Source organism: Cottoperca gobio, chromosome 23 (assembly GCF_900634415.1).
Source record: "Cottoperca gobio chromosome 23, fCotGob3.1, whole genome shotgun sequence".
NCBI lineage: Eukaryota > Metazoa > Chordata > Actinopteri > Perciformes > Bovichtidae > Cottoperca > Cottoperca gobio.
Window position 1 is genome coordinate 7,114,870 of NC_041377.1, and position 144,179 is coordinate 7,259,048.

The following is a 144,179-nucleotide window of genomic DNA, read 5'->3' on the forward strand; positions in this document are numbered from 1 at the left end:
TGGCAGCTTCAAGGCAGAGAGCTTCAAGACTGCAAACCCCTTTCTGCAATCACCAGTAGTGGAGGTAAAATAACAAACACAAATATGACGGTGAAACAGAGATGTCAGGGCCAATTAGGTTGTATGATTTCATTGCAGCACTTATCTCTAACAAGGTGCCTGTAGCTAAATGCCATACACAGATACAAGGGTGCCTCACTTTGTTTGGATAAAAGCCTATGATCTTCAGTTGCACAAATTATCTACAGGATACTGGACAAATGCTAGCAACAAATGGGAGGACAGATATTATTTTAATAGCTGACAGTATTAAATCCACAAAGTCCCTGTCCCAGTCCAAAATGCTTAACACCCATTGCCTATTTTAATGTTTCAATCACATGAACGCTTCAATATAAGGGCTACGGGGGAAAGATAATTTTCATTTTATTCAGGGTAAACATGTTGGTTTACATTTAGACCAATGTCCCAAGGTTGACCCTGAAGTGAACATGCTCCTTTAATTTAGTTTTCACATTTTTTCTCAGGTTTTTCATTTTTTCTCACGCTTTAAAAATGCACCCTAAAAAATAAAGTAGGGAAAAAAACAACTCTGGTCTTCTAACATCTGATCTAATCAGCTTAAACACACCTTGGCAATCATCAAGAGTCTTTAGTTTTCTTCATCATTCAGGTATATTTAGCACCTATAAATTTGCAACGCTCCGATACCTATATCTTTTCATACCATATGGGCCAAATGTGTTACTTTCACCGAAATTGTTACGAATATTTGAATCGAGCTGCCCCACTATTACCCATCTCAATATATAGAATAAAAAATGACCATACTATCCAAAATATACTAAAATTTTCTCCATGATGCTGATGCAACATACATATACACATTGGTCTAACACACCTATGACAACTAAATTCTACGAGAACCATAAGAGAAAGCAAATCAAATGATCCACTCTGCAGAAACCCAGAGACCATGGAGGCATATAAATGCCCCACATGTCAGATTCTACCACCGAGCAAATCATCTTCAGCATACACCAAAATGTTTACAAGAAAATTAACAACAACAACACCCGTAGCTTTATATAGACTGCCAAGAATTATCGATATAAGACCTCCCGCTTTTAACCCTGTCAATAAAAATACATAGCTGTTACATTCATACCACTGACTTTGAAAGCTTTAAAGGGCCTACGAAATGATAAACATGAATTTCTACTGATGATAGTAAATGCTATTTGTGGTGTAAAATGATGTGTTATTTATGACACAATGATCGCAGTATTTAATAAATCATGATTTAGTATGTCGACCACCGATGTTTACATTGCCGCTATCGGAAACACCCGACGCCGTGTTCTGACGTCATAAGTAGAAAACAGTCCACCAGTATACACAGACAGCACGGCAGCACGGCAGACGTGGCGATGTCGGACTCTGGCTCGGATATTTCGACAGAATCGAGTGACAGTGAGTCGTCACTCGTTGCACCTACAAGAAGAGGAGTTTATTGAAGAGGATACCGGTGTCGTGGATTTAGATCATGCGGGTGAGTTTAACGTGGTGGAAACAGAGCAGCTCGAGACAGTATTCATGATGGAGACACAGACGGGAGCGAACATGCGGATGATGGTGACGGTGATCCTGTATTTGGCGAAGATCCTGTGCGGCAACAGAACACAGACAGGTATATACATTTGACTATAGTTCATAGAACTTCTCAATATATAGTAAATACATCATAATAAAACAAAACATTATCCTTGATCATAAATAGATCGCAAGCTATCGATAGCTTGCTAGCGAGTCGATAGCTTGGTTTCCTTGAATTGTTATGAACCCGACTAGTTGTCTGCAAATTGCTCGATCCCTAAATATTCAATTATTTCTCTACTTGGACACATCGATGTATGTAAAGCTTGATAACTTGATTCTTTCTCGAAGTTTCAGCAGTTGAGGTTCTATATTTGTGTCTGATGTCAAACGTCATTTATTATGAGGCTGTATATAAAGCATTAGCTATTAGCTAACAAACAGACCGGAGGACAGCGCTGGTTTATAAAGTATAGTCTGTATACTGAGGTGAGATGGTCTATATATATATATATATATATATATATATATATATATATATATATATATATATAGACCGTCACTATAGCCTAAAGTAGCCGGAACACTTACCAGATATTCATGGAAGTTACGATGTCGTAACTTCACGAGACTTACGTGAAACGGGTAAAGAGTTGCTACTAGATAGATCCGACCTCCGTACGACCATAACAGGCTTATGAGCTGCTTACGAGCCTGTCGTCAAACACAGGCATATAAATAGTATGAAATTAAGATGACGTTAATATTGGCCTTTTTTCTGGATATTGCATATTGTGTACATGTCCTTATCACTTCTTTTGTACATTTAAGTGTACATGTGAAAACTGTTCAATTATGGAAGCAATTGAAGAGCTGCTGCCAAGAAAAGGCTGTCATGGAGGAATTCAATGAATATGAGGGACATGGTGCAAACATAACCTGCATAACAGATCACCCAGGATTCAAATCAAAGTGTCTGGATGTTTGGGTGTTGCAGACAGCCTACCAAAGGTATTCGAAGAGGGACAGACAACAAGCAGGTGATCAGCCACGTAATGAGTAAGTTACTTGTGTGCACAAATGTGTAGAGCTCAGAAACTTTGATGTATTTATGGGGAGTCGAATGGTCACTCTGGCAAAGTTACAGAATACATAGATAAATAAGCCATTAAGGTTGAAGTGATTACCATTGACATGTATTATCTTGTATGTTACAGAATGTATCACTATATGTCATACCGCCAGCTGGTGAGATTCTGCTGGGGAATACTTGGTAAGAACCACAGAATGCCATCATGTGCCATTCAAAAGATCTGTGCTACGTTTCCATCTGACAACTACACGTCGTTCAAGTATCAGCACTTTATAGAGTCAATAACAAAACACAATGTCAGTTCAGTGATTGAATCTGCTTCTATACAGCACAACAGCATCCCTCCTGTTTGGTTCTTCCACCGACTGCTGAGTGGAGCTGGGACTTCGAAGGGTTCCTCATCAACATTGTCTTGGCACAAAGCATTGAGTCTCGGTCAAAGTTCAGTAACATACTCTGCAAAAAATGTTTTATAATCAAGCATTATATATAATATGTATGTATGTATGTGTGTATATATATATATATATATATATATATATATATATACATATATATATATATATATATATATATATATATATATATATATATATATATATATATATATTATGATGCTGACCCTTGGAACAACAAACTTGGATTGGAACTTGCAGTCCAGCTGACCTGACACGTGGTTGCGCATGCATGGACTTGTGGTGTATCCGTGGAGGGGGATCCGTCTGCACAGCAATTTCTTTCTGACATGTACAAAACACAACTTTACTAATAAATCTTTCAAACCAGCTTGAAATTGTATTGCATGTTTATACATGTCTGCATAAAGAAAATATCTAATAACATTCATAATAAAAGATGTGGTTGAATTGATTGAGAGTGTAATGATATCAAATTAAACAAATATATGAATTATTTACATGCATGTGGTGATTGTATGTTTAACACGTCATGTGCAGATCTACTGATACTACAACTGTAATGTACAGATCACGTACAGTCTGTATACTTACTGCTGTACACACAGCTTTCTCCCCAGTGTGGATGTCCAATAGATGGTCGCTGATCATACATGTGTCCTCAGTTCTGTCAGTGGCTTCATTCACCAATGTTTCAACACCTCTGTAATAATAGGGTGATAGTTAAAAGTTAAATAGACTCACGCTTTTACTCAAACTACAGAATAAAATGGGGAAGCCTGTTATAAACATTGAATCTATACTTAATTAAGCTAATGAAGTGTAATTAGCTAAAGTTAATAATACTACAAACAATAACACACAGATATTGGCTAGGGCCTGGTGTAGATAGATAGATACTTTATTCATCCCGAGGGAAATTTAGGACACATTTACATTACAGTTTACATTTGTATGTAAACTCGTTACATACAGTAGGCCTAGACCGATTATGGCTTTATGCTTGAAACAATAAATACAGTAAACAAGTAGTACGGCTTACCTTTGCTCTCTCCGTTTTGGCGAATGCATTTCGTCGTCTCTTTGGTGGAGGACTCTGCACCGGCGGACGTGTTTGAATTGGCGTGCTGGCTTGTGCTGGCTGGGGTCTCGGCAGTATTGTAGGCACAGCTTCTGCGTTCAGTTTTAAATTCTTTTTGAATCTCATTTCCTTGGCGATCATAGTTTGTTCGAAACACTGTGCTGCCCACAAATCGTCGGTTTCATCGACGCACTTGTCTTGTCCATAAACATAAACATAAACATAACATTTTATCATCTTTTAGCCACAGAAAGCTAGATTTGGAGACGGCCCCACATCCCCATACAACACATCGCTTCACAATTATCCTTGATGATCGATTGTTGTCCGTTCTTTCTCCTAATAATTGACAGCAGTCTTTGCTGGACGCTTCAACGCAGACGAACACTGGCGGCGGCTGTAACGCAGACGAACACTGGAGGCGGCTGTAAAGCAGACGAACAAGGCGACGGCTGTATTCTACTTGCGGCGGCTGTATTCTACTTGTGACGTCATCGCCCGAACATTACCGAAGTGGATGCTCTCGGCGCAGCGATCGATTGTTGTTAGCGACCAAATCACTGGACACCCTATATCTTAGAATACATTTAGCCCAATCTGGCACAACCCAGTAGAAATGATTCATTTTGAACATTAATTTCATATTAATACTCATATATACTTTGCATAAAATGGGATTCACATAAAACAACCCCTGTACACAGTGTACATTTAGCAATACCAATGACTACTTTAATGCCACCTGGCCCTGCTCTTACTGAGCTGAAAAGATAGATGTAACATCTCATTGCTCATGGGTCATATGTGGCTTGTCTTCGTAGAGCCTTTGAGTTACTCTTTTTTATGAGTGGCTGTATAAATAATCCTGACAAGATTTTATTTGATTAGGCTATAGATTCTGATTTAAAACTTCACCAGGAAATTCTGTCAGGCATATTACAACGTGGTAGTTTTAGCCGCCCAGGAAAAGCAGCAATAATCATGATTGAATAGTGATGACGACTGTCATAAAGCTATGGTTGTCTGATCAAGTTAGTTCACCAAGACTAACGACGGCAGCAACACAGAAGAATTGACGTTGACTAATTAGCAAATCCATAATGTTTCCCTCCTCTTAAGCATCTCCCTTGAGGCTGTTTTGAATCATTATGCAAATGGTGTTGTCAAATGTCAATTAACGTGCACAGAAATCCTGTGATTTATTATTTTGAAGAGCTGTGTGCATGAGGAAACTTTCTTCTCCAAGTCATTAAAACTGTGTGGGAGACAAAGGTGGCTGGGAGGAAATGGGGAGCAGCAAACTAGCATTTAGCTGCAGGGAGAAAACTGCCCTGTTATTTAGATGCCATGTCACTGACCAGGGGAGGCTGAAATACTGAGCCAGCTTTCATGTAATGATCATGGAAACACATGCAATTTACATTAAAAGTGGAGGAATGTGTATAATGTGTGTATGTGTTACAAAAGGACTAGGATTAGGTATAGAAAACACATCTATAATCAAGAGAAACGGTGGTGGTAAGTATAGACGTGGTGAAAAAAACATGGCTATTAAGACTTTGGTTAAATTCAAGTCAAGTAAAGTTTGGATCCCACCTACCTACAGTATACACTGTATAAACCGGTGATCTTGCAGGTTCATGGCATGACCATGGTGGTGGTCAAATATAACTCTGTGTCAGATGCATGTCTTGTGGCTTTGATCAAGTTTTGGGCAGCTGTGGGCATTGCAACGCTTTGTTTCTCTCATGATTGTCAATGTTTGTCTGGGACAGCACAGAATCACACAGTAAATAAAGACCTTAATTAGGGGTCAAAGTCAATGACAGACAAAAAACAATAAAGATTAAGGTGCTCTTACACTTAACCTGTTTGATGTGTTTCAAAGTCTGGTGTGTTTCGGTTATTTAATTTGGCTGGGGTTTAAGCTGTCATTTGGAATATGGTGTATAGGGAAGTATACACACACACACACACACACACACACACACACACACACACACACACACACACACACACTTGAGCCTTCAGCTATCAAGCTCCTCTCCAGTGGAACCAGCTTCCAGTTTGTGTTCGGGAGACACCCTCTCCACATTTAAGAGCAGGCTAAAGACTTTCCTTTTTGACAAAGCTTATAGTTAGGGCTGGCTCAGGTTTGCCTTGGATCAGCCCCTAGTTATGCTGCTATAGGCTCAGACTGCCAAGGGGACACCTCCCTGCTCTCTTCCTTCTCTTCCTCTCTCCTCCCCTCCCTCTCTCTTCTTCTCCCTCTCTATCTGTATGCATTTATGTAAATGTATGTTACTAACTCATCATCCGGGGTATCATCCCCGGAGTTTCTGTGTCTCATGTGGCAGGTTGCCACTGATAAAGTTTATGTCAGGATCAAGAATCGTGGCTGCGCCTGCTGCCCTGGTCCTGCTGGACACCGGGAAGCCTTTTTGACATTTTCCTTGATTCATCCAAACTTTCTCTTTTTCAACACAACATAATTTCTGTCAAATGTTGTAGTTGTACTATGTTGTTTATCCTGTACACACGACATAGGAAGTAAAATTACAATCCAACAAGGGCTGACACAGCACCCAGTAAGTGACAGTGCGATCCAGTCCAGAGCTGTAGTCTACATCCGAGTAAAGTTTCAATTCATTGTTATTGTTTCAACTTGCAGGGAAGCTTTTTCACTGAACTGTGACCCTTCTAGGCAAACCAACTTAATGTAACCAAACTTTTGTGGCTAACACAGCATTAGCCTAGTTAGTTTGGTGCTAACTCTCTAGAGTGTCAATGCCGTATAAACCAGAAGGTTCTTACTTCCAGCATTTCAGGGTTTTAGTCCATTTTGAAGTTTTATGAGATGCCCATGTGTTGCAGCCTCTTAGTGACATTGTGTTTTCAATGGTGCTTCATGGATTCAGGAATTGCCAAACAACAGCTGGAGAGCTGGGGGAGTATGCCAAAGCACTCATTGTTCATGTAAAAAACACTTACTACAATCAGCAGCAATCAAACACATGATGAAACTTTGTTCTCTCTATTGTTGTGTGCCTGTAATGTACCCAGTGAACAGAACGAGCACAGACTTTCAATGGCAAGGGTGAAGTGTCTTTTTTAGATGCAGCACAATTACCCAATAATTCAACCTATAAAAGACAACACAGGGTGGCAATTAGCTTGTGTAATTGAATAATTACTGGCCAGAGAGCTAAGGCACAGTCACTGCAGAAGCTGTTCTCCAAATGTCAAAAAGCAATTGAAATAAATTACGCATCTCTCAGATCAACATAGCGATTAGGACAGCCATAAGAATTTACTCCGTTACTCCCACATCAGTATACCACCGCACGCACACACACACATGCTTGCTTGCACGCACGCACGCACGTACGCACGTACGCACGTACGCACGTACGCACGCACGCACGCACGCACGCACGCACGCACGCACGCACGCACGCACGCACGCACGCACGCACGCACATGCAGTAAACTCTTCCAGCTGTTAGAGTCTCTGCTTTTTCAGGCCTCTGCTCTCACCTGCAAGAATTTTGTTCTGATCTTTTTAATTATAAATCTGAAACAATGAGTACCAAATGTAAAATTCAAAGGGGCTTATTCGCGTGAACACATTCAGACAAAGCATCACTGTGTGAATACTGTCATAAACCTAGAATATATTGAGAACCTTTGTTTCAACAATTGATGAAAACAAAAACATAAACCAAGATAAACCGCCATCCTAAAACTTCCTGATTGTATCTGTACTGTATCTCCTGAACAAATTGTTGATGCTTGTGAATTTTGAGAGAACAGGTTAGAACTTTATCCTATGGAAGCCACGTTTTCCTGTACCTGCCCATTGTTATGCCCAGGCTGTGAATGTTTCTAGCACCTACGCCTATGGGAAGCTGGACGGTCTAGACCTGCCACATTCAGTTCTTCAATGTGCTGCATTAAAACAAGTGGGACAATTTGAAAGTTTGTCAATGTCTTATGTATGTACTTATTTACTTGCTGAATTTAAGACATCTCCATACCATCATGTTTTTTTTCGACTTACACACATGTTGTCAAGTATAACACTAAATGGCAAACGATATATACATTTCTCAACTGTAAGAAAATTACCAATACCATTTATACTTTGTTATCTATCATTTGAATACAGTATCCCTGAATGTATTAGGCAACACCAATAAACAGAAGAACTTTGTTGCAGTACTAGAAATCTAGTACTAAAAATCTGTATGCTAAATAAGTTGGTTACCTTTGGGAACCAATGATTTTCAACTAAATAAGACGTCATTAATGAGTCTTTGTCAGGTTCAGTTGCCATCCCATCCATCCATCGTCTACCGCTTATCCGGGATCGGGTCGCGGGGGCAGCAGCTCCAGTAAGGAACCCCAATCTTCCCTTCTCCGGGCCACATCCGTTTCAGTTGGTGAAATGCAAACAGTAATTTTGTGGTAATATACCTTTATGTACAACTGACCAATTTGACCAGCAGCTCCATCCTGAATGTGTAGTCAATATTATGGTTTATAAATCTTGTTCCTAATCTAAATATTTATGTATATTACTAGATGCAATATATGTTATTACCACATTCTGTATGATTCTATATTAGGCATGTTCCCACACCCAATAGAACTTGAAAATGTGTGCATTAAACATCAGTCACTGTGGTCTAAGAAGTCTTATATCAAAATAAAGTGTAAAAAATAATCTGCATAAACAATTGGTTTGTTGCCAACCTATCTGATCGTCTGACTGCTCAGGTTTTAAATCATAAATATGATGTTCAAAGTTACAAAATAAAGGTATTTTCCAAAATTTAAACCCATCTATCTCTATCAGCCTATCTACACCAAATCTGAAGCGTTCGTATTTCACACTGCAGGGTCTTTGGTTTGATTTCTGCAAATTCGGATGCAAATAAAAATAAGACAACAAACTAAATAATGACTTTGACTCACGTAAACAATATATTTTCTCGGACCTCAACATCATAATTCCATCATGCTGTTACACAACACTACCGATTGATCCATTACATCCTCTTTGACAAACAAAATAAAGATTATGAAGAAAACGAATACAGACAACATCTGGGGAATTTGAGTGTGATGGTATGGACATTATAGCATAAGCTGGCCATTATAATTAAATTCCATTTATCACTTTTAAACATATATATAATAAACATATTTAAACTCTGTTCAGTCCAGTCCCGGTCTTACCTGGTAGAGCAGGTGTCCTATGTACTATGGTGTGAAAAGGCCTGAAGACCCAAGTTGTCATAAAGCTGAATTACCCTATGTACTTAAACAGGCCATAGATATTGATATCCAACTATTTTTGCTTTGTTTCTTATGATGAACTTGTTTTCATTCAGTGTAGTTTCCATATTCATAAAGACGTAGTCTTAACTCTGAGATGCGTGTGTGAACAGTGCGGGAGCAGCGGTGGAATTTTCCCCTCACATAACCTAATTAGAGATCACATCAGGGTTGTTAGGTGAATGGTTTATTCATTATCCAGAGGTACATTTAATGGGCCAAACTCATTTAGACGCTCATTATCAAACTTGGCAACAGATCATATTATCCTGCCGTTTTGATCTTTCTGAAGGACGTAAGTGTAAAGAAAGGCAGAGAGAGGCGAGTGCAGTGAAAACTAACAACGTGCCCGATCGGCGCTTTGATTAAACATTGAAGGATCGCCTCTCACAAAGAATACTGTCGTCTCGCTGCTCTGTTTCCATGGACTCCCATGAGTCCCCCCACCATTGTCCAGCCAGCAGTGCAGCCACGCCCTCCAGCCGGGGTTAACCTCACCTTATTGGTTGGACAAACCTTTGATGGTTTCCTGGTGCAAACAGTGAAGAGGTGTATGTGGAATGTTCACACTTTCTAATGCTTAATGAGCAAACATGGGTGGGGACTGGCTTTTGATTGGCAGGCTAAACTAAATATGGAGTATCAAGGTCGTCCTTAATAAGATGCTGTTGATTCATGTGTGTCATGGATCCACTGGGTCTGCACAGATGATGTCCCATGATAGTGTGCGCTCATATTTTGAAGAAAACAGGATAAAAAAGGATATGAATAAAACAATGAGTGGTAGGCTCAAAGTATTGCTTTATGGGTAATTTAGATTTTTTTTTTTCATGTTCCATTTGTTTGATATGCATAATCATGTCACAATGATTGGCTGACCCTAGAGGAAGAATAGAGTGAGACTTGAAAAACGGGAAATGAAAAGAATGAAAGTTAGCTTGCAAATATAAGAGAATTTGTCAGAGAGACTGCAGAGCGCTGTGTTTATAATGAAGGACCAGGATGGAGGGAAACAGTGGATTTCATTATAACTACCGGATGTAAGACTCTGATATTAAGAATTAGGTTAGCATTATCTTATATTTCTCTTATTGTCAACAAATCTCATGAAACAACAATGTGTTAGTCCATCTCGCAATACTTTGTGACTTCTCTGCTCTGTGTATAGCAGTGAAGATGTACATTTTTAGTAAAAAGAAAGTAAATGAGGCTTGGTTTTATACTTAAATACTTTTTTAGTACTGACTGGAATGTGTTCAAAGTACTGAACAGCTGGGCAGTCTTTGATCAGATCGTTTCTGATTGAACAGTTAGGCTTTTTTATTAAAGTAAAGTATCCATTCAGCTGCTTGATTTTCTGCAATATTTAAAGATGCACGAATTGATTTTTTTTAACAGTTTAAGGAGTTGGAACAAGCTAGAAACAAAACATCTGACATATTAACACCTTATAAAGTGAGCAGAAATAGCAGAAAACCAATGAGCTGAAAGATGCTAAAAAAAGCTACCGCGCTCCCCCGACCTATCACCCACCCAATTGACACAATTTACCAAAGACACCACTTCGCCTCAGAGTTATAACTTCAGTCAGACTTTTTTATTGTAGTAAAAAATCCTTAAATAATAAAAATAAAAATAGAAGTGTTTGCGTGTTCATGATAATGAAGGAACCAAGTCACCAAGTGCAACAGTGAGGCTCACTGATGTGTTTTTAATTTTGTTTTGAATAGCAACAATAGCAGCTTCACCACTATCGCGCCAAACGCTGGCGAGCTAATGTGGGCAAAGGCCAGTTTTGTTTTCATTGTCAGTCTTAGATTGCGCCTTCAGGGGGCTATGTTGGGGCCAGTTACCAGGTGCTAATGGTCAACTGATTTCCCATGGGCCAAGCAGGGCTAACTGTGGCTAGAGGGGGAGTCAAGGTTCATAGGCAGGTCTTACCTGGCTTTGGCGTCTGCAGACGACTGCAGCAGTAGAGATGATTCTCATCAACCCGGTTTTATTGCTGAAAAATAATAGAAAAATCAATCAAAATCATTTGTTAAATCATGTTCGCCGAATGAGTTAGTGTCTGTTTTTGAGTCGTAAGGAATCATAAATTATCTTTTAGAAAGAGTACATGTTTACAGGTAAGCTTGGCTCCATTTTATTCAACAATATGTTAACAGAGGTTTTCAACATAAGAAACAGTTGAAGAATTTATTTGCCTCGTCAAATGTTTGCAATGTTTCGCAAAACACAATAAATCACATTTTATAAACATTGTGCGGATGTGTTGACTGGTGGTGTTACGGGAAGTCAAAGAGTAACATTACACATCTTATTCAAATTAGTTTGCAGAAGAGCTGTTAAAGTGAACTTTTAGCCGAAAATAGACGTCTTTCTTTAGGAGGCATACAAAGTCATGCGTTATGATTTAGGAGGATCATCTGTGTAACGGGCAACCGAGATCTCATAAGATGAGCAATACGTTAATGGAGTCTGGAAAGTAGTAAGGCCGGCTGGTTTCACCAGAGTCATATTCAGTCGGTAAGTTTTTTGGCACTAATTTATTTTGCCAGATAAGCAGTACTTAGACGTAAAGTGCCTTAAACCCTTATTGGCGGGTTTTAAGGCAACACTTCTGGGATTGTACGCAATAGTAGAAACATAAATAGTTTTTGCTGTCGCGGCTTGAGGCCCAGGGACATTAACACTAGCTTGCTAAGGCGCCATTGGAAAAGCGGCTATTGGAGCTGTATGGCGGAGGAATAAGATATATCAGGCTTTCATACATAATACTTGTTAGTAGCATACACTCATTGATTGTTTTGGTCTAGGAATGGTTGACCACATGAAAAATGTAGAATAACATTTGACTTAACCTTTGAACATTTCTTCATGTGGTGATCTCAGTTTATATGCGTTATTTAAATAAACTTTGTTTAGTGGGTCATCTGCCTGCGTCGAGCCTTGAGGTATGTGGAATTAATCAGCATGAATGCGATGAAAAAACTGTCTGTTTTAGGTCCTGGCTGAGTTGATGAGTCCTATCTTCTTTAATTTCCCATCAAAATGTCGGGAAGATCACTCATTTCCCAAATTAAACATCTTTCACTGGTAACTTATTCAAGAGATTCCAATTAGCTGAAAAGTGGTTCTTCATGATTGTGTTCCCCCCCACCCACCCCCCTTTCCCATTCAAATACTTTAAAGAAAGCCTTAAAGGAGAAAGCTCCCCTTCCACCCCCCATCCTTTTTATCCTGTGTGTGTGTGTGTGTGTGTGTGTGTGTGTGTGTGTGTGTATGTGTGTGTGTGTGTGTGTATGTGTGTGTGTGTGTGTGTGTGTGTGTGTGTGTGTGTGCTGCTGCTGATACTGAGCTCTATCAAGTGGTATAAATCTTTAATTTTGGAGATCAGCATTAATGGCCGAAACAGTCTCAGATCTGGGCTCCGCTCCCTGCTTTCATCCTCTCAGCTAGAGGAATTCCGGGAAGGGAGGAGAATTGGAGGGTGGCTGCGCGATCGTTTGCTCCCATAAGTACACAAAATTAGCTGCTTATCAGTTGATCTCTGTACATGATCCCTCAGAAATCTTTTCCGTGCATCCGAGGCCGCTGCCTTCGCCGGAGCCTCGTATCTCTGCTGGCTCCACAGAGAGGGGGTGATGGAGGAAGAAGGTGGAGGGAGCTCTAATTAAATCACTTTTCAAAGACAATAAGGCTAGAGCTTCCTCCTCTTTCTGAACTTCCCCTGTCGCCGACAGACACTAAGCTTTACCCTTTTACCTTGCAGCTCTGTGGCGTGAAGGAAATTGAATTGTCATTAATCTGTTTTAGCCTCCTATGTTGCCCTTCGTCCTGTTTAATCAAAATTCAGCCTGCAAAAGTAAACAGGGAGGCAGATAGAAGAAGAAAGATATTGAGGGAGAAATACTGGGTGGAGAATGAAGCGGTGAGCACTGCAAGGCTGCTTTTGTTTTGATGTATCCCCTCGTTTGTTAACTCGACTTTCTCCTGTTCAATCAAGCACCAAATGCATAATTTTTGCTGTTCTATTTTGACTTATTTTGCAGAATGCGAGCATCAGTTATTCTCCAGCTGCTTCATAATTTTGTTTTTGCTCCGTATTTCTGCACATTAATGAGTGCAGGCTGTAGAATTAGGCTGGGCGCTGCCTGTTAATGGGGCCTGTGAAAGCTGGAGAGTGACTGCAGCTCTCGTTAGCCAAGCTGGCGGCTATTGATTGCGGCAGGCCACTGGGGGCTCCCTACCTGCGGTTGACTTTGTACTTCTTCAGGAGTTGTAAGGGTCTGCTGAACAACAGGGACCACGCACATCTCAAACAAGGTCTATGAAAAGCCTATCAATTAGGCTTTGAAGGTCAAGCAAACTCTCCCTCCCTGCGCTCTCCGTCTCCCCACTCTTGCTTGGTCTTGAGAAGGCGGTATCTCCTCTGCTCCCTCCAAAATACATCTGAAGACTCCATTCAATTAAATATCTCTCAGCTCCAGCTGCTCCCTAAGTGAAAGGTCAACTAAGTCCAGGAGGCTAAAAGAGAAAAGCTTGGCTTCTTCACAACCCCTCCCCACAACAAAGCCTCCCCCAAGCAGGCACTCTTGCTCTTAATGATACCCACTGGTCAATCACTAACTAGCAGTGACAGTTACCCCCAGAAGCACCAGTGCAGACCAGAGCCAATCGATCAGGTGGAAAAAAATACATATAATGATAACCCGCAGACATAATGTCAAGCCCTTGCACTGTCCCAATTGGTTGACATTCAGGTAGATAGTGGGTAGAGAGAGCTGGCCAGACATCAAAAGCAAGGTGCAGCAGTGAGCTGTCTTGCTCTCTTGCGCCCATTGAGGTGGGTTAACCCTCTCACATGAACTCTAATTATCCACACTATGGCCTCAGGGAGTCCCAGTGGAATGACCAGCGAGTCGGACGACACACACACACACTCAATAACCATCAACACAAACACCCCCTAATTGAGTCAAATTGGGCCTCATTACTTAGGCTTTAGTGCAGCCATGTTGAAAGTGAACATAACTGGGCGTGAGGACCCAGGGATGCAGCAATACACACGACAAATCATACATGTTTCTATTTATTTCACTGAGCATAAACATCGTTCCTAATACTTCAATGACACAATAGGTCCATTTTCAGTGTCTTTCAAAACAGTAACAAAACAATTCATTCATTATTTTATATCTGCCACCTCTATAAATAATGTTTAGTTACATTTAGGAAACTGAACCTACTTAGTTATGGTTAGGGTAAGAGTGTGGTTATGGTTAAATATAAGAAAACATTGCCGTCATGAATAAGAGAAACAAATGTTCCCAAAAGTTGATTCAATAACTTGTTTTATTGTTGTCCAAAAACTATGAAAAACACATCAGTGACCCACATTGTTGAACTGGGTGACTTCTTTTATTACCATGAACACATGCTCTGTAGTTTTTCACACATAGTTTTTAGACTCAATAGTATTGCAGAGATATACTATTATCTCTAGTGTTATTGGGTTGTTAAAATGTGTTGGTGAGTTGACTAGACCCTTCTCCTTCACCACCATCATGTCCCAAAACACAGAACATTAACTGCAGAAGCTGACTGACTTTGAGCGAATGTTAATGACTTAGGCATTAGCCAGACTTAGCAGGCAGCTTTAGTGCTAAAATGCTAAGTGAATTACTCTCAGACCAAAGACAAAAGAGACTTAAAGTTACGACCGACACATCCCTTATTTTTTAAGGAGGTTATCTTCACTCAGCCAGTGCTAAGGTACTTTGAGCCTGTTAATACAGCCTCAGATCATTAAACATGCACCTGTGTTGTGTTTAGCCATGCTAGCATTATGGCTAGAGATGGTAATGTCAGTTGGCCGGTCAGTCCACTTTGGTCCAGAAATATCGCAACAACTATTGAATAGATGCAGTTCTGTACAGACACGCATGGTCCCAGTAGGATGACAGCAACTGTTGGATGGATTACCATGAAATTTAGTTCAAATTTGGTGACATGTTAGCATGCTGATGTTTGCATTTAGCTTAAACACTGCTGGACCTAAAGTAAAGCCTCACAGAGCTGCTACCATGGTTGTAGACTCGCGTTCAGACAGACAGTAGCTCTGCGTAAAATACGCAGGCCTCTCATATGAGTGCGGCGAGTCTGTCGATGCAGCAGGGGTGCCAACAAAACAATGAGTAAATAAAAAAAGTTGAATCAAGCTCGACGCAATGCAACATCAGTCGTGAAGGCGATGCATGGGCCAATCACATACATGCAATCACACGTTCCTGGTGGATTACTTTGTATTAAATGGGATAAACTCTGTTTGCACATATACCGATATGATCCTTCCGTGACTGTCATGTCTTTCCAGAGTTGTAAAATCAAGGACTATGGGTGTTATTGTTGTGCCATGTTTTGGCATATTATAAGCCTTAAAACAAATGTCACTTTCATTGTCTCACCAGTACCTTAAACAACACAATCCCACAAACGCAGCGCCCTGCACTGTTTTAACACATGGTTTAGTCTAGTATTGTAGTAGCTTACACTAATGTGCAGAATTAATTGAAAGGGGACTACATGCTTGAGAATAAACACTTTTGTCAGTGCAGAGTTATTCATACACTACATTCAAAAACAAAAAGAATCAGCAGTGATGCAAACATAATTAATTGTAAATGGAAAAGAATTATGTTTGTGCAAATACCATTGCGGTCCTTTAATTACAGGCAGACAAGTGGAACTATACATGTGCCCCAATACAGCTGAGCTCAAAAGATAAGTGCCATTGATCTGTCTGGTTTAAAACCTGGTTCCACTTTCCAATTCTTCACTTAAAGTAAAACTTTGATCAATTAGTTGATATGATACGCAAACTAAGGTACTAACTAAACCCGATCCTCTTCTCAGATTCAATTCAGAGTGTCCCATTTTTGGATGTGTACCGGACAGACGGCCTGACTCCAGTGGCAGATGAGAAAGTGCTGGTCTGGGCCGTCCCAAACTCCCATCAATAGGCTATGGAGTGGCAGCCAAGCAGCAGTAAGACAGGATGGCTGTCGCTGCTTCACTGATTGCAAAAGCAGACTGTAGGAGGATACAGCGAGACGCTAAGAGACCTGCAGGATCCCTTACACACTCCCCTTGTCTTACCTCTGGTTTCTCTATATCCCCCGCCCTCTCTTCCCCAAATGAAAAAGCGCAGACTAAAGGCGATCACATTTCCTATATTATCAATACTATCTGCTCTGTGGCCCTGTTGCAATCCTGTCGCCCATGGCCTTGTAACCTTGTTCTACAGTCTTTGTCCTTCTCCACTGCTACACTGCTCTTACTGGAAACACTGGCGACACTCTGCTGCAAGACACAACTTTTGATGAATCAGCACAATATCATCTCACCATAAGCAAAGATGACTTCTATTATACCATTGCCACAGAGAATATCCAACTCTGATTGGCTGGGGGGATAATAATCACACAGCTCTGTATGGTATCTACATCACTGTTGTTAAGGAATGTTCATAGCTGGAAGGTTACTGTTTCTTCTGGTACCTGGCTACACATAGGTTCCTTTTATATTGCCTATAAATTCTTAAAATATAAAACCAATACTCATAGCTATATTGCTAGAAAGCTAACATTAATAGGCAGGGTAATCCACAGTGACGTCTAGTTAAATAAGTAAGCACAAATTGAAATTACTCCAGTGATTCTCAAAGGTTGCCATTCAGCTGGAGATACTTGTGAATAACTAACAATTAAACATAGTTCTGATTTAAAACTTATTCTACAGTTTGCTCAAAAAAAGAGAGCCAAGGTCAGAAATGGACTTCCAGAATTATTTAACGTTCCTGACTAGTTTCAAAACCAATGTAATTATATACATCAATATATTAGTTTATTTAATTAACACTGTAGGAAAACATTTTATATTATTTGGCAAGTATGGTCAAGTTTTACTCTGCGGCCAAAAAGGATCCTCTAATATCAGTCCTTTGGATTTGTATTGATTTTGGGATCATTCTGCTGTCAATGTCAAAGAAAAGAAAATGCTGTTGAACACTTTGATTTTTCATTATATTCATGTCTCCACAGTTCCACCAGTAAACCCTCCAGTCAGTATCACATGTTACATTGTATTTCCCCGTACAATGATTATCTATTGACCCCCTCCCCTTATGGGAATGCTTTATATGACAGAGGGTCTGGTCACATATTCAAATATCCTGTAAGCATCTAATTTCAATAAACACTAAATCCATAAGTGGATTTGGATTTCTTCAGCTCTGGGAAAACTAAGAACCTCAGAATATGACTGTCTCATGTGACACCTTAATGTAAGCTTGTTCTGGACAGACTTAGTAAATGTTTGTATGACAGCAGTGCTGACCAATTTTCTGGAAATATGAACACTTTCTCATTGATTAAACATTTCTGTGGCTTTTGGATTTGGACAGTAAATGAAATATTTATTGCCTGTCATTTAGCGTAGATACTTTCATAGATCACTTTAAAACCAAAAAGGATTTATGAAGAAGTAGTTCGACAAAACCCTGACATTTCTGCTTTCAAGTCTGGTTTCATTTTCTCGATGCAAAATCTTGAGTCACACTGTTATATGACTAGAGACCTTAAGTGAGCCAGGCTGATTAAATTCCCTCTTCTCTGTGAGCATTTCACCCAGGTTCAAATGCCTCCTGAGTGCCTGAAATGATTCATTTGTTGAAGCTGTCCCTTGCATCCATTTCTACAGTTGCCGCACTAAAAGTCATTCATTTCCTTTGGCTTCTTATTTCTCCCTTTATTCTAACAGTACTACTTGCCCGCTTTGATTGAACTCAATGGGATTACAACGGAGTTAATTGCTCCTGGGTTTGTTCACTTATTACCATGTGAATTCCCCGTGGTTCCCCTTGTTTCCAGGCCTTCCATAAAGATTACCTGCTCTTGCTGCAGAATTGCTCTATTGTCTCTTATGGAGCGTGGGCTCCAAATGAAAGGTGAATGGCATGCAGTACAATAAAGAGTGCCACAGTGGCAAGAGGTGGCTGTATATGCACTAATGAAAGTATAGGTTCAGCTTTTAAAAGTAGGAGTGCTGGCAGTTCTCAGATTGAGCTATTAGACCCTAGTGATTGGATATGCTACTTTATTTACCTGCAGGTAAAAGAAAAAAGAAAAGCAGCTTGGCTCTAGAGATGGCGATGGTAGCCACTTTAGCAACTATTGGATAGATTGCCATGAAACGATATTTCTTGGTGATCCACTGATTTCTTGTAGCATCACCAAAATAATATAATTTGCTTGTAAGCCTGTTTTATCCCGCTCGCGACATATGAAATAAATATGATACCATAACTATAACTTAAACTGGATTTCCTGTATTGTATTTATGCTTCTCACTAGTACCTGTAATAACACAGCCAATAAAGGAAACAGCAGTGTGCCTTCTTTTTCACAAGTCAGTCAAAATCTAAATATTCCTAAAGTGGTGTTCTTGAGAATATAGAAACAATGAATTGGATATACCTTAGAACGACTTTATTGCCAAAATGTTAATATAATGTGACACTGTTGGACTGTGAGACAGTCTGTGCAAATACTGACAGCTCTGTTCACCTGAGTAACAAAAGAGAAGAAAAAACCCCATTAACAATGGCTCAATTTACTCCGAGGAAATTTAATGAGGACCCCATTCATGCTACTGCTCAACCATGATAACTGTTAATGTATGTCTGTACTTCTTCTTCGATAATGTTTAAATCCGGCTTGAACCATGAAACCCTTCGTTGTCTTAGCTGGCCACACAAGATGCTTCCGTTTTTAAAGGACTGCTGTTTTCAGTGTGAACACACACTACACTATGGACCATAACATCTCAAACGCAGTTGCTTACTGGTTGCAAGTGATGTGACATGGATCTACCAGCCACAGTCCTGCAGGGTGTTTTGCAAACATCTACAGCATTTCACACGTATAGACTTTCGAGAAGGTCAGGCAGCTATTGTTGGTAATTAACCCCCAGTGTCTACACAAGAAAACATTGGCAACAAAGCCTCACCTCAGAGGGCCATTCACCCTTAAACTTGTACTTATGACCCACAGCCAACAATCAAGATCACCAACACACACACATTCACACACATATATCTGAGCAGATGAGAAAAGGTCAGACATAGCACTTCCCCAAACCGTTTGTGGTGTTTTGCTTTGCCACTGGGAGAGTGGTGTGTTGAGGGACTGTCAGAACTATGAGGGCTCTGCCAACAGAGAGGTGTGCAACCTTTAGTGTCCTGGTCTTGAGGAGCACCACCGCTCTCACCTTACCATTGTTTTAAAGGCCATGTGTACTATTTACACTTTACATTACCCTTTAGTTTGCTGTCTCCTCAGCTGGAGGTGTGACCAGCATATTTATGAACAGACGCAGAGTCTATATATATTAGCTGAGGGCATGAAAGCATCCTGAAGTTCAAAAACAAAGGACTTTAGATTCACTTCCAATGTACAGGAGGCAACATGTTGTCTCACTCACACAGCATAATCAGTGCTTTTAGTTGACATCTCTCTGATTGTCCCACGCTCAGAGGGGGTTTTGGTTGAAAGGCATTCTGGGAAAGATGAGAAATCCTCAACTGAAAAAGAAGAAAGTACATAAGCAAAAGTGAGGAAATAAAATGAACGTTTGTTGACAAAATAAGTCCCGGAATGAATTGTATGCGTATTACAGATGGTTATTCAAAGTTTATAGTAAATGGTTTATGGACTTGAGCGCCTCTCTAGTCTTCCAACCACTCAAAGCTCTTTTATACTACATGTCAACAATTACCCATTCACACACACATGCATACACTGATGGAAGGGCTGCCATACAAGGTGCCAAACTGCTCATCATCTAATCTAATGCTCATATACACACACACTTACAGACCAATGGCTGTGTGTTCAGTAGCAATTTGTGGTTCAGTATCTTGCCCAAGGATACTACAACATGCGGACTGGAGGAGCCGGGGATCAGAACTGACGATCTCCCAGTTAGTGGACGACCCGCTAGCCTGCTGCAACCAAATTATTCCACCCCTTGAGAATGTAAGGATTTACAAAGAATTTCTAAGGTTTTCTAAATGCCGGTCCTTTTTCTAAATTACATCTGTATCAGATGAGTGACACATTCAATTGTATAATAAAAACGTGTGCAAGGCCTGCATGGCCTTTGGAGTTCTTGGTGACAATTTTAGCGAGTGATTAAACTAAAGTGTGGAACTGTAAGGACCGATGGATCAGGGGTATGGCAGGTGTAAGCAAGGGAAGGTTGATGAGAAGAAGAATACCATCCCCATGGTGAAGCATGGAGGTGGGTCAGCCCTGTTGTGTTGACCATGCAACTGGCATCATTGACATTTTAATATTCCTGGCCTTTTTTGTCACACAAAACAACATAACGATACAGTACAAGTTTAACCAACTGCAGCCATCATCCACATCTTAAGCTATAGCCGTGTAACCAGAAAACACTTCACAAGGTAAAAGCCTCCAAATTAAATTACAAATACATCCTCTGTAACTTCCCTCCAGAACAACACATTTGAGCAATTTCTGATCTGACGCAGGTTTGGTTGGGTTTAGGCACAAAAACAACTTGTTAAGGGGAGGGGCAGGATCATGGATTGGGTTAAAATGAGTACTAGGCAGCGATCGTGGTCATGTTTAAAAGAAACCAACATGGAAGCACAAAGCAGTCTCCCATGTCAAAGTCTGAGAGTTAGTCCCATAGGATTACTGTGTGTCAATGACTTGAGTAAACTAGATGTTACAGTTGAACTTTTTATGTTGTTTAAATGTTGCTGTACATATAATGTTTAAATAGAAAACAGGACAGTTTCAATTGTAAGTAAAATAATGAAAATGTTTTTTGTACCGTGTTAAAGTGCAGAAAACACACCTGATTTTAAAAAGATTTTATACATAATATTATTCCATTAAATAATTAATCTTGAGGAAATAAAATAACATTAAAAAAATTGAAATTAGCTGTTGTAGTAAATTGACTATAAATGTATGTTCCCTGCTTTTTCCTTTTTTGAGGAAAGTGCAGTGTGCCTTTTTGTTTGTGTTTTTTTAGTCAGTTTTTAGTCACTAGATTAGTTCATAGGAATATAGTAACGATAAATTGGATATACCTTAGACCTACTTTAATGCCAAATGTTACTATAATGTGACACTGTTGGACTGTGAGACAGTCTGTGCAAATACTGGCAGCTCTGTTCACCTGAGTAACAAAAGAGAAGAAAAACCCCATTAACAATGGCTCAATTTACTCCGAGGAAATTTAATGAGGACCCCATTCATGCTACTGCTCAACCATGATGACTGTTAATGTATGTCTGTACTTCTTCTTTGATAATGTTTAAATCAGGGTTGGACCACGGAATCCTTCTTTGACTTAGCTGGCTGACTTCTGACAGAAATATTCATTGTTTTACACCCTTTTTTTAGCCAGTATGTATCACATGTCCTGCCATTCCATCTGTGGCTACTATGCCAAAATGGCCTCACAGACCAGTGCTGTTGCTGGGGGGGAAGTAGCAGAATGGAATAATTAGGCAGAAGAAGCATGGTCCAAAGAATGTCTGACTTCATGCCTACAAGTGCATGGGTCGTGCACAGTCTCCTACCAACAGTCAACATTTCCTTTAACCATGAAGGCAATCTTTCCCTAAACTTAAAAAAGTAGTTTTACTTGCCTAAACCTAAGAAAACTAATATTATATATTTATTTTAACAGTCATGTTGGAAGGCCTGACAAATTACCTGTTAGGTTATCTAAGTTGCAGTAATTAGTATCTCTTAACAACCCTGTCTCCTATAATTACGTTCATGGTTTTGTCCAAATATTGTAGGAAAAGAGAAGAAAACATTGTCGGTGAACATTTTGCAGATATTTTTTCAATATGAGCATTTTGTCATTTAGAATGTTTAATCTGGGAACATATAATCTGGGTTGCATTATATTTCAAGTGCACACATTTGTAGTATACAGGGTTGCTTCAGGTTTTGCTCCAAAACAGCAAAATCTCCAAATGATCCTCTCAGCTCACTGTTGTTGTTTGATCTTTTTCATGAATATTGAAACATGTTTTATTACAGCTTTTACAGACTGACACCTCTGAAGTCATGTCCTATTCACTGTCATATGAGTTCCATTGGGCCACACTGACTGGCCACTACATGAGTTTTATTGAAAGGCCAATATCCGCACATTGATAAATGTCTCCAACACTACTTTCGATGGCCTGGCTGGCGGCTCATTTGGAAGACGAGCTGAATACAAAGTTCAATCCCATCTGTCTCCAGCAGAGTTAAGAGTCAATGCTGGTGCCACAAACACTCTTCCATGACATTTGCAGTCAGCGCTGAGACACAAATCATCCTGTGGGGAGTCTTATAATTAGGAGTGTTTTGCATGATTTAATCGATCAACAGAAAAAAAAAAGAGTAATATCCACAAGGTATTAATTACTGGTCTCCACATTTTTCTGTTGCCATAACCACAATTCACTCAAGTGGGACACATTTACACTCATAGTCTATCCCTCCACAATAAAACATGAATGAGCATCCAGGGTGGTCCTGGCTTCTAACTATGCCCTGCGCCAATGCCATAGGCAAGGCGTTCCTCTGGCTCCTTTCTATACAACATCCCTCCAGCCAAGAACCAATGCCTTTTCAAGTGTGTTACACAAAGTGGAAATGTTGAATATGAGGAGGAAGGAGGACTGCACAAACACAGATATGTGAATCAAAGGCCTGTCTGCGTCAAGGGAGGGGAATACACACACCTTAATCAAGACAAGCTTATATATTTTATTTATCGGCTATTTATTATTGAGTATATATCACTGTTAAATAATTCACCAACTTCTTCTTTCTTACCCGTAAGTTAGGTCTCGGTGCACAATACCTAGAGGGTACATTTTCGCATTCATTTTTTTCCCCCAAAGTATCACTGTTAACATTAGATCTCAACTTTCTTTTACTCCCCTCAGGGGATTTTTGATTCATAATTCAATCATTAATTCCTCCAAGGTGACGGAGGACTTCCACTAGTCTGGGTTTTGCTTTGATAATGTAATTAGCCATTAAACAGACACTGAGACATTTTAAAGGTGACATGATCCGTCTATGTCAAACTTCATCACATCCACCCTTAAGGCTCGCAATCAAATGGGGATATGTCCAAGCCAAATTGATCAGATTACCAGTGTAATCACAAGCGGTGTGGTGGTGACGGTGCTGTCAATCAGCAGGCTATAGTAAAGGGTGTCATCAGGTGGACATGTCGGTCCTGAGTTGCTCTCGGAGCACGTGAGAAGTGAATAAACAGCGTGGCTGGCCAAGCAGGCTGCCAGAGATGGTTTAATTAAAACTGTGACATTGTATCATAAAAACCAGAAACCTAATCGTGATGGAATAAGTATAATGTAATTATCAGCCAGGTTATAAATAGCTTTAATTTCATGCTTTGCGGAAAATGAAATGGAAATGGCGTGGAGGGGAGGTGCATAAATGTGTGTGTGTGTATGTGTGTGTGTAAGAGGGGGTAGTTTACCGAGCTTGTCGCCACCCTCTGCCACCGTCAAGAGACAGGAGCCAAATCCAATTTCTCCTCTCAGGTCACACGTCTGTTCACTCAGCCATCCTTCAAACTTCTCTTGATCTGTCACCCTCCTCATCATCATCATCCTCACTGCAACATTATCCAATGTGACTCGGGGGAAATCCGCGACGGCCAGGAAGCCACCTGGCAGGCCAAAGAGTCCTGACAGTGAGTCACCTTCCCTTCCAGATGCTTCAATAATCACAACTACACACTCACACTGAGATCCTCACATTCTAATTCACCAAATGACCTCAAGGAATACAGGGCGATGAGACTGTAAGTGACAGAGTAATCACAAGCCTAATTCACTTATGCCAAAGTGTTTGGAGTCTACAATAAAAGTTTATGTGTGTGATAACACCATAAGAATAATTGTTTCAATTGAGCCATCTACGTTTTAATCTATAATTCAACTCATTACAAGCTAAATCTGCTAAAGTATAAGTAATTAGCATCCTGAAATATAGAATATAAAATATAGTGGCATGGAAGACTTTTTAACAGTACAATTAATTCCATTCACTTGCATTGTATTGGGGTGGAGGCAGAAACCTTAGACAGATATAAAAGAAATTACAGAAAATTGTTCCCACCTTCTTCACTTCGCTTCGCGCTGTGAGATCGCTACGCTGTCCAATATCCAGCCAATTTGACATAAGTAGTGGGATTGACCTGTTATTCGCGTAACATTAATTGTTAATATCTTCATACAAGCAGAAAGGTAGGGCCACTGCTTATGCAGTGAGTGGAGGGCAATGATAATCAAAAAGTGTTTATTGACAGTTAAATTCCATTGTTTGCCTGCTAGCCGTGCTAGCTGTATGAGCTTATGTTTGCTCATACTATTTCCTGAGCCTGGCTTTTCTTTTTTTAAACTTTTCACAGCACTGTTAAAGAACAGATAATAAAAATAATAAAACTCCTCTAACTTGATGTTTTAATTGTGTTAATATGGATTCTTTGCCATGGCACATGATCCGTGTGACTAGGGCTGCCAACTGTTCAATTTAGTTTGGAGTGAGAAAGTGCACTCACTTCAGATTTTACATGGTCATTCTGAACAGGATTACATTGAAAAACCTCTGAAGGACAAGATTTTATGAGAGTTTAAACATGAGGACATTTTCTACGTGTTACAGTTTTTTTCAAAGCCATTTTCCCTATAATAATAAAAAAAACGAAAACTTTTCAATACAATAACTTCAAAAGTTGGACATGGCCATAGTCATTCTAACAAGGACTCCGTTAAAAATGTTACCAATGCTCTGAAGGGAAATATGTATTTAATCGATTAATGAGGATATTTTCAATTTGTTGTCGTCCATTTTTCATTTTGAGGATTTAATCAATTCATGGAAAAACTTCAAGAGGCAAACACTTTAAGGAGAATTGCATTTTCTTGCAGATATCAGTGAATTACTGGTAATCAAGACATGTTAGACTTTTTAAGAACCTCCTGAACCATTGCTGCTAATTTACGTTAAGGCCTCTCATTCACCCATTAGGACACCAACAGAACCAGAACTCGCCATTGGACAAAGACACTGAACCAAGGATTGACCGTGTGATTAGTGGAAGTCTGAATCTACCTACTTGAGCCACAGGCGCCCAAGTAGGGAAAGGACTGTTTCTATTTCGTAATGACCATTTTTATGAATTTGTCTTTTAGTATTTTGAATTTGTGACAGCTTGCTAGAGCACCAGTGCTTTATTCAAATGAAGGATGTATGTTTCCTCTGTATAGGGCCCCTAGTGAGAGTGTGAATTATAAACTGTCCATAGAAAAGGTAAAAGTGTTCTCTCTCCCACACCTTAACTGAGTCAGGTTTGTGCCTAACCCTAATCAAACCTTAACCACAGTGTTGGCAGACCAGGAAATGTGATATGAATCATAGTGATGGTAATTTCTGTAGTGGTTTTGGAAGGCACTGAGAATTATTTTTGCACTCCTTGTTTGTTTTTATGTTTGTTTGAATGTCCATTTTCAGATTCCATATTTAAAAAAATCTTGATATGTCGCAAAAATGTTCATCACAGATCTGATGTAACCTTCCTCAATAAAAACATGAAATAATCAAGTTTCCTACATTGTTTTTTAACCATATGAGGTCCGAATAGCGAACTTTTAATTACATATTGTTCTTGTGCCTTCTTCTTCTGCAATGTTTTGCTATCTTTTTATCGTTTTGCCACCTACTGCTTACATCAAAGAACCAGTTTCTAATAATCGCATAACGGTAGTGGATTGCCATTTTCTCAAAATACAGTTAAAATGTGCGATACATTTAGATGGAATCCTGACTAACATAACTCCATTCAGTCGTCAGACAAATGAGCATCTCAACAACCAACAGCGAGAGAAAAGGCTGAGATGAAAGCAACACAAACAGCATTGCTGACTTGCTTGTGAGAAGATGGAATTTATGAAGAAGGTTCACAGGTGTGAGAGGTGGAAACCCAACCGCCTGAGAGCCTAATGATCTGAGGGTGCCTTGAAGTAGTCCTGGGGGAGCCCCAATAAAAGCAAGCGAGAGAGGACCACACCAAGAAAAGACATGGTGGTCACACTGAGCCAAGAAGATTTTTCCTTTTAATAATGCAGGAGCTGATGAGATTTGATCATTGGAAAGGAAGGGGAGAATGGTCTGAACCTGCACACACGCTGAGTGTTATAAGTTTGTCTTTTCTCTCTTTTCTCTGGTTGCCATGATCACCACATATGGTTTAATTAGCAAAATGATTGCTGTGATTAAACTTGTACAAATGCTTCAAGAGTAAGTGCTTTGCTAAATGTCCAATTTGACTCGTTGTATTGAAATTTTGTTTATCAAAATGGGGAAAACTATTCAGAACGTGTCAAAGTGTAATTAAAAACCTAGGTCAGAGCCATTCATTTTATGGCTGCTTTTAAGAAAGATATTTGAAAGGCCGCTCAGTTAAAGTGAAAGTCTAAGCATCAGTATCAGCGTTTAATAGAAATAGAAATAGAAAGAGAGCAGAGGCTATGCTTAGGGAGTGATAAACAGTGCCGGGGAATAATACTGGGCTTTTTAAAACTTCCACTATTAAGGTCCCAATAAAAGGTGAGTCTTAATTATAGCTGCAGTAATGGCCTACATATAGTGAGGACTGAATGAGCTTGGACCACACATAATGGTGAAGGACAAAGTCGCAGTGTAATCATAAAATGAAATTCTCAGTGTCCATTAAAGTGAACCAGCTTATTATGTCCCAATTGCAAAAAGCTTGCTGAAGATGAGAATATCTTCAAAATTACTATTCCCTGTGTATGTTTATTTCAGCACAAACCCTAAAGTCTTATTTGTAATTTTATTTTCTCTTTTTACCAGCCTGCAATTTGCGTTTTATTGTGTCGTATTAATTTCCCCTGAAGTGACATTCTGATAGGAGCAGAACAGATGGAAATCTAGGATTGTCCTGGCAAAATTCATCATGAAAAATGCATCAGACACCTGTGTAATTTGCCTAATCATCTTTTCCTAATAAGCTCCCTCCATTAATTATGCACGACTTCCACAATGCAATCAAGATAAAAGTAAATCTGATGACTTAATACCCTTCAAAATAATTACCCCCTCCTTCTCCCTCACAGTGCCCCCCCCCCCCCCCCCCAGCCCACACCCTTCTCTGGGACAGCTTTTCTTTTGATATGTTCCTCCCCTCCTTCAGGATTTTAATTGGGATTAGAGAACAGAAAATACCAAACGTGGCCTCTTGTCTGCCTCAGTGTAGATTAAGTGATATTGACGTTACTTTAGTAACCACAAACATGCCCTTGTATTTTTGAATTGTCCTTTAAAAGACCATTTTAAAGTATGTGTCATTCCCTTATTGCATGATAAGTATCCAATGTAATTACATTATGTTGGTAGTGGTATTTTTAGTAACTTTGTAAATCTATCAAATTATCTCTGTGCACATTTTAAAATAGCTTATTTAACTTAAAGGGCCAGTGTGCATTATTTAAGGGGATCTATTAGCAGAGGTTGTTCTATGTTTTCATGAGTGTATATTCATTTTAAAACTAAGAATCGGTGTGTTTTCGTCACCTTAGAATAAGCCCTTCATATCTACAGTACATAAGGAGCGGCTTCAATTCCGCTTTGTTGCACCGCCATATTTCTACAGTAGAACAGACAAACCAGACACTGACTCGAGATACGGCCTTTCGGGTTTTTCATTGCTTCTAAAGAAGTGTTATGGTAAGGATGACCTCTGAGAGGTGTGAAGGTCCTGAAGAACATCTTAATCGATACCAAGGTTTTGCACTCACCAGGCTTGAAAAGGGAGGGCTGAGCGGAGGGTTATTAGGTTGGTTGCAATCGACAACGCCAAATCTTACATACTGTCCCTTTAAATATAAAGAATATATTTCTAAAACATTTTTTTATTAATAAGCTTTTTCTAATGTCAGGAACCAGGAAACATCTCCAGTAATGTGACAACACATGCGCATCATTTAGAAAAACTGCTTAAAATACATTACATTACATTTGTCATTTAGCAGTCGCTCTTATCCAGAGCGACTTACAGTGAAAAGGGATCAGGGATCAGAAAAGCACTATAAAAGTTTGGTGTACCTCCTGCATGATTGCTGTGAAGTGTTGAAACCACTGGAGTCTGTCCAGTGTCATTTCAGTGTAACTTCAGGTGCTGTTATCACAGAGAACACCCCCTGTAGTGGCCATTTCCACAGACGTAAAGGTCATGTATGTATCTTGGAGAGACGGCTGCATTAAAACCTTTTAAAAACGTGGGCTAGAATACGGCTCTCAATCCTCTACTCCCTGTTCACGCATAACTGCGTGGCCACACACAGCTCCAAGACCAACATTTAGTTTGCCAAGGACACGACCATCATCGGGCTGATCACTGACGGCGACGAGACGGCGTGCAGAGCAGAAGTCAGCGCCCTGGCGTCTTGGTGGCAGAGCAACAAACTCCATCTCAACGTCAGGAAAACTAAGGAGCTGATTGTGTCTGCATATCAACAGAGGCGTGTAAAAGAAATTGTGAACTCTTAAATCTTCTCGCTCCACTTATAACCTGTTCTGTCTGATCCCATACCGTGCGCCACAGTCCAATGTAGCCTGGCCATGAAAAAGTCACTTTGGCCTGCTCCCGATGCACTCGGCCTTTAACCTCAAGCAGAGGCTACAGAGGTCAGGTAAACTCATTTCTTTCTAACCCCGCATGGCAAGATTTGTTTTCATTTTCAAACGTGTAGTCTTCAGCCCCAACTGATGCTAACTCAAGTGACATCACTGAAGAACATTTATCAGACAGATTCCATTTAGTGTCCCATTAAGCTATGACAGACTCAGCATGCACAATACCAGAGTCCTGGCGCTGGCTAACCCAAGTGAAATGAAGCCATCATTCATTTTAGAATTCACACCTGTGCTATGACAAGTCAAAATGTGTGCTGTGAATAGGGTATATAAAGCAGATCAGCAACCTGTCATAAGAAATAGGGCTGTAGTGCAATGAATGCATTCTGTATTAGGATCTACTGTAAATCTCAGAGTTGTAGATATGTTGACACCAAACGGAAAGTAAAACTCCTCTAACTAACAGGTGGTTTATGTAATAATGGGTCCAAGCTAAGCTAAACACATTGTGGATGTAAATCTATCAACATCATAGTTATCCCTCTTCAGGCCTAAAGGAAATGATATGTTCCCACTGAGCTCCACTGCCTGTTTAACTTTGACTTGTGGCATAGGCTTGTTACTTAGAAGCTTACATACATTATCATAATAATGAGTCACACAGGGTCATTAAAGCTGCGTTATGTATCTTTCGCTGTGAAATGCTGCACCATACATGTTCACCATGGCTAATAAGCTCCACGTAGGAGAATTATCTGTGAGTCTGTCACTACAAAAGACTCCTTTCAGTGTTAATGTAAAAATATTGATTGGTGAAGCTTTAACGATGGAGCATCTTGGTAAATGTTGACAAAAGTATATGTTTTTGATAGGTGGAAACATGCTGCCAGTGAAGAAAGCAGAACATCTCTCCGATCAGTTCACTATTCACTCTGAAATTCTGTCAAATTAAAAGCCTGCTTTGATGTATGTCCATCCTTAATGTCAGGAAAGTTATTCAACACCAGCCAGTGTGACCTCCTCTACCCACTTGGAGGCTGATCTCAGGATACCGTTCCTGTTTTAACACCTGCACATCACGAGTGATGCACTGCTGCTCTAAGTAGCTGTTTATGGGAGCTTTTACTTCGTTAATTTGGCGACTGCTGAAGTGTTAATCAATGCAGTTGCTGTGGCAACGGAGCAAACAGCAGAGTCCCTAGTTAATTGTGTTCCATTGTTTCTGATACGTGGAAAAAGGGAGACAGAGGGAAAAGTGGAGAGAGAAGATAACAAATAAAAAAATTAATACACCTACATACGGTACACCTCTGAAGCTTAATGATTAAAATTTGTTTATGAAACAAACAGAGAAATAACTAGACCGTCTTGTGATGTGTGATCACACCTGTAAAGTTATCGGAACAGGGGCGTAAAGTTTCGTGACTGGACGGTTAACTTGCACGGTTGTGATGCTATTGCGGAGACAAAATCTGTACACAGACTGACAGACAAGCGTAAATATAAACCTGGCAAAGTATTCAAAACCTCTCCTGTGGTAGTTCCAGCACAGTACGTGTCTCCAGGAACACATTTTGCAATGATGACACACAAGATGAAAACAATTCCAGCTGGGAAAACTCTCTTTGACAAACAACTGTTTACCCATCCGAACAGTATTTCTGTCGGATGGGTAAACCTGGCAACAGCACAGGTTGTTATTTATTTTTATGAAGAGTGATGTTGCAAATGGTCACAGCCAGAGTTGAGTGTACTACTGCTAATTAAGATCCCATGCTGGGCTGTTTATGATGTCTGTGTTTTACACATCTGGAGCGCCAAAAAAAAAGCATATGTTGAAAGATTGGTAGATGAAACCAGTAAACATCATTCAGAACCATAACCATGCACTCTTCTTTCCGCAGAAAGGCTTTATGGGAGGAAACAGCAGTTATAAAGCAGCCTCTCTCAAATTCCCACTACCACCTGGATGATATTTCCAGTAAATGATAAAAGATGCCAGTGCTGCAGCTTTTTACACTTTACAGTATACGTCTTCAAGACCTCCAATCACAGACACATTGGCCTGTGTCGCAGCGGGCAATCAACAGTGATAAACCAGCTTCTGCATCTTTTATAAGACATTTATATTGCCTCTTCCCATATTTGGAGCTCCTACATAGAAATGTTTGGATGAATTTATTCAAACACACAGCTTTAAATAGTCCTGAATTGTATAACTATTTTACTCCCTTTGTTTATTATGCTATGTCTCATTTTCTATGTCAAGAACCCCGATAATCATTTTAAAAACACAATCACCTATTTGAATTGTGGGAGGTCTAGAACCAGGTTACATTGACAGAACCTTTTCCACACGCCCATTTAATCTGTTTGAGTCTTCTATTATTTAGTAATTAAAAATTGAAGAATTCCCTAACTCATTTTATTTACTTTGATTTACTAAGCCCTTTTGTGCCAACCACTCTGCTCCTTACTTATAGAATGCTAATGTTAAGTAAGTGGAATATGAAAAATATTACAAAACTGGACATAAAATGAAGAAGTTGCAATGTAAAAAAAAATAAAAATCAATAGGAAGTTTTAATGGGTTTTACGTGGGTAATGATAGAGGAGGTTAAGAGGCTAGGGCGCGGGTTAATGGCACTATCAGGACGTAGACCAAGTTAAGTGCAAAGGAAAGGTCTACCACCAGAGGTTAATTAACCTTTCTAAACCCAAGGTGTCTGAACGCACATACATATTGAATGGAAGCTGCCACAAAATGCCTGTAGGTCACGGCTAATACATTCCGCAAGTTACAATTAAACCATCATCAGACTAACACCTGATCTCCTTTTAAGAGCCATTTATGAAGCTGCAATTCAGGAGGCAATTTATTACAGTCAAAAGCTGTATGAATGGGGGGCAGTTAGGTTAGCAGATATCTAATTTCAGTCCATGCAAAAGCAGTGATTGGGAAGGAAAGGCCAGTGATGCAAGCAGTTCATCCTTCTTTATGTTACTGAATACAACAGTGAGAGAACATGGAGATAAGTAAGATGACAGGAACACAAAAGAGCTTTTAGTGCTGCGCCGTGAGTTTGCTTGTGTCTACAACAGGCAAGGATTTATGTAGAGATATGTTTGTTTTAGCAGTGAATAATCAGTGTGTCCAAAGCTTTCTGTAATCAGGGATTACAGAAAGCTGATTTCTCCAGCTAGATGTCTCCTGAAGAAATGTATACATGGAAGGAAGTATGATGTATTCATGTGCAGGACAATTACATTAGACAGGGAAAATATTGCTGGGACAGCAGAGGAGCCATATTAAAGCAAGGACCATTACATGTAGAAATGAATTCTGTTGTTCAGTAATGTAATCCACTTGAGAAAACAATCTTACTACAAGGTCAATTCATCTTTGTAATGTCCCGTCATGTGCGTTAATGTATTTATGTTATAGGTTCATGTTTAGTTTAGAGTCTATGTTTAGAATGTATGTTTAGTCTTGTCTCATTGTACCCTTAAGTTACAGTCACTCATGTCTAGTCCCGAAATGCAGTCTGTCATTGCACTTCCTGTTTTATTTTGTATTTACCTTTCCCTCTCATTTCAGAACACTTCCTGTTTGTGAGTTTTTCCCGCCTGTTTGATTGTTGACACCTGTTTCCCATTACCTTGCGTGTGTGTGTGTGTGTATATAGATAGTGTGCAAACATGTGACAAAACTGTGTGACGTATGCGTGCAACGCCATGTTGGATGATATACAAATCAACAATGCCGTCTAAAGCGAACAACAACAGCAATACAACTCCGACTTCTTCAAAGTATTGTGACTCTCTGGAGTCCTCTGCAAAGGCAAGATTCAGAGGAAAAAGTCCAAATATGCGGTCGTGACCCGTACACGCTAAAGCCGTCGGATTAGAGGATTTAGATTCATTACCGCCGATTGAATATCCGGATATTGTGAACTACCTTGTGCTACAAACGTTGTGGGCAACCAACGCACAAATGAAGGCATACAAGAGCTTAGATGCTTATAATTTCTTTGTTTCTGGCTGGGTTGGTAGTCTTCTTACCAAACCACTGAAAGATGACAGGGTGCTCGTCCATGCCCGTGTAAATCACTGTCAAAGAGCTCGAGATACACCGCTCAAGCCGTGGTTTGTGAGTGAGAAGAGCGGCGATGTTATCCTCGCACACTGTGATTGTATGGCTGGATTAAGCGAAGCATGTTCTCACATTGGTGCTTTGCTTTTCACAAGTGAAGTAGTCTCAAGAATAAGCCAAACAAAAACATGCACAAAGAAAAGAGCAAATGGCTGCCATCACATGTAAAGAAAGTGCCTTATTTACCAGTCAGCGATATGGAGAAGTAAGGTCTTACAGTGTTCGCGTATATCATAAGCACAAATGTTTAACGTAAACATTGAAAACATAGCTTTAGCATGAGCTCTTACCAGATATAAAGTGGACGCCACACACACGGGTGAATTGTGCTTTTTCTTCTGTTAAGTCCTCACGAGTTATGTGGCTAAACCAGCGTACGGCGTTCGGTAGACAGTAATTCATCCCTCTTTTGTGGATCGTTGTTTTTGATGATTGTAGGAAATCTAAAGAACCGTTTCTTTGGGTCATGAGTAGCGTTATTACCACAATTATACACTGCGCACACGATTGGCATTTTCTTTCAATCTTAGATGTTTAAATACAAAGAAAATTATGAAGTGTTGCAGCAACTCCCACGCGAACGGGCGCCGTCTTGGTTGTGTAATCCAACCAACATGGCTGATTTACGGGTTGGGACGTAAAGCGTGACGTCACATGCACACGATCTATATATATATAGTCCTCGTCTCCCTTGGTCCTGTGCCAGTTTGTCTTGTGTTTTGCCATCAAGAGAGCCATGTTAGAATTTTGCCTTTAGTCAAGTTTAGTTTAGTTCATGTTTTTTTGCATTTCCTTTGTTCTACGTTTTTTCCTCAGTTGAGTGATTTTTTTTTTTGTTGTACTTGCCCGTTCTTGAGTAAAGATCTTTTTACTTTTGAAACCTTGTCTTGAGTCGTTGCTTTTGAGTTCAACCCTTTTATGTCACGTTCATAACTATCTTTTCTCAAGCTAGTTTTGATCATATCGACTGATCCTCCTCAGCAGACTGGGCAGAGTTTGCCCTGTTGTCATTAAATTGTAGCTGTTCAAATTAAAAATGTCAATTTGCTAATGTTTGGCTTCACCCGTCTTAGTTAGGCAAATCAACTGGATATTCCTGCCCTGTAAGGTTTTTTCCGTCAGTGTTTTGTCCCGGCACCAAACCTACAAAGTACCAGGATGTATACCTATAACTGTATTCAGTTCCAAACACCTGTAATATTGTAGCTTAATTGAAGTTTGGTTGTTCAAACTTTTTTCTTTTGAAATACTATGCATATTTTCATACATATCCCATGTCATCGCAGTGTCGCCTCTGAGGAAGTCAGGTGACGTAGTATAAAGAGAGAAGTCTGTGTAGGAAGGAGGTCAGGCTGGGTCAAACAAACACAGAACTTTCACCAAGGAGACCACTGTTTGTACTTATGCTACGTAACAAACATATTTATTTTAACTGGAACCACAATCTTTTCCTAAACTTAACACAAGTAGTTGTGTTGCCTAAACAGGTTCTGCGCTTCTGCTGGCGTACTGATGGCTCGTGTTTTGAAGATACGTTTCTTATAATGATGGGATAAAGACAATGGTATGATGACCAAAGTCCCATGGTGGACTTCCTGTACAAGTGCAAAAAAACAAATAGTAGTTTTTCTGAAAAGAAAGGTTGCTCCTTATCCCCAATTCCAAAAATGTTATAGCTGAACCAGAAGAACCAGAGCTACTGAGGGGTCAAATTAGCTTTTTCCAGAGCTGATATATTAAATGAGCCTGAAGTAGCAGAATGTATACCTGTAGTTCCAGATAGTTCTAAATAGTCTCACATAGATTCCACACTGCCGTACTCAGTGGCTAATACACCCCTTAAGCTATGGAGGAAGTCAAAATGAGATGCATGCACACACCCAAAGTAACATTATCAAACACAGCTCCTTCTTTCAAGCAGCCAGTAGAGCGGGTTTCTGCCATTCCCTCAGCGACTGGTATCCCTGTTGACGACTCCATGTTGGAGAGTTCCCTACGGGCAAACACTTCCAAAGGGAAAACACATCGGAAGCAGTTTTGTGCATCCTGTCTCTTGGAAGCTTCCTTGAAAAGGTGCGACGACGAAAGGAGGATAGGTGGGGTGGGGGTTTGGGTCTGTAATAAAAAACTTCCTAGTGAGCAATTCTTCTAACACACAAACACACACACACACACACACACACACACACACACACACACACACACACACACACACACACACACACACACACACACACACACACAGCCACAAACATCCAGTCAAACCCCCTCTCCCTCCCATGAGTCTGTCGATCTACACACTAAACAAAGACAACAAAGCAATCCCCACTGGAGAGCGGCCATCTCTGACTGCCTGCAGACTATCTCCTGTTTCCTCACACACTCACACAAACATACACACACACGCAGATACACACACAACTATTCTCCATGATGTAATGAACCTGCAAGGCTTTCCCTTTTTCTCTCCTCACTCTAGGACCGTTATTTTTTTTCCCCCTTCAGCTCCACTTTTGATTTACTTTCAGAGAGGAAGTTTTTAGACTGCGCCCCACCCTTCTCCTTATAACATATCTCCCCACCCACACCCTCCCCCTGCTGGTATTTAAAGACAAAGTTTGAGTACATGCTGCACCTATTCTCTGGATGAGGCCTATTCCCCCGGCTCATTCTTTCCAAGTAATTGCCCTGTTTTTCAGTGAGTGCAGATTCCTGCGCCACACCAGTGCAGTGCTTTAATTTGCGGGTAAATAGGTTTTCTGCTGAGTTTAAAAGCACTGTACCAGTTGGGGGATTAAGCTTTGGGGAAATACCCTGAGCTTCAGAGAAATCATTAGGCAAGAGGTGGGAGGGGGGTACGCTACATGATGCAAACAAGCAGGCAGCGTTGACCTGACAAGATTCCTTGACGACTCGCACTTTGGATTTCTTTTCTATTTTATCATGTGGAAAGCTAGCTTTTAAGTGACTGTACAAAGTGTGGTTAAAGGTGTCAGATTTACTACATGTGAATACAAACGTTTTGCTGAAACTCTACGACTCTAGGCTGGCAAACTCTACACACATACCAAACATTAGCGAAATGGAGGGAAGCGAAACTACAAAAAAGCACATGAATCTCACATCGTTAGATGTGAGACAGTCTGCGAAACCGTTTCCTTTTAACAATCTGCTAACCTTTCATTTACAATATATTTGAGACTGTATTAAGGTTTGCTTTGTATGGAAAGTAACAGAATATAATTTGCAAAGTCAAGTAACAGGTGTTCCACCTGTTACCCAAAAAGCTTTATGTTTGTGACAGTTTCGCACAATTTATTGTTACTTCTGAATCATTTTAGTCAACATTATACAGAAAAGACGGACTTCTCTCTTTTGGATTTTGCAATGAGCACCCCAGTTACGACCACATGCCAAAATGGCCTGAGGGGCCAACGCACCTGGTGCACGAGGACCATCAACGTCATGAACACCTCGTGCCAGGTGTGGCACGTTGAGCATAAACAAGGATTTACACATGGGGCGATCATTTCTTTGTCTTTCTAAAAAGCTTACATTGATTATCTCCATTATTGTCCAGATTCCATATAAGCTAAACATAACATAACATATAGATACTGTTAATTAATTTAAACAAAAACATTCCATTCATTTTGTAAAGCATTTTTTCTACAGCTACAGCCCCCGTGAATCTTAAGGACTCAGTGCGCTTCAGCGGAAGTTCTTGTGAGATTACCGAACAGTGTCTTTAGTCACTTCATACTAAATAAATTGAGAAACATGATGTCATCCATAGCAACAGGGTCAACCTCGGCGATTTTATAAGCTCCGGAGTCCTCTCAGTCCCTCAGTAAAAGTGTCTCTCGGCAGCTTTGTGAATAGCTCTTAAGAGGAAACTCTTGAGAGGAACCTTTAGTACTCCTAATGGTAAGATAAGACACTTTATGATTATGGCCCCTGAAGTCTCCAAGCCCAAGATTGATAATCTTGGTGACTTTTTGAAGGCTTTTTGAATCATCATGATTATTTCCTGACACTTTGGAAAGCTCCTCCAGAGCCACAGGAGACATCATACAGTGCAAGTGTTTTCACGGCCTGAGTAGTACTCCTTATGACGAGTAAACTGACCTTCATGTGTAATAATAGTGGAGTGCCCCTTTAAAAGGCTCTCTTTTTTTCAAATATATACAGTCATCCATTTGTGTAGTAGCAGCTTAAACAATGTTTTTCTCTGTACCCTTTCTGATATGCAACAATCATGTCACATCTTATATCATGGTATTCGCTAACGTCACGTCCGTAACTTGAGTTTTGTCACAGAGACACTTTTTTCAACCCAAACCATGATATTTTCCTAAACCTTAGCAAGTAGGAAGTGTGCTGTCGCTTCTGGCTGTTTTGGAGTATGGGGTTAGAATTAAAGCCTCTTTCCAAGTGTTTAAAAAAACCACTAACACCCACTAAGATCTGACTTTTGTCTTCAGTGGGAAAGCGTACAATTGGCATTAATTCCCAGGACAAATGACTAAATAAGTAACCAGCATAATATTATACTAAGCCTGCTTCCGGTACCGGCCAGTGAGTCTGTGACGTTGAACATGACACACCAGAAAAAAAACCAGAAAGGCACACTGGGAAAGGAGTCTATCGCCTATTTTTTGCGTTTTAAAAAAACCGCATATACTGTACATGCTAATTTATGGTTGAAAACGGGTTTTAGGTTCCATTTAAGTTACATCAAGAATGAAATATCTTTGTTTGATTGGAACAGAAATTATATTTGTGATTTTATAATCATATTTACTGTTTAATTCTGTTCTAATTTTGTGGTATATCTTGTGTACTCTTTTTTAACTCGATGCCATTACTGCCTTTGCCATGAACACGCGTGAAATAGATTGTTTTAATCTCAATGAAACTTTGCTGCTTACATAAGATTTAAATAAAAAATATAATATAATAATAAAACAAACCAAAGTTCTTATCCACACTCACAAGTACAGTATTGAATATGAAAAAAATCTTGTAAAATCCATTGTCAGTTGTCTCATATGTGGTTATTAAAACAAAGTGAGACATGGTCAGATGACCTGAGGCTCACAGAAGTTGTTTGTGGGGATGATGGGTAAATCATTAATGACTCTGATTCCTTTGCTATAAAGCAAAACAAAGAAATGAGAAACAATGTTAATTCTCCATTTTTGGATTATTTTGATGACAGCTGAATCATGGAAACTACAAAAGATACATCAGGAGATGTACTTTTCTCTTTCCCTTTTTCTTCTCTCGTCCCAACCCCTCCACCCCACCTCCCCTACTATTGTAAAGCGGCTTTGAGGTCTCGAAAAGCGCTATATAAATTATATAATAAATAAATTTATATAGCGCTTTTCAAGACCTCAAAGCCGCTATATAAATTAAATTTATTATTATTATTATTATTACTAATAATGTGTTTGGAGAAAATAACAGCAAAATGTTCCCTTTGCAGAGAAGGAAATTAAAAAAAGGATCGTCTTTGAAAATAAAGCATACCTCTGGAGAATAAAACTATTCTAATGAGATAAAAGAAAAAGAGTACTAAAAATAAGGTGGTTTTCTACTCTTGTTTGTTCATCCACTGTATTGATAGTCTGGCTGTAGTGTCGAGTAGTAGAGGAGGCTGAGGAGGTAGAGTGGTCGTTATTCTGGCATCTGATTTGGATTTAGTTTTAGTATTTTTGACACAAATGTGTACCAATATTTGTCACATTTTAGTCATTTGATTACTTCACTAGTCCACTTTTACGCAGTGCAATGTCTGTCTCATTTTTTATTTGTATGACTAAAGTTACAGCTGTCGCTACATTTCTGATGTGTACAGTTCCCATGGTTACAGGTATCGTTCCTCTCACCCAAGGATCACTGTGTGTTGATTAGTTTGTGGTAACTTGATTAACAGACTGTTGCTTTTTTACAGAGGCAGATGGGTTCTTAGTTGCGGCTCAACTCACTTTGATTTCTTTCTTGATTTTTTAACTTTGATCAATTATTGACATGAAACCATGAGAGAAGTTTTTGATGAAACTGCTAACAACTCATAGATATCTGAAACATAAAACGGGACCCTAACTAGACACTGCTTCACTGTTATAGGGTCACAGAGCAAAAGAGGTTAGAAAGCGACTTCAACAACGTGTTGTGATTTATAAGCTGATTATCCATTGTTATACAAAACTTCACCTGAAAAGTAACTAAATATCTCAGACAAAAGTAGTGTAGTAACAAATACAATGTTCCCCTCTGGAATGCTGTATGGTAGTATAAAGTAGTGGAAAATGAAAATACTTAAGTAAAGTACAAGTAGCCTACTTCAAAACTGTACTTCAGTAGACTACAGTAATTGAGTAAATGTACAAGTACATGCTAGCTTGCTACTCTAAGCCTATAGGTATCATTTGCTGCAGTGCTACCTGCTCATAGGCAAGTCAAAGTTGAATTAAAGCAACATTTGGCAACTATTGTAACAGCTTTTGATGCTACACTGACTTGTAATTGGGAGAATAGTGTCTCTGTGAGTCTACTCAGCGCCCCGTAGCCTACGTCTGTTTCTCGCACAGTAACTTTGGTGAGTAGGTACGATTTCCCGCCAGAAGTGCGTAAGGCTTTACGGCACTAAGTTGATTTACGGAGTTTCCTGATGGACAGAAAGCTTTACTCTTTGCTAAAGTAACGCTAACTGCTAACTGCTGACTGCTAACTGCTAACTGCTAACTGCTGACTGCTAACTGCTAACTGCTAACAGCTAACTGCTAACTGCTAACTGCTGCTAACTGTAGCCGGCGTCAGCAAGAGGCCACATGGAAAAGAGTACAACTGCGGACTGCCTTTCAGTCGTTGGCAAAAGCTTTGCCATATAAAAGTCTGCAAGCTGGCCATCTTGCTGTTAGACTAGTAAGTAATATTAGCTGGCTTGCTATGTCTTGTGTTGTTGCACACATGTTTTTTCTTTATGTTTGGCTGTGATAGCACATTGTTGACTAGCTTTTATTCATAAGTAATGTAATCCTACCACATGCGTTTGCTACGATTACATTACTTATGATCTTCTTCTTCTTGCATAATGTTCCTTTAACCAAAGTAAGGAGCTGTGAATTATTAATGATGATGAAGGAGAACTAAGAGCAACATGAGGGCAACATTTCTGAGACTCTGAATATATTTAGCTGGGCAAGACTTGGTTTTATAACCTGATATTATATGACACAGTTTTATGTATTATGTATGTATCTTTTTCTTATTTCAATGTAATACATTTATATGACAGTAGGAGGTTGCAGCTATGTAACATTAAGTCTATCAGTATCTTTTGACAGGGTTTTTTCCTGCTCTTGGACGTAGTATCGGCACCTTGGTGTGGTTCTTTGATAGTGATTTAAAGGAGCAGAGTACAAACATGGCCTTCAAAAGTGTGTCGTAATATCCTTGAGCCTTTCTCCAGCCCCTAGACCTTGTCTGTCTGACAATTCAATACAGGACCATTTTGCAGTTTGATGCTTGAGCGACAGCTTTTGAGTGAGTTAGCGTCCCTGACCGTCAATTAGGAGCAGACCTCATTGACACTCATAAAAAAAAACCCTGTCATCCAGTGCTTTCAGTAATTGGCATGACAGTTTATCATTATCCATGAAAACCGCTGGGTTTTGCAAACACATGGCTATTTTGATGGTCCTCCACTTCTCGAGTGTCACTCAATTTTGTACAGCTGTTTGTTTCCATGTGATATTTTTTTCCTCTCCCAAGGCCAAATGGTCATTTCACTTTAATGAGCTCACCGTTCTACAAAACACAAAGCAGCAGTGGGGTGTGGAGTGCAAAGTTCCAAAGGCTGATTTTAGGTTTTAACCTAGGGTAGACAATAGGCAATTACTGCTAATTGCTTTTGAACAACTCCAAAAGAACATTTACTTTATATTTGTTCTCTTTACAAATTAGATTTATTCAAAATATTAGAATTTATTATCCATGCAAATGCTTTATCTACACTTCATTAACCCCAGATTTACAAATTGTTAAAATCTCAACAAAGTTGGAAAAGGTTTGCGTAAGATAAGACTAAATTTACAGTTACTTAGATACATACTTTGGAAGAGTTCAACCATACATACATTTGAAGAGCTCGGCCTTGGACTTTACTCTAAAAAGTTTGAAAACAATTACAGTAAAAAAAAAGAAAAACACAGTACAGTTTTTATTACTTAAGTCTAACTGATACAATTATGTACTTGTCAGCAACCCAGAAGCATGGCTCAAGTGTCAACACTTGACGCAATGATTACCATTTGACAAAAACATTGTTAATTACAACTCTGAAGTTAAGTGAAGAGCTGGCACTGAAGCATTAAAACATAAATGAAGCCTTTGCCCCCATTCAGCAGAGGTAGATAATGGGCTTCCACATCAATAAACACTTAAGAGATTTTTTCACCTCAAGAGCCAGCATACTGTGGAAAAAAGTGCTATTTGACAGTAATATTTCCCCTGTATTCACTTAAGAGATTTCTGTCCAACAGTGCTCCTATTTATTTTGATGTGACTTTTATTTGTTGTTGTTTTTTTTTTCTTTGAGAGCCAACTTTGATATCTCTTGGTCTTGCAACCTTGTTTCATATAACATCTTCCAGCAAAGGTAGCCTTGCCTTCTATGTGTTGAATAATTCATGAGTTGCAATTCAATAAAATTGGATTGGGGAGAGGGAGACTCAAAAGTTAAATTACAAAACATCATATTCTTTCATCTCATGAAGTTTTTTCTACAAAGTGCAGAGGTCAATTATGAGTCCTCTGGCAATAGCTGGTATGAATAATACACCGAAGGGCTCCAGAACCTTGGGAGAGGTCCTCCACTTGACGCTTTTACTTTTTTTTCTATCCTCAGGTAAGAAAAAAGAAATGGACCCTTTGTCTGTGGTCTCCTGTACTGTTCATGCCTCCATAGCCTCGAGGCAAAAGAGACCTAATTTGCACCGGTCTGTTTTGGGGCCAATTATTATAATACCAAATGTACTGGAAACACAATAAAATTGAAAACAATAAAGAGTGGGCCTACCAATATCATGCATTTTAATAATCCTCTCATTAAAAATGCATTTTATCTGTTCAGCAATTTGCAGAGTTTTGCCTCACTCTCTTTAGATTCTGCCACATTACCTGCAGAACATAGACGTCCTGCTCCTGGTGTGCAGAGAGCTGCTGGGAGGCCATTACTTCTGCTTTAAGTCCCCTTACAGAAAAATCAAATGTGGAAAAAAAAAACACCTGAGGAAAATATCACGTCGAAAGGAATTGATTTTTTTCATTTCTAAAACAAATTTAATCACATGAAATTTGACTTCTCATACTCACCTCAGTCTTCCTGAATTGCATTGATATATTGCATGTTTATTATACGTATTATTACTCATAGAAAATGGTAATCAGATATTTTGAGATGGAAACAGGAATATTGACAGCGAGTTTATCTGACATTTAACTGTAATGTTTATCACCTCCCCCCCATGTTTATTCGCCCCCCCCCCCCCCCCCATTTATTGTAGAATAAATGTCAGAGAAAAAAGCTTAAATCACTGGACTTTGACATGAAATCAAAAGATTCCAAAACCAAAACTCAATTGTTTATCTGTGATCCTTATTTCAACCAAAGAGCAGTGCCACCATCAATTTCATTACAGATTGCAATTTGCAACATCTAAATATACATATATACACACATACATACATATATATATAAGTTGTTTTTACATAAAAATGTTCAACTACAGTGAGTTACACATGTCTGTATTCTTATGATCAGTTAAAAAAAATTGCACAAACACACTTTTAATTGAAAAGTAAAACTCTTCAATCAGAGTATAAGTGTGAATATAATTGTTGTTTGTACTGTTAAAACCCTGAATGGTCCTTCACTCTTCAAAGTGAAAGAAAAAGACAGATGTTTTTGTAATCACCACTTAAAACCAAAACTCACATGTGAATTCAATTAAGTTACCAGCAACTTCAAAATACAAATGGTTTGATTATATGAGTGAAACCACTGACATATACCAGGATATCCAGAACTGCTGAGTTGTTGTTTTTTCAGCAGTCCACTCTGACATGTCTTGCAGCAGGACTTGGCCTCTATCAGCACTAGATGTCAGTGTTCTCGCTGCTCTGCGGGCAATATGAAATACAGCCTCAGATTTGCTCCAGAAATATGCATCCTTTTTCTTTCACTTGAAAGTCCTCATGGATTTCATGCTATAGCCTCCTGCATCATGGCCTGATTACTGAGGGCATCACTTTTATCTCATAATGAGCACCAAAATGCTGAGCTGCGCTTAATGTTGAGTCCCTCTCATATCAGCCAGTGCACCATATATTACCACTTGTTGCTAGTTCACTTGTATTTTTTTAGTGGAAAGATACAACTTTACACATCCAAAGTAAAATGTAATGAAGGTTTGAGAAAAGGGAAAAGAAAAACAGAAGAAAGAAAAAACTACCAAAAGTTCACTCAACTGTTTCAATCTTAATCATACAAAAAGCAATTATATTATTTAATACTTATATGCTAAATAATTAGTTTAATCACCACTAAAGAGCAATATCAACTGACATGATAGCGACCTTAAAGCGAGTCCTGCTGTAATGCCTGATCTTTTGAGTTTTAAAACCTTAAAATAATTTCAATTTTGTGCTTGTACGTTGCATATTCTTATATGTTCAATCAAAATACCACACAGGAAATCTGAAGCATAGAAATACTGTACACGTTGTTACAAAGACAAAGGGGTCAAAGTGGGGCCTAGATTTTGAAGGTGAAATAATCAAACAAACCCTTTCCACTTAGCTGTTTCACAAAATGATCAATCTGCATTGTTTGTGCTTTTCATAGTTTATAATTAGGACTATACATGTTAAAATGACATCTTATTTAAAAAGGGAGGTATTAGTCATACAAACACATATGGTATAAGCCAAAGGAGTCCATTGATTGATGTACATTTTTCAAATTGAATCTAATTTAAGATGCTTCAAGGTTTTTTGCTCTTCACATCGGTGGTCGTGCTGTTTGAGTCAAAACATTAAAAGAAAGATTGGAACCAACCCATTTAGATTTGTGGATATACAAAATACTTAAAATGACCAGCAATTGCATCTTAGAAAAATATTCACTTTCAACCTGCAAGATACATCATATCAAATATCAACATTAGTACCCATTTTTATATCGGCAAAACTATGCATAGAAACCCCAAATGTTTGAAGCATAGTTGCGTAATGGGGGTAAAGCAGATGTGTTATCTTAAATGATTCTTCTATAATTTATGTTGGTTTATGTTTTAATGACATGAGTTTTTGTATTCTACAGTTACACACATTGCAAAAAAATATTTAAGTTATTAATAACTTCAATATTTTTTTAACTAGACATCTTTAAATTCATTAAAATCTTTATCTTTAAATGCTTTTTTCAAAATATCCATATGTCATTGGATGTAAGCATGTTATATGTAGTTCAGAGTGTAGCTGGTACAGCATCAGTCCAGCTGGGAGGTATTTCCTGTTATTATCGCGATGTGGAACAGCCAATCGGCGCACGCGTCAACATCGCAGCCCGGAAGAAGGAAGCTCAAACCAAAAAGAGCGCCTTGATTAAAAAGTGGAAACGTTACTTGAAGGTAAGGCCCGTATTTGTTTTTAACATACGGTAAAGACATTTAACGTTGATACAGTTTATTTCTCAAAAAAGAAGCAGTGTCACATTAACACGTGTATGTTGTTTTAAATGTTTCATAGGTTGCTCATATCGCTTCCTCACAGATTCAAGCGATACTATCCTTTCGACAAAAAAGTGATCTCGACGTTACAAAAAATAGTTTTGTATCTTTTAATACAATGTTTTCCACAGAATCGCAGCTGTAATATGTAGGTGCTAGTCACGTTAACTGTTTGACAAAAAAATATATTTCCTAAAAAAAAGTCAGTAACCTAAAACTTCCGCTCTGTTAGGTTATTATTATTATTATATTATTTTATTTTGAATCTTGCGATTCACCAGAAGTAATTTCATGAACATTTTAAATAGGTTACAATACAAGACAACATAATGCCGTAACTATACAATTTAATGAGCCTTTGATCTTCTCACCTGAATGTCAAAGTGAAAAGTATGTAATACAACTTGGAAGGGAAAAAACAAGTTAATTGGTCCTTAGTTGCCCAAATATTGCTTCAACTGTTGCTCATACTTTTCTATCTTATTAAGGACAACCCCTAACTGAGACATTTGAATCTGGATTTATGAATATTTGTGGTTTAAATTCTGTACGAAACTGTCACTCAGTTTGAGAGTGATAACAAGTCTGTGCTTTGAATTTTGATTGTGGTCATGCATTCTGCAGTTAATTCAAATACTACTTAATCAATTTTAAATAAATATATGAATTAAAATAGGATCTAAAGTTGCTAATTCATGCCTAGTGCATGTTGTAAGAAAAATATGGAGAGAAGCATTCATATCATCTAGCTGTAATATGTTACATGATAAGTCATAACTGACTGAGAGAAATTCTTAGTAGATAAGATAGAACTGAGAAATAAATATAAAGTGTATAAGAAGTGACACTAACACCAGGGCAAAATAGAATTAGAATAAAAGAAAGATGCATTTAGTCAAATAAATTGACTAAAATATAAAAATAATATTGCACAGATGTTTCTTGTAGCGGAAACCAACCTTACAAGATGTAATCTAGTCGTGTCATCTTAAATAAACAGCATGTTGACAACAAAATGGCACAACATGACTACTATACTAACCTATGTGTCACTCTGTATAATATTGAAGTAAGCCTGGCATCTTAGGCAGGTTTTGTGAATGTACGTCCTTCTTATCTAACCCAGTTATAATGTTTTAAACGGGTCAAACAAAAGACAATTAGTTGAGTTCATGTGCGCACAGAGGTAGTGGTAGTTTACAGCTTTGGACACTCGTTACAGGCTTAATGGTAAACTGCAGAGGTGTATTGTTGGATGGTGGTGTAGTTCAGTCATGCAGTCACGGTGAGTGTCTCCCTGTGGGAGAGGTGTACCCTGGTTAGCATTGATCAAACCCTCTTGTTTACAGTGTAGGCTCCTCAGGGACAGAACAGGGGTTAATTGCTGCTAAAGCTCTGCTCTCTGCCCACTCCTCGCTCTGCTAATACAAAGGAGATGACACTAATGAGGGAATGCATGGAGGACATTGTTTCTCCATGGCTGTAGGTCAGCTGGTTAAGGGACAGACCAGTGTTTGAGAGAGATTGGCATTATTTATTTTTGCAAGAAGTTGATTGTAACCAGTAACTAACATTGTGTATGACTGACAATCTGGTGATTTCTGTAAAAAAAAAAAATATATTATGTACGAAAAATCTTACCAGATCTTCAAATTGCAATCCAATATACCAAACATCTTAAAGTATAAGCCTAACCTACCCGTGGTTTGTATTTGATTAATAACTTAAATTATTAAATTAAATGTTCTGTTTATCAATGCACTTCTAACCAAGTCATCAGTTTTCTTTTACTTTGTTGATGATTTCACTTTAAAATAGCATTTCAATGATCATGTGCCAATACAAATACGTATAATAAACACATTTGCATATCAGGCACATAGTAGGCTGTCATTTTGAACTGTTATATTGTGATGTCTATTTAACAGGACATGAATTTGGTACTGGAAGCTTTCTGGTTTGTGTTTGCAGTCCGTTTAGTCAAAGTAGTACTGACCAATCACGTTTGAGCTTGCTTTGGTTCAATGCGGGTAAACAAGTTTGTGTGGAGAGCAAAAGAGGTGGAACACATTCGCTGAAATGCAATCTCAGAACCCATTGGCTATTTTCTGATGACTATTCAGCTTTTATCAGCTTGAAATCAGCTTGTAAACTGACTACTTTTGAAAAGAATCCATTCATCGACCGCATTGTTTGTGGCATTACATTCGTGAGGTGCCTGTCTGTAAACCTGTCCCGGTCTTATTGCTTATGTCTCTTCAGTGTCTTCCTCGTCGCTCCCGCCATGAGTTTCTCCCCTGGTCCTGCCGGTCCCCTCGGGGGCACCAATATCCAGGAGCAGAGGGACCGCTGGGAGAGAAAACGCAGCCGAACAGCCAGAGAGTTGGTGCACACAGAACAACGCTACTGCCAACAGCTGGAGCTGGTCACCACTGTACGTACGGGAGCAGACAAGACCACCAGTTTACCCTGCTGGAGGGGACGGGTTGTACTGCCTCAACTGCAGGCTGCAAAAGTATCAGTGACATGAGTCCAACATTTCAATTTGCAAAGATGGGTCCATCATTTATAAATAATCGGCTCACATCCCTCCCAGACTTCCTGAGTTTGGAAGTTTTGATGAAGCTTGTCTCATCTTTCGTCCTCTCATCTCCTCTCATCTCCTCTCCTCTCCTGTCCTCTCATCTCCTCTCATCTCCTCTCATCTCCTCTCATCTCCTCTCATCTCCTCTCCTCTCCTGTCCTCTCCTGTCCTCTCCTCCTCTCATCTCCTCTCATCTCCTCTCCTGTCCTCTCCTTTCCTGTCCTCTTTTCTCATCTCCTGTCTTCTTATCTCCTGTCCTCTTATCTCCTGTCCTCTCATCTCCTCTCCTTTCATCTCCTCTCCTCTCCTCATCTCCTCTCCTCATCTCCTTTCCTGTCCTCTCTTCTCATCTCAACTCCTCTCATGTCCTGTCCTGTCCTCTCATCTCCTGTCCTATCCTCTCATCTCATCTCCTCATCTCCTGTCCAGTCTTGTTCTCTCCTCTCATGTTCTCTCCTGTCCTCTCATCTCATGTCCTGTCCTCTCATCTCCTCTCATGTCCTGTCCTCTCATCTCCTGTCCTCTCTTCTCCTGTCCTCTCCTCTCATGTCCTGTCCTCTCCTCTCCTGTCCTCTCCTCTCCCCTCCATCTGTCTTTCCCTGAGATCTCCTTTCATTTTCCATATCTATGATAGATCCATTCCCCTCTATGTCTATCAAGGTAAACAATCACGGTAATTTAGGCCACGTAATTATATCTGTCTACGTATTATGCACATAGGCATAGGGATGCTGGAAATCAATCAGAGTTGTGGGTGCTGAGAGAAAGTCAGTCTATATAATGATCATAATTAATGCTGCGTAACATTCAGCGTTTTTGCATTAATTTTAATGGCCAGGATAATTTATATTGAATAGTTATAAACAATATTGACACTGATGTTTTAGAAAAAAACAACATACTGTTTGTCAAAGGAGCCACAGCGACAACACCGGCAAGAACACTGAAGTCAAGAATGAAAACCGCTTGGAGATGATGCGGGACTGAGATATAGCTTGTGCACGCAGGCGAGAGAATCTAAGAATGCAGGGCAGTGAGTATACAGCCTTTTCATTAGGAGACGAGCGTATGAGTGGATACTGATGCGCATTCAGCCAGCGTTGGACCCATTCATATGAGACAGTCGTTTGTCACTTTGTTGCAGAGACTCAGTCTGCAGTGTAGTTCATACACTTTACTAATAACACTGAGAAATATATGGAGTTAGATTAGGCTCGATGATCAAAACATCTTTTTGTTTCATGTCTGAAATTCTGTCCATATTGCCTTCTCTCTCTCTCTCTCTCTCTCCTCTCCTCTCTCATCTCATCCTCTCTCTTCTAGACTCTATAGCTCTCTAGCTTTCTACTTTATTCTTCTCTTTATCTCTATATATCTCTTGCTATATCTTGCTATATATTATATCATACTTCCTTCTCTCTATCTATCTCTATCTTTCTCTCTCTCTTTCTCATCCTATATTTCTCTCTCTGTCTCTTATCTTATCTTTCTCTCTCTCTTTCTTCTATCCTCTATCTCTCCTCTCTCTGTCTCTCTCTCTCTCTCTCTTTCTCTCTTTCTCTCTGTCTTTCTTTCTCTCTATCTCTATCTTTCTCTATCTCTCTATCTTTCTCTCCTTCTCTCTCTCTTTCTCTGTTTTCTCTCTCTCAAACGCGCATGTTCTGTTTTGTTTTGCAAAGCGTAACCCAACAGAAACAGCGACTTTACATCCTACATACAGTACAACGGGCCTCAGTTACGTTTGGGAAGGGTTAGGGTTTAATCTCTGGAAAATACAAACCAACAAAAGTAATGATCTGCCTCTCACACCTCTGGCTACAGGTGATTTGAGAGGACACACTGTAACTTCTGTATCACAGATGTGAACACTATTTTGCACATGTTCTCATGAAGGTGGACTAACTGCAGTCCTACTATAACTCTGACTGCTGCTGTTTTGAGATTTTGAGATCTCAGCCTGCTCCGACCGCTGTTCCATGTGACCCAGGTTTACCTCTTCTGAAAGGGCCAGTTCAGCCAAATTACCTATTTTCTCACTTGCCGCTTATCTAGAGGCCAGGACATGTTGGCAGCAGGCTGAGCAAGGTACTTTGAGACGTTGCTATCCCCGGATCCTGGGGATATTGAAGATACCCAGGCTCAATGAACTACACAAAACATTACATTGCAAATATTTAGCTGACACTTTTATCCCGAAGCGACTTACAATAAGTTCATTCAACCATGTAGATACAACCCACTAATTGAAGAACAAATTGAAAAAAAGTCATGCAAGTACATAACCTTCATGAAATATGCGGAACTGCTTCAAGTGCTCCAAGGACAGCGATGGACAGCTGGGTCACACCCAGGTTCCTTGCAGTTTCCATACTAATGATACTCTACATTTATACTGTACAGTATGAAAGACACAACCTCCATGCCAAACGTTCTCAGAGGCTGTACAGTTCCACTGCTACATAAAAAAAACAACTTGTGAAGTGCACTTACTGTACAATGCGTATTAACAGACTCAAGGTAGCATTCATGGAACTCGTCCTCCCTGTGGAGAGAACAGATTTTTTCCACCCACCACTGCCGCCTCATGTCTACACAATTACTCACCCTCCACCCGTTCATTCCAATTAGGAGTCATTTTAGGCCTAGTGCACATTCAATTTGCTAATCCCATTTTCACTTCAAATGACTTGAGACCAGCACAGCTGTCGCTTTTATTGGGAGTGTTGTGGTACAACAACATCCCTCTGTACTTGTGTGTCATATGAGCCATGCAGATGAATACCGTATGATGTTATCAGTCGGTCCTGGCACAGCTGTAGGGGAGAGAAAAAAACTACAATCTTCTAAGTTTGTATATGTTTTGTGCAGTCTGTTATTGGTATTACATTTGACGTGTTTTGGAGAGTAATTGAGACCTCCTTTGAGAAGACGTATGCTATCAAAGAAATAACATAATTGTCTTGTTTTTCACAGTACTTTGTGGAGATCTTGAAGGCCAAAGGAACCCTGAGGCAGGACATTAGAGAAAGCATCTTCAGTTCAATTAAAGCCATTCATTCTGTAAACCAGTAAGTATCCTCTGAATAATTTACAGAATATCTGTGGGATATTGGGAGGAGGATTAGTAGTTTGTCTCTTTCTTAAGAATGCAGTCTAGATAAGCTCTTAGTTTACCAAAGCATATTCCTTATCTTCACCATTAGTAGGAGTCAACGATATTGTGTTGCAGCGTGGAGGTGTTCTCCTCCCCGGTGGGTGCATTAAATGCATGTCAGGTATAATTACTCCAGGTGGTATCACAAGTGAAGAGCATTATTGTTGCCATATAAAATTCATGACTTTTCGTTGCCTACCTGATTTGCTGTTGAAGATCTCGGAGGGCAGGGTAGCCAATTGGAAGTGGGAGCTGAGAGGAGCTGATCTCACAACATGTCTAGACGTCAGATTGATCTTGCTGTCAAGTTGCAGTAAAAACCAAAATCTCAACCCGAGTATCAAGTGCACTTGAAAGACTCGGTTTATATAAATAAAAAGTTGATGTTTGAAGTTAGTACACGTGTACATACCAAGGCGCTGGATTCAGCTATGGTATCTATAAATCAATGAAGTAGAAAAATGGGGCTTGTGATGGGTTTTTGAAAGTTAATACCAAAACTGAATTTGTTTTGTTTCTAAGACTGAAACTTTGATCTTTTACAATATTTAGTCTTGCTCATTCAGAAAGAAAAAAAAAAAGCATCTGACGCATTTTACGGATCAACGCTAAATGTACTTTTTTTAAGTTTGTATGTGAAATTATATGCACAGTACCTTAACCAACACCCCTCATCGGGTGCTTCAGTTATCCGCAGGTACCCAAAAAAAGCTCCGCAATTAGGTAATTGCTGCTGCTGGTGTGCGATGCGGACAGTCAGTCAGTCAGCCTCTGAGTTTGAGGAGCCCATCGTATTTGCTGTCTAGAGTCTGAACACGGTCTTAATGGACAAACATGCAATTCCGTATTAGAATGCAGAGTTCGACAAACTGTGGCGTGAGTAGTTGGGATACCTTTAATTGGGAGTTCCAATTCCAGACTAAATAATGAGCGGTGTCGGTTCCCTCAGGCTCTCATCCTCTGCAGACTGACAGGCTTTCTTGTTGAGAGTGCCACAATGAAGATTGAAGTATAAATTACACAGTCTGATGTATTGGATAAATGGTTCTGCAGTTCCCATACATCTTCATTATGAGCCCCTTTATTGAATCAATGGTTGAAACATAATGGCAAGCACCAATTTAAAAAAAAAATGGTCCACTGAGAGACAGTGTGTTAGTGCTAAACTGATTTACCACTGCTCAGTGATTGATTATAGATTTTCCCATATTCTCCCACCTTCACTTTTGGTATACATTGAATATCAGTGGGATAGTGCCAAGAATAATTGATAATAAACCGTGGCGATAATTAGATCTCATAGATAGATGGATGGTTGTCGGGGACTTCCTGATCCATCCGTCACACGTGAAACATCAAATATTACATAGTCGTAGCGCATTAACAGCCATGTTGGAAAAGGCTTCATTCAATTGTTTTTTTCATATTTCTTTTAACAGTTTTTGATTTGAATATTTTTTGTATTCTTTCATTTTTCAATCAATTAATCGAGTGATCTGATAAAACATAAGTTTGCTGTTTGAAGGAGCAACAGTAAATATAGAAAAGAGACAATAATACTGAACAACTAATTGATTTCCTTTTTTTGGGAAAAATAGAAAAATGTCAATATTATCTGACAAAATTAAACCCAATTTAGTGCATTTAAGTGCCGTATTACATTCTCTGTTTTAATAAAAATAAATAGATATGTCTTATGGGCTACTCCTTAAAGTCACTCTATAATGAATCAAAGCCTATTGATGAGTGTTTCAGCCTTAAGTATAATCAATTACATTTTTTTTAATTCAGTAAAGATTTTCCAGTTACTAAATCCAGTACATTTTGAGGGGTTTATGTGTCGCGGACCGGTCCAAGTTATGTTAGCTTGCTGCAGGTGTCCGTGTGGGGTGGCGCTAAAGCTGTCACCAGAAGAGGAGAAATGCACCGCGCTAACTTGTCTTATTTTACTTGTTGTGTCTCCTTTGCTGGCCGGCTAATATTAGCCACTGGAAAGCCTACACTCAGCGATTAGCTAGTTTCGTTCTGAGTTGCAACGGTAATGTTGATGGTCAGTTAATCCTTCCGAACTGTAGGCTGCTTGTTTAACCGCAAAGTCTCTTTTTCTTTTTCTACACATGATAAATACAGAGGATGGGACATGTTGTTGTTGTTGAGGCTTTGGAGTAGGGCTGAGAAACCAAGTATTGTAACTAATTACTTTTCCTGTTGAGTTGAGTAAAGTAATGCATTACTTTTTCAAAGAGTATTATGATATGCAGTGTTTGCCCTAGTTTTACTGCATTTGGGGGGGGGGGGGGGGGGGTTGCCCAGGCTGCCCAGGCTGCCCAGGCTGCCCAGGCTGGATGATTTTTCGAAGTTTGGGTCGACGTCGCTCCATTTATAATGAATGTTTTGCACTTTGTAGTTCTCTCCTCTCCTCCGCTCTGTCTCTGACTGTAGGTGTGTGCGCGTGTGTGTGTGTGTGTGTCGGGAGTGGAGCCTTGTCCTTCACGAAACAGAGCAGAGAGAATATGAATGCGCAAAGCAACGCAGTAGACACTGAAATGTGCACATAAATAACATAAGCGATGAGTTTATTTAATAAAAAAAAGCGAGTTGTGATTTGGCGCTATGTATTTAAAAAAATATATATTGTCAAGACAATGGTAGGGGAAACACTCATATGATATGATATGATATTGATTACATTTTTGAAGTGACTCCCCCAACACTGATAACAAGAATACAAAGACCAAAGATGGTGGTTTAAAATGACACGGAAATGAGAGCAGGTTAAAAAACACATTTTATTATTCAGTTATCAACGATGCTAGAAGCCCTTTTATAATGTTTCTGATTATGATTCCTCTACTTCCTATTGTTCTCTTTTTTATTATTGTTTCTCTCCTTTTGTCCTTTTGGCTTAAACGATGGGAGACGGTCAGGTTCCGTGTCAGGATTCCTCGGACTTAGAGGTAGACAAAAGCCCCGCTAGCATCCCCCAGTGGCACTACAGTCCCATTTTTACTATTGCATCGAAATGTATTAATAAAAAGAAGTCAGATATACGGTGCAGTTTGGCTCATTTCCCAGTGTCTGTCAGCTGTATTCTGTTGTAAAACAAATCAAAACACTAAGAAATGTGAGGCAGTCAATGATAAGCAGCGCACATATGGAAAGCTAAACAAGCAGGTCACAAGATGGAGCTCACATTTAATTCCAGCTTGATGGTGGATGTGAAGACTTCCAGACTTGCTAGGGAATCTACACCTCCATCAGAGAAATATATTCATAAGATGATTTTTGCAGTTGGGCACTAATTACTAAGATGATTTGTTGATCCTCGCGAAGCAGCGAGGAAACCACTTGAATGGCAGAAACCTTCTGTGAGAGCTGTGCTTGTCAGCTCTGCACAGCCTAATGGTTCTCTGATAGTAACACAAGTGTGTCAGTGTGTGTGCACAGAGGAGGTATATTCATCTGATGTTTCTGTCTTTTATTTACTTAACTCCAGAGTGCAGTTGGGAATAGTAGTAATGAATTCTGCCTTCATTAAGCTTTGTTGAGTTGCATAAGAAAAAGAGCTGGGGATATATTGATATGCCACGCCATTCATTCGGCTTCTGACTGTTTATGGAGAACAGAGAGCCGGCAGCAGAAGGAGCAACCCAATTATCCCCAGCTGCTAACATGACAAACAGGAATCAGCAACTTGAAATAGCTGTCAGTGGATCCAGTTAGGAACATACAATCAGCAATGGATTTGAAAGGGGGGTGGGGTGTTCACAATCAGAATAGGTGTAGTCTAGGTACATCAGACACGGGTCACTCCGCTTGATCATGAATCTCATCACACAGTTCGCGTGGAGCAACAAATTGCTGCTGTATTGCTTTGTTTTCTTATCAGTGATTCGTGGCATTGTTTATTTATTTCATTAAGCAGTCATTTATGTTTAGCGGACGTTCACACTGTGTCCTAGCAATTAGTATTCCTCTGTTGAAGACTCTCCCAAATGAAGGCGCCTTGGCCTGAATTGTTTGGTCGAGGTTGTATCCGCCCCAGATGTCGCCGCTGCTCGGAATTAATGTGGATTAACGTGACGCGCGCAGAATGCTAATGTTATCTCCATCCTGCTGCTGATGGCCAGACAATTTAATTGCTGTGAAAAAAAAAAGTATAAAAAATGTAATCCATAATTTCATATTTATCATAATAGCCTCTGGCAGTGAGAGGGGGAAAAAAACGGAAACACAGTTTTTCCCGCCCTTTGCCCTCGTTAGAACTCTCTCGGCTGCTCCTGCATCTCATGATTATGAACAGAGGCTACCTTGGCGCACAACTTCGTTAAAATCTATTTAAATCAACTTCAACGGCAAAGTGCTCCTTCTTACTGCATGTACGAACAGAAGTCTCTGGGAACATCATTAGAGAGTAGGATTGTGTGTGTGTGTCTGTCTGTGTGTGTGTGTCTGTGTGTGTACGCATGTGTGTGGTACTTCCTCTAAGTTTGGATAACAAGCTCCTTCACAAGTGTCAACACCCCCAACCAATTGCATCCGTGTTACTGTAATGTGCCTGACAGGCTGAACGACTGCTTTGCCTCTGCCTTGATCCAGTTGTTTTGTTCCTGAGTTCAGCTGGCGTGTTCTCACTACAAAGTGGCCCTGAAGGTAAGACCCACCGTCTTGGTCCCAGTAAATACGTCACCCACAGGGAGAGGCCTTCAAATGAAACCACAGAGCCCTCGCCTGCTAAACCTCCCATTAACGGGGAAGCAATCCTCTGAACTTTGCTCAACCTCCGCACTCTTCCTAAACATGTGTGTCTTCGCTGAAAATGATGCTTCAGATGTGATCTCGCCTTATTTGAGCTCCTTCTTTCCACTGATGCAGAGCAGCGGTGCATTGTCAGGCAGTAATGTGCACTAACTCAAAGTCCAATGCGGTTTGACTGGAGGCTAAGTGCTCACTGGGGGGCACTTTGAAATGAACGTGTCAAAGATCTGTGATGCGCAGAAAATATGCCGCACGTATTGAAATACTTACCTCCGCCATGTCCTGTGTAGGAGTTAAGCATGTTGTTGTGATTCAGTAATGAGGGCCTGCTTGTTTGCGTGCCCTGAAAAGGGATGACAGTGTCTTGATGAATAATAGTGGCTAGGTCAGCATGTTGTACAAATGTATGGCATATTTCATTTAGTGTTGAACGATTCTGAGGAATGAAAAAAAAAAAAGGGGGGGAATGTTTCTGACCAATATTGGGATTACAATCGAGTTATTTTTGGTCAATTATACTCCAGGACAAAGGGTTGCCTTGGCTGACATGCTGAGTTTCCAGATGCCATTCTAGCCGGCAATTCTTTATTTGAAATGACAGGTCGTTCAGCCCTTGTATGGTGTTTTTGTATTTGATCATATGTGAACTGTTTCATTTCAGATCTCTGATGGTCCATTTGGAAAATGGCTACTTTGGCCGAGGTTTCGAGCAGATCTGTCCACAGCTACACCACTACAACACGTACGTGGACAACATCTATAAAGCCAGCAAGGTGCTCGGGGTAGGAACGCAGTATTTCCTCTTGGTTAACACACCTCAGATTGTCAGACTCTCCTGTACATTTCATGAACATTTCACAGGCTGTTTACATTACATTTGAACAATCCCTGTGGGGAAATTGGCCGATGCATTCCTCTCTTATTAGACCGAGTGCACAATAACACATGCGTAAGTGTTCATTGGATCCTTTGTTGCTGGCAATCAACTCCACTGCTGATGTCATGGCAACACTTTCAAGCATGTTCTGTGCAGAACTTGTTTTTCACCTTGCAAATCCCAATTAATTGGTTGTGTGGTTCTATTATGAACTCCACTTTTTTTTACTCGTGTTCAACAATTTATGGCCGGTTAAGTTAGATGCCTGAACTATTTCTTGGCAAACAACGCCTGGGTGTAGTGCGACTTGTTGTCACAGTGAGGTTGCCAGGAGACACCGCACAGATGTAATGGGCGGGTGCTTTTCTTGTTTGTCAGGAAATAGTTCCAGCATGTAACGCCTCTTGTCACTGAAGTTTAGACCCCCTGCTTCGAGTCCTTCGCTACCACGTCCCGACTCCAGCTCCACACTGACACACACACACGACATTAGACTTGTATCAATATTTTTCATCTCAATCTCAGAAGAAGGAAAATGAGCATAATTCACAAATTGTTGAACTATTCCTGTTCAAACATTGTAAAGTTTCAACACGACTTCCATAGATCCCATCCTGATCAGTGACAGTGATCACAGTGGGGAGGGACAGAAGCCTCTTTGTGTGTGGACTGTCCTGCCTGGAGCATCCAGCAGAGATGTCCTGTTGCTAGCTTTGCATCAAAGCTGCAAAGATAATATTGTCTTAATTAAGAGTAAGGATGTGTCTGCAGAACGTTGACTAATTACATTGATTATGCACCAAGCCAGGCAAGTTTGCATTGATCCCCCCCCCCTGCAGATCGACATCCATTGTAATTGACTAAACAGGGAAGCGTGTTGTAGTGACAGGTGTGCTGGTTTACTCAGGTGACCAGTGAGCGAACCTCAGTAGAAATCATTCAGTGCCCTAATGAGAGTAACCTATGACCCACATCAGTCTGATTATGTTTTGGGGTTTTTTCAAAACATGTCGGCAAAATGTACTGAAGAGGCATTCAGAGCATTATTATAGCAACTATTTGCTATGTAAAGATATAAGGGATGTTAATAAGGAACCCGTTTAACCAAAAGCTGAGCAAAACTCAGAGAAGCGGCTTGTCACTAAAATGAGAATAGATGGTCCACCTTAAAGGTCAGCCCACCTTTTATTGAGCCTGAGCCGCATTTGTTGCCTACTTCGAATGGCTAACCCTTTCCCAGACCTTGGCTTGGGTCTTGAGGAGTTGTAGCATTTATTCACCGACAAATAAACTGCACCCACACATTCACAGCTATAACGCTTCTTCTAACTTCATACTCCTCCTCAGACACACGGTGGGGGGGCCAGGCTTGCAATACACTGATGTAAACCCTGACAGAGTAACGTTGTGCCAGGCAGACGCACAGTTGACAACATTTCAGCTAAATTGTTTGTTGCGTTGGAGACTTGGAGACGGTTACAGCTGATAATGCGGCCTCGCTCTGTCACACTCTCTCTGTGCATAGTGAATTCTCTGTCTGTCTCTATATTTAACTGAAATGTTCAATATAATCTGATTTTTGGACCCGACGTTGACACAGGACTAATACTACATTAAAAAAAAAAGGTGACAAAATGAAAAAATATTTGGAATTCTTATTTATTTATTTTTTACTAACATTTAATGACTTTTCGTTGACTAAAACTGGACTTGACAAAAATTACAAATGTGGCTCAAACTAATAAGTATTTTCATCTAAAGAGTAAACTTTTGACTAACTCTAAAATAGCTGCCCAAATTAACTCTGCTGTTGCCATTGTTAGCGCTGTTGGCACGGTTAGCGGCTATAGCTGCCGGTTTAGCCTATACCATGATGAGAGCCACGTGGACTCAATCTCTCGATCATAGATATGCTCAGAACTCCGTATTCAGAAACCTTAACATTTAGTTTTACATCCATGAAAATGTTGGTCTTGTGGAGCACAGTGTATTGCATTGAATATCAGTTTTATTATTTTATATTTGATTTTAAATGCATTTGCATCTTTATATATTGTGATCGATTACAAATGATCTAAGGCTCAGCAGTCGGCCACTGTAGTTATCAGCAGACGCTACTCAAACAGGAGGGCATAGTGCACTACTTTCAAGGGTGGATTAATCCGCGTTTGTCGCTCTTCTGAGTAGTATGTGGGATTGAGTCAAAACTAAATTCAGGTTGTATATTCATGGTAATGAAGGAAAAAAAGAGAAATACAATATACCAGGCTTTCATACACAATAGTATGTATATATATACACACACACACACACACACACACACACACACACACAAGTCATCCGAGTTATAGCGGATACTGTATATCGTGCATGTCTTTAGTGACTGACAATGTACAACATGCAGGGCTGTAACGTTGATGTTTCCACTCAGAGTTGGCAACCTTCAACACTGAATCCAAACTGTCACCTCTTGACTTCACTGTCACTTACCACAACTCCTCAACTCGAGAAGTGATTCCTCTCGCATTGTCCGCATCATTCTACTTACTCACTACCTTAGTGCTTAACACAGATGGCGTCAAAAGTCAAGTGGCACACAAGGATGTTTCCAAAGCTGTGAAACTGGGGAAGAGCTATCCTCAGGTCTATTAAAATGCAGCAGCAATGTTTATTCTGATGATTTAGGGGAATGACAAGATAAGGCTTTTTGTCATCCAATTGTTGACATATACTCATGCTGACATGATGTGCAAATGCATATTTAATAACATCTACAGCCTTCCACCTCCTGCATACCTTAGCTGGCAATCTAGCATATTGAGTGACAACAAGATGATTTTGGGGTCCTGTCAGGGAGAGAACGCACCTAGAAAGTGACATAAAGATTCAGGGGTCGTCACTGGTTGTGACATGTCCATCACTGGTGGACATGCTCCATGCAGACGCTGTTGGCTAAAAAAAACATACAGATAGTTCACAGTGAATCCAGATACGAAGCACGAAACGAACGTACCCAGCACATTAGCATGTTATGTTTCTGTTGATTTTAGATGCTAGTCACAGTGTCATAGAACAAGGTGTGGTTACATGAAGTTTAGTCCAAACCACTTTAAAATATGTTATCTTAAAGCATCTCAAGAACAACTGAACTGCAGCTCAGAACATGTCACTACATTGTAATCACAAATGTAAATGTGCCTGTGTAGCTCTGAGAGTAACTTTATGATATCGTGTGTGTTGTCTTTAGATCCAGATGAAGAAAAACAAGGCCTTCAGACGTTTTAAGAAACTACAGGAAGCCCGACCAGAGTTCAACAACCAAAAGCTCGAGGACTTACTTCAACTTCCCATTCAGCGGATCGATCAGTAAGATTTCTGTTGTCTGTTGTAAATGTAAAGGCCGGATGTTCCTTTTCTTTTCTTTTTCTAGCTACAAGGAGTTGTGAAACTACCAACAAGAGATGCAAAATTACCAAAACAAGACCAAAAAAAAGACCGAAAAGAGGCACAAAAGGACAACATAGAATTTGTCTCTTTGAATCCCATTGTGTCATAATCGGTTCCCAGTTGTTGTACCTCTGGCTTGGTTGTGCTGTACTTGACTTTGCAGTGGCGACTCCTGCCATACAAGTTGGGCTATCAACCACTTCCATACGACTGAAGTTGCTCCATTTTTTAAACTGACTACCCTCACTTTAAGGCATGCAGGTTTTTGCTGCAGAAGACTTCACTCAGTTGTCATCAACACACACACACACACACGCACACGCGTAGTATCTTCACATCTCTGCCCAGCAACTATAAGTTATACATTTTTCTTCTACATTTACCCCCCGACAACACTAAAACACTTGCTGTTAATGCGAACAGGAATCGATCAGAAAGCAGGGAAATATCGGATTAAACTAATTATGTTCATGGAATTGATGGTGAACTTGTGAACCTTGTCAGCTACCTGAAGAACCCTTCTCAGCATCTTAAGAAGGTATTAATGTGTGAGCTGTGAATGGCCCCATGAAGCATGTGTCAGTGCCAGAAACCATTTTTTAGAGTTGCAATTATAAAAAATAAAATAAAAACGTGAAGGAAACAAGTGGGGACGAATAATATCCTACCTCAGTTGATATGATGCAATGTTATTTTCTCCACCTAATGCATATACAGCATGTACACACAGGGAAGGAAGGAAACATCACAAATTGATGATCTCTTACAGTGGAGGAGTGTGATCTTTCATTTAACTACCAGAAAGTCTTTCCAGCACATCTCTTTCTAATTGATTCTCAAGTTATATAAAGTATATTTTTCTTCTTCTTTAAAACAACAAACTGAGTGTTTGTGGAGGTGTTGTGGTGGTGCTGTTCCACCATCGAGAACACTGCTGGAGATGGGTCACAGATTTCATGCTTGACTTCTGTTAGTTGTTTTCCTTTCACTAGTCAACCGCTGTACTGCACAATGTACAGTCTCTGTGACAGACGTAATTATTGTTATTTGATGTATCACCCATGTAAGTTCACAGACTGTCCAGAAACTGTCAAAATCTCTTTTGTGAAGCACAAGTTTGTGTTTGCTTTAATTTCATGCGGTCTTGATCTTTCTCGTTAATTAGTGGAACGAGGAGAAATGTACTGAGACGTGCATTCCAATGCAGCAGATATCTGACAATTGTTTATCAAGCTGCTCGGTTGGATCTTAATTAGGCCCTTCTCATGTTCTCATCTCTCCAGATGTACAATCGAGAACTCTCTAAATGGTACATCCATCATGCAAGAGAGAAGTTTTCTCTGAGACGAGCCGATCCTCATCTATATATATATATATATATATATATATATATATATATATATATATATATATATATATATATATATATACACACACACACACAAGTCAACTAGTTGGAGAAATCAGGAATTGATATTGGAATATCTCCCAATTGGCAAAACATAGTGCCAACACAACAGTGATAAAGTGGTTGCATCACTGAAATGCAGTTGTAGCCCCCTTCATACTGCACACAAACATATAAATGGGTCAAAGATTCTAAATATGAATAGATTTTTTTTAAATGAAAAGCAATAACATAGAACAGAAGACTATATTGTGAACGATCTACATGCGTGCGTGCGTGCGTGCGTGCGTACACACACACCAAAATGAAATCGATGCTAAATGGACTGCTTTTGTAATCTTTGCAGCCACTCAAAGAGCTTTTACAACACATGTCAGCATTCTCACACACACATTCATACAGAGGCAAAGGCCATCATACAAGGTCTTACCTGCTCATCAGGAGGGATAAACATTCACACACACTCACACACACCGTTGGCCATGCCATCGGGAGCAATTTCGGGTTCAGTTTTCTTGCCCAAGGACACTTTAAACATGTTTGACTGCAGGGGCCGGGGATTGAGCCGCCGACCCCTCCGATTGTTCTGCACTTTTGTACAGTGATGGTTACAGTGTAGTGTGATTAGAATGTTCTATAAATATCGTGGTAAATGCTGATATTGTGACAGCCCTAACAGCCATGCGACGTATTGGTCTTTAGGTATTTGGATAGGTCTTCGAAATATTTTCTGCACAAGTGTGGGAGGCCTGTTTACTTTGTATATAACCAATAGTGGAAATGAGAGTACCCTCCTTCTCTCATACGAGTATGCTGACCACTGTTGTATTTGACTCTGACACATAATCAGTCGGCCTCGTTCTCTCCTGCTCTCACTGCGCCTTTTTCTCTGCACTACCCATCATCGTCATTGATTTGTCTGTCTTTCTCAGTGAAACTCGGGAGACTCAGGGGACGTGTCTAATTGTATGATGATTTTAAGTGGCACGGCTAGATAATCATCTACGTCTGGCGCCTTACCTTGCTCCGGCTCTGTGGATGAGAATAGCAGGAAATTGTTGTCACTTATCACCATTCAAGGATGATGGATGGCGAGCAGGGCCCAGAGTGTGGATACTTATGTTGCTGCTGGGGGAGGAATAAAATCATTGCCTTTATTAAGTGGCATTCACTAGAGCCGGCTGGAGCAGTCATTGGCGTCCTCCCCACTGAGATCACAATTATGACAGTGATGGGGTCTCGAGTTGATTGTGGCGGTGAATAGCAGCCCTCTTCGCCTGTATTGGCCGTGTTGTGTCGATAATAGAGATGCAGCTCTCATAGAGATGGTAGCACTTGGAGGCCTTGGGATATATTTGCTCTAAGCTGAGCACCATTTAGTATAACAAGGGAATGGCCCAGTGGTCGTCTCACTGTAGAGAGTGAGCGCACTCCATGTAAAGGTCGTACAACTCCAGAGGTCTTAGGGTCATTGTCATACTTGCTAAGTGTGGAGAATTGTGTAGCTGTGTGCTGCACTGGCCATGCTTGATTTTGTTTTACAATTGTCAAGGTGGGATTTCAAATTGACTACTTTTATGTGCTCAGATAGTTCCATCATCTCCAAACAGCTGAACACCGTAAGGTTCTCCTACACAAGGTCAGAGCATTGATTCATTTCTTTTGAAAGAATTCTGTATTTAGGATGGAGTTTTTATTTTCTTAAGTAGCTCTGTGGTCTGCAGGTTGCATTTTCAGGTTGTAGTTCCTTTTCTAATATTTTTTTGTTACTTTGTCTGTCAATTGACCCGGTGGTTCATTGCCAAGTTTGTTTAATTTGCAAGCCTCACTTCAAAGTGCCTCAATTATGGTGTGGTGAATTATGCATTGATTCTATTGACCCCGAATGTAGAGACCACATTTCATAGCTGAGAAGAAAAGTTTTTGATTATTGAATATGTGACATGCTCGATCAAAATCAGTAGGATGTTGCAACGGCTAATTTCAAGATAAACGTGGATATATGTTAACCTCTCGTCTTTTGTCAATTTTGGGTTTTGTTTGGTTTTAAATAAATTTCAGAATATGAAACTCTTAGTAGCCTAATTCAGACAATAACATCTTTTAAGCTTGTAAAGACACAATGACGAGCTCAGCAAACACTGCCAACTCTGATCCTGCTCAGCGCCATGAATAAAACTTTGACGCTTGTAAAATAGAGAAACTTTACGACAAAGGCGCTACAATAGGAAGTGTGTGTTTTCTCTGGAAATACTCGCGCAAACACACACACACACACACACACACACACACACACTTTGTTCGCCACTACTTTTGCTCATCCGTCCTCCATGCTACTAGCTTAGAAATGAGTTAGCCTGAGCACAACGATCCACGGGCTTCGCCTTATCTATAGATTATCAATATATACCCTACATGTCAACGTGTCAAGTCTCACGTTTTACCTGTAAGTGTTAGTGCCTTCGATCATCTGTAATGTGAAAGCATCAGATTTGCAAAAAAACAAAACATAAAGTGGATTTATTGTATGGCCAACGAAGCCACTCCATTCATTGTTTTATTTACAGAGTCCATACAGCATTGTTGTAAGACCAACTTCAGAAGAATGACACTGAACCAGGAAGTGCGGGCCATTTCCCAGCGGAGCACATCACGCTGCTCTGCCCCCCCCCTTTTCCATCATCCTGCTCTCTTTTGTTAACACTTAGCAGATACATGATTTTATTTATTTTTGTCAAGACTGGGTTTGTATAAGTGTATCACCTGCCGTCCTGTATCCCTGTGTTGTTCTGTGAACAATAGCCGCTTTCACACTGTTGCGCTGTTATCGCCTTGCGGTTCTGTATAAAACGTTGCTCCACCACTAAGCAGACAGCAGAGGTGGACACAGAGCCAAATCGATGCCTGTGGAAAAAGGAGAGCTGGCCACGGCGGTACTACACGCGCACACACACACACACACACACACACGCTGGCGTTGTTGTGTTACACGTCGCACGGTTTTTGCTTCTCTCTGTTATTATACACTGGGGCAGCTTTATCCCGCCGTTGTTTGGTTCAGTGTAAAAAGCAAAGCAGGCGTAATGGCGGATCTTCTTTTATGGCAGTATTGGGGAATTTCTGTGTAAAAGGGGCTAATTGACAGAGTGAAGAAAAACAAGTCCGATGCTGCGAATGACAGGCTTCTTGACTGATGATTCTAATCATTAAGGTTCATGAGGCAGCCCTAATTATTTCCCTGCATGTATTAACTTAAAACTGTCTCTAATTCTCACACTGATTTAAGTTGACTTATGCAGCAGCAAACGGTAATAAAAGCTCCAATCATCCTGTAGTTTGACTAAAAAGTGTTTCTTTATGTCTACATTTTCACACAGTTGCTTTCTCTCTGAGTAAATCCCCGTTAGTCACCCTTTCAGTGAAAGATAAGACACTCTTCACAATCACTTTATATTACATTTTAATTGCTCAATGTTGGACAGTGTAGTATCTCTAGTACTCTGTATTTACCACGGATGTGCATTCCTTTCCTTTTAAGCTATTAAAGTTGAGTAATTACCCACAAGCCCATGCCATGTTCACTAACCCATGCAGAAGCCTGCCAGTGCATCTTGTCTCTTAATTACAAATTTGAATCCTTAATGCATGTATGGGAAGCAAAATAATTAGACAGATATTTCATCCGTCTCTTTTCTTTAGTGACGTGTGTGCAAATGCCCAAATGACCTGACATGTGTGCCAGGAGTGGGTGAGAAAAAAGCCTGCATATCATCTGCATATTATAAAGGAATTGGCTGCTTCCGGCTGCAGCGGCGGCAGCAGGCACATGCCTCCATCAGCGCATGCTTTGTAAAGCTGCATTCTTCATTAAAATATCTGAACTGTCATAAATATGGTTCAGATTACGTTATTGTCTCATTATCTTTTCTTTGCTTTGCTGCTAATGAGCGGGACAGGGCAGCTAAACGAGCGAGTTCCGTTTACATTATTTGAAATGTGCCGTAATAATGCTCATTAGAGTGTTCCCTTTTTGTTACACAGTTGCTTTAATTAGATTTTCGTCTCCACTCCTTAATAAGAACGAGGGCATCCGTCGCTAATAATGCCTGTAATGTATTTGTTATTACAAGAGGAGACGAGAAGGAAAAGAAGTGAAATTATTTCCCTTTTTAAGTGTCTCTTAATTGAAAGAGGCTTAATTGGATCTTGTTTAGCTTCCGTTTTATTTCCAATGAGTAATCGACTACATGCCCTGCTCATCTTCCTCCTCCACCTCCTCCTCCACCACCCACAGACCAAAACGCTATGCTAACCTGCTGTTCTGTACTTCGGCTCCTATTAATTCCTGGTAATGCAGCACAAGCCACGCAAACAATCCTGACCAGGTTAGTTTCAGGCCAAGCTTTCAATGATACGTCATGGCCTTCTTCACTGGATGAAGTTGCTCAGTTGTCATGGAGATATGTTAGATTAGCACTTAAGATAAATATGAAACCTCTTGCCTGGTGAAACAGGTGGTTGTACAACGGGGGTAACCTCTGTCTCTGTTCAAAGCGGGCCTCTAGTGTCAGATATATGAATGTCTTCCTTTGATCCTTCTCTGGTCGTCCACACTCCACTGAGTTGACCTCTTCCCGGTGGATGGCGTAAATGGTTTCGGTCTGGTGTTCACAGACGGCTAATGAGATCTGTTTCTGCCGTTCATTCACTTCCTTGCCAGCAGAGATCTCAAGGTGTTGGAGGGTTTGTGGACGGTGCAGATTCTGAACACTGGCCACAGTAGATATTTTAAGTCGGGGTGGGATTCTCACCAACCACTTCCTGAATCCATCGATCTAGAGTGCCCCGCACCTGCCACCTTCTGACCTAGGACTTGCTTTCTATGGTGCCTTTGACCACATTTGTGCACCAAAGCAACATAACTCTGTCTTTATTTGAACAACTCAATGTAATGCAACTTGTACGACAATAGTGTAAGAATATTATATGAATGTGTATTATTACTGGAACTTAACAGCCTTAGCCCTTATTAATTACCCACATACTTATTTTAAGATCATTAAAAAAAAAGCTCTGACAGGAGTCATGTAACAGAATTACTAAGTAAAGAAGTCTTCAACATTCAGTCAAGCAAGCAAGCATGTTTCCTTGTGCAGCTTAAAGAATTGCCATTTGTTATATTCTCTACACAGTCTATACAAACACTATCACACTACACTGTTGTCACTCGCCAACACATGTCTCATCCCAGTCATGCCACCGCATGGACCAGTAGCCGTGGTGTATAGTCTGCTGGTATCACTAATAGCTTCTCTCAGTGGCACCACTGTGTCTCTCAAATGAGCCCAGACTGCACAAAGAGAGGGCTGCGAAGGCAGACAGACACAGTGGAAATCAATGTCAATTGTCAATGCACTTCAAGGTCACATCATCCTAGTAAAAAGGATAAAGATTTCTGAGGAAGCTAACACTCTTCACAACTGTTACTTTAGATGGACACTGAAAATGGGACAATACATTACTTGAATTCACCTCAACTGGATTGCATTTTCTGGATTTCTTTCATTTAAACGCGATACAAAATGCTTTTAGAATAATGCTTTAATTAGATTTTCATGCGGATGAAAAGATGAAACCATTTTCTTTTTGGTCTTAAGTACTTCGAGTCACTCACCGTTGTATAGCTTCTGGATGGAGTTCCATTTGTCTTCTGCCGAGCAATGTTTTCGGCATGAAGGCTCAAGTAAAACCAGCGTTACAGCTGTTTCCATCAACACTACTTCAAAGCTAAACCTGCTCTCTCCACCTGCATCAATCAGGAGCTTAAATCAGACTGTGTCTACGTTTTCTGCCCTGTTAACTTCCTCTGAGGGGCATTTTGTGAGGCACCACTGTTGTTTTCCCTGCATCCAGTATGCAGTGACAGGTCAACAAATGTGCTGTGGCTGTGATATTGTTTGGGCTACATGAGTAACGTCCGATGGAAACAAAAAAGCCTCGCACTCCTTCCAAGCGACATTGTTAGACGGTGAGCATACAGTGACCTGTGTTTTATTTTTCTGTTTTCTCACAGGTATAAACATTTCCTACAGGACCTGACTGCCAACACAAGTCCAGACAACCCAGAGTTTCAGCAGCTTTCAAGTAAGTGTCTTTTTTTCCCCCGATCGTGCTGCTGCCTCAATAATCATTTTACTGTATTTCAAGGAAAGTATCTGCAGATTAAACCTGAGTGCTTTTAGAGTGGAGCGACGTGTCTGCACGCTGAAATTTGCACACACGTGAAGCAACGAGGTGGATGTTGTTGTCACCTCTTCCTCTTCCAATCTGTCAGGAATTGTTGGGGTTTGTCGGCGACGGCAACCTAACAACAAGTGATGAGCGTGTGGTTTGTGCTTTGCATCACTAGTCGCAGGAGACTTTTGGCTCACTCACAGTGGAACTCTTCCTACCTGTGACAAACATTTTTGGAGCACAGGGAGAGTTAAGTAAAGCTGTACAATTATAGAATGTAAGGCCAGTCCTCCCAACAGCTGGGAAAACAAACAAAACAAAAAAAACAACCTGTGAAGACTTTCATCTCAGCAGTCAGACTCCGTCATAGTGAGAGACAGCCCTCATTATCTTCATTTGAGGAACAAAGAAAAGTGCTCTCTTTCCCTTTCATTCCTCATTTGTTGTTATTGTCACAGCAGCGCTCGGATAGTGGAGAAATGAAAGCGAGGCAAAGCTCAATATGCGTGTAAGTTCTAGTTTGATGTGGATTTTGACATAATTAATTGGGAGCGGATCAGAGGATATTAAGCGGGAGCTATATTAATAAATAAAATCTTCAACATCAACACGAATCCCGATAATGACTAATTTCAATCGTCAAATAAACAGCGAATCTGACTCAAGTGCGAATGTACACAAGGAATTATTTATGTGTATCAATTAAAATCTCATTGCTCGTGTGCTGCCTTTGCTTACAAATTAAAACAGCCCCTGACTCTAAGATGAAGGTACATATCTAAATGTGCTCCACCATTGCCTCTTCCTCTTCTCATTAGAGATCCTTTTTTTAAACTGTGCTGCTTTTTAGTGTGTGTGTGTGTGTGTGTGCGCGTGTGTGTGTGTGTGTGTGTGTGTGTGTGTGTGTGTGTGTGTGTGTGTGTGCGGCACGTGTGCGAGAAAACGTCCTATAGTCAGCCTGGTTGTATTGTAAAGGGAATTATTTAAAAAAGAGATTCCAGACAAATCACATTGTATATGATTAAGCAAACTAGCAGATAAAATCACAAGAGGCTTTGTTGTTGTTGTTTTCTCTTGTTGTGCTGCTCTGTGTCAGTTTGCTCTTCCTCTTCTTTGTTTCATTTCTTTTTTTTCTCTCCCCCAAGCTCCCCTTTCCCCCTGCATTCAGGCTGGATTTAATTGTTGTAATTGCAGTGCTTCAGGAGTTTTCATCAGCCTCGCTTTAATACATCACTCTAATGCCCTGACTCCGCCGTACTATGACCTGATGCAACTCTTAAACTCTCTTTAACAATAAAGTTAACAGTCCTCATGCCGTGGTCAAACACTGTCTAAATAGTGAATAAACAGAAGAAAGAGATGTAAGAAGTGGAAGATGTCTTCCGAATGTCTAATGGGTTAGATGTATTATTAATGCCTCGGCCAGAACTCAGCCCAAGAATACTGTAATTAGGAGTTGTTGTTTTTCTAAAACAGGCAATGGAAAAAATTCCAAACACGTACAACAAAGGGAAAAAGTCTACACGGATGCCTTGTTTGGTTTACATTGTAATTGTTGTGAAGTTAAGCGAGCCAATTAGGCCGTGATTATTTTAGTGTAGACAAGTCACCCCGAGGATCAAGTTCATCCACTGAAATGCAGTGCTCAGAACAAAAGCAGGAAAGTTGAGCCTGAAATTAGAATCCATCTGTTTGTTGTTATTTTGGACGCGTTAATGATGTAGTTCTAAATGTTTACAGCAATTATTATGGCTGGCACACAGCCATTATGCGTCTGTCTATTTTGATGATTTGCTTATTTGTTATGGTTGTAAAGCTTTGTACAAAAAAAGTTTGTGACTGTAGACGTCCCGTAATACTGTTGGTCCATTGACGGTTTGATTGATTTATATTGACAATTGTTCAGTTTTGATATTCTATTGATTTGACTGAGTATTGTTCCTCAGTACATTTTGAATATGGACTTAACGGTGTCCATAGTTTTGAGTATGGAAAACTGTAAAGTACTAAAAGTTGGAAGGGGGTTTGGCTTTAGTGGAGTGTTGGATCAGATAATTCCTTATATACACCATCATTTACTTTATTTCTGTTAAGGGAGGGGGGGGGGGGGGGGGGGGGGTGTTCGCAAAACAGAGCGGAGGAGAGAATGTGAATGAGAGTAAACACTGAAACGTGCACATAAATTAGATAAACATAAGCGTTTACTTTATTTAATAAAAGAGCACCTGTTCAATTTGAAAAGTGAGTTGTGAATATATATATATATATATATATATATATATATATATATACACACAAAAATAAAAACACCTTGAACTTCAAGGGCGGCACGGGGCTCCGCTGAAACAACTGTAGGGGAAACACTGGTGTTGTGAAAACAATCTACTTCAAACTGTTCACTGTATTCAAGTGTCTCGCCAAAACCTACATTTCACAAGATTACATTTGAACACATCATGATACACTTGTGTATTTACATCTGGTGACGCTGCTCTATAGCGACCTGGGCTCGTAGCAAGAAGAAACCAGATCATGCTGATGTTCTACCGGGCAATCTCCAGCTACAGAGAGCATCAGCAGATACAGAATTACAACATGGTATGGCAACCTGTACGAGCAGGCGGTCATTAAACCAACAACATCTCAACATCCCCTCTTCTCTGAATACGAAAACTCTGCTATCAGGAGTGAAAATCAAACTGCTTGAAGCTCGGTTCAGGGGTCGGAACTCTAAATAAATACATAAATAAATAATCTTGATAAATAATTAACCCTACGCCCAACAATAATTTTTACTTAATAGAGGTTAAACGTATCATAATGTAACTCCATGAAATGAGGTGGGAAGCAGGACTACACACACGCATGCGGTTTATGCTCTCAGCCGTATGCACAAGAGTGTTTAACCTCTGTTGTGTGTTGGGTACGAGTGCCTTGATGCTCAACTTGTCTTTTTATAATTCCCCACAGGTGCTCAATAGCATTGTACCATGGTCACTGCAGCACCTTCACCTTGTTCTTACTCAAGAATGCTGCAGTGGCCTTGAACGAAGGCTTCGGGTCGTTGCAGTGTTATAAAAATGCCCGACGACCAAGGGTGTGGAGTGAGGGAACCATCTCCTCTTTCAAGATTTGACAGCATATATGCAAATTCATGATGCCATCAATTAAGTACAATTCCCCCAAACCTTCAGCACTCCTACTTCCCCATGCAAGAATTGGTGCTGGTCCACTTACTGGACGATTTCAATGTCCTGGCAAACGTCATATCTTAGCACTGTCTATTATATGGTCAAACAGCAGTTGCAATAGTCATTAAGTAATCATTTTTACTAGCTACCCACGAACCCCGAATCCTAGGAGGTTCACTTGTTTGTCACCTTTTTAAACCCTGGGGAGTTTGTATACCCGAGTGTACCAGCAAGGCGTCGTACAGGAGCTGAGGTGGGATTGGTTTGCTGTTGTGGTAAACACTTTGTAGGAAATAGGTTTATTTAACCAAATGAGCTGTGCCTATTGGGGGGCCGCTGTTGTTTGCCTACAATTACAGACTGACCGCTCAGCTGATTTGCAGAAGGGCAATGGATTATGGGCTACGAGGGCCGCCGCGGTGCAGACCGGCATCCCTTTTAATTAATATGGCCATGCTTAGGCGTCCCCACACACACATTCAAACACAGAACATAGCCCAGCCTGCTCCACTCATCAGACCATCAGGCCCAATCAGGACTATGTGGATGTTTTCATTTGCACAGCTAAATTCTCTGCAAGGGCTCGCTGATTTTAAATCAAGCAAAAAATAAATCTGGCTGCTCTGCTGAGTGAGCCCCTAAAACAAAGACTCCAACTGCTTGACAGGCCTGTGTCTGTTTACCTGTGTAGCATTTGGTGGGGATGCAATAGGCTTTGGCGTATTTACATACATTTCTTGGTAAGTAAGAAAATCAGGACTGGGGCTGTTTCCTCTGAGTGGGGGACAGAGACAAAACCTTTTATCATACATGTACATGAATATCAATAACTATTGTGATAGATTCTGATAAATCTATTTAATTAGTTTAAAAGGTAAATATACTGTAATCAGACAGGAATATCTATATTTTATATAGTTAAATTATTCAATATTTACAATGGAATACCTGACAGATCAAGGTGCGTCATCCCATTGATAATATTCTTACTCGTAAAGGATTTCTTTAACGAATGTCCTCTCATGTATGCTAATGCAAATGTTTGTGTGTGTGTGTGTGTGTGTGTTTCCTTAAGGTGCGGTGACTGCGGTGTGCGACGTGTCCCAGCGTATCCAGAACAATACCCGGCGCCATGAGAACCACCTGCAGCTTTGCCGGGTGCAGAAACTGCTGAAAGGGCGAAAGACGAAGGTGTTGGCTGCAGGTTAGAGCCTCTGATCACATATTCCTTTCATCCCCCATCTCCTCTCTGCCTCTTTCTGCATCTATTTCTCTATGTCCTTTGGGACTCATGGGGGTGGATGAGGAAGTGAAAGAAGTATAGATAAAGTAAAGGGAAATTAGTTAAGTAAGACTTCTGGCCTGGATTGTTTTCAATCAATGGAATTCATTGGACTTTCTGCAGAAAACTAAAGTATTTTGCACATCACACAAGCCTACTATAGTAATAGAGCCTTACTGTTAACTGTTAGCGAGCGAACGTGCCTTTTCCCTTCATCTTGCCTTCTCTCGCTCACCCCCCTCGTTCCATTGTGGTTCCCTCGCTACTTGTGGAGCGGTGGCCCTTTTCTTCCTGCCACTCCCCCTCCTGTTGTTTGTCTGGCCTCCTCGTTGCTCCGCTCACCCTGCCAATCTCCCCCAGGACCAATTAGAGCCCAGCCTCATCTTGCGGACCAGCACATAAAAAGGAAGCCAAAGTGTGTTTGTGTGTGTTTGCTGGATATGAGTGAATGCATGTGTGCACGAAGCCGTGTGTGTGTGTGTGTGTGTGTGTGTGTGTGTGTGTGTGTGTGTGTGTGTGTGTGTGTGTGTGTGTGTGTGTGTGTGTGTGTGTGTGTTTTGTTTTTTTGCTTGGATATGCAAGCTTTTTATTTTATTTTATGTGTGTGTGTGTGTGTGTGTGTTTCCGGATGTGTTGGTGTAGGCTGGGAGCGAGCGCTGAATAGCAGCTCATCTCTCTAATGCCGATGTGGGAAGTTTCAAAAGCTTCCTCTCATCCAAGTTCTCAGGCCCTCGCAACTCCGCCGGCTTCCTCTCCAGCTAATAAAGCTCCGGTCCCACCAGGCAGACTTCAGAGCAGCAGCACCACCACCACCACCACCACCACCACCACCGCCCCGCAACCCCACGCCGACCCATTCTCCTTCTTCCTCCCCACCAACACCACCTCTAATGTGGGTAAAAGAAAAGCGCTCTGCCTTTTACAGATGAGACGCGTCGCAGCCCCTCAAACATATTAAGTAGCTCTGTAGGAGATGAGGGGGGGCGATTGTGAGACACAAAGCCTGAATCAATGGGACATCGATACAGCAGACAGTCAGCCTGTTTCCCTGGGAGGCCGCAGATTTGTGTCTGCCTGCCTGTTCCTTCAATTTAAAACAAAGATGTCTCACATTTTTCTATCTTGTTTCACATTGATTTTTCTCCCCAACTTATGTCTCTTTTATCTTCCTGACTTTTGAACCTAAAGTTATGAATTTGTGTGCATGTTATTTTTCACTCAAGGGTCTTGTTTTCAATCAGACTACATTATTAAATGACCCATTATCATATTGTTTAAAACAAACGTGGAGAGAAAGACCTTTTGAAGATGCTCCTCCTACACAGAGCCGTAGCGTGTGTTTTTTTTTTTAGTGCTCAATCATTTACAGTGTTTGTCAGTTAATCCACGGAAAATGAACTGACAGCAATTTTTTCCCAATGAATAATCATTCATCAAGCAAGAACACCAAGCGTTCTTTGGTTCCAGCGTGTCCACTGTGAGGATTAGCTGCTTTTCTCCGTTTTTAATATCAGTGTAAACTGAATATGTTCGGGTGTCAGAACGTAGATCAGACAGAAACAAGCGTTTTGGCTCGGGGTAAATTGTAAATGGCTCTTTTCTTACAATGTTCTGACATCTCAGTCAGTCAGATCACCAGATCTAAGCATGTGTATCGCTCCCTTTCAGACTATTCAATGCACATATAGATACACAGTCCACAATACCGATAATAATTTGATTCAGATGGGAGTTAATATTGATTCGGCTCAGATCGTTATTTTATTACTCGTTCACGTGTTCTGTATTAGGTTTAATAATTCAATCAAAAAAGGACACGTTAATATTTCCTGAATTTTTGAAGCCATTAGCTGAATCAGATATACACTGATTCAGTATGTCCACTGCCACACGTCTGTGTAACAAGGTGTGTGTTGCCACACGCATATTTTAGGATCCTGGTTCCTGTTTTTGTGACTGCAAAGGCAATGTAAATATGTCAGGCGTACATTCATTTAAAAGAAAAGAAAAGCTGCTGAAGGGCAGGTCACAAACACACACACACACACACACACACACACACATACAGTTTCCTTTGACAGACGTATCAGTTTTGTTAAATTTGGTGCAGATTGTTGTGTATTTATAAAAGACCTACAGTATCTCTCTCTCCTCTTCGCACCCCTACAATAGACACATTGATAGATAATGAAAATAATCAGTTGTTGCAGCTGTGGTCTGATTTATTCCTCTATACTTCACCCGCTTTTATCATCAATACTTTTTTTTTTTTAAAGATTCTCATTTCTACTGGAATGTGCGGTCACAAACAAAGCAGCCTGTTGACTCTCCGAGCTCGACGATGCCAAAGCTGAACGCCATTCTGCCTCTGCTAGTCCTCTGGCCTCGGACACATCAGGGGGAACGGCACCCTTTGTACTTCAATCTTTATTTCCTGCCCCACCTTCCTTCGCCCCCCCACACCTGGTTCAGCCCAAATAGACTTTGTAGTAGAGCAGAGGTGCTCTTTGACAAGGGAGGCTGAAAGGCCTGGACATGCAGAGGAGTGCTCGGCACTTCCTGCTCTTTGAACCTACTGTAGCCTCAAAGCACTGCGGCTGGTCAGATGTAAGCAGGGGGTCGGAAGACAACCTGGTCCACAAAGAGACTTCTCACACTGAGCACATCCAACCTCTGACTCTGTCAACCTTGTCTCTCAGGGGGTCTGATAGGGGATGTCTGATACAACTTTAAAGGTTAGGGAAACTGCAGTGTGCTTTCCAAAGTAGCACTGCATCTTTTTATTCTTTTATTTAACAAACCGGTAAGTGCATTAATTAATTCTTCTTCTTCTGTATTGTTTCAGCAGCTGGTGCCCGTCAGGCAGGAAGACTATTTGTTATAGTCCATGTTACCTCACCCCCTCAAACTGAAATCAAATGACTGGCTATGTAGGTGAAAACCTTTTAGCACACGCTTCCCCCCGGTCAGACGCAGGTTGACTAGTGAAAGGAGCAGAGCGAGATCCCAGCGTGTCCGTGCAACAGCACTACACTTGATGGACACAGAAAGATCCGTTTCAGCACACTGGACACTGGCAGCATTCTGTCGCTTGAGCAAACGTGTAGCACGCATCACTGCCCATGCATGAATTAAATGTGATGGCGGATTCCGCTATCACAGAATGACACCATATCATGTATTTACTAAGGTCCTGCTAAAAGGATGCACGTGTACGACTGCACACCTATCTGCTCTGTGCAAACACTTTACACAACAAGCACATTAGCTCACCTGATAAATGCTCCTTCTTTTCTAATTGCAAACATTGATCACATCTCCTCCCGTGCCTTTTTGCTTGTCGAAGCAAACAAACATTCATTAGGGCGAAAGTGCACCGCTAATGTCACTTTGCATGTTAGATGGCTAATTAGCTTCTCAGCTGCGGCAACGTACCTGCAAATGTCACTCTTCACACGGAGCAACAAGCATCCCTGCCAAGTCCTGTTCCTGGCACTTGTAACCTCCTAAAGGAAAATGCATCTCAAAGCGTTACATTCAATGAAATGAAACCTCCTTTCTCTGCAGTTATCAGGTGGGAAAATGTATTTGTGACACGGGCATGTCCAGTACCACGTCAGTCAGGGTTAGGGTATCTGTTTCATGAGGACATTTCCCACTACAACTTTTTCCAGTGGTGGTTATTGTAACGACACATTAGAAATGACTGCTTTGCTCTGTTTCCTGAAAGGGTTGTGTAAGGCTCAAGCAGGGCTTTATTTATATAATTAATAGAACGATCACAACCTGCTGCTCCAATCTCCACACAACACCTGAGAGAGTCACGGCGTGTTTCTTGACTGTTCCGTTTGAGACCCATGGCATTTTAAAAGCAATTTGACCCCCGTCTGGCCCCGCCACTTAATCTCAGGGGGCTTGTCTGTAGCTGAAAATTTCCTCTCCGAGCCCCAGAGGCATAGCTCCGACCACTCAGGCTAGCTGCAATCACAGGCTACTGGCTGGGGCAATTACAAAAACACCCTGGACCCAGGCTGAATTTCCATCTTATCTATCCAAATGTCAGCCTCTTGCTTATTAGCTATCATCATGCTGCTGCCAATCATGGCGAAAGAGATGAGAGCTTTCCTCACAGCCACACCCCAACATGTCTACCTACTGCGCCGTCTGTTTTACAATATCTTTCTTTTCAATGCAGCATGGATTAGTTAGTCTCATTATTATTATTATTATTATTATTATTAACTCGGCAGCAATTTGATGCTGAGGACAGTTTTACACTGACATAGTGATGATGGTTAAACCTTGGTGGTCAATCTGAAAGTTATCTAGGTTTGTGTTTTTATAGCATTTTATCTTTCTTTCTTTTTTATACCCTAATCAGGATTAGCAAGAGTTTGTATTTGGGATGGTCATGTCTTATGTGTAATTTTATATAGCGTTAACAAACTACTCAAGAGACACCATGTGAGAGAAGTGTGTGTGTGTGTGTGTGTGTGTGTGTGTGTGTGTGTGTGTGTGTGTGTGTGTGTGTGTGTGTGTGTGTGTGTGTGTGTGTGTGAGGTGGAGAGCAGGGATTAACTTGTGACAACAGCGTCGTATGAATGGGTCAAACGTGGCTGTTCAGCGTGCTCAGTGGAGCTTGTCGTACGCGGGGTTCCTGCATGACAGCGGTAAAGAATGGCTATTGTATCATAATGCCCTTTGCACTCTACAAAAGGCAGAGGTGTTTCAGCTTCCAGACTAGGATTGTGTCGTGCCAGTAGATGAAGTATCCAGTACTTCTCTTATATAAAGGAATTATTGGTTCTCTTCACACCACTGAGTCTTTACTGGTACTGCCGGGAGTGATGTGTAAATGTGTCGCTACGAAACATCTGGACCGGGGTTCCCTTTCTACACGTGGTAAGGTTTAGGTTACAAAAACACTTCAGGTAAGGGTTAGTGAAAGACTTGGTGGTTTTGTTTGACTATAAATAATGTCAACACCTCCAATAACCTTTGAAGTGCTTTGACTCGCACTTCGTCCACACAGGGAGGTGTGCAGAGCAACAAGTTTGCAGAACAACAGCAGCTTCACTGCTCCGTTTATGATCTACACGTGATGCATTCAGGCACAGCATTGAGTGTAGGTCACCTGTGTTTCAGGTGTCCTGCACCTTCCGATTGGGTTTCCGTTTGGGTGCCATTTGGATCCGGTTCTAAGGTCTGCTGTCGAATCTTTCATTCACGACCTCTCTGAACGTCTATTTTGTCCCTACAGGCATCGGCCACGAGCAAAATAAAAATAAAACTGATGATGAATCCAGAGAAAGAGAAAAGTCTGATTTATCGAGTTAATATTTGCTGAACGATAAAGTAGATAGCTGAGAAACTACTGGAATCGATGTTCATGAAACTTGGTGGGCAACGGAACCGATTACGTTTCGGATGGTCTGAATCATCGGGTGGACTACACGCATTATTTTTCACTCATGGTAAACGGCCTTGTTGGAGGTCTGAGCGTTGCAAAAGCCAACCCCATCCCTAGTAAGGTGCTTTGGAAACCTCAAATGGCCAATGGGACAAAAGCAGCAGCATGAGTCTCTGTGATAGAAGTGAGATCCGTCCCAGGCTTCTCAAGACTGCTCCTGTCTGTCTCTCCTTCTCTCGCAGGGAGGTGGTACATCCGCGAGGGCTGGCTCAATGTGGTTCCTCAAAAAGGTAAAGACGCTAAGCCCAAGATGTTCTTCCTGTTCTCCGACATGCTGCTGCAAGCCAAGCGCTGCAGCCCACTGCAACTGGCCAACAAGGACAAGTTTGCCGGCCAGCACGCCTACCCCCTGCAGGACTGCACTGTGGACAAGGTGTTTGGTCACACCAAGAGCAAGGGAGGCCTGCTCAGCGTGAGTAACAATAAATAAACGGACTACTGGAATATATGCTACATCTTAGCTTCAGCTAAAGTTTAGAACATGTAGTTGCACCGTGTATTTTGTCTTGCATCTCGTTCTGTATCAGCCTTATGCAGTACGTCTGATATTACAATAGACTTGTAGAAACTCAACCTGCGCAGTAAAGACTTAAGAATATAATAAAAGGACTTTTCCCACAAGGGGAGGAAATAAGTCTCTCTCATGATAAAAAGAACACGATAAAAAAGTCAGCAGTAATATCTCCTAGCAAGAGGATATGCTGTTCATTATATTGATAGCACATGTGTCACACTTTACACAAAATGTGTTTTTATTTGCCACAGTCAGGTTGTAACTTTCACTTTTTTTTGCACACATCACACTCTTCATATGTTTTCCGGCACATTCACAGTAGTTGACTTGCAGGATTTTGGGCTAACCGTAGAAAATTGGGAAAAAGTTGAATGTTCTCTGAGTTGTTGGGCAGCAGGTGGGGAGACAGCTGTTCATTGATTTGAATATACACATGAGTGAGCCCTTAGCAGAGGCATTATTTAATTTCCACTTCTGATGCATGTTGCTTTGATTTGTCTTACTTATGGCCTTGACGGTTGCCGTCGTATAATCTGCCAAACCGAGGTTCCCTGAGTGTTTTGCAGCCCCGCTGAATGAAACTGTCATTTAGTTCTGCTTGTCAGGGAGACACCCGTGTTCCCTCGCCTCTCCCGCTCACTAATCACTTCAAAACCCCTTCTTGTTGAAGTAGCCCCAAAAAAGTTGAACTTTTAACGCGTCTCTCCTCTCAGTCTAATCCGCCTCCCAGGTCTCAGTGCAGCTGCTGACTGACAAATTGTGTCTAAATGATGTAGTCGCTGTCATGAAACATTCAAAGGAACGAGTCACGCGTCATTGAATGAGTAACGAAAAGCGTTTATGCAGCGAGTGTTTAGTGCCAATGCTGCACGGTATCAATATTCATTTCAGCAGCGTTTATGTTGCGCTAATGTGTTTTCCTGTGATGCAGAGATTTCAGTGCTCTGCTGCCGTCTGTCCAAAAAAGAAAAACGGTGGCCGCATTTTCTGCCTTTTCACATTTAAAGCTGGAGTCACACAGAGCCCAGGAGTAACACCGTAGGTCACACAGTTAGTGAACTAATGACAGGAAATCCAACATTCATAATTCAATAACTGATTCGTCATGCATTAAGTGAGAAGACATAAACATCGGCGATATCAGATTGAGAAATGTCGCACATTTAAGAATGATGGAACCAGTAAATGCTTCATTTTTTTTAACATGTTTTTATTAGAGTGAGAGTCAGTTATTATTTTAACTATCAATTAACCTGTCGTTTAACATGTGTTTCTAAACTAAAGTCATTTAATAAAGCCACAATTCTCTAATTGTAAATCCTGTTTAAATGCACGCAGCGAATTAGACTGAATATAATTTGGGCTGCAACCAACAATTATTTTTATTATCGATTATTTTTACCATTAATAATTAATTGTTTGGTCTATAAAACATGACATTCAACAAAAACAATGTTTTTTATATTTGTTATAGATATTCAGTTTATTTTTGACTGATAATCTTTGTTGTGGATTTTCTATTGATTGGCTAATCGCTTTATCGACTTATATATATATATATATATATATATAGCCCTAAATAAAATAAAGTTTAACATCTGACCAGTTGTTGACACTTGACAGCGTTCAGTACTACACACATGTTTCGGTCCGCACCATAAAAAGTATTTTTGATTTGATTCCCAGTCCCTAAAAATGATGAATAAGACATCTTGTTAGCGCAAATGTATCTGGTTTACCTAATCAATCAATGCCATCCTCTAATATTCAGACGTTTCTCAAAAGGAAAAAAGGGATTTTATCAATAGCGAGTGTAAAATACAGAATGTATATATCGTTTTGGGATGAGAGGGTGAACTCCAGTAATCCTCAGAGGTATGTAGAAGAGTCCAGCATGTGCGTTACACTACGACGCTGCCGGCCCAGGGACGTATTGTCATGATCAGGTCTATGTGACTTCATTTGTTGAAGGCTGTGTGAATTAAAAGCATCCTTCAAGGGACTAATGAAAAGGCTGCAGATGGGGAGATTAGTCAGAGCTGTATTTGTGTGTGTGTGTGTGTAGATGGGGAGTGTAGTGATGGCTGCCTGCTGTAACAGAATCTCTCAGTTGCTGGATCAGATTAGGCTGCAGATCCATCTCTTCCGGCCCTCCAGTAAATACATCTTCCTCAAGCCTGTCGCCGCTCTCCGCCAGCCTGCTACACGTTATCTAATGGCAGAAATGGCATTTCATTAGCCTCTTATCCCGCCGAGGCCCAAATGCATACTCAATAGCATTACACGTAATTTCTCATAAGGACACATTATTGATCCCGGGCCCCTACCTGAGCTCAAAGAAAAGGGCTGTCAGCACTCCAGGGCCCTCCTCATCCAGGGCCATGAAGAATTAAAGCCAAATTAAATTTGACAGCTGTAAATGCCATGGCAATCTATATGCAAAGTTTGGGAGAAAAAAATAGCTTTTATTAAAATTTCCAGTGTGTGTTTTTTTTTTTTTTTTTTCTTCTTCTTCTTCCTCCTCCTCCTTGGTCACACATTGTTTGTAGAGAGCTGGCTTTTATTTGTGGCTCGCCCCACATTCTTTCTCTTCATGTTCCGTCCTCTCCCTCCATCTGTCGACCTTTCTTATTCTTTCCTCTCTCTCTCTCTCTCTCTCTCTCTCTCTCTCTCTCTCTCTCTGTCTGCAGTCTTCCTCCTGCTAATATCCCCTTGCTGCTTGAATATTTTCCCACATCCCTGACAGATTCTCTTTGATGTATAAATAATCAAGCTAAATTATGTGCGGCGATGAGGCTCCGTGCTCTGCCATTCTTATTATTCAAAGTAATTTCTACCTAACAGGGTCAGATTTCCTGACAAATCCCTAATTACCGCATTGCAATAGAAGTGGAATCTATTTGTGCATAAATCATGCGCCGTCCCCCAAGTGGCGAGTGCCTAATGTCATGCGGCACTCCATTCGTCCCCACTCACTGAACTCTGTAATTAGATAATACTTTTGATGATATTACATTTGAAATCTTAATCTATTTAATGTATAATGAGACACTCCCCTCCTCCCCCCCCTATATAAAAACACCATTACGTTTGATGATCTACACGCCTCTGTACCCGTGTAAAGTTCTGTCCAAATACACGTGGAAATAATCGATATGTCACTTCTCAACAAGCTGGCTTCCTGTGTAGAGGCTGCAGCCGCAGGTAAATGTGAAAGGTCATTTAATATGACGAAGGCCTAATTTTGATCCCCCGTAATAGCTTTCCCCCGGTGTAATTACGCCGCTCTAAAAGCCCCTTTTTGTTTGGGCTTCGGACAACTCCTTTTGGTTTGTTTGACGAGTACAATCTGAGGCCGGCTTTAGCAATGTGAATGAGGAAGTTGATAATTGCTGTTGACTCAAAGGAAGAGCACCCTGTCGCTCTGTAAACCTAAGAGCATGTCTCTGTCCAGCTGCCCGCAGGACACAATGTAGTGTTCCCTGTAAATGTGACACACTGGTTACTTGACTAGACTTCTTCTTCTTCTTCTTCCTTTCACCTTGATATTTCCGTGTTGTTAAGGGGCGATGAACGCCTGTGGAAGAGCCACACTAAGTGTTGCCGTATGACGAGCTGGCAGAGAGAAGGTTTTTGCTTGCTTTGGCCTGCCCTCTACTGTTTTTACATTGTTACTGCAGCCTTGTGTGATTTAGATGTCGGTGAGGCTACTAAAATACAACCAAAAGCTGATAAATCTACAGTTTGTATGGTTCCCAGGTCTCTTGGATAACATAGACGGCTGTAATACAGCTTTCAAATCGTGCTGCTGGTCCTGAAAAGTACAACAATTCCTGGAAATCTATCTATCTGTCTGTCCTGGCAAAGTTCAGATCCATTTATCAAAGACATTAGGCCTTAGCAGTCATCCAAACACACACACACACACACACACTCGTACTGCCAACAAACGTCCTAACTACTCTCCTCTTCCTCCAGTTGACCTTCCCCAAAGCCAAACTTCTGCTGATGTCCTGCAACCGGGAGGATTTCAATGACTGGCACCAAAGCCTGAGCTCAGCCATCAGGTATGTTATACACGTGCATACGCGTTTGAATACACAATATGAGAAGCATACCTTTCCATGCTTTAATGGAAAAGAGTTTTGACCGCTTTCAAGGCGTCGTAACACCTGAGAAGTGTTCATGGGGAATCCTAACCGGGACAAGCCGAGTGCAATGGTGGTGAAGACAACAACTCTCATGAGCCCATTCGACTCCAGACGTCTTTGATCGTTGTTTTAATTGAGGGACCCCTCCGCAGCGTATGACTCTTATGTTCCATCAGATGTGGATATTTTAGATGTCCTTTGCGTCTTATACCCCTAACGTTAGCGTGACATTCAGCGTTTCCTTTTTAAAAAAAGAGAAGTTGTACTGTGGAAACGATATGGACACTACAGAGAAGATTTGTTCTAAATGCTTTAAAGCTTTCACACAACACGGCGATGTCTCTTTCCGACTTTAGGGGGCGTTCACTGTCCAACGTTGTTCATGTCACCCCAAAGTTTATTTGGTTCTTCCTTATATAGTTTAATTGTTTTCTTTACGCTTCAGTGATTCCCTAAATAATGCAATATTATGTCTAAATGCCCGATAAATAATTTCCTTTTTAACTAAATGTTTTATTTATTTGTTAATTGAGAGTTAAAAGAAAATGCATACACAAAAAGGAGATACATTTAACAGATAAAGTTGTAGTGTGTGTGTGTGTGTGTGTGTGTGTGTGTGTGTGTGTGTGTGTGTGTGTGTGTGTGTGTGTGTGTGTGTGTGTGTGTGTGTGTGTGTGTGTGTGTGTGTGTGTGTGTGTGTGTGTTCATGCCGTGTTCCTCATTATCTGATGAAAAGCATGCGGCTCAGAAGTTCTCCTGTATGCGGGACGAGGGGGCTCAGTGTGAGGACGGGGGGTTTGATTGTCCTAACTCTCAGTAGGTAAAGAATGACTCTCAGTAAAACTTTGACACAGGCTGCTACTGTACCTCAGGCCCGTCTCTCAGGCATCCTCTCATCATTGATCAGCCAGACCTCAGTAACTCCACTCCCCAGCCCGCCTGGCCCCCGGTTCCCCGGAGGACGGTCTGGGTCAGCCCCGCGATGTGGAGGGGCCAGCTATGCTGAAGGCCCCGACCCCGGCGTGCCCGGCCAGGCTAATTAGTTCATCACTTTGTCAGAGGGGAGAGAGAGGAGGCTGTCAAAGAGCTCAGACCACCCAGCAGATGGGGGGGGGGGGGGGGGGCCGAGGCTGCAGGCTGATGGCTCTAAACTCCAGGGAGTGTAATTAGCTGTGGTGGAGGACTGAGGAGAGGACCGGCTGAGAGGACCAGGGGTCAGCAGCACTCACACCACTGGGGAGGAGAGCAGGGTTTGGGGGGGGGGTTGTCTACACGTAGCTAAATTATTGATTTAACAAAGACTACACACTGCCCGGACTGACATCTCTGAATCTATCGAATGTTGCTCTCAATGATTATAAAACATTTATTGTTTTTCTGTGCTGAAGTCAGATTGGGAGACTTTGTTTCCAGGCAGAATATCCACACACAGACACACACACACACACACACACACACACACACACACACACACACACCTCTCATCTTCACATAACTTCTGTCTGTGGGTACTTAAAGAAAGTTTTCACTCTTTAACTACTGATTGTAGTTTTTTTCCAGCGCATAGTATTTCCTTTTTGCTAATAAATGGTTTAAGATACACACACACACACACACACACACACACACACACACACACACACACACACACACACACAAAGGGACAAGCCAAGGGACTTAATTAGTGTGTAGATCAATGCTTGGTGACAGGAAGTGAACGGTGAGGTGGGCTGAGGGCTGACCACCAGGGATGTAGTAAAGGCTAAAGACAGTTTAAATGTTATTTGCCTTTCCAGAACTATGACCCTCTCCACCTTCTCGGACCGACCTCCATAAGATACATTTATAATATATGTAGTGTGTTTGGCTGGAGATCATTTCCATATTATCATTTATTAACTCCCAGTGGAAATGTACCTTTATATTGTTTTACAATAGGGTTGATATTAAAAGCAGTATAGTTTATTAAGTATTCTCGTGGTGAAGTTATTGTTTGTAGAAGAGTCCTAGTGCCTGCAGTAAAGCAGCTTTAATGACTCAGCATATTGTGATGAAAATGTTTCTTTCTTTTTGAATAGTTTTGCTTTATGTAATGTGTTATATCTATTCATTCTGTTATAACCCAGGAGTCTTGCAGATAAAGTTTAGGCTGCACTAACATCACTACTTGTAGAATTAAATTCCAATGATTGCCTGCGAAGGATGGTTTCCGATCCAAACAATCTTCTTTTTAAAAGTCTTAATCATTTCCAAGATTCACAACCTTTTTTTTAATCTTAACAAATAAGTTCTGAGCTAGTTAAGTGTACACAGAGCCATGGATACGCATTGCTACGTCTCAATCCTGACGCCACGGTAGCGACCTGTCAATCACGCCCGAAAGCATACTCTGCTTTATCGTCTATTTTACTTTAAATGGCACCTTAATTTACAAAATGAACATCAAGCTGCATTGAAGAAGACTTTAAATTAGCGATTGGGAACATAAACTTATTTGGAAAATGTTTACTGGGGTCAAAAATCCCACGTTTTATATTTACTGTAAACCTATAAAGGTGTTTTTCCCTTGAGATTTATGTTTTAAAAGACTTGTCATCTTAAGGTGTGTGTGTGTGTGTGTGTGTGTGTGTGTGTGTGTGTGTGTGTGTGTGTGTGTGTGTGTGTGTGTGTGTGTGTGTGTGTGTGTGTGTGTGTGTTGTCTTCACAGTAAGCTGCAGTCTAAGGAGACCGTGGTCCATCAGAGAGATGAGTTGTGCAGGAGACCCCTCCGATCAGGTGACGACAGCCACAACATGCCGAGCAGCAGCAGCAGCAACCCTGGCAGGAAGAGAAACATGGTACACACACACACACACACACACACACAGTGATACCTTCAAACTTTAGACTCACTGAGTCACTACATTTAAGTACACAGAGTAGGATAAGCAAATACAGTTACCAAGTTATGTAATATTGCATGTCTATCCCAAAGACATTTAGAACATGGGGTAAGTGGTGCAGTTGAGCCTCTTGTGGCCCAAATGAGTATTACAACAACAAACACTTGTCTAACGGATGACAAATACTTTCCCCTCGCTCTTCCATGCAGTCCTGATGTAATCGATTAGTTCTTGAATGCTAAACTCTTAATGAATAACTATGTGTATTTATTTCCAACAGTTTGATTGTTGCTTATATATTCATGAACATTTTCTATTGCAGAGAAATATTTGAGTTTTTCTGAGGCTTAAATTGTCATCATAGCAGCTTCCATGTAATCTGCAGTCAGAGTAAAGAGTGCCTCTGCCTCTTTCTTCAGGTGAGCGCAGAGACCAGTGAGCACGCTCAGATGCCTCCATCTGAGTGGGAGGGCGGCGCCCCCAAGAGGATGAAGCAGGCTGCCGCTCCAGAGCAGAGGTGCGATCATTTTAGTTGTGTTAGAGTTTGACACTCGGAGACTGTTTTCACTTTCACCTGCCGACGGAAGAATGTTTTTTTTCCTGTGCTCACCTTAAATCTGAGTTCACACACTTCACAACTAGTATGTAACTCACACACGTCGTGTGATGTGGAAACTTAAAGCCTGCAGCGTCCGTCCTCTGAGAGTGAAGTAGGAGACGTGTCCAGCAGTGAAGGTTTTCTGTGAGGGAGAAGGAGTGCATGTCATTTGATTCGGTAATTGAACTTGTCTGGACGGGAAGACTTAAAAGAGACTTTCTGACGGCAGCTTAGACATATTAAGAGTGGTGACTGTTGCACTTGTCTTGCAGTACAATGGGTTTGTTTCTGATCCAGTATGATTTGTGTGTCCAGCAGTGCAGAGGCGTCCACTTCCAGCTGCGCGATCCTCTGAGCGACCGTCAGTCTGAGATGACGGTGGATCCTGCACGGGTCCGTCTGAGAGTTTCACTTCAGACGGACTTTAGTGTTCCATTCGGTTTTTTTGCCAAACATGCAACTATTTATCTGTGCTGATAACATTTAGTTTTCACTGTGCATTTGTACTGTGCAGGTCAGGAGATTTAGATTCTTTACTAACAGCAGCTTCAGCTTCTGCTCATCCTGTGCAATATTAAGCATCTTGTTCCGCTGCTTTAAAGACCAAATATCTAAAGAATGTTAAACTGTATGTTGCTGCTACTTGTCTACACTTACAATGTTGTAACACCAACACTGCAGTACAGCAGTGTATTCATGCGTTCACTTCTGGAAGTCCTTTTCTCGGGTTAAGGGTCCCTGAATGCACCACTCCAGCAGTCTTTTCATTTCGTCACACTAGTGGCCGACTTTAGAAAGGAAGGATTTTATTTATTATTTTATAGTATTGGGAGAGGCTCTAAAATAAAATATACATGCGTGGGTGTCAAACTGGCCAATATTATATAAATACAATTATGAAAATAGATAGAATTAAACCTTATGAATAGAGTAAAATATAGCATATATGAACAAAGAATTAGAAAAAGTCTAATAAAAGCATCAAATAAGACACTAAAAATAAGAATGATGAAGTAACATATTACAATAATAAGTTCAGTAAGCTGTTTCATCATTTCATATTAGTATATATACATCATTTATTTTATAATGTCTTATTTTTATTGTATTTAATACATGATAATGTTCTATAATAATGACTGGGAATTTATTTGCCCAGAAATGTTTTATCGCTGCCGACTAAAACTCCTCCCGACTCCATCACACAGCTTTACTGTCTCACACCAACATCTGTTCAAATGTACAATATTGTGAATGTCTGATTTAATTGTACAACTCATAGCTTTTACATGTGAGACACATTGTGGCGGATTCTTTTATTATTATTATTATTATTATTATAAATGGAATAAGTGCATTTAATCAGCTGCACTGTATTCCAGAGATGACTGATTGATTTCTTCTGCATCCAGGCAAGAAAACCTGGTTAACAGATGTTTTTATTACATTGTGTGCCTTTATTATATCCTTTAATCATATCCCTTTTATTAACGAATCAACTAATATTTGCATCTCTGCAAAAGTCTTATATTTTATTTACACTATTTCACATTTGTAAGCTTAGGGTGTATTTTACAGATAATTTCTAATATCTTGTTTTTACACCTTTTTGCGTTCTAAAGCTGTTACACTTGTTAAAAGTCATGAACGGAGAAATCCTTTAAATTTCCCAATAAAACTCTAAAATAACTCTTTGTGTCAGCTCTTTGATTGACCAAATATCCACTAGATGGAGACACAGAACAACTTATCTTTATACTTATAAGGGCCTTGGGTTGGTTCTTAAGTTGTTGCTTTTTTACAAATGTCATTTTGTCGGTTCACACTTTTGTAATTCTGTCACAATTGGTTCCCACATGAACTGAAACCGGTTTCACCTGCTGTAATCTTTCCTCTTGTTCATACTGTCCGATATAAGATCCCTTCCTTCAATGCTTCCAGTGGAAGTGATGTCAACATCCACAGTTCATACTGTTCGTTCATACATGCTGAAAAGAAGGTCACATTCACTTGCAGGCAAACGGAGGAGGTTCTATTGCTGGAAGAAGGCGGCGGTGCACAGTGAGGTTGCAAAGCTCAGTGTTGGTGCATGCAGATGGAATGAGCACCAAATGTTAAAGGGATAGTTCGGATAGTTTGAACTGATATTGATTTTTTTTTTTGAGGTTCTTATTGTAGGTGGCTAAAATATGTCTGTTTCTCCAAACTGTGGGCATGCTGACTGCCAACTACTGTAGGTAACACACACAACCCCACTTCAAAACATCAAAACTATCCCTTTAAATATAAATCTTCCCTTCCTTTTAACTTTAGACAATTCTGTCCACATAGAAATGTCCCCAGCTGCACATTCATCTTGCCTGTGGAATTACTCAGACTTGTTGACATGCAGAATGATTGCATCGTGTTGTCATTGGTCCTCCTCCTTCAGATGACCAGGTGTGTCTGTGACGTGTCGGTGTTCCTCTCTGCGGTAATGCAGTCGCTTGTATTCATTGTCACTGCATCATGTTGAGCCGGTGACCCCTGCAGAGAGACGAGACACGCCTGGAATACATTTTTTCTGTCTGCTCAGAATTCAGCATCATTGATTTACACGGAGAATTAAATGAGATCTGTTCTTTTTGTTTTTAACAAAGCATGCGTGTATTCTCAAGGCTGGCAAACATCAGAGGAAATGTGCATTTGGAAATGTAATCCTCTTTTATTTATATGCACAGCACAAAGAACCAGTCCACACTCCAAACCTGGTCCGCTCGGGGACTTGAACCAGCGACCTCCCGGTTCCCAAATCAAGTGCTTACACACTGAGCATTCGTGTCATGGTTTTTTCTCCGAGCAGCCTGACTAAATAGCATCTCTGAAAGCTGCTGTGACTGATAAAAGCATCAGATTTGTACCTTTACTGGCCTATTTAGAAGATATATATCCTCCTGCATTACTTTGAGCACCTGGACTCAGTTATTTAGATCCACAGCTCTGTGTTGGACTTTCTCTTTGTCAGTGTTTTCCTGCCTGTGACATGTGTGATTGATGTTGACGCTCTCTTATCAGTCATGAGTTAAGTCGCCCTTGTTTTCATACATGATCTGGAGGCACTTTGTTATACATGGAAGTACAAAATAGCCCTCCTGTCTACATTTATAAATGACCATTATTATGTAAGGCATTACATAAGCAGGGGAGAGGGACGTGGGAGATGATTGCAGCCTCTAGTCACTCTCAAAACAAATTATCTCTTATCTTATCTCTGCAATAGTGTCCCTAAACAATACGTCTTGCTAACACTGTGGGGAGCTGGGATAACGTGAATTCATACATGTGTACTGTCTGTATCTGGATGTTGGCAAGAGTATATCTGTTGCTATCTGTATTTCAGTTGCTATGTGTCGTGTATATCTGTTATGTAAAAACATAATTAATCTGAGTTTAGAGCATTCAAAAGTCCTGAAGCTAGATTTACAGGAATACATTATTAGGTAATAATGACTTGCCTTGATTGCTTTCTTTAGTGATGAAAATCAATCATTTCTGTACAACCAATGTATTCACCCTGAACCTGGAACTTCTGGTCCCCTGAGGGTCTGGGGCCCCAGGGAAGTGACCGCTTTGCCCAGCCCTGATTTGGGCTGACATCTGGCGCAGTCGTCCTCACCAAAAGAAACGGCCATGTAGGTCGTCTGTGCCTATCACGACCCGTATTTACGTTTGTGTCAGACGCGACCTCTGGTGGTAGTTATGACGGGAACTGTTATAGAGAGATACACGCGTGAAACCACAAAAGTCAACTCGTTGAGTTATTTTAAGTGACGTACGTTACTACATCAGTACGTAACCACGTCACAAACGTAATGTCATGTACTTACAACAAGGTCTGTGTAACTGGCTCATCGTGTTGAGTTTGTTTTAGCTTTGAGCACCACAATCCGAGTGCCATCTATCGACATCTGATAACTCAAACCTTTGGCAACTCACAACAAAACAATCTAGATTGGTAAAAATCAACACAGATAAGAGGAAAAATATGTTTTCTTTTTTTTTTTTTAGGTGAACTGTCCCTTTAAAACTTCCTTGCATCTGGTGACTGCTATCAGACGTTGTCACACTCACCCAGCCATTCAGTGAATCCTTGCGTGTGCTGTCTGTCTGTATGATCATCCTTTTATTTAATTCAGTAATATCATATATACAACAGTACGGAGAGTCCCGGATCTTTGTAGCTCAGACTTTGTGATCTTACACAATAAGATGTTAAATGTGCAGAGATGACTAGCAGTGGTGGATCTTCTTGCTCTCTTCATCATCATCATCATCAGCTTAAAGAATTCAAAGCCGGTTATCACAGGAGCCATTTCAAAATCTCATTCTGCCTAATTGAATGGAATGAATAAAGATGTACTTCCTGACTTTCAAAGGCTTCAGGCGAGGACATCGTAAAGCCGCTCCATGTGTGCATTAGTTCAAAGCATTCTAATGCACATAAGATTACTTCCCAGTATAGAGCACATGATCTGTGCCGCACGGTTTGCTTTCATACTGAGGTTCCACCACCAGAAACATTTTGCATACCATTAATAACTCATTACATCATGATCTCATCCAAATGCATAGACATAAGCTTCAAAGGGGACTTCCGGTTTATAACAAAGTAGAAGTTATCTATCAGTAATAATAACATTGTACTTCAGAATCAGAATATCTTTATTGTCATTACACTCGAGTACAATGACATTTCACAGGCTTCTCTCTATGCAAAACAGTAAATAAAGTTATAAAAACAGTAAAAGTTATAACAACAGTAATAGCAGCCTTATAATGTTGATAGCTGACGTGGTTGGAAACAAACCTCCAGGTAAGTCGAAGTGATCTGGAAGAGGAAATGAAGAACATGATGACACAAGCGCTTTACGGAAACACTTCCTGCTTCCACAGTGACCTGCTCTGTTCTGGTTGTAAGTGCAGTCTTCGTATGAAATGAGAATTTACTGGTGACATGTCAAGTGTTTCCAACCTGTCGGATCGTGTGACTGCTATCAACATCTAAATATGTTATGGTGATGTCACACTGTTCTAAAGCTCGGTGAGGACACTGTTATTACTTCTGATAAAAGAACTTTGAAAATAAGAAATGTCCTTTGAATTGAATTCAAAGTAACAGGAAATAGTACAATTCTCGACGTGTGTGTGTGTGTTGTGTGTGTGTGTCAGTATTTGTGACCATATGAATAAGATGAAATGGAACTTTATTAATCCAGTAAGAAATTACAACAAAATAAAAGTAATAAATATAAGGCAGATGCTATTAGCACCAAGATATAAACAATAGAGTAAAAAAAAAGAAAAGTGTATATGAAGTAATACTTCGTAATAACACCAGTGCCTTATAGAATGACTATAAATAAACACATAATTTACAATAAATGTAGTAAAATAAATCAACTATAATAGAAAAGCAATATTGACAAAAATATTGAAAAATAAATACTAATGGAATGCACGATATTAAGATAAATATTGTACACCATATTGGAAAGTTTAAATTACAATTGGAAAATCTGCGGATCCTAGTTGAGTGACTTTAAAACACAGACCTGAAACAATGATCACATCAAGTCACAGTAAACATTTAAAAACTAGCAAACGCGAAGGCACAATGTTAATGTTTACGCCCACAGAGCAGAACATATTAAAGAAGAATGAAACATAAAATACTATAGCTAAAACTACACAGGTTGTCCAGTGCAGGTTGTTCTGTCACTTTCTTTTGAGTTCCTGCGCTTTAAGGTTGTTTAAATCATTTTTGCAACGCTTGAAATATCCTTAAGGTTCACACGAGTGAGCTGATAGGAGCGTTAGTGACTCCATGGTTCAACCTCTCCTCAGACAGTTTGACTCTTCTTAACTTCAAATATTCAGATCAAACTCACTTCCCCTCCTCTCCTCTCTGCTGCACAGCCCTTTCGTAGCATCATTTCCAATTCCACCTTCTGATATATTGTGTTTCCAGTTCCAGTTGCATTTCTTTCTGCTGTCATTTTCAATGATAAATCAGGCAGGCTGTGAATATCCCTCCTCCCCAAAGTAAGAACCCTTAGCTACTTTTACCATAATGTTTTGTAAAGGAAACTCTAACCATGAGGTAAAGGAGACGACATCTGCCAGTTCCATTCCTCACCATAGCTTAATGCAACATTACAACATACAGATGATGTTTCCTTTACATTCCCCCACATTATGAAAGCGCATGATCTTATATTATTAAATGGACTGCTTTTATGTTGCGCTTTTCCAATCTTTTTAGGTGCACATCAGCTCTTCAGTAGTGTAACCATTCATACACACTCACACACTGTTGGCCATCGGGAGCAATTTGGGGTTCAGTATCTTGCCCAAGGACACTTCGACATGCTAACTGCATGGGCTGGGGATCGAACCACCAACCTTCCAACCGGTGTGGTGGGCAACAAACAGGACCTTTGCCACGTGAGAGAGGTGCGGCGTGAAGAAGGTCAGTGTCTGGCTGCCGAGTCCCGCTGCCAGTTCTATGATGGTGCAATCGTGGTTGAGAGAGATGACGACATGAGACGATGCAAAACGGTCTACCATCGGTCATTTTGAAACTTTACAACGTAGAAAAGCTGTTTTCACGAGTTGAGAATGAAGGTCAAGTGTGTCCAGGTAAACCCTGACCACCCACACACTGTTACACCAACCTGGTTGGTACAGAACTTATAGTTTGGGGTCTGACGCTGCCTGCTGGGAGAAGCATCACCTTGGCTTTATTAGTGTTACAATTATAACCCCCAACGTGAAGTCTGACCCCCCCCGTCCTTCTGCAGATCTCTCCATCACATTGTCCTCCGGTACATTCTTGACATGCCTGCCGTGTAACAGGTGTCTGCCTCCTGAGAGAGAGAGCTGCAGGAATGCTGGCAGTGTGCCTCTCTGCACAGCTCTGAATGGAGCTCTTATCTCTGCTATCAGTGAGCTGACTGTCTGGAGCTCTGGGCTCTGTGTGGCAGCTGGGCAGGAGGTCACAGGGTTCAGAGTTGTTCAAGAAATACTGATGAGGAGAACGCTGTACTATTTACATGTACAGATCAGGAAAAAGCTTTTATATCTGGAACCTTTCAGAGTTCTGAAATTGGCTCTTGTTTCCACTGTATTTCAATGTTTTTACGCTTTTTTAATCTGTAAAAATTGATCTACAAATATTCATTTTTTACTGCAGACATGTAAGAATTGAATAAATGTTAAATGTTAAATCACTAATTATTATTTTGACTTTAGGAAAGACCTGAGGTCTGAGTTACAATTGGGTCAATACAATCAAAAGCTTTTTTCCCCCTTGTGAATATGTCTGTTGCTAGAGGAAAGCTCATGGAGAGCCCAAAATGAAAATGATCCATTCTCTGGGGAGCATAACTATGAATCATTTCATTGTAAGCTACACAAGAGTGTTGAATTTGTTTTGGATACAAAGTGTTACTTTTGGCCTGATGGTGAAGGAAAGGGCAGGGAATCACTGAAAACAATACGGTTCATCATCTGGGACAATAAATTCCGTAAGAGGTCCACCATTAGTTTCCCAGTAACATATCATGGGTCAAAGCGTCCTGATGGAGAAATTAAGACCTGACAGAGGTGAGGAAGTAAAGGTCAGTGGGTCAACATTTTTGAGCAATCATCTGGGGACCATGAACATGCAGTACATACCATATCTCACTGCAAAGTTAGGTAGTTAGTTCATATCTTGCTAACACCGAACTTATCTCAGTTTAATTCCCTGTAAAGTGTATTGCTGCCCCATCCTTCTCTGACTCCCTACACGTTTGTAAAAAAGTTAATCATTTGGGTCATGTTTAGCCTGGGATCAGGTTCTTTAGCTCATGAGAGACTCAAACATGACATGTTAAGTCATAGCATTTCCAGACGTTCCTTAATCTGGGATCATCGAGTGAAATGCGACTCCATCAGGCTGAGCCGTGGCTGAGGTACGGGAGGCCTCAGTGAGACGAAGTCATGCATCCAGAGGAACAATTCATACGGGTCAGCTACTGCGACAAGGCCTCTGTCAGTTGGTTTTTTAGAAACATCGGATTGTCCCTCATCTCAACAGCTTGTGTTGGTCGTCTCCAGGTCGGTGGTCAGAAGAAATGAGCATTAAGTTGGATCTTTTCTCAACTTCTCCATGTCTTGCTGCCCTGACGGCTTTTGAGTTGTCAATTACAGGTGTCGAACCTAATCGAAGGGTCCGTTCACAATGGATTTAACGAGAGGTCAAGCTTCATTAGGTGTCAGCATGATGAAAACAACCGCATTCGTGGCGTAAGTGGAGATAATGTGTTCGGTCGTGTGTGTGTCTTTCATTCCGCAGCTAATCTCACATACTACTGGACCCATCAGCCTAACGTATATTTTGCGCTCATTTATAGCCGTACACTCAAGATCCTCTTTGGTCGCAGTGATTCAGAATTTTTGAAAAAAATATTTCTATTGACTGTTTTAGGTCACATATGATGAAATATTATTATTTATATATATATATATATATATATATATATATATATATTTATATATTTATATATATATATATATTTATATATTTTTATATATATATATATATATATATATATAATATATAATATATATTATATATATATATATATATATATATTATATATATATATATATTATATATATATATATATATATATAATATATATATTATAATATATAATATATATATATATATATATATATATATATAATATATATATATATATTTATATATATATATATATATATATATATATATTTATTTATGATAATTTATATATTTATATATATATATATATATATATTTATATATTTATTTATTTATATATATCTATATTTATATATATCTTTATTTATTTATATATATATCTATACTATATATATATATATCTATATATTCATTTCTTATTTATTTACTATTTAAAAACAACACATTGAGATATAAGAACTTGCACATCCCCCTGTGTTTCATGCTAGATAAATTGCACTGAGGATTTCATACAGTATGTAACCAGCTACAGAGGAGAACAATGAATCTATGTGTGATAAGCTAAAGGTGCTTTTCATTGAGCTGCCATTCAGGCTGATCTGTAGAGTAATGTGAGATAAAGTTAGAGGGATTTCTAATGGTTGGAACGGATTAGGAGCAACCATGCACTGCGCTGATAATAACTCCCATGTCATATTACAGAGGGATCAGGCCGGAGGCTGCCGGCTGGTGGACCCTCCTGTCTCCACAGTTTCTACCATCAACAAGTCCTAACCAGACCCATGTGTTAGTATCAAACAGACCCCTGTTCTACTGTATACATATATGTATAGAACACAATGGAGGTGAATGCAATTTAAAACTTAAGATTGCTGTTAAGTTTTAAATTTCATATTAAATTGCATTCACCTCCATTGTGTTTGGTTGAAGGCAGAAACACAGAAACCCCGGACAGATAAAACCCAAACTTTCAATATAGATAACATGACAAAATATGTTTGTTTGTTTTTATTATTTGGGTGAACTGAGATTTTACAATAAGATGTGTAGATGTATCCTGTTTAGGTAAAAAGAAGTGCATTCATGCGTCCAACAAATGATAGAAACGGTTGCTTTGTACCCGCAGTGAAACAACAGATATTGAAACCTGCCTGCAGTTCTTTTCTCTCCTGTCCTCTGATCCATAATGGCTGCCTCTCTATGCAACATATTCTGGAGGCTGCAGCTGGAACGGTTTTTGCCTTTCTCTCTGAGACAGCCTAAATCTGTTCTCATTGAGGGCCCTTCATGACCCGGGGCCTGTTCCAGGAAACATGTTTACAGAGTTATATCTGGATCATTAATGTATCTGACCTGGACGTGTTCCTCAGCAAAGTTAACCAGATAATTAAGTAAACCTGCTTTTTTCTTTTTTTAAACGCCAGAATAACAGGTGAGTTTACAGGGCAGGTTCATTTGTCGTCCGAGGGGGGAAAAGGCTCCAATGAAGCGATGAGTGTGACTAACAATGCTTTGAAAATGACACCATTAACTGACGATGCTCCCCATTCAAAGTATCAGCAATTAGCAAAAATCACATGTGACACGTCAAAAACAAACGTAATCCGGGACAAAATATGTTTCCCTCGAGTTTTGACGTATGGAAACGTAATATTTTGGAGTCCTGGCTGTGAAGTTGTGCAGTACAGTTTTTATAAGTAATTGGTTTGTCTTGGATTAAATGTCACTGACTTTCCAAACATTTCCCGAAATGCTGAAATGCTTAAGCACGTGCCTCTCGTGCAAGGTTTCCAATATTTAAAAGGAGCAAAAGCATGAATTAGTGGAGGGTAAGCAGCAAAACAGGCTCTGCTGTGTGCTACCGTCACATCACATCATCACCACTTCATACATGTAGTCGTCAGTTTAATTAACAGCAACACCAAACACAATCAAAGACACAAAGCCGAGTCAGATGCCATTGGTCCAGCTTTGACTGACAGCCGTCCTTGTATTTGACACTTCACACCGATTTCCTCCGTTTGCCGAAGACGTTGTTGATGAGTTTGGCCATGGACTTGGAGCCGCTGGGGCGTCTCCTGCGCTCTTTGGCCTTGCTGCCGAGGCTAGCGTTTTGCACCATCTTGAAGAATATGAGCGCCACTTCCTGGTGGTGCTCAGCCGCCGACAACTCATAGAACTGGCAGCGGGACTCGGCAGCCAGACACTGACCTTCTTCACGCCGCACCTCTCTCACGTGGCAAAGGTCCTGTTTGTTGCCCACCAGAAATATGAGCGAGTCTACGTTCCTGTAGGTCAAAAAGCAGAGCAGGGCCACACAATAATCGTCTTTCACCGGTTTCTGTTTACATGCACATAGTGGCCATTTTTATTGCAGTGATCTTAGTCCATACCTTTTGGCAGTTCTCAGGTGTAGCTCTCTGATGAGGTGCACTATGGCCTTTGCAGTGAGGAAGGAGGAGCGGTCGCTGATATCGTAGACTACAATGAAGCCATCAGCCCAGTGGATCTGTTCGTTCACAGTAGACTTACCCTCACAGGCCTGGAAAAACAGAACGTTTAATGACATTGCATGACATTTTGTGTGCCTTTATTCAATTTATTAGTTATGTTTTTGGTTGCTCTTGTTTTATTTCAATGTGTCATATCTCATGTTTGATTATAGGAGCACAGTGACAGGATATAAAACTGGCCAAACAAGAGAACACAAACATGGGCTATGTTCCAAATCGCATACTTTTTCTTTAAGTACATTCTGCCCTTACAAATTAAGTAATGTTGCATGCAGTATGGGACATATTACGTCGTCATTAAATAGCACCTTGAACTTTGACCCTCTTGACAGAGAGGTTTAGGGTTTGTGGTGGTGAGCTGATGCCGTGCTCTAACTCAGATTAATAGACCTGAGACTAAACTCAGGCTGGAGTAAGTGCTACAGCAGCAGGCTTGACTGGCTCTGCAAATTAAGACGGATGATACTGATAACTGGCATATTTGTGAGTATTTGTATGAATTGCCTTTACCATGTGACATGACATCATAGCATGTAATGTGACTTTATACTGTGTCCAGTTGGGGTTATTTCCTCATCATGTTACTTAATGAACTGGAACATTTACTGTGGAAAACAACTGGGACTTACTATGCGGACTAAGTAGATAACAACAAAAACTAAATTAGCTTAAAAATACATCTTGTTATTCTTGCTCCATCTATCTGTAAACTTACCTGAGAGCACGGGTCATAGAGCTGGAGATTGATCTGCTTCCCATCCACAGACAGACGCTTTCTGTATATGCACTCTGTGGAAGACAGCAGCGAAAGAACAGGCCGGGACAATTAGTTAGGAGTCAGTCGGTCAGTAAGATATAAAACAGAGAAAATCAGGAAATCATATTTGAGAGGCTGAAAAATGACTAACGGATATTCGATTATCAACAAAGTTTGTGATTATTTACTGTTGATCGACTAATCAATCAATTAGTTAACTTATCATTGCAGCCTTAAAACAGTGGCCACAGGAAATAATAGTCTTTGCTTCAATGAGCTGTGGTTCAAACTTAGCATATTTGCACATTGCTAAGTTCATTTTAAAAATCAAACTTTATTAGATCTGTGAACTTGAAGTATATAAATATGTAAATATACATGTCAAAAATATTTACTCAAGCTGGGGTGAATTCTGAAAATGATTTTACATTAGTTCAAATTGTTTGTGTATTGGACACTGCATTACTGAAGACCATGAATTACTCACACATTCGTAAATCTTGCTGTTATTTGTAGATCATGAAATGTGCATTTGTCACCAATATTGAGACATATTTCTCTCCATAATTGTGCACGCGTTCCTTTCACTACTCACTACAGTATCTTTGCTTCACTCCCTGAGACTGCAGGGAGTAAACAAGCTCAGATGAAACTAGATTATTCTCAGGGAAACAATGGCCTATTGAGCCACTATCAGAGACTAACGTGAGTCATTCTCCCTGCAGGCCAGGTAGCCTTTCAAGGAGGCTGCAGAATGTTATCATATAAAAAAGGCTCTTCAGACCATGATGTTGGCGAACAATCTTCAAAAATAACACTCAAATATTTAGCCCATGCTCTTCACGTGCTTTCGGCATGCAGAGTACATAACATAAAGAGAGTATACACAAGAAGACGAGATAAGAAGTCTTGGATAGAAAGTACTGGAGCGAGACTAACAGTACAGAAACTAGAAACCAGCCAACTGAAAACAGACAGAATCCAGAGGACTGTGGCTTTTTTTTTTTTTTTTTACACGGCAGGGATCTAAACAGGTTTCACGCTGAACATTTGTATATGTAGATAGAAGAGGGTTAGGTCAAAGAATGAGAAAAAATGTTATGAATCTGACCAAAACCATTCAATGCCATTGTTTGGTACAGATTTGAAAACTTGGTGCTACAGACATTTTGGTTGAGAGAAAATTCAATAACCATCCTATTTAATAATATTAAAACAATTATATTATTATATATATATATATATATATATATATATATATATATATATATATATATATATATATATATATATATATATATAAAAAATCTAAATCTAAATATATATAAATTATTTATATATTTTTCTCGATTAATCATTTGGAATATACATTGTCAAAGAATAGTGAATATGATTTGTGAATATGTTTATTATGATAGAAAACAAAAAAGCAGGACAAGTTCATAGACTTAAAACAGCATTTTCTGACATTTTGCACTGAAAGATTCCTTAACGACTAATCGATTATGAAAATAGTTTAGCGATTATTTGTCTGACGATCGTTGTAGCTTTGCAGTATTGTTTAAAGTGTCTCAGGAGAATGACCACACAGCTCTGTGTTTCTCTACCACATCACCTTGACAAAATCCGCGTGCTGTGCAGCCAGACTTTCTTTTTTTTGGGGGGGGGGGGGGGGGGGGGGTTTGAATAGTCAGTGCATCATATTTTATTTACACATTTTACTGCATGCTTCACTGAAAAGCCACATTCCATCAGTCAGGTGTAGGCCATTTTAGGTTTACAGGTGTACTGAGTAGAATTCTTACAAACATTGAAATCACGTCTAAAAGAAGTAAGGATTCAAGAGTGAAAGTGACTTTCCCCGTAATGAGTCCACGACTACTTTATGTTGAAGTAAAATATAGATTATTACCTGAAGAGGACGCGTACTCGCCAATAAAGCGCTTGGTGAGGAACCGGACGATGAGAGCTGCAGACAGACAGAAAGAAAGGACAGACAGGACAGACAGACAGGTGAGCTCGATCAGAAGCGACAACGTGTTTATCTCCGACGTGCAGAAACCTGCTCCGCATCTCTCCTACCTGACTTCCCGACCCCTTCACTGCCCAGCACAGCAATCTTGATCTCATTCATGTTCGCGGTAGAAGACTACTTTGGACACAGGAATAGCCTATTGCTCGAACAGCATGCTTTGAAGAGCTGAGGAGGGGAAACAGCTGGGTCAAAGCAGGCGTCCTGCAGAGCTGATGGGCTGCCTGGAGCCACCGGTGCAACCTCGCGTCATCTGCTGCAGGCTGGCCGGGGGGGCGGCCCTTCCACAGCGGCACAACACCGGAGGAGAGCAGGGGGCGTTTCCACCACCTCCATCCACCAGCCATGTAAGGATCTTTCTTGTACTATAGCCTCATTTTATTTTTACATTTCCTGAATCATTATTATTTTATTTTTCCTGGTGGAAGAACCAAAAACATCTAGGAATTATTTGAAAAATTCCCAATTTTTGGGAGATAAAGTAGCCTAATGTATTAATTATTCATATAACTACTTTATACAAAGTTAGCTAGTTTAGTAGAGTGGGTCTGGCCCCTCAAAAGGGTCACAAGATAAATCTGAGTGGCAGTGAGATGATTCATGGCACAGACAAGTGAAAAACAAATGATGCTGTATTAGTTATCTGAAAAGAGACATCTAAATTATTCATCTATACAAGGACTATTGTTATTTATTATTTATTATTTATTAAACAAATATGATGTAACTCAGGAACTACCTTTTTAAAAAGAAAAATGTATTGTTAAGAGTCTTCATTTCTGCAAAGACACACTCTGTTATAACCTTCTTTATCCACATTAGAACATTACTATTAGTATCTCATTGGTTACTTTGTAACATACTGGTGGAAAACCATAAAGATTCTACTGATTCTACTTATGAGGATTGCCCTAAATTTTGTATTCTTAATTTGTAACAAGAGCATTTCAAACACAAAGTGAAAAGAATGACTGATTTATGTCTATCAAAAGCTTAAAAGTACAACATTTCTCTCTGAAATGTAGTGGAGTAGAAGTATAAAGAAGCATAAAGTGGAAATATTCAAGTAAAAGTACCTCAAAATTGTACTAAAGTATAGTACAGTACGTAAATTTACTCCCACCACTAAAATTCTTTCACAATGTGAATATACTGATATACTGAAGTGTTAAATTCACAATATTTAAAGTTAATGATTTCCTGTGAAGTGGGTCCAGATGTGATTAAGTGTCTCTGGATGAAATATAAACCAGCTAAAAATCAGCTCCTCTGGCATTACTCTTTTAAAAAGCTGTAAATCCTGATCTTACATAACATGCCGATAACAGCTCCATGTTTCTATCAACTGTAAACACACAGGCTGAGCTACCAGGATCCACCTCCACTTCTTATTGAGCAAATGATTTCCTGAAGGATTTGGTTTCTTCAGCACCAACTGCTGCAGGGAATAGACATAGACCATTCATGGTGTGTGCTATGTGAACAATACAATTTTCCAATTGAAATGTGCCAGCAGTGTGAGTCTAACTGGATTACAGGAACACAGATCACTTCAGCATGTGAATAACAGCTCAGATCTCAGAAGCAATCATCGGGAATGTAAGACAACGAATAATAACAAACAATATATTATTTGAAAGGGACATGGAGGTTGTATGATAAAAAAATATCTGAAAATGTAATTATGTTGGTCCATACATTGTCAATGAAGTGAAAATGCTCTAAAATCAACTGAAACAAGCGTTCTCCCTCAGGGACCACATTCTGCGAAAGGCTCATCTGTGTTTCCTCCAAAAATTATAATCACTTCAATTAAATTTCTCATTTTATGCAGTTTTCTGGTATTTCTTTTTAAAAAGTTGCCCTTGGTGGCCAAAGACTGAATATAGTATGAAAGGAAAATCTAAAAAACAGATCTGCCTCACAGTTCTGTCTGTGATAAACTTTACGTCCCAGTCATTACCAGGCTCTGTGTCCCAGTCCTGACTCCCCATGACTATTGTACCGTCACATTATATCTGCTGCAATGAAAACAGCAATGCCTGCTTGATTAACAACAACAACCATAAAAGCAAAAGAGAGAGTCCTCTAATTGTTACTTTGGTTGTGGGTCACAAGGTCACCCCCCCCCCCCCCACACACAATTAAACAGAGTCTGACATGTACATTTGAACTACATTTGTTGTATTATGTCATCATCTCCATTTTGATTTTGAATCTGAAGCTTGAGAGTGTTATTATTTTCGAGTTTCCCATAAACTATTAGATTAACCTCTTAGGGAGTGGGCGAATTTTGCGCAAATGTAGATTTTTAAGACTTCCTGTTTCTAAAGAAGAAATTGGCGGTCTTTATAAAATCCTGACACCTGTTAATAGTAAAAAAAAAAAAAAGATTTATTATTTTACATTGTTACAAGTTATTTGCTTTTATCAAGAGGCTATTTGTGACAGTAATGCCGGAAAAGCCCCACGTGTGCAATGGGCAACTACTTTGGAGATTTAGAGGTGCACGACTTCGTGCTTTACGCAAAATATGTATTGACGCCACTTTGGGCACCCTTGCGCCGGGGACACTACAGTGAGTCGAGCATGTCGTCTGCAGCGGGCCTTTACAGGATGCAGCCCATTGACTGCAGTTCACTTTTGCAGCTGGATGCACAACCAAACTCTTCTTCACTCTCCTGGAGTCAATGAACACCTTTGTTTTTAATGGGGAGTATGTATATGTTTCATGCATGCACAAAGACTGTTCATAGGACAACCCCATGTATTTACAGTCAATTACATTACATAGCAATAGGCGACACAGGTTCTGGTCCAGGCTCTTGTCATCTCACGCCTTGACTACTGCAACTCCTTCTTGGCTGGACTGCCTACATGGGTGGTGATGGTCTAGTGGTACGGCTTCCAAACAGAACACCAGAAGGTCGTAAGTTCAATACCAAGGCTGCCACCTATTGTGCCCCTGAGCAAGGTACTTAACCCTGAGTTGCTCCAGGGGGATTGTCCCTGTAGTTAGTTCACTGTAGGTCGCTCTGTTTAAGAACGTCTGCTAAATGACCTGGAATACATGTGCCATCCGACCTCTACAGCTCATTCAGAATGCAGCAGCCCGACTGGTCTTCAATCTACCCAAGTTCTCTCACACTACACCGCTTCTCCTCTGCCCTTCCCTGGCTACCAGTGGTGGCCCAAATCTGCTTCAAGACTCTGGTGCTGGCCTACTGTGCTGTGAATGGATCAGCCCCTTCCTACATCCAGTAATGGTCAAACCATACACCCCAGCATGTTCACTTCTCTCTGCATCGGCCAATCGGCTTGCTACTCTCTCACTGCGAGTGGGAACAAGATTCCCCTCAAACAAAACCCGCCTGTTTGCTATCCTGACTCTCCAATATGGTGGAACGAGCTCCCCATTGATGTCAGGTCAGCAGACAGTCTTCACACCATCCGTCGCAGAATGAAAACCCACCTGTTTCGACAGCACCTTGGCCAATAATTAAAATATATACTTATTTAATTTAAAAAAAATGTCTGTATGTAGCACTTACATTGGTTTGGCTTATTTGAAACTAATGTACTTGCAAGATTCTCGCTGTCCGGAGTTGTATCCTCCATGATTGTTTGCACTTATTGTAAGTCGCTTTGGACAAAAGCTTCAGCTAAATGAACTGTAATAATATAATGTAGTTCATTCAATATCACTCTCTGTGTTAGGATGTTTGAAAACGCAGGTGAACTGGTGAAATGGTTGTATAAAACAAAAGACGACTTCAGCCAGCACCCACACAGCAACATTTCACATCTTATTGCTAATAAAAGCAAGTGTGATTATGACTCTGAGGGAGGCTGATATAGAGGATGAATAATTACATTATCACTGCCATTTATGCTGACTATTATACATCGTATCACAGAATGTAAATCAGCAGCATCGTCAAATGAATAAGTGGAGTTTTAAACAGGCTAAAAGAGATGTAAAAAACACTCTGTCAAAGTAATGTGTTCTGTTTAATGTAAGAGATATGCTCGCTGCTCCAAAGAGCCATGTATGGGACAAAATCCCACTCAAGACTTTCACTGCACTGGTCAGTTTTTCAGAAGAAGTTTCTTTTAGAACTTTGTTTGTAACAATTATAGCGCGTTATGAAATATTCTTTGCTATGACATCTCACTGTATGGGAGTACATAAGCAGTGCAGAGATATGAGTTTATTTTTATCTATTATCCTCCCTGTTTCCCTTGACACGCTATCAGGTTATAAATAATCACAGAAAACATGTTTTACATGGAGAAGATTGATGTATTATTTTATCGCTGCCCTCCTAAAACCGTGAAGCTGAAATAATAAAACTGTTGTATTTACTGGCATTTAGTAATGACAAAAAAGGAACTTAGCTCGTCTCACCAGTGAGCTGTTGAAGTGTGTTTTTGAGAAAAGCACTTATGTAATGAGGATATAAATACCCAAAATCAAGTCTGTTCCTCTTGTAGATGACTGTCTCGCTCTATTCTAACAGTTTAGTTAAGTGTTATGTGTCATTCGGCCGTAATGACTCAATGTGATACAAAAGCTAAAACCTATGTATTTTCTAATAGCCCTTACATGCTATTGTGTAGCAGCCAGGAAAGGTAGATGGAAAGGGCAGATATTCACACAACTTGTAAAATAATAAATAATTGGAGCACAGAAGAGACAATTACACAAAATCCTGATCTTTTGTTTTTGTTCACGAAAAAAATTATATGGGTTCAGTCTTCGGGTTTCTGAGTAATATGGGTTTCAGTACTGAAGATTATTGCTTCAGAGGTCTTTAGTGTTATGATCTTGGTTTCTGTTTCCTGTTTTATTTTGAAATGTTCCCTTCCACTTGTGTCATGCCTTGTATTACTTCCTGCCCTTGTGTGTTTGCCTTCTCCCCAGGTGTGTCTCGTTCCCTCGTTTAGTGTTTGTGTGTATATATCTCTGTCTATCCCAGTGTTCCTTGTCAGTTCGTCATCCATGTGTCACCCTTGTTTGTTGATGGTTCCTCGTGCCTCCTTGTGTGATCCTGCTTTGTCTTTTCAGTTTACTTTTTACCTTTTGTATTTTTGTTATTTTGTAAGCTTTTTGAATAAAGCCCTCTTTTTGTTAACTTCCTCGTCTGCCTGTTTGTATTTGGGTCCTCAGATTTTCCCCATGTGACATTTTGTTCACATAACCAATATTATATAGGCTTTTTAAATTAGCATAAGCTGGTAAAGCCAAAAATACAAAACAAGGAGACAAAGCACATACTGTACCTGGTGGAACCAAACACTGACTTGCTGAGAATACAGACACACCTGTCAAAGTGGGGACCACATGTTTTGCATCGTTGGTGGACATCCATTGCATCACTGCAGATAAACTCCATTTTAGAGCTGGGTGAAAGAACGAGGCTGATGGGTGTTTGTAGAATCAAAATGTGGAGAACACAGTGACAAAACAAAGAGACAAGTTGTGATGATGACTGGGGGTCTTTCTCCTGCAGCCCCCTCTTTTATATTGAGTACCATTTGAGATAGATCCATTCAAGGGAAATGTTATTGTTTTCATTCACACTAAATCCATGCTTTTCACGTCCTTTGATATGAACCGTTACCTTGAATAAATGACAGATTCCTCTAGGTTTAGAAAGGCGCGTGAACAGCTACAAGTAATGCTGGCCGGCTAGCCCTCAAAATGTCCGCTCACGCCAAAATAAGAAAGCTTGATACAGAATGCCACGTTTTCAAGAAGACTGCTAAGTATTTATTTACAGAAGTCAAAGGTAAAGCCGTGTGCTTAGTTTGTGGTGTTCAAGGATTACAATTTGAGTCGCCGTTCAAGAACTTGTCTGATGAAGAGCGGGAAAAGGAGTTGGGTGCTTTGCTAGCTAAACTGCAAAACCAACAAGGAGTTTTTACAAAACATTGCACATCCAGAGATGCAGCTGTCAAGACAAGTTATGTCTTATCCCACAAAATCGCTAGAAAAAGTAAACGGTTTTCTGACGGAGAGTTTATCAAGGAGTGTTTGGTGGATTCTGCAGCACTCGTATGCCCGGAGAAAAAGGAGGCATTTGAGAAGCCATGCAGTCAATGAAAGGGACAACAACAGGGAGGGATTTGTTCACGGAGGTAAATGCATATGTGGACAAGTTGGGACTGAAATGGGACAAGCTGGCAGGCGTGACAACGGATGGTTGTTCAAATCTGACGGGGAAAAATGTCGGACTTCTGAAGAGAATGCAGTATAAAGTGATCATTTGAACCCTGAACAGAAATTGGTATTGTTGCATTGTATTATACATCAGGAAGTGTTGTGCAAGTCAGTTCTAAAAATGAACCATGTTGTTGATGTTGTAACTAAAATAGTTAACTTCATCAGGGTAAGAGCTTGTTTGATGTCAAGCACTGTGACAGACAGTTTGTTGCACTTTTGGAGGAAAATGAGACTGAACATCGTGACATAGGCTACCACGCCGCTGTTAGGTGGCTCAGCCTGGACAAAGAGTGTGACCTGAGAGAAGAGTCAAGACTTCTGTGTGAAGAAAGGAAAAGACGTCCCACAGCTTTCAGATGCAGACTGGATGGCAGACCTTGGTTTTGCTGTAGATGTGACCGCACTAATGAATGAACTAAATGTCAAACTGCAATGCAAGGGCCTTTTTGTGCATGAAATGTACAGCGCAGTGAAGGCTTTCATGAGAAAGTTGCAGCTTCTCTCAAGCCAAATGGAGGACAACATTCTCACCCACTTGCCAACACTGAAGGAAGCCACACCATCAGCTGATCACCTCCACAGGTACTCATACATGTTAGAAGCACTGCATGGTGAGTTTTGGAGGCGATTTCAAGACTTTAAAACAGTTGAGAATGAAATGCACATGATTTTTCCCCATTTACATGCAATGTGGATGATGCACCCAGTGATGTTCAGCTTGAACTCATCTGCAGTCTGACTCACTTCTGTCAGAGCACTTTAGGTCAGTCTCACTGCCTGAGTTTTACTCTTTCCTGAAAGAGGAGAACTTTGCACACATGAGGAGACATGCTCAGAAGATTCTGGTCCTCTTTGGATCTACCTACATATGTGAACAGACATTCTCAGTGATGAAGTTCAACACATCCAGATACAGATCCTCTATCACTGATGATCACCTGTCAGCTGTCCTGCACATATCCACCTCAGACATTCAACCAGATTTCAGTGCACTTGTTCAAGCCCAAGACAGACTGGATCTTTCTCACTGAACAAGTAAAGAACTGAAAAACATCAAAAGCACTTATTGCTTTTTGTATAAAGTTGATTACTTGCTTATCTTTACATACTGTAAAACACCTTTTCAGTATTGGTTTGTGAAGAATACTGATGTAATGATTGTTTGTACTCTTTATTACTTCTCTAGGAGTATTTTCCTATTTGACCCACTCCACAATTTCATATATTTATTGGAAGAGAAGATCCTTATTCTTTTGATTACCAGTAGCAGCTAATCAAAATATATAATGTACTGCTTTTTACAATAGGAGAACATTAATATTGAGCGGAATTAAGTTAAATTTATTGTTGATTCGGCCCTCCAACACAGCTCGGGTTTCTCATGTGGCCCCTTGTAAAAATTAATTGCCCACCCCTGCTCTGGATGGTGGTTTCACACTGTGGCTCAGGGCTAGTTCAGCATCGCCAAAGCCTTGTTTCTGTATCCTCAACACTAGTTGTTATTGATGTGAAGGTTTCATCATCAATAATCCTTTAGCTTTGTGTTTTAGGTAACGTGGAGACTGTTTGGTAGCAGCCCATTCCTCTCCATTAGCTGACTGTGGAGAACATTGTGGGGAGGACAGATAGAGGCCGAGGTCTGCAGATATGGGTCAACTCTGATGGATGGCAGGCGGACTTCACTGCTATTAATAGAAAGGTCTGGACGCCTTGCAGATATCTTGAAAACAGTAGCCACACGGTGAGAATAAATTATTACGAAAAGTTCCAGTTTATAGCAACAGGAGAACGCACATTTACCGCAGTGACATCAGCCCTATGTATGAGGGAACAAAAAGGCAAGAGGGTAATGAAGACAGATGTGCTCTATTCACGAAACATGAAGCAAACGTCATGCAGTAACTCAGACCTTAGAAGTATCCTAATCCCTCGCTTCCTCAGTTTTAAAGGGTTAGTTCACTCAAATTCATACAAAAAAATACTTTCTCATTCACCTCTAGTGGTTTCTATTCATTCAGATAGTTTTGGTTTTATGTGTCGAGGTTTGGATTTATGCCTCCACCCCAAAATACAATGGAGGTGAATGGCATTCGTTTTGGAGAGAGTTTTCACTCTGACTAGTTGGTACAAAGTAGTTCCCATTGATGACTGGGTGATATTTTTCATTTGATGATCCAGATCCATGCACGTCACAAACAAAAACGGACTTTTATCATCTACAAAAAGCTTTTGTGCTTATTGTATTTGGCTGACATAGAAAAAACTTACATGTACAAGTATTGATATTGCTGCGGCCCTGCTTAATGGTCTATCTAGTAAGACAGTGGGCAGACTACCATCTGAGGACTAAGACAAAATGCCAACTAGGGTCCTAAGAAGAAAGACCGAATTTAATCATTTAAAAAAGAAAATTGGGAAACAAGGGAAAAGATTGAGACAGTCAGTATGAGAGTTTTAAAACGGGATCTGATTATAGTTTGTTAGCATATCACGTACACATGTACTGCCTATACTGTATGTATGTTTTTCTGTAAAGCACATTGTGTATAACAAAAAGTGTTTCTTCCTTGCAATGTAGTAACCCCTATCCCTAAAAATCTTCACTGAGATGTCAATTTTAATCTAATCAGAAACCAAAACGCAAATACACAGAGTTATTTTCAAATGTTTTGATCCCATCTGGATACCAAGGTATAGTGGTGGTGTGTGGCAATTCATCATCCACCATTTCCAGTCCACTGACTTGTGCTGAAGGATCCTGTCAGTCTGTCCAGTATAAATGAGCAGCTCCCGTGTCCTACAGTACCGCCACATGTTGTCACTGACTGTCCACATTCTCACTCGTCCTGAAAATAAGCTTTATTTTCTCTTTGGTAGTTCTAATCTCTGCCCAAACTGCTGAAACATCAGTACACACACCTGGACTCTCTGAAGGAAGCCCACAGCAAACACAGCAGTTTTCTGCAGCCCAGGCCCCCATGGAGAGGCCCCTCTCTGCAGCAGCAGCAGCAGCAGTAGCAGCACACTGATCCAACCACTACAGCACTGTCTCTGAAGGCTGGGGGCGCTTTAATTCAGGCATGGCATATTATTCTCTCAGGGAACTACAAGGATGAGACATGAAGGACTGCTATTTCTTTGATTTAGTGGCAGTTAATGACGCTGACAGAATAGTTAAAAGATGCTACTAAATGATCATTCTAGTTTATGGTAACCTGTGCCTTATTTACATAGTTTTGTTCAATCAGACAAACAAAATAATTTCTTCAGAATATTAAACTTTATTTAGAAGTCAAACTGAAAGTGAGCACACCTGAAATGTTGTTTATAATCCCTAACTGCACAGAAAACCGTGTACACTACGACAGTAAGCAGTTGTTACCCTACTTTGCTTTTTTTATCCAGAAATTAAATTTGACTCTTTCTTACTGATTTAAACTCACTACTACCGAGGACGTTGAGGGGAAAAAAACTTTATTTTGGGAGATTTCGCAAAGGTTATTCATTGTAGCATTGTAAAATGAATTAACTGTTTATCAGACCACAAATGATTCACAAATTAGGTAGCTAGCGCACTGCTAGCAGCTAATCTCAAAATAACATTTTATGAACCTCTCCCCCAGGTGTGTGTGTTCCATTGTTGTGGTCTTTTCTATGGTGCCGAACTGACTCAGAAGTACATTGACCTACTTTTCGTTCCTGTTTTTATTTTTTTTCTTCAAACAAATGAAAACGATCTTGCAGAACTACATCTTTTTTTTTCAACCTTCCCTCTCCATGTCTCTTCTGGGGCACCGTACTACTGTATTCTATATGGTAAGATTTAGTATAATGAAGTGCACTATGCATCTGTCTGGTGGCTTCCTAGTGTTGTCTGTCTGGTAACCCTTTAAGAGCCTCCTTACCTTTCGTTTTACTTTGCTCTTTTGGTGTACTTGGTCAGCTCAGGACATTATCTTATAATATGATGAATACAAACTAAGTTAAAGCTGGGTATGCATGCAACAGCCAAATCAAAAGTTAATGTATGTAAGTGATATCAGATAGTACATGCTAGAATGTGATATTTTTGGTAATACAATATTTGAAGCTCATTGTAAGTTACTAAACTATACCACATATGTAAGATAGGAATATTAAAGTAATATCATAAAGGGCCTAAAGTGAAATAGTGTTCCTATTTTACTGTGATTCAGGAGGCATGCTTTTAGCAATATTTTATATACTTTGTTTATCAGCAAAATATTACGGACTTATATTATACAGTGATTGGGGAAGAGAGACCACACGCACGACAGCGCAAGATGTACATATTAATGGGGTCCTCCTCGTCTGAGCTGTAACGTTAGATTGCTCAGTTAATGCACGCTTCTTCTGCGAGGTCATCTGGTTGACAGGTGTAGTTCGGTAGAAAGAAAATAGTTCCTACATGAAACTGCTCACAACAAAGGAGAGAGGAAATATATGTATTTTTGATTTTAAGTTACAGGCCCTTGTCAGTGGCATAATGTCAGACAAGAAACTTCAGCTTACATCTTATCTGGGTTTATCAGCTTACATCTTTATCTGGGGATACTGAAGAAATGTAACCCTCTCTGCATTCAGTGATTCAACCTGTAGATGTACGTAAAAAATATGATAGAAGAGTGCACAAGATCATACCACAACATATCCAAGTGCTGCAGTTGGGTCTTGTTGTGCCATCTGGTGGTGAATATGTGAAAAGTCAACATGTCCTTCCGCTCCCCTTCTTCTGTCACTGTTCAGTTGATAATGTTGATCATTTCCTTTTAGAGTGTTTTAAGTGTGGTGCTGTCCACAGAGTAAGTGGAGAAACATATGATGGTGTCATTTATATTATCAAGATGAACAAAAAAAAAGAAGATCAAGCAGATATGTGTCACGTTAAAGCTGTGTGAAGGTACGGTAACTTGTTCCTCTGAGCCCACACAACAAGGAAAATACCTGCATCATTATTCATGTTACATTCAAACTCTATGGGAAACAAATGTCCTCGTATGGGGTGGTGTTCACTGCCAGAATAAACAGAAGAATCTGTGCCAATGTTATTTGTGCTAGATGCTATTTATTTGATTATTTATTTCAATGTTTTTAGTATGTGCAATGTAAATATGTGAAGTGAAATTCTTGTTGAAGGACATTTTAGACATTGAGTTGATTGCAATTCGCGTATATCTATTAAAAAGGGGTTTCTAACTCTGTTCACCTGAGCCCACCTGATAAAAAGTGTGTGTGCGTGTGTGTGTGTGTGTGTGGCACGGTGTGTTCTCAAGAAGTTAAAAAGATTAACACATTTATAATTTTATATTTTATATTATGTTGCCACATTAGCTCTCAAATTAGAACGGCATTACATTACAATCGTACTTGCTGAATTTGAGGTCTGTCTGTGATTTCATGTCCATATGCAATGAGTATATCAAAAGCCTAATAGTGCTCTATATTCCCAAGCGACATGAAGGCAGCACGGGGTAACTTACTGTAAACAGAACAAACATTTGCATAGAAAGCAGGAAGTTTTTCATTAATCAACATCAACGTGCGTCAGGCTCTCTCATTGAGTTTTCGCTTTAGTTTAGCGGTTTTAAACTCTGTCTGAAATATATATTTTTAATGACGGACTTGAACGGACAGTAATCTTCCTACAGAATGATTCTTCGACTAGTTTTGGTGTTAGCGTGTGTGTCGCTGTCGTCTACGGTGAGGCCATTGTCGTTGCCTCTTAACTGCTCTCGCCAGGTAAGCTCGCGCACGGCTCCCCGGGGGGCAGGAAACACAAGGATTTTATAGTTCAGTTAAACTATAGATATACTATCTGCAAACCCTTAGGAAGCTTCAAGGTTGAACTTTAAACATTAAATTGCTCATTTATGGGCACAAAATGTTGTCAAAATATCTTATAATCTTATAATATACTATGGTAATACTAAAAAAATAATGTTTACACTGAGATGTTTCTTAAAGCAAGAAGCAAAAATCATAAGCTTCAAATATTATATTGCATTACAAAACAAAATGTCCACCTCTATCTGAGGCTGTTTATTTTTGTCATAGTCTTTTGTGTTAGAGTAACGTTTTTTTTAAAACTATATTCATATAGTTAACAACACTAACAACTTATTATCTGGTATTTTAACTATTTTTGATACTGAAAGGACATTGCTAGCTGGGTATAATTATGGGTTTTGTCAGCTATATCAGCTCAGTTTCTTGTTAAAAGAAGATACTATACATAATAAGTGTTTTCCATTACATTGTACAAAGAATGAGGTGTTTTTGCTGTTTTGTAAAGCACTTAGTGAAAAGTTAGCAAATAAGTCCCGTTTTTATTTGTAAGATTGATATAATTTCTAATCTCTTTTTTATTTTTCACAGGGTTTGATGTGTGCAGTCACCATATGTGAGTGAATTATATTATATTTAATAATAATTAATTATATTCCTACTATTGTAATGCCCTTGTTACTTTCGCTTTTTGAGCACGCACTGAGAGAGCAGAGTGCTGTTCAGCATTCTGTGACCTAACGTTCAGACACATTTTGTCAGTAATATAAAATACATACTCTATCTTAAAATGTGAACATTGATTTAATACAAAATTCCACACCAAACTAACTCAGAATGGAGCACTTCCTGCGATTTAAATAAATAAATGAACAAATGGAGACCTAAATGATAGAATGCACGGACAAATCCAATGTGATTTCTGATCTCTGGCATTCACCGATGTGTGTGTCTCTGTGCAGATAACTGTATGGACGTGGATTGGGTGAAAGTTTATAATTACACTCCCAGCAGTCCAGAGGGGCTGCAGGTTTCTGTGGACACCAGGCATGACACGACAGGACACCTGCAGCCTGTACTGGTCGCTAACTGGAAAATAAAGGATGATGGTAAGTCAGCTGTCTCGAGTTTTACAAAGAAATGATGCAAAATGCATTAAGGAGTAATAGATGAGGAAAATTAACATTTGATAGTTTAGCTTCATGCAATGTGAAGACAGGAAGTGACCTCTGCTGTGTTTCTCCTCAGGCAGTATTGGTTACCTGAAAGCCACAGAGCTTCATGTTCTGGTAGCGTCCACCAACGAGAACCTGTGTGTCCGATATTCTTTTAATAGCCAACTCCAAATGAGAAGTCCATCAGGGGAAAAGGTGGGTAGCTCACAACAGCCTGGATATTTAGATAATGCACATATAAGTGTTTTATTTGAACCTTATTGTCATTATATATTTCAATTTGACTTCATTATATTTAAATTGTGCTTATTTAAGTATTTTTATATGCACTTCAGTGTAGTTTTTAAGTTCAAGAGTTGTATTGGCTTTCTATCTGATTTGCATGAGTTAATTATCTGTCCATCAATATGAGATCACCTTTTTATTTGACTGGTATTTCCTTTTTCACCTGCTTTATATGAGCTTATTTCTCTAATCCACGCCTTACCTAATTATATATGAACTTACTTATTTTATTTATTTATAAGCAATAGCTTATTATTATTATTATTATTATTATTATTATTATTATTATTATTATTATTATTATAGAATGTAATGGTCAATGTAATATAATAATTAACTAATTAATTAATTAATTAAATAAGGTAGCACATATTTCATATTGTTGTTTGCTTTTCCTGATCAGATGACTCAAAACTTCTGTTTCTTTCTGAATATGTCCTGCTGGTATTGTCAGAGATCATAACTGATCACAATCTACTGTAGGTTGGAGTTGTTTCAGTGATTAGTATTAGTAGGCGTATGACCTTTCTGTGACAGCAGCTACAACCAGGATGTTGCAAAGAGATGGAAATATTACAGAATGTACAAGTTTATATGATGCTCTATAAGAAACCCATAAGGTTAGGCAGCATGCTTTCCCTAAACTGGATTGATCCCGCTGATTTTAATGTAATTGAAATGTGCAACTTATAGCAGAACATTTCATAAATATCAGATCTGAAGCAAATCATTGATAATGCTCAGAGCGAACAAAACCCTTTAAATAGCTTTATGTGAAGCCCAGCAACATAATGGCAAAATTGAAATTGATAGATAATATTCTTTTGTGTTTTCAGTGGTCGTTCTCAGCTAACATGCTGGTGTTGGACCCTGGTCAGACGTACTGGGTGTCTGTCTTCAACATCCCCAAACCAGAGATGGGCCACAGCCACTACGACATCAGCACTGATATCACCGTTCCTGGTGAGTTCAAGTCAAAACCACTATTTGTTTTTATTAGTGGAAATGTTCCAGGAAGAGTTTATATTTCCGGTGTGTCGAGGCTCCTGTCTGCTGTTTGGTTGAAGTTATGAGTTAGTTATGTTTTACTTTAATTCATGTATTTCCACATTTGTTTTTAGTGAAATCTATCTCATTCCAGGTTCATTTTTTGTGTTTTCTTTTATTATTTGAAATTGGTACAGCTTTTTAGTTGTTTTTGTCAGTGGGAAGTGTTAGTGGTTATGTATGAAAGTGTGTTGTGTAAGTGTGTCATATATTAATATATGAATAACTGTGGCCAGAGGAATGTGCAGGTATGTCCAAGGAGAGAGAGAGAGAGAGATAAATAATTAAATAGGTAAATAAATGGTAATAATAATAAGTTAAATAACTCCATAATATATATAATACTAATAAAAATAACAAAGAGAACATAATAATAATAATAATACTAAATTAGTAGTAAGGGTTAGGTGTGGCCTTTTGTTCTATCTTTACTCATGTAATAAATATGTGTTATGTGTGGGTGGAGCTTAAATAAAATAGTTAGCTGGAGTATACAAGATTATGCACAGAAAATATTGTATACCGAAATATGAGGTATTTGAAAAAGTCCCCATTTAGAAATTAGAAATTTAGAAAAAGTGTGTGATGTGACGCTTACGCAATTTCCTAAACTCTAATGCTTTAGGTGAAATAAACAAACTAGGGAGATTTTGTTCATCCGGTGTAATCTTCACTTTGAACTTTGACTCCTCTTGACTTGACTTTGATGAAATTCTCTGGTTTTCTCAGATTGTCCCGATCCTAAAATGAAGACGACCCATTTTTGCATAGAGAGAGGTGAGTCCCTGATATTCTAAAGCCCAGTAAGAGTGAGTAAATCACATGAAGCACCTCTAACATGCTGTTTTGTTGCTGTCCTGTAGGTAGTCTGTGGCAGCCTGCCATCCAGACGGCTGTGATCACTGCGGACAGAGGAGGATCTGTACTTGCTGTCAGCTTCACTCCTGACACACTCTGTGAGAAGTACATGGTTATTGTACGCTGCTCCAATATCCATCGTGAAAACCATGCATACAAGGTAAGGCCACATCATGCTGGACATGCAAATGTCTCTGTACTTATGTAGTACTAAGGTGTCTCACATAGAAGATGAATGCAACATCCTTTTCTATGATTTGACCCAACACATCACTGTATGTGCTCATTACAACATCCTGCGGTTTGTACCATAACCTAGTTTTTAGCCTAGTTTTTTGTCAGTACAGAAAACTGTGTGTCCTACCTCGCTGTGCAGTATTTTTCAACTGATTGTACAAAAGGCTGCTCATTATATTTGCAAAGCCCAGTATGTCTCCTCACAGAGATATGAGCTGCAGTCCGTTAGGAGTGAGATGTCAGCGTCTCCCTCTGTCCTTTCTTAGGACTGCTGTCTACCTACTGTATCGAGTTGATTCATGTGCTATTTAAACTGTCTTTACCAGTAACTCAACTATTACACAAGACGGAATGAGGGTTATGACACACTTGCTACACTCTTCTTCAAAACACAGACCACCAGGATGCAGTGTGTGGGGCTCTCGAGTTGTATTGTATAAGGTGTTTCTAGTAGGGATGCACAATAAGGGTTTGTTTTCAGCCGATACTGAGAACCGATACTTACCTACCATGGCCGATACCGTTAAGATAACTGATCATTTCAAATGTTTGTGACCTATAAAATTTGTAGAAAGCCAACTTTAAATGTGCATACCGCCACTTGCACAATGCTGCTATTCTCAAGTCAATGAAAGCAATTTGGCTTCATGTTATCGGCCAATAATTTATGGGCTATACATTTCCCATTACATCGTGCATCCCTAGCTTTTAATACAGTATATAGTCAACCCTCAATGAAAAACACGGGGTGTTTGGATTGATTGGAGTCTTAGTCTTAGCCATGTGTACCTAATATGGTGTTAAATTAAAGGAAAAATGCAAAGCAAACTGCACCTGGTGTGTGCACATCAATCCCACTATCTTAAACAGAAAGTTATTCATGTTCAAACGTACTAAGATTATAGTGTTCTTATAGCATCTTCTTCCTGTTCTCCTTAATGCTGTGCCTCAATGATAACACTATGCACTATGAAACAAACTCTCTTCTCCAGGCTAATCAGAAGACCCTGAATGCAACATTCAACCTTGATGAATGGCCGAGAGGTTGCTGCCAGTTTGACGTTGAGGTAAAGCTTTTTGTGATGTTAGTTTGTTACTAAACAGTTTGTTTTCCAGCTGGCAAAAACTCTGCATTCTCTATGATCACTGTTGTTAACATGCCTTTATTCTTCCCTGCAGATCAAACCTTTTTTCCCACAATGCGGCCAGGACTGTACCCGTCGAAAGACAACTCTGGATATTTGTCGTGGTATGTTGGCAGATACGGAATATCAATATCATGGCTAAGTAGGCGAGTCACTGCATGCTCTATCTGGTGATTACAGTACAACACTTCTTTATACCAAATAAGATAAGTGAATGTGAAAAAAAAGAAAATTGTATACAAATTTTATTTTTTATAAAAAAATATTTGTTTCAAGTCTTTTGAAGAGAAGGAGAAATTACACTGGCATGTTTAGGCACACAGAACTATGCAGGTCTATTTGAGTCCTTCCCATATTTGTTGAATCAAATTAAAATGAAATTAATATAATATAATATAAAAATACACAAAACAATAAAAAATCTAAAAATAAAAAGTATAAGTATAAAAAAAACGTATAGCTGCAGGCTGATAGCTTAAAAAGGGTAAACATGAAAAAAAAAAAAAAATGTGTTGGTCAAAGCTACAGGGAGCCACTACAGAGAGGTTAAAGAGCCACATGTGGCTCCTGTACCACGGGGTGCAGACCCCTGGCCTAGACCATATTAAAATAATGTTCAAAATCACTGAGCATTATAGCCAGACCGACTTACCGACTCTGCCAACCCTAAAGCTTCTCCACCAGCATGACTAAAACACCTTATGGAGAATCCTAACCAGTGATCTGTGTTTTGATTTCCACAGTAAACCCGACAGAAGCCTCCGATGTCCCAGTCTACACATTTGTCGTCCTGGGAGTGGTGCTTATTTGTGTTGTGATGACCGTTATTATGTATTTCCTCTGCAGGAAGTCAGGTTAGTCACAAGAACAATACATTTTCAGGTCTAATGAATCATTTGATTTTGTTGATGACATTTATCTGTACTCTCATTGTCTTTCAGGCAATCCTGATGTTGCTGCAGCACCTGTGGGCGGCGTAATACTGCAGCAGCAGCAGCAGCTTAAAGACACTCCCACAGTGCTGGTCATCTACTCCCAGGACCACCACCTCTACAGGGACGTAGTGCTAAAGCTCTGCGCCTTCCTCCAGGCCAAGTGTGGCGTCAAGGTGCTGATGGACCTGTTGGACTCCACCTTGGTCGGCATCGTGGGGCCCATTCGCTGGCTTGAGTGGCAACGGCAACAGCTTAAAAATCCTTCTGACAAAATCCTGGTACTGTGCTCGCAAGGCGTCCAGGCAAAGTGGAGGGCCATGTGCGGTCAAGGTCGGGTGAAACTGAGGGAAGACGTTCTCTCCCCTAGTGACGACATGCTCACGCCCTTTCTCAACCTCTTCCTACCTGACATGCATCAGACAGGCAACCTGGGCAAGTACATGGTGGCTTACTTCGATGACATCAGCAGGGAACAAGACTTGCCATCAGTTTTTGACATCGCAGTCAAATACAAGCTGATGAAGCATTTCGAAGAGCTGTACTTCCGCATCGTGGACATTGAGAAGTATCAGCCAGGCCAGGTCTGCCACATCAAGGGCATTGGTGCCGACGACTATTTCGACTGTCCCTCGGGTAGAGCCCTGAAGAATGCCATTGAAACCTTCCAGGCCTACCAGTTGGAAAATCCTGATTGGTTTGAGAAGGAGTGTGTGGGCAGTGAGGAGGAGGTCATGGCTGAGGCTAACCCGCTCATTGACCAGCTGCAGATCCCCCCGGTCCTTGAGTGTGTCCCTCTAATCAGAGACGACGGGCTTCCTGTCTTCATCCACGAGGTAGAAATCAATGAAAATGGCGACAGTGTTCATGTCCTTATACCTGAAGTGAACCCAGAGCGCAAGCTTGCGTCAGTGGTAGAACTTACACCAGTAGTGAACCATCCGTATCTGTCAAACCTGAAAGAAGTGTCGACAGATCACCTGTGTCCTCACAGCCCCAGGCCAGAATCTGTCTACATAGTTGAGCCTGTTTTGAACAACCGGCAACCACCAAGGCAGAACTGGCTCTCCCTCGAGGAAGAAGCCTTCGGTCAAATTCCCACCGAGGATGACGAAGAGGCTTCGCTGCTACCCATGAGCCAACTCTCCGCTCATTCGGACCAGAGAAGCTCGGCTTTACAGAACTCCCTGAACTCAAAACTTCAAGAATCCCCACGTGCCAACATGCAGAGTGAATATTTCCCTCCATCCGAAATCAACCGCTCTCAGCCTGTGGAGATGGTGGAGGACGACGAGGTTCTGGAGCCCGGTGGAAAGGGTCCTAACAGTGGATCTGATCAAGGCTACATCTCCAAAATCTCCTCCCAGCACGAATCCCCTTTCAAAGAGGATCCAATGGAGGCTCTGAGAAGACTGCAGGAGGAGCTGTTTCTTCAAGGATACTCAGACCCTGAAGCGAACTGATGCTGACAGTCCAAAGTCCAGCCCCGAGTACAAACGCTTCACTGACTGACACCGACATCACATGCGCAATTACAAGAAGCGCCTGAACGTAGGAGGGTGTAGGATCTGCAGAGACAGAGGTATTTGTGTGGGGCTTATATGTTACATTTTATGACCATCATAACCCATATATTTTGACTATGTTGCTTGATCAAAAGGAATGAATAACAATCAACGAGATCAGGCCTTCATAGATCAAAGAAGAAGACACTGTGACTGTACATGTAGAGGGTTGTTTGAATGGACGTTGCACCTGCTGAGATTTGGACCAGAAAATTAGGAACCTATTCCAAGAGATGGAAGAAGAAAACGTTCTTCTTGACCTTGAAATAAATAACCACCGATAGATTTGTAGGAACCGAACATCTGAGACACAGACAAACAAAACTTTCTTAAAGTACAAAGTTTTAATCTTCCGAAAATTCCAATCAAGTGTGTTTGGAGTGCAGTCAACATAATGTGTCCTCCGCCACTCACGCTGTTCTCCTTCCTTCCAGAGTCTCTGATTGGTTATGAATTGAAAACGGGCTCATGTTCCATTACAGTCTCACTCATGAAGACTCTGTTACACAAAGAAACTTTGAAATAACACACATTTAACTGCAGCCAACAGCAAGGTGACTTCTTATCTTCTTGTAGCCGTTTCCCACCGGCTGCACTTATCAATTAAGACTCCTACGCACACGTGTCTTTGCTCTGGAAGATGAATCATTATCACACAGGACCAACCTCCCTTTCCTACCCTAGTGTCTTTACACAGTGGGCTCCATGTGTGCACTCTCACAGGATCTATTCATGTTATCAAACATATAGTAACGGGAAGTTCTCTCGCTCGCCCTGTACAAAGTCATCGCTGCTTCATATTCTCTCACGATTACAAAATGATGTAATATATGTACTGTAAATAAAATGAACGCATCTAGGTTATACACTGATTATATAAATGGACCTTTGTAGATGTTTTGCTTTGTGTGAGCAAAAAAAATGAAGTTGGCCAACATGTATTATCGTTGTTCCATAATGAATCTCCAAAGAAGACTTGCTCTTTGGTTCTGAGAGACTGAAAACAAATGTTTAAATGTAGTTTATTGTTGAGGCTTTCAAATTTCAGATTTTTTTTTCTGTAAATATTTTGAGGTGATGTGTCTTCATCATGTGACCTTTTTATCCACGGGAGAAAGGCAGAAGTATTCCAGGAAATGACGTATATTGCAAATATCGGTTAATTTAAGGATTTGTATTTGATAATGAAGGTCTTTGTTGAATAATGTCTCTAACAGCACTTCCTCTTTATTATAAAAGAATCCATAATAAATATCAAAAACACAAATCACTTTGTACACTTTCCTCAGATTTATTTCAGGTTTCAACCACATAATACTCTGTCTTACATCTACGGTACATAGATTGGATTTTATCAGTACAGATATACACCACACAACTTTACAGTACATGTAGAATCCTATCTGTAAAACAACAGCAATGTTCTTTCCCTGTAAACAAACGAAGAAGAAAGCCCATATAATGTAAGACAGGAGAGAAGACATTTGAATCTTTGTCGCTCCTTTTGAACATCCACGTCTATGAAAGCCTTTGGTAGTTTCAGTGTGGTTACGCACTGTGCTCGTCCATGCAGGTTTAAAGGCCCGTTATACTTCAGTTTAGAGTTCCGGTCCTGCTTGTGTTTAAAGTGAGTGAAAAGCTTCATGTGCAAATCCAATGAAGATTGTTAGAGAGCATTTATAACATTGTAGAATACATTATGCAAATGTTTAGCAGATTACTGGCACAAGGAAATAATACAAAATAGTATAAAATATAACTTCTTTTTTTAAATACTTTGGCAATATATGATAAGCAATAAACAAACAGAAAACAGGAGAACCACTGAAGCGGTTGACTAACAGTACATTACTGCTGAGAGTCAAATAACAGTAACACTATTTGTTAATGAGCGGTTTGTACGGCAAGTAACACTTAACTTTTGCATTTTTTGACCGTTTTTACCTACATATCACGTGTACTTTACATCAATTCTGGCCATTTCTTTAAGCAAACTGCATGTTTTGAGATTGCTTCTGTCCAGGCAGCCACTGGTAATCAGTTCATTTTGAAACAAGCTTGAAAATCACCTGCAGAGACCTGAAACTTCCTTCACATATCATCATCGCCATCCTTCAACTCTCACGTCACGTGAACGTTGAACTGAGGGAGCCAAGACTATAAGTGCTGTATAAAGTATGTGGACGGTGCACATGCTATTGGCCATATGGTGTACGCCGTCAAATCAATCCGCTCTTAAAGGTGCATTACTACACTTTGACACACACAACGATGTTCGCTGGGATGGTTTAGCAGGTGTCAAGAAGTTCAGTGTCAATGTTGTATCGAAATGATGAGAAACGACTGGCTTTCTTGGAAGTTGGCCAAACATGTACAGCATTACAGTACATTTTGAAACTATCAGCCATGAGATACAGTATTTGTGATTAGTAGTAAAGGGGGATAAAACTCTGGACATTCCTCCTCATCAGTCTTGACCCCTCAGCAGTCCTCCTACACTGCTCACAAGGCACAACCTCTGACCTGCACACACTGACCACTCACAGGGAGGCAAACAAAGCTGGGAAATTGCACAAATACCCTCACTGTGATTAAGTTCACCTCAATAGAGTGCAGCAGGGATGACGTATATTTGTAGGCCGACCCGAAAGTTAGCATCGCGCTGGTTCCGTCGACTTAAAGTCAATGGGGAAATGTTTTGTTCGGCAAAATAATCTTCACAAATAACAACCACTTTTATGATTTATGAAGCGCACGCGTAATCACCAGAGGTTTCCCCATGTTCGGCATGATAATGTTTAACGTCCCCGACAACCTCTAGTAGTCTCATTTAGTCGCTTGTTAGCAAAGCTTCAAAATTCCCATAAACTTGTCTGAACCACAGACCTTATTTCAGGAATCTAACTAAAAAAATCTATTAAAAAAAACCCATTGACTTCAAGATGAGGGACAAGCGCAAAAATGTCGGCCTCATTCCTACAGCACAAACTATGAGCTCATTCAGCTCCAAAATAATAGGCACTAAAATCAGCTCAGACCTCTCTGACCCATATTGCACAATGTCTTCAATATACATCTTCTTTATATACTTTTCTAATATACTTTGATCAGCCATGTTTGTTAGATACAACATTACTACAAGTTTATGGAAGAGCTCATCATGGAGGACAGTGATCATGCCATGACATACTGTCAATCTAGTAAATGTATTGTTATATATAATAATAATAATAATAATAATAATAATAATAATAATAATAATAATAATAATAATAATAATAATAATAATAATGCACTGACTCACCAAGAGAGAATCACCATGGTTGTTCCCAGCAACATCTGGATGCATATTGTCTCATATTCAACTCATCAGGATGGAAACTTTCACATACATTCTGAAAAAGGTGGATTTTGAACACAAGCTGTTGGCTTATTATTTGTCTAATTTCTATTGGTCATTTACGGAAGCCCTTGCAGGTAAATTAGTTTTTTTTTAAATCTGGTAATCCATTTTAAAACTTATATTTATCTTTACTTTTATCGTTACTTTTTTTCACCTGTGTTGTTTTTGTCATGATCATTTTCAAGTGTTTGTTGTTGTAATACTCATTTTGGCCACAAGAGGCTGAATTTCACCACTAACTCATGTTCTCATTCATGCGTTTGTTCTCCAGGTGAGTTTTAATTTATCCATGCACTCTAAACCCAAGGTACATATATTGTTTGTTAGCAAGTTATGTAACATTATGTTACAGTAAAGTAAAATATTATCCTGGCAAAACGTTTTTCTCTCCACCTGTTTCACACATGACAACACATGTAATAAACTTATAAAGATAATCTTGGCAAAAAACACTTTTTTGTTTCGATCTGTTCTTAAGTCATACACACGGGAGAGAGAACAATTGAAAATGAGCTTTGAAAATGGATCACCAGAATTGTTCTTGCTTTCTCAGGGCTTCCGTACACATTTTAAAGGAACAGTCCCAACTTTTTTACTTGGTCTTACTCAAAGTAAGAGGAAAAGATCCATGTTGGTGTTATCTCTGTGCATCCAGTACAGGGACCTGGGAACTGTTTGTTAGCCAAGCACAGAGTTACAACAGAGCTCAAACCTAGCAGCTCTGTCATGAGGACAGAACTTTTGAGTTGCTCACTTGACAACTCCAACTCTTTGCCTTTCAAAATGATCCAAATAAACACTGATGATCTGGTGCCTCTGTTGGCAGTACTTGTCACTATATTAAGTACTAAGACAGTAACGCTTATATCTATTGTCTCAGACATAACTCAAAGGTGTGTTGAAATTGAAATTCAGTGCTGAGCTGTATTACCTTTAAGCAAAGAAGGAGTACTGTAGGCCCAGTAATTAATTAATAGTCCTAGTCCTAGGTCCTGAGCCGGAGAACTGCGGCTCTTTAAATGACGCATATCCGAGTGAACAGAAGCCAGTGATCTTTTAGGACTCGTGCTCCCAGAAGTGAGAGAAGTAGTAAAACAGAAGCACAGCCAGTGATGCCAACAGAAACTCCTGCTGGCCAGGGGTCTATTTGAAAAAGAGCTGTAGAAAACCTGTTTGTCGTGGCACTGTTGGATCTTTATGCATGGCATTAACTCACACGCGTGTCTACTCTACTCTTAGTACCGGACACAGCATTAAGAACCAGCAGAGACAACACTGTCATCAATAGGAAACACTGGTGTACACGGGAGGAGCCGAGCCCTGGCAAATCAAACCAGAGGATTCTTTAAATTGCACTTTACGTTCCAACACGACACAAAGTCCAGCCGCTGTCTCTCTGTACTCCATCCAAGTGCAGCGGTGAAACTCACAGACGGAACACACATAACGCCACACGGTCCAATGCACTAAAGTTTAGTTCTCCGTTTGTTGTAGGCTATTGTAGGTATTGGGTTTGACTGTAGCACCTGTAGACTGGTTTGAAAAGGTAGCATTGTAAGGCTGGTACAGATGATGCGTTCCAGACATGTCCAAAAATTGGAAAATCCATTCTCCTGTTGTGAAAAATGTCAACAGCCCCGAAAAGTCAGAATTTAAAGTAGAAATCTCAAAAGGATTAGTCAGATCAAAGGTTTTAGAGATGCAGTTATCTGACGACATTGCAACGTAGCAACATACCCTGTAAACCTAATTTTAAAAAAAGGTTTTCGCCTATAGTAATGAATCTATAGATTTTTTTTCTTTGCATTGCAGGACTTTGTATCCATCATAACCACAATGTGGTTGTTGGTTAAACACAGCTGGTCATGGCTGGATTATCAGCGGCCCGAAGGCCTCGGCTTGTATCTGTCGCAATTGCTTTGTGGTAATTTGATGTAAAATGTAATACAGGGCTGCAACTACATGCTCAATACAAGCCCAGGTCGCATTTTTACTGCGCGGCTCTATAGCAGGTTCATTGGGCCTTGCATTTAAAGGGGACATATCATGAAAAACTCACTTTTTTAGGGCTTGTGGAAGTACATTTGGTTATCTGGAGTGCCTACCAACCCACAAACTGTGGTACCAGTCAGTGCTTGGTGGGGTGCCTAGTTTAGAAAACAGGGAATCCAACAACCCACCGCTTGAGAACTACTTTTGCAATTTTTCTTGAAAGCCAATCAGAGCTGACTGGGCTTTTTCAGGAGTGGGGCTTAAAGGGAAAGGTGCTAAAGCGAAGCGTTTCAGACACAGGGTGAATACAGCTATGTTAAGAAAAATAGTGTTTGTTTTTTTAACTTTAAAGAATATAAACATGTTTTAGTAGAGACCCAAAATACAAGTATGAACCTGAATACGAACATGATATGTCCCCTTTAAAATAGCTGATAATCTGTGCCCAGGTATAAAGATGTTGTGTGTAGGATAAGGGCGTAGAAATACATATTTGCAAAGAGTTCCTGTACACAACATTTAAAACGGAGCTGACAGTCAAAACAAGAGTAGATGCATTTTGAAGTTTTAAGTTCTAAAGCAACATCTCTTTTCACAAGTGATGTTTGTGTTACTGTGGGTAATCCAAAGAACACAGAGACAGTTTAAAGGAACTATTTCTTTGTTATAAAACAGTTCCAATGAAAACCCCCTCCAGTGTGTTCTGTGGATTCTCCAAAGCAACAACGACACTGTTTGTGGGAAGACACATTTTCCAATGTTGTGAGTAATACTAACGCTATGTTTTCCCCACCACCATTGTCCAATGTTGGATTACCAAGCATCTGGGGCCCCTCTACACCTTACCTCTCACCAATAGGGATTAATGAGCAAATATGTATTTTTGTAATTTCGATAAAGTGACCCTTTAAGTATAGCCTATCTGGATAAATAGTTCAATTTATTTTTTCAATTTAATGTTAATTTACTTTGTAATATAATTGTACAAAGTAACTTTTCCATACAATGTTTTGTATGTTGATACATTGTTGCCTAAATACTTTTCATGTAGGTTTGATGTGCTGGCCTTTCTATTTTTCTTCACTTAGAGCCACTATCTGGAAGTAAAATATACATTAGTAAAACGGCCCTAATCTGGATTTTCCCATTTCCAGCTGTGTCCTGAACGCAACCCACTTTCCCGCCATCCCCTCAAGCAGCCGGACGGCTCCAGGCCACGGCCCGAGCTTTAGGACTGGGTGACGGCCAGGGTGTTGACGTATCCGTGCGGACACATGTCGTTCTCGGACACGCAGTGGGAGAACTGGGCCGGGTTGCTGCCGCCGGCCAGCCTCCGCACCCCCCGCAACGCCACACACTGCTCCACCAGCTCCAGGAACTTACACACTAAGAAGAAGATGTTTTTGAACATGAACACCGACACTGGCATCCTATACACATAAACCTGGAAACACCTGACTACAAGCAGGGGGGCGTTGACCACCAGGCCCGTGCAGAAGCGGGCCCACAGCCACCGGAAGCGGAGCTCCGACGCCGTCAGCTCGTAAAGCCAGATCACCGGAACGGCCAGGGCCACGAAATACACCGAGATGACGGTGTACTTCAGGTACACAGTGGGGATCTCGTTCCTCAGCAGCATCTCCACCAGCGCGAAGCTGTCCAGGAGGTCCAGGCAGGTGCTCATGAAGCAGCTCTGGGAGTGGTGCCGCGTCGCCCCGTTTAAATCCTCGATGATGGAGTTGATGAGGCAGAAGAGCAGCGGCGCGGACAGCAACATGATGATCTTGAAGCCGGTCACACCGCACGGAACCTTGAGCTCGATCAGGTCCAGAATGGACGTCTCCAGGATGAGCACCACCTTCGGAGTGCACGCGATGACATATATGAGCCAGGCCAGGTAGGCGTAGGTGAACTCCCCGAGGTTGCAGCCGAAGATGGAGCTCTTCTGGTGGAAGCCGCAGGCCCGCTCCCTCTTGCTCCGCGCGTTCTTCATGAAGAAAATCCCCCAGCCCGAGATCACAACCAGATCCGTGGCGATCCATGAGCACCAGTACAGGTCGGTGAAGATGATGAGGTAGAAGTCTAGAATGCCTCCCTGGAAGACGAGCAGGAGGAAGCAGAGCGCCTTGTAAAACAGGCTCCTCTTGGATTTGTGCGCCAGCAGGGGAGCGGTCTGCATGAACTCCCCAGATGTCATGATGCAGGCGGCGGCTGAGCAGACCAGGGGCTGGATGCTGCCGCTCTCCTCCGGGATGATGCTTCCGCTGGTGGTCTGGGTGTCCCGCCTCCTGCTTAGCTGCCCGGCTTCGGGAGAAGAGGAGACGGGGGAGTTTGGGAAATAGCTCGCTTCGGATCTGAGGTTGTGTTCGTTCGAGTTGTCGCTCCCAGTTTCTGAGATCATTATATTTGTGCGGTCGCCTCCCTTTCTCTCCTCTTTCTGATGTTCTGATGCTTTTAAAGGTGGAGAGAAAGAGACATGCGCAAAGAAAGGGATGGAGTCTGATGGAATGGACTACCACTGGTTTAATATCTGATAATGTAACGAAGCTTATTTATTCATTCACTTTTCAATATATCGTTTAGTCTATAAAAAAAAGATTTGTGCAATAATTCTATTCAGTGCAATACTTTTTTTCAATAATTATAGGCCTGCTGTGCAATACTGTGGCATTAATACTGCATTTATTTATGTCAACTCATAATCATAAATCCCATTTTCAGGATTATTATTTTTTACCATGTTATTGTGGTATACATATTTTGACACGTTCTTATTTCTACATATTTATTGTTATATATTGTAGTATAATGCACATATTTATATGTACTTATTAATGTTTTTCTTATCATTTCTCTATGTTTATATATATATATATATATATATATATATATATATATATATATATTATATAATGTGTTTATATATAATATATATATAATATATATATATAATATATAATATATATATAAATATATAATATATATATATATATATTCTCAAAAGGGAGCAATAATCCATAGATCCTTAATGTATTTCTGATTCTGAGATAATTTAAAAAAGGTATTTAATTAACCAGTTTGTATTTTTGTATAGCATGTATAATAGTGCATTAGACAGTAAGAACCTCAAAGTTCTTGATTCAAAGGTCACTTGGTACTTTAGTGGTGCAAATCCCTAAAAATACATTTTCAACTAAATTCCTGTAAACAAGTTATTTTTGACGCTGTAGAAAAAGGTGAAAACACAACATTGACATATTAGCCTATCACTTTATAAAGCTTTTACTGTTAGTCGGGTTTTTTTTTTTGATGAATGTAAATCCAATATTCTCTCTTTTAGCTCTGGTTTTGGTCTCCACTAACTCCTGTGAAATAAATCCGACACTTTAGCTGCTTAATGTTCCACTATGTTCACCAGTTAGTCTCCAACTGTCTTGTTTTCAGTGCTGAGCAGAGAGTGAACGGTGGTTTTCTGAGAGCGGTTTGTACTCCACAATTCAAAACAGACAAGACAATAAGAGCTGCAACGATTAGTCGACCAATCGATTAATCTAACAAGTAATGTTTCCTGCAAATATGGCAGACACTGGACATTCTTTTTACTATTTTCTGACACAACCAGCAGATTAATCGATAACCACAACACAGACAATAGAATTCAGATTCCACACAGTATAGAGATTGATAACAAACTTTAATTTCAAGTTAAGATGGATGGTTGCGGAACATAGAAAACACACATTTCAGTATAAACATATGCAATCCAATGGAGTTTAACAGGTTGAGACCGGCTATCGGGAGTCTGGACGAGCGTCTGCGCAGCAAAGCATTACTCAGCAGTGAGTCTAAACATCACACTGGTGTTTGTTGGAAACTTCGAAGTCTCAGCTCCGTGATCATCTGCACTGTAAGAGTTCAAAGTGTTGACTCTTTAGCCTGGTACTGAGGAAGGACTCGCCTTTTGACCACCACAGGTGTTTCCTGGATGCGGAGATTCAGGATGGTGGAAGGGAAAAGATTTTAAATAAAGTTTTCTTTTTTCTAGTTGACTGATGTGTGGAGGCCAATTTCGGAGTATTAGTTAGTTACATCTTCGTAGTTGGATCACAGACAAAAAAAGCATCTGGAAAACCTGACAGAACATTTCAACTTAATTGCACAATATTCATTCAAAAAAGGCAAAATGTTTCCCAGACTACTTAGGTGCACATGTGTGTGTGTGTCTGTGTGTGAGAGAGAAGACAAAGGTGAGGGTCACTTAGAAGGTTAACCCTTAGCCCTGATCCAGGATTTGTCATAGAATCCCGCTGTCTTTGTAAAGCAAACACTTGTTACTGAAGAATGGGACTCACTGACTGCAGTGCTGCCCCCTGGTGGCTGGAGGATATGCAAAAAAAAAGGTGAGTGCCATTTTGTTCAGTAGTATAGCTGTAATATAACCTCCAGCCAGCAGGGGCAGCACTGAGCAGCACTTTGTGGGCTCCAATTAGTGTGCTTGAGAATTTACGGTTCAAATCCTATTAGAAACTCAGCATGAGAGGTTGAAGTTGAAATATGTACATTTATATAAAAGAAAAATATATCCGGAACAATTGTTATGAGCTGGTCATGTCTGAGTTACAAAGATGGCTATTCAGGATCAGGGCTAGTGGTCAACCTACACACTTTACAAGAGTTTCATTGATGGACAGTTTATGCTCCATATTGATCTTAACGCCTCATGAAAGACTTTTTAGCCCTTAAAGAAGGGGACACTGTAACTATTGTTCAGTACAACATGAATTATGGTGAATGCATTAAACATCAGCACGATATATTGGCTATCAGCGGCTTTAATAAAGGAAAGAAAGAAAAAAAAAAGTTCCGGCCTTCAAAAACCGTATTTAAAATCTTACAACATGCCCATCACGATTACAGTAAATGGTGCCGAGTAAGTTCAAGTGCATCCTCAGAGTCCCGGAAGTACATATTAACACCTGGGTAAATGAACAAGTCAAACCCACACCCACAAATAAACTTGACAATGTTTATTAGCAATATTTGAAGTTATAATTTCTGTTAAATCTTATATCGAGTTCTTTTTTAATTTTATTATTTTTCCTTTTAAACATGAACTGCACAAGATAGACTCACGAGGATAGAGGTCTAGAAAATGTTTAGCACGAGCGCACTGATTTGTTGGATTTTTTATTTGTTTTATATTTTATAAGTTCATTTATTAATGGCCTGCTTAAAGGCACTGCCACAATACAAGAGTTGGGGGGGAAGAAGCTACTGTCCATCACTCGCACAAGACAGTCCATTCTAGTCTAGTATACATGGGGGTGGGGGGTGGGGGGGGGGGGTTGTGGGCGGGGCTGCTATAGGTAAATCTCATAGAAATCGTCCAGCTCCTCGTGAAACAAGTCCCATTCATCCTCTGAATCTGTCACCTCGTCGTCGGTTCCCGCGGCGAGCAGCATGAGGAGCATCTCGCTCAGCTCAAACGTCACCATCTCCTCGTCCTCGTTGTCGAACGAGTCGGTGCTTTCCCGCTCGTCAAAGATGTCCCACAGCGGTGTTCGCCTCGAGTTCTGGGAGGGGAAAAAAAAGAAAAGGTTTATTCAACATTTTGATTTACTAGCTAATCATTTTGATGACCGTGTAATCTAGATTTAAGTATCTCAAACTGTTCACCGACTAAAATCAACATTTTTCTAATCAATTTTCATCATTTTGACATTCCTAACTTTTCAGTTTGTTCCCCTCTGTGTGACTTCTATATCCACCCCCACTGCCATACTAAATGGTTTTAGGAGAGTGTGTGAAGCGTTACCCGATTCCTGCTGTTGGAGCCGGTCTGTCTTCGCTGAGGTTGCGCTTCTTCCAGCCGTCCGTCAGGAAAGGCGTGCTTGTAGAAGCAATTTGAGCCAAAAGGACACGTTCCGCGGCCCTCGTCAAAGTATCGACACTGTTTACTCCTGGGGAGGAGACAAAACCAGAGAGAACAAAAAAAAAAAAAAAAAACGGAAAGTCAGATCGTCTCAGTGAAAAATGGAGCTTTTCAAATGAACAGCAAATTTTTTCTGTTGTGCGTTTCAAGTCTGAACCGGATCATCCGCCCACTTCCTGTCGAGCTTCCCGCAGATTCACCATCCCTCTCCTGTGATGATTGTCTTCACATCCACCTACAAACAGCTTTCTATTCAAAAAAATAATAATCTATCTTCTCCATCCTGCAGGGAAAATTATACAATTGCTGTTAAAGAAGCCAGATTTAAAATAACCTGGCCTAAAAAAAAAAGTTACAAACCAGTTGGTAGAAATAAAGCTTCAGTCGCAGTGATCGTGTTTTATGTTTGTGTAGCGAGCGGTCCCTCGGAATAAGAAATGATCTGCGTACCCCATGCCGTCCTTGTATTTCTGGATGAGTTTCTGCTTGTCTTCTTTTTCCTCCACCCAGTACTCGCTTGGGATGACGAAGTTGGATGTGATTCGACACTCTGGGCAAGACCTGCGAAGACAAAAACCGAGTGGTGGAAAGAGTCCTTGAACATTGTATTCGGGTACAAGTGCTGTTAAAGATGAGCCGATTGGGCCAGTGTGGCATCCTGACCAAAACAATTCCACCCGTTAACCAAACTCCATCTATTTGCAATACACTGCTGCTGCTGCCCACGTTTTCTATATCAGACAAGCACTCTCATAAATAACAATATAAAAGGGAAAGGTTTGGGCTCAAATAAGGGTCAACGTGATTTTCAGCTTTTGAAATGATGCTCAGAAATTATTTTAAAAACCATTGACCTTTGTAAACCTGTGAAAAACAGAATGCGACATTTAGTGAATGTATAGAAAATATTTGTAGAGTATTTCATTTAGAAGACACTATAAAAGAGAATTTTATTTATTTTTTTATGTACAGATTTGTCACAGATTTGGACCGTTGTTCTACAGACTATAACTCAAAGAAAACACCTACTTGATTAATATACATTTGACCATCTCCTGAGATGAATCCTACAGTCACTTCCAAACCCTAATTTGCCATGTATAAGTGACTCACTTGATGATTTTGCTCTCAAACTGCTTGGCACTCCTCCACTTGCGAATGCACTTTAGACAGTAGCAGTGGCAGCAGTTGGAGAGGATGCCAAAGCGGCGCTCGCTTGGGTTGGCCTTCTCAAACACCACCTCCATACACACACCGCACATCATGTCTTTGCTGCGTTGGATGGCAAATGAAATCTCCATGTCTTTCTCATGGGCCTCGATGCAAGCCTATGAAAAGGAACAGTTAAACCAACACACCACAACCTTTTTCTACATTTAACCAGCGACGCTCCTCAGATAATGTTTGACACAAAATAAAGCTAAATTCCTGAGCAGTGTTCAGAATTCGCAGCCCCCCCCCCCCCTTTATTTATTTGTAAACGAGACCACTGCACTGGAGCAGCTGGGGTCCTGGTCAACAAAGAACATTTAACCTGGCTCAAGTTTTGCTCCAATGAAACACAATGTCCTCCAACAACGCACATCGCCGGCCAATCAAACACAAGCAATATCGTGAAGAGCGAAGACATAAAGATCGCAACTTGTATCACCTGCACGTCTCAAATAAGCCGTGGAAGAAGAATTAAAACCAAGGTTTCTTCAACAAGAAGGTCCTGTAACTCGGAGCCGTTTGAGAGAAAACAAAAGTAATGTAATCGTCAATGTTTTATTATAACCATGGAGTTAATATTTTCCATCAAAGAAAAGTTACAAAATCGTTTGTGTATGCTGTCAATTATTATTAGTTCTTTGAAACTAAGAAATAGACAAAAATCGCAATGGCAGGTCAGACTTTTAACAATCGTCCAAGAAACATTGGAATCGGTGCATCTCTAGGAAAAATGTAGTATTTGGTCACGGTCACACACACACACACACACACACACACACACACACACACACACACACACACACACACACACACACACACACACACACACACACACACACACACACACACACACACACACACACACACACACACACACACACACACACACACACACACACACAGCTGGTGTTGCAGATCTGCTCTCCTATAAGGGCGCACTGGCGCAACTGACTCGGCATAATACACACAAACTAAACTCTGGCGCTGTGGAATGCATTATTGAATCTTTCATCTCTCCCTTTCTCATTCACAAAGAGCAGTGTACACGACATTTAGGTAACAGCATCTCATCTTTAGCTGGTGCTGACCTTTGCTTTCACTGCTTAAAATGACAAACGCCATTTTTAACCAGCGGCAGGTCACCGGCACGTCAGCTGTTTCCAATTGGCTTTATAATCCACCTCTGATAGCGCCCGAGTATTCCAGGAAAAGTGTGACCGTGACATTGGCTGCATGTCCCAGCAGGTTATTTCTGTAAGCGTTACCTTAGTGTGGTCGGAGCGCTGGGCGTTGTTAGTGGGGTGGAGCACCTGGAGGCCGCACATGTCACACACATCCCCGTGGAGATAAGCACAGTTGATTCCGTAGCGGCACTCTCCAACAGCTGCATACGGACAGAGCTGCTTCCTCAGCTCTTTGTTGTTCTGCGACGCCTCACTGTCGAACTCCTCGATGAGAGGGACGGAGGTCTCTGCGTTCACTGGCTCGGCTATACATAGAAAGATTTGAACATTTATTTAGTGCCACGTTAATGAGAAGGAAAGAAAACGTCTTGTTTACTAATGCCTTCTCTTGCAAATGGGGAGAATCTGATCTGAGGACACTTACCCTTCACTGTACAGACAGGCTGCAACATGCAACCTTTAAACTTAACAAAGTCATCATTTGAGCTGCTCTGCATTGTCAGACAGTGGGTGAACCCTATCCACAGTGGAGGTTACGGTGATCAGCTGCTACAGACCAATGAAAAGAATATACATTGTTGCCTCTTGGGCCGGTAGTTTGGCCCACATCACAAATTGAATGAAAGCGTTCACAAAGCTAAATGAACAAATTCAAAAAAGGACAAACGCACCAACAGATAGTTGTGTTCCTCATTACTCTGACATTGCAAGTACTTAGTCAATGGTTGGCATTTGAATTCACAACGTTCGGTACTTGTTGTAGGGTCAAATGTGTCGCTGGTGTTAGAGAGGATGAAATGCATTTGTCTGAATCTCCACTAGGTGGCAGTACTAGCAAGGTAGCCGAGCCTGGCACCTGTGCAGTGTATGGAGACATGCGCCTATGCATTTATCACCGTTGATAAAGCACGAGCTTCAGCTTTGATTGAGAGAGAAAAGCCATGCCTCCCTGCCTCAGCATGTCTACTACTACTGACAAACAACAGCGTGTCATCTCCAGTAACAATAACACCTCCATGCCCTGTAGCTACTGTATCTACCATCTACTGATTAACAAAACAAGACTTTACTGTGGGACTACTTGGCCTACCGATGCTAATGGCCAACCCACTGACATATCAAAGCCTGTAACGTTATGAAAAAGGTGTTATTAAACTTTTACGTGCAAGGTAGGAAACGTTTCTCCAAGAAGTACACGACAAGTACTCCTTGGAGACACGACAAGTTAGCGAATAAGCTAGCTGGCTGGCTAGCTAGCTGGCAGGATGTTCACGAGCTGCTATATGGGACATGTAGCGCATATTAGATCTACTAGCTATATATAGTTTCAGAAAGAACAGCCAGTAAAAAAGAAAGGCACACCCACACTTTAAAATGAGTAAATATATAATGTCCCTGGAAAAACTGTAAGGTAAACATTTATGGAAACTTTATTAAAATCTGAAAAATGTCTACACTTTTTAATAATACCGTCATTTTCAAAAAACTTATTGGGTTGCTTGAGTAACGTTTAGGTGGAAATGTACTGTTGGAAGCATCATGGTTTTATTGTTTTGGAACTATTCATAGAATAATATATGGGCATAGTGCAGAGTAAGTCTACAATACATAATATATTATTAACATTGACCCGATAAATACAGCCATAGATTAGCATTTATCCTGATATGTATGATACTAAAATGAAATAGTTAGACATGTTTTCGTCGATTGTGACATTTATAATAATGGAGGTGAATCCGTTCCATGACTGACAAGTCACGGTCATCACGCCCCAGAAACACAAACATGCTACCATGGATTGCCCTTTAGCCAGTCAAGTTTCCAATTAAGCGCACCATCCTGGAAAACTTAACAAATACTGGGCAGACGTTGAGTCACACACAGTCCCAGTGAGAACACTCCTCAGAGAGAGGATCAGGGTTGAGTCAACTCAGTGGCACCACCCCTTCTTTTCAATAATGATCACTTACGTTTAACAACATTATCAAAAAGTGTGTACAAGTGTGAACTTAGGGTTATGTTCAAGTGTGAGTATCAATATAAAACTTGATGCATTAATGCTGGTCCCTCACCCCGTCCACAGTACGGCTGTCCTGGGACAAACTCCGCAGCGTTGACCCAGTCTTGTGCCCCTGAACCAGGTGTTGGCCCACTGGGTTCTGGGTCTGACGAGCCGGAAGGCGAGACAGAGGGCAGCGGCAGCGTCTGTGGTGTTGGCAACTCCTCATTCTTTTCCGGTTTACAGTGTTCAAACCTGAGGAAGCACAGAGGAACAGAAGTGTTGCGGTAAAAAAATTAAATGCTGTGCCTCAGCACTAATGCGGGGACGTTATAACCAGAGCGACAACCTGAAAAATATAGAGCTAAAAAAAACGCATGTATAACATGTACACGTCACTGTGGTTTACTGCGCAGTGTATCGTTTTATCGTTCATAAATTAAGTAATATAATGCCTGAATGACAAACACCATGGATCCGCCCCTGCACCTGTATAATGTTTGTGCAGTGAGACGGGAGTATACAGACACAGAGGACAACTCCAGAAGTGAGGTTGACCTTCAGTGTGTTCAGTATATACAGACTAGTACAATGTTTTCTTTTTTTGTTTGATAAAAGTGTGTCAAAGAAAAAGGACCGGGACATTATGTCTCCAACTGTTCATTCTACTGCTTCTAACTTGAGGAAAATATTTTGGTTCTCCTTCTTCCCCCCTGTAAATAATAAGCATGTAAAATGGCATTTCCCCTGCTGGGCTGTTTTTAGTTGTAGGTCTTTAGCTGCCCAGTGGATTAAAGATGAAGGTCTAAATGTTCCAACCTGAGAGACAGACACAGTGTCCTTCACTGGGGAGAAAGTTAGGCATACAGAGTGTAATGTTTATCTTGTCGTCGAGACAAGAACACAGCAGACAATGATAAAGTATCAAAGTATCTCTCCTCTGTGTATGTATTTTATAGGGGTGTCGCAATTCTCAAATTGAAAACTTATTAAATTACATTTATTTAAACAATGACTTATTCTTTTCCCAGTCAAATCTATCTCAAAATTATTATTGGGCGCAACTAGATACAGAAAAACAAACCATAACAGATCTGTCGCCCAGTCGTTCATCTCTCCTCTTTTAGCCAAGATCATCGTGCACTAAACTAGGGCTGTACCGATCAAGATTTACTCTTCTCATTTAATATTCATGCTGATACCAAGTCCTGATAAGATACTTCTATTTTCTTAAATACAGCTGCACAGCGCACGTCATTCATTAAAATCAATCCAAAGTATAGGCTTAACAATTGAATAGCTCTGAATTGCATCAAAGCACTTCCTGAATACCGTTTCCTCTCCTTGGTGTCCAGTGTTTGTTGCTTCAGTGCAGCCTTTACCTGAGTTACCTGGATGAACTGTATTCCTTTGGCAGTTTATTTTTGTCATCTGTTCAATTTCTCCGTGGATCACATTAACAAATTACCATTATTGGCCTTTTGCTTGCGGGGTCGTGTGTGTGTGTGTGTGTGTGTGTGTGTGTGTGTGTGTGTGTGTGTGTGTGTGTGGGGTTGTCGCCGGTTCTTCACCGCTGTGTGTCCGAGCAGGAGCCGGGCTCCACCCGCGGTGGTGTCCCGTGCACCACAGATGACAGGAAAACGCAAAAAAGACTCTTAAACTGGGCTCAAAGGAAGCAAGTGCACATAAAGTAGGTAAATAACAAAGACACAGCCTCACACTGCGTTATGCTCTCATTTATGCCGTGAGGTGATTTGCCGCAGCTGGGGCTCAGCAAGTGTGCGTATGATTGCGACTGGATTGGTTAAATTAAGAAGGTAACTTTCTTCCGCCCTTCTGTCAGCTTTAGCTAGTTTAGTGTCGACATCAGTTAAATCCAAATCTCACTATAGGCATAGTTCAATATCCAAATGGCAGGAGTTGCAATATTTGTTAGAAGGCAAGAATATTAGTCAGAATATCATTTGGAATAAAAATGTCCCCAGACTAGGAATACATAGTATTCTACAGATTCAAAAAACAACAAAAAAAACCCTTTGTTTGGTGCTGATCATGATTATTTTAATACATTCTTCGATGAAATGAGAACAACAAGAATAATAAGTGCAAAAATGATCATTTCCTGAAATAGTGTGTAAACGTATCGCGTCAGTCAAAATCAATCGCAATTAGATATTTTCCCAAATCCTTTACCTCAAGTTGACCACTAGTACTGGCGATAGTGAATGAGTGTGGGAACTAACGCGCTTTGCTGATGAGCCATTACAAACCACAACCCATCAAGTAAAATGACACGATGCATTTCACTCTCAAGCCTGCCGTGTTGCATGAGAGGACGCAGCAAACATTCTGCTTGGGAGTCTAGTGCCAACATTAACAGGAGGCTGAGGGTGGAGGATGGGGGATGGGGGATGGTAGATAGAAAGGATTAGAGGTCATGTAGGGTTCTGGATGCTCCAATATCTGTATTGCACAAGAAAAGCAGGTCATCGCTTATCCTGAAATATTACCTCGGGTCTGTATGAAGAGCCAAAGTGTTTGCTTTTGGAGGAAGTCTCGGGTTTACATTAAAAATCAGGGAAATAATGAATAATGGTTCTACTGTGGAGTAAGAAATATGCCCCGGACACTATAGCCACTTTCCCACTTGACAAACACCCACTAACATCTGGCTTATTTCTGTAGTGGGAACAGTTACAATAGGCATTCATTCCCAGGACACATTACTCTGCAGACACGTGACAGTGGACACGCTAAGTTTGCTTTGACGCACGTTGAAGTGAATATATAATAAGAAATATCAACAGGGATTTGGACAATTAGAATTTATTAACGTACAAAACATACAATTATTATGCTCTCTTCAAAGCCACCAGGCTCCATTGACAAAAACAGTCATTGTAACAACTGATCATCGTAAAAACACATTCAAAACGCGACAGAAAAAAAATAAAAATACACATCAAGACCATCTTTGTTGGTCTTTTCACAGTTCCAGAAATCACCAACTCCGTAAAATAAGTACGGATCGAGCACCGCCAGTAACCACCGTTGTTTACTAACCCTGCTTTCAGAGGGGTTGAGGGAGATCGTTGTACAGAAACAGAGCACTAGTGGGGGTTTATTATGGTTGAATTGCACTGTCCTTGCATAAAGTGACTGTCTGGTGACCATAAACTAGTGTGGGGGGAAAGAAATTGAAAAGCACGTCTACTGGCAATGGGAAAGGAGTCTTTGGCCTATTTTTAGCGGGTTCTCCTGCGTTTAAATAACCTGCATATGCGCGCTAATTTTGGTGGAAAAAGGGTATATTTGAGAATTTACGGTGTCCTTCCATCTCCATCACACAGGTTTGGTTTGTTTATGACCTCTTTGCTTATGCACAGTTTGTCATGTGGCGTTTGTCACAGACAATCGGACACAGGCTAAATAAAAAGTGCTTTAATGCAACTGATCTCTTGCTAACATAAATACAGCAGAAGCATCTTCATGTAAGAATCCAATAGCATAGAGGTATAAATCAAAATCACGATTAATGCAGTCCTGATGATAATAGATCCTCAGCTGTCCACATGGAACTGTCTGTTTGAGTGGTCTCAGTATAGAAAGCAAGTCAAACCCATAGCTACAAGACAGCATGACTAACAGGCCATGACAGCTCGTGCACACACACACAGCCATACAAAAGGAACACCTGGCCCATCTCTCCTCTGGGATGGTGTGCAGAACACACTGCTAACCAGTCTGTTCCCAGAGAGTCACTGGGGCGCTGGACGAGCGGGGAGGGGAGGAGGGCTGCTGGAGCTATGCATAAATAAATGAGAGATGAGGGTGCTGCAGCAGAATGAACCTGAGGAACCCAGCAACAGCGCAGGAGGAGGGGGTGCAGCTCAGGGAAAGAGAGCAGGAGGGAAACAGAGTGTTATGCAATTGCCATGCAGGCTGCAGTGCACTTTGTCTGGCCCTGGGGGCTGCAGAAGAGAGAGAGACACACACAGAGTGAAAGAGCGAGACAGAGCCTGCCACAATAGACAGAGCCCAGGGAATTCAACCATAATAAACCCCCACAGTGAGAGCCTTTCTCTGGACTCTTAATACAGGGTGCACAACCCCACAGGATCACTGATATAATGAGGACACCCTCCTCGCTGCAGCTCCAGCACAAGGATGGAGGAATGTGACTTATCAACACAACAACAACAGCAGCAGCTGAGTGATATATGCACCCAACCAAAGGCTTCCTACAGGCAATAAGCAGACTATTCAAGAAAAATGATCAAGTATGCAAGTAACTAATGCGCCCCTGCTGCTGTTGGGCTGGTCATTGAGTTCCTCAGTAACTATGGGGATGCTCCTGAAGCCAGACATGGAGCAGACACTGTCTGTACAAGCTGGCTGCTGCTGTCTGGGTCCTTTCAAGCTTGGCAAAAGACTGGGAGCCTAATCTGCTTGTCAAAAGGGCCATACCACTGCATGTTTTAACCAATTTACTATAAATAAATACTGCTAACCATATTCAAAGCATGATGCAATGTTTTAGTTTTTTTTCTTTTTTTAGGAAGCAACTAGTTGACATTGGTTTCAGTCCAGTACAACAAATCAGCTTGCATTGATGAAAACGTTAAGATGCATTTAAATAAGAAAAGAAAAATTTAAGCTCTATGATTAAAAAAATATAAAGTTTTGCTCATTTAAAATATTCTTTGAAGGCTGAAATTAATGTGATTCTGGGAAATAAAGTGGTTGATTTTAAAATAGTATAATCTGGAGCAACCCCGTGTGTAGGACAAGGTTTTTTTATTTATTTAAATTATACATTTGTTCATATTTAAATCTTTACAACTTAATTTTCATAAAAAATAGAACATGCTTTGAAAATGATCAGCAATACGTAATGTAGAGCTGAAACAATCATGGCTAATTGATGATCATTAATAGGCACTCATTTTGCTAATTGATTAGATGGACAAGTCTTTTAAGCAGATTCCAACACCTCACATGTGAATATATTATTGTTTTCTTTGTCTTCTATGATAGTAAACTGACCATGTTTTAGTAAAAATATTTGAGCATTGTTCACTATTTTCTGACATTTTATGTTTAAAACATTTTATGCTGACAATATTTTCAGATGATAATGAAAATATTTGTGAGTTTACGCCATAGAGGTAAGGTGCTTATAGAATAAAACCCATCCATTCATCATATTCAGACCTAGACCATTCTTGTTCTGATGAATATTTTATAGGCAGGATTTTGACAAAAAAAAACACCGCAAAAAAAAAAAAAAAAAGAATATTCCCAAAAACAATCAGCCGAGTGCCCATGCATGTTCTATAACTGCCATTTTTATCAAACAAACAAAACCCTGAATGAGGCGTATACTGGCATGCTGAACATACACCAGCTCCACAAACACTCTTAAAATGCATATTTTATAATGCAACATTTCATCCTGCAAAGCGATGATGAAAAGCCACAGACGAGTGATTCCAGTTCCCTTGGACTTACATTGAGCTGTCACAGACACAGACCAACAACATGGTCACATTAAAAAAAAATCAGCAGTCTCAGGTGTCCAATCCACTTGAGGAGCAGGCTGCAACACACTGAAAAGCCCTGCCAGGGAAGTTGCTGTGCTGTCATTTGGCTGAGCGCAAGGACAGTTTTAGAAAGAAGTTATACTGCAGCTCATCTGACAAGTGACCGGGAACACTTTCTTAGACTGTGGCAGCTGCCAGTTGTATACAAACATGAACCAAGCTTTTTAATTACATCCACATTTGACTAATGTGTTGCATTTGTATTTAGAACTTAAGATTTCAGTTGTGCCTTTACCTGCAACGGTCCCCAAACACACAGTTTCCCTTCTGAAAGAACTTGCAAATCATGGCTTCAGGTTGGCTGTTGGTCAGGTCGTGGGAATATCGACAGTTCTCTCCTTCTTTGCAAAGACCATGCATGAAATATCTGGAAAAAAATCAAAATAAGTCTAGTTATTACACGATTTCCAGTCATACTAGAATTTTAACGAAAAACCATGTGTTGTTAGTTGTCCGAATAAGTATGTCAATCTGAACTTTAAGTTGTAAGTTTAGAAACCTGAACAAAACAACTGCGTGTCAATTTCGTCTTTTACTTTCATATTCATATCAAGCTTATCTTAGCATGGTCACAACTAACAATTGGATTCATAACGTTAGCTAATGTCTGAAAGTGGCACCCAGCAAGTGCTATGGCTATTAGATGGGTTAATAAAACTCACACAAACAGCAACACTCGCTGGTTAGTTCTTAAAGTCAAAGAGTAACGTTACCAAGTGCCTGTGAACAGCTAGTTAAAACGTTAAAAAGGGATTTATCACTCTGTGGTAGAACAGTTGTTTTGCGTAGTCCAACATTATAATCTGGCATTAATGCTAGCCGAGTTGGTTGTTGAAAATGTAGCTAGCAAACTGGCAGCTAACCTACCACACCAGTTTGCTATGTGACCAAAACACTGAACATAACAACACAGTAGCCACAGCTAGCTAACTAACAGCTGACAACAGCCTCAGACGACGCTGTTGTCAGTCGCTCCCCAACCACCGTATCACCCCTATTTTGATGGCAAACGATAGACGATATAATTATCTTCGATATTTTAATATTCCTTTGTCTTGTCTTACCTGCAGGTTACGTGTTTGGTCCAACCTCCTGTTACTGGTGAAGCCGCCGTAGACGCTGCTGCTGCCTCCGCCATTGCTGTTTATGTTGAGAAGCCACAGCCGGATGTACCGGACAGCTCCGCTCCAGCTCGGGCTCTTTCGCATATGTACGGTTCAAGCCGGAGTTTACCGAACACCACGCGCAGCGAAATTACGAATCCTTCTATGGCAAAGACCAGGAACTGTCCACTACGGGTCACCATTACCACACAGCCAAGATTAAGCATACAAACGGCTCTTATACTTGTTGTCTCAAGTTGATATATACACCTACTAAAATGAATGAAAATCAGTCAGAGTGAATTAACACGTTATTTAAAAAAACATCAAAACAGTCCAATTCTTTAAGGGACCTTTAATTGAAGGCTGATTTATTATCCTATTTATTTATTTATTAACAAGTGTTGTCTGTGTACCCAGGCCTGATATAACCTATAGACCTTGCATAGCTCCATTGTTGTTCAAAAACTTTCAACTTTCAAAGACATACATTTTTATAAACCACAACAGCTTGATTGGTACAGTCAGATGGCTGGGATTAATACTCTATTGTCTTTCATGTGTTTAGGTTGTAGAAATTCCTCTTTACAAAATTTGATTATGTATGAAGGGTTTGTTTTGTATAGAACAAAACGCTGTACAATGGTTGATCCAGACAATTGAAATAGCAGAAAAAGACACACTTCCCTCTCAGCAACAGTTTAATAAGAATTGAAGAATCAGCATTAGTCATTGGTAAAATAAATTGGAAGCTTAGCATCAACATGTGTGCAGATTTAAATAGGACCTTCATTGTAAAGTGCACAATAATGCCTATAACAAGCCGGAATTGACAGGCGTGTTGCTTTAACAAAGCTCTTCTTCAATCTTCACAATAGAAATAAAAGGTTAATGTAGGAATCGCACTATTGGAGCTACATCAGGGAATATTATCCAAACGTACTATTGACTGACAAATCACATGTTAAGCCTATTCAACCGAACCTCTGAGTTGACTGCAGAGGGCCAAGATCTGGACTTAAAAAACAAATTCAAAATTCCAACAGTATTCTCCTGTCGTGCAACACCGTAAGGGACATCGACGTAAAGGAAATGTCTTCTTCTGAGGCCACAACTTTTCAAATTTAAATAATACATTTTGTATCTGATTTCTGTTTCTATCTATGTTAAAATAGCTATTATTGAAGGAAAGAAGAACAAATCAGCTGATTTCAAACTTTTCAATGGGCATGTACATACATATATAGCCGAATGTATAGACATGTATGCAATAATGACAAAACATCACCTAACAAAATATTGCTCTTTTACTGGTTTACTGTAATATTTTCTGGATGTTAAATGGAGTATTGTTATTTGCTGTGGAACAAGTTGTCTTTCACCCTTAAGCAGGGGTGTCAAACTCATTTTAGTTCAGGGGCCACATACAGCACAATTTGATCTCAAGTGGGCCGGACCAGTAAAATAACAGCATAATAACCTATAAATAACAACAATTCTAAATGTTTCCCTTCGTCTTAATGCAAGAAAGTACGAGTACATTCTGAAAATGTTCAAATTTAATGAACTATCTTTTTACAAAACATTATTAACAACCTGACATTTCTTAAGAAAATAAGGAGCAATTTCAACAATATTATGCCTCAGTTTATTATTTACACATGTGCGTTACAATTTACAGATCACAGTGTATCTACAAAGGCACAAACCATTTTGTCATAGGTATCTGGAACAGTATTTTACTTTATAATCACAACTCATTTTCACACTTTGCAAAGTCATCCCGCGGGCCGGATTGGACCCTCTGGCGGGCCAGGTTTGGCCCCCGGGCCGCATGTTTGACACCCCTGCCCTAAAGGGTCCCTGAAGAACTATTGTTCCCTAAAAGTTTCTAGATCATAAAATTTCATCACATGGGAGATTGTTGGCCCCCTGTGGAACTCTAATTTCTACAAGTGTATTGCTCCACAAGAGCAAAGATTCATAAAATGCCAGCTCTAATGTGATGTTGAAAGTTGTGATTAGCTAAGCATGCTGGGTGTTTGCCTTCTTGATATATCACCAGACACCACTTTATCTATTTACCCGTGAAATAGTTTTCTCAGTCACTTCCCCTTTCCATACTTCCTCCTTTACGTACCTTCCGTTTAGGGGTCAGTTGTGTGCTAGTGTTCTTCACCACCGAAGGATTTCTCGGTAATTTTGCTAAGGTGCAATATAAACACCAACAGAGCCACAAAGTGAGATTGGAGTAACTCCAGTGACTTCTATATTTAGGATGAAGACATTTATTGTTTGTCGTTGCTTATAAAGCCTGCACTATACATTGGAGATGATCAGATGATCAGAGTTATGTTAAAAAGCAAGATTTTTAGGGCGTTTAGTGCAGCAGTGGCCTTTGGTTAGACAGTTAGACAGATAGGCTGGAGTCAAGGTTCACTCTGAAGCCGGCAGGATTACTCTGCGTCGGAAAGTGAAACAAACTATCTAAACATACCAACATGTCACGCTGATTTTAGGGGAAATGGGCATAAAGTGATCCAGCTAGAACAACATTTGATAATTACAGATGAGGCTATTAGTTTGCGGGTATTTGTTCTTCAACCAAAGAATTGGAAATATTAAACTTTTGACTTGATGATAGTGCTAGTTAAAAAGTCAGAAGGTAACCAAAGGTATTGCAATTCATCATGAGGGGAACATGAAAGTCTGAACCAAATTTCATGGCATTCCATCCAATAGCTGTCAAGATATTTCCTTCTGGACCAAAGTGGTTGACTGACATTGCAAT

General features: G+C 40.2%; 5 protein-coding genes across 6 annotated transcripts; 2 read left to right on the forward strand and 3 right to left on the reverse strand.

The window, feature by feature from the left end:
* The first annotated feature begins 45,061 nt into the window (after window positions 1-45,061).
* On the forward strand, window positions 45,062-87,511 carry arhgef39 (Rho guanine nucleotide exchange factor (GEF) 39). 2 transcript variants are annotated; one of them, XM_029462129.1, is made up of 12 exons: window positions 45,062-45,183; window positions 47,545-47,716; window positions 50,840-50,934; window positions 56,440-56,560; window positions 59,903-60,021; window positions 67,584-67,654; window positions 72,011-72,139; window positions 77,870-78,099; window positions 82,180-82,268; window positions 85,060-85,189; window positions 85,654-85,751; window positions 86,148-87,511. In XM_029462129.1, the coding sequence occupies exons 2-12, from the start codon at window positions 47,567-47,569 to the stop codon at window positions 86,185-86,187; spliced, it is 1,272 nt and encodes a 423-aa protein (XP_029317989.1). In that variant the 5' UTR covers window positions 45,062-45,183; window positions 47,545-47,566; the 3' UTR covers window positions 86,188-87,511. The 2 variants fall into 2 exon arrangements, with proteins under 2 accessions (XP_029317989.1, XP_029317990.1); XM_029462130.1 differs by having other exon boundaries at window positions 86,151-87,511.
* An 8,284-nt stretch (window positions 87,512-95,795) lies between these two features.
* On the reverse strand, window positions 95,796-99,968 carry rergla (RERG/RAS-like a). The gene is made up of 5 exons (XM_029461520.1): window positions 99,733-99,968; window positions 99,563-99,619; window positions 97,609-97,682; window positions 96,774-96,922; window positions 95,796-96,668 (listed from the first exon to the last, which is right to left on the reverse strand). The coding sequence occupies exons 1-5, from the start codon at window positions 99,782-99,784 to the stop codon at window positions 96,383-96,385; spliced, it is 618 nt and encodes a 205-aa protein (XP_029317380.1). The 5' UTR covers window positions 99,785-99,968; the 3' UTR covers window positions 95,796-96,382.
* Window positions 99,969-111,391: 11,423 nt separating this feature from the next.
* il17ra1a (interleukin 17 receptor A1a) lies at window positions 111,392-120,227 on the forward strand. The gene is made up of 11 exons (XM_029461978.1): window positions 111,392-111,668; window positions 112,305-112,329; window positions 112,676-112,822; window positions 112,962-113,083; window positions 114,010-114,136; window positions 114,950-114,997; window positions 115,084-115,238; window positions 116,308-116,382; window positions 116,495-116,564; window positions 117,204-117,314; window positions 117,402-120,227. Exons 1-11 carry the CDS (start codon window positions 111,579-111,581, stop codon window positions 118,853-118,855), a joined length of 2,424 nt encoding a protein of 807 aa, XP_029317838.1. The 5' UTR covers window positions 111,392-111,578; the 3' UTR covers window positions 118,856-120,227.
* A 3-nt stretch (window positions 120,228-120,230) lies between these two features.
* On the reverse strand, window positions 120,231-126,753 carry tmem121b (transmembrane protein 121B). The gene has a single exon (XM_029462519.1). It carries the CDS (start codon window positions 126,751-126,753, stop codon window positions 125,581-125,583), a length of 1,173 nt encoding a protein of 390 aa, XP_029318379.1. The 3' UTR covers window positions 120,231-125,580.
* Window positions 126,754-128,027: 1,274 nt separating this feature from the next.
* On the reverse strand, window positions 128,028-141,483 carry mkrn1 (makorin, ring finger protein, 1). Its single transcript, XM_029461920.1, has 8 exons — window positions 141,350-141,483; window positions 140,521-140,652; window positions 134,756-134,937; window positions 132,762-132,985; window positions 131,398-131,612; window positions 130,735-130,845; window positions 130,168-130,312; window positions 128,028-129,925 (listed from the first exon to the last, which is right to left on the reverse strand). The coding sequence occupies exons 1-8, from the start codon at window positions 141,421-141,423 to the stop codon at window positions 129,713-129,715; spliced, it is 1,296 nt and encodes a 431-aa protein (XP_029317780.1). The 5' UTR covers window positions 141,424-141,483; the 3' UTR covers window positions 128,028-129,712.
* Window positions 141,484-144,179: the final 2,696 nt, after the last annotated feature.

What these genes read in the sequence shown, in the direction of transcription:
- rergla (XM_029461520.1), bottom strand. Translation starts at nt 99,784, where the DNA reads ATGAATGAGATCAAGATTGCTGTGCTGGGCAGTGAAGGGGTCGGGAAG. An exon ending in TCTATGACCCGTGCTCTCAG is followed by an intron (nt 96,923 to 97,608) that starts GTAAGTTTACAG and finishes CTGTTTTTCCAG; the next exon opens with GCCTGTGAGGGTAAGTCTAC. An exon ending in CACCTGAGAACTGCCAAAAG is followed by an intron (nt 96,669 to 96,773) that starts GTATGGACTAAG and finishes TTTGACCTACAG; the next exon opens with GAACGTAGACTCGCTCATAT.
- il17ra1a (XM_029461978.1), top strand. Translation starts at nt 111,579, where the DNA reads ATGATTCTTCGACTAGTTTTGGTGTTAGCGTGTGTGTCGCTGTCGTCT. An exon ending in CTCTTAACTGCTCTCGCCAG is followed by an intron (nt 111,669 to 112,304) that starts GTAAGCTCGCGC and finishes TATTTTTCACAG; the next exon opens with GGTTTGATGTGTGCAGTCAC. An exon ending in CTGGAAAATAAAGGATGATG is followed by an intron (nt 112,823 to 112,961) that starts GTAAGTCAGCTG and finishes GTTTCTCCTCAG; the next exon opens with GCAGTATTGGTTACCTGAAA.
- tmem121b (XM_029462519.1), bottom strand. Translation starts at nt 126,753, where the DNA reads ATGATCTCAGAAACTGGGAGCGACAACTCGAACGAACACAACCTCAGA.
- mkrn1 (XM_029461920.1), bottom strand. Translation starts at nt 141,423, where the DNA reads ATGGCGGAGGCAGCAGCAGCGTCTACGGCGGCTTCACCAGTAACAGGA. An exon ending in ACAGCCGTACTGTGGACGGG is followed by an intron (nt 132,986 to 134,755) that starts GTGAGGGACCAG and finishes TTCTATGTATAG; the next exon opens with CCGAGCCAGTGAACGCAGAG. An exon ending in AGCGCTCCGACCACACTAAG is followed by an intron (nt 131,613 to 132,761) that starts GTAACGCTTACA and finishes TCCTTTTCATAG; the next exon opens with GCTTGCATCGAGGCCCATGA.
- arhgef39 (XM_029462129.1), top strand. Translation starts at nt 47,567, where the DNA reads ATGAGTTTCTCCCCTGGTCCTGCCGGTCCCCTCGGGGGCACCAATATC. An exon ending in AAGCCAGCAAGGTGCTCGGG is followed by an intron (nt 56,561 to 59,902) that starts GTAGGAACGCAG and finishes TGTTGTCTTTAG; the next exon opens with ATCCAGATGAAGAAAAACAA. An exon ending in CCCATTCAGCGGATCGATCA is followed by an intron (nt 60,022 to 67,583) that starts GTAAGATTTCTG and finishes GTTTTCTCACAG; the next exon opens with GTATAAACATTTCCTACAGG.